Source organism: Rhinolophus ferrumequinum, chromosome 26, assembly GCF_004115265.2.
Source record: "Rhinolophus ferrumequinum isolate MPI-CBG mRhiFer1 chromosome 26, mRhiFer1_v1.p, whole genome shotgun sequence".
NCBI classification, from domain to species: domain Eukaryota; kingdom Metazoa; phylum Chordata; class Mammalia; order Chiroptera; family Rhinolophidae; genus Rhinolophus; species Rhinolophus ferrumequinum.
In genome coordinates, this window is record NC_046309.1 from 10,096,681 (window position 1) to 10,218,795 (window position 122,115).

General features: G+C 40.3%; 3 protein-coding genes and 2 long non-coding RNA genes across 8 annotated transcripts; 3 read left to right on the forward strand and 2 right to left on the reverse strand.

Annotated features, from left to right (window-relative positions):
• Positions 1–10,373: 10,373 nt before the first annotated feature.
• IFT56 (intraflagellar transport 56) lies at positions 10,374–45,201 on the reverse strand. 2 transcript variants are annotated; one of them, XM_033099262.1, is made up of 18 exons: positions 44,607–45,201; positions 43,966–44,103; positions 42,236–42,328; positions 41,374–41,488; positions 39,788–39,837; positions 38,989–39,134; positions 37,883–38,054; positions 32,979–33,053; positions 28,364–28,466; positions 26,984–27,039; positions 24,302–24,355; positions 22,766–22,829; positions 21,291–21,379; positions 20,949–21,032; positions 19,598–19,667; positions 18,661–18,767; positions 13,961–14,094; positions 10,374–12,609 (listed from the first exon to the last, which is right to left on the reverse strand). In XM_033099262.1, the coding sequence occupies exons 1-18, from the start codon at positions 44,949–44,951 to the stop codon at positions 12,498–12,500; spliced, it is 2,007 nt and encodes a 668-aa protein (XP_032955153.1). In that variant the 5' UTR covers positions 44,952–45,201; the 3' UTR covers positions 10,374–12,497. The 2 variants fall into 2 exon arrangements, with proteins under 2 accessions (XP_032955153.1, XP_032955154.1); XM_033099263.1 differs by having other exon boundaries at positions 44,037–44,103; positions 44,607–44,675.
• Positions 45,202–48,675: 3,474 nt separating this feature from the next.
• Positions 48,676–53,428, forward strand: LOC117018190 (uncharacterized). The gene is made up of 3 exons (XR_004422185.1): positions 48,676–48,910; positions 50,321–50,523; positions 51,969–53,428. It is a non-coding gene; the product is annotated as an uncharacterized LOC117018190 (long non-coding RNA).
• A 4,359-nt stretch (positions 53,429–57,787) lies between these two features.
• Positions 57,788–106,745, forward strand: ZC3HAV1 (zinc finger CCCH-type containing, antiviral 1). 2 transcript variants are annotated; one of them, XM_033098708.1, is made up of 14 exons: positions 57,793–59,287; positions 71,076–71,211; positions 73,878–74,130; positions 78,225–79,349; positions 79,758–79,859; positions 82,361–82,484; positions 84,324–84,498; positions 88,194–88,314; positions 91,441–91,543; positions 95,416–95,506; positions 96,299–96,429; positions 96,796–96,929; positions 103,144–105,903; positions 105,936–106,745. In XM_033098708.1, exons 1-13 carry the CDS (start codon positions 58,980–58,982, stop codon positions 103,404–103,406), a joined length of 3,066 nt encoding a protein of 1,021 aa, XP_032954599.1. In that variant the 5' UTR covers positions 57,793–58,979; the 3' UTR covers positions 103,407–105,903; positions 105,936–106,745. The 2 variants fall into 2 exon arrangements, with proteins under 2 accessions (XP_032954601.1, XP_032954599.1); XM_033098710.1 differs by lacking the exons at positions 95,416–95,506; positions 96,299–96,429; positions 96,796–96,929; positions 103,144–105,903; positions 105,936–106,745 and having other exon boundaries at positions 57,788–59,287; positions 78,225–78,995; positions 91,441–91,547.
• Positions 105,762–109,686, reverse strand: LOC117018034 (uncharacterized). Of its 2 annotated transcripts, none has more exons than XR_004422162.1 (3): positions 109,554–109,686; positions 105,921–108,290; positions 105,762–105,888 (listed from the first exon to the last, which is right to left on the reverse strand). It is a non-coding gene; the product is annotated as an uncharacterized LOC117018034 (long non-coding RNA). The 2 variants fall into 2 exon arrangements; XR_004422161.1 differs by having other exon boundaries at positions 109,536–109,658.
• On the forward strand, positions 109,356–118,093 carry ZC3HAV1L (zinc finger CCCH-type containing, antiviral 1 like). Its single transcript, XM_033098707.1, has 4 exons — positions 109,356–109,916; positions 110,851–110,986; positions 112,775–113,033; positions 114,186–118,093. The coding sequence occupies exons 1-4, from the start codon at positions 109,522–109,524 to the stop codon at positions 114,320–114,322; spliced, it is 927 nt and encodes a 308-aa protein (XP_032954598.1). The 5' UTR covers positions 109,356–109,521; the 3' UTR covers positions 114,323–118,093.
• The last annotated feature ends 4,022 nt before the right edge of the window (positions 118,094–122,115 follow it).

Genomic DNA, 122,115 nt, shown 5'->3' on the forward strand with positions numbered 1-122,115 from the left:
GCCGGCCTGGTGGCTCAGGTGGTTGGAGCTCCGTGCTCCTAACTCCGAAGGCTGCCAGTCGATTCCCACATGGGCCAGTGGGCTCTCAACCACAAGGTTGCCAGTTCAATTCCTGGAGTCCCGCAAGGGATGGTGGGCTCTGCAACTAGCAACGGGCCACTGGACCTGGAGCTGAGCTGCACCCTCCACAACTAAGACTGAAAGGACAACAACTTGAAGTAGAATGGCACCCTCCACAACTAAGATTGAAAGGACAACAACTTGACTTGGAAAAAGTCCTGGAAGTACACACTGTTCCCCAATAAAGTCCTGTTCCTCTTCCCCAATAAAATCTTTAAATATATATATATTATATATGTATATATATATATATATATATATACATATATATATATATATTTAAACAGTACTGAAGCAAATTAGCAAAAATTTTATATAATGCCTTACCTGTTTATAAATTTATTCCAGTCCAGCATTCGAGAGGACAATGCTACATGCACATTTGGTCAACGATTGAGCCTGATCTTATCCTTTATTTTTAAATAGGCCAAAATTGAAAATCCTAATTCACATACATAGGCAGTTGTGAGTAGTAGTAACGTGACTCTACTTTCTCTTAGCAGTAAGTTCTTTCATTTTAATGCAACATGATGATAAATTTCATGTCTGGCAATTGATTTTCTGTGTAAATGAAGTACTCAGTTGCAAGAATTTATTCTCTTCATAGAACAAGTGTAATTCAATTATTTAAGGTTTTGAAACCAAATGAACCTTATATACAGTGTTTTGTTTTTATTTAATGTTTCAAATTGTCTTGTTTTTATTGGTTTCTAAATATTTTTATTTATACTGTGTTTCTTGATATTTGTTGTTCTATCCCTTGCAATTCCAGTATAAATTGTATAGTTTAATTTTTATTGACCTAAATGCTATTTTCTAGTTCTGAATATAATTTTCTTCACACAGACAGTAACTCCTCTATAAAACTTTCTTGCTGCACATATCACATAAAAGTGTTATGCAACTTGCAATATTAGTACTTTCATCAAGTTAGACTGTGACTGCATAATCATTGATTCTTCAAAATATTCTGTGGTAATAGAGTTGATATTGTGTTATTGCCAAGAGTTATAGTTTTTAATTTATCAACTGCTTTGTCACCAAAAAAAATGCACCATATTCATAAATACTGGATGAAAAAGACTGTCGGCACTTAGTATGATCCATTCCTCTTCTGCTACATTGATAGGAACTGAATTCAGTGATTGTCTTCTTTCATTAAGATTTGCAGAACAACTGAGAAATTGTACCAATAACTTTATGCCTTGTCCCTTAAGAACATATTTGAGGGGCTTATTGACAAGTTGACGATGGTGTATTTTCCTTTTAATTTTAATTAAATTTTAATTTTCCTTTTAATGTCCTTTTAATTTTGGAGGTATTCAACTTTCACTTACAGGAAATGCACTATCTTTTTCTTTTCAGAATAAGATGTAAAGTCAGGATTTTCTGATTAGACTGAACATTTTTCTCAATATTTTCACTATAATTGCAAATCTAGCAGCTACATTTGAACATGCTTCTGTATTTTTCACTTTATTTCTTTTTATTCTGATACTAAGGCAACTTCTCTGAGGGCAATTTACACTAGTTTGATTAGTGTATTTTAATACACACACACACACACACACACACACACACACACACACACACACACACACCATACCTGATGAAATCCGTTCCCAAAAACATATTTAATGTTCTTCATTGGGACTCAATTGAAAATTCTGTGTTTTCTATCAGCAAATATAATTCTCCTGTATCTCATTTCATAAATCACAGGTAGTGGTGATAATATAAAATTAGGCTGTATGATGTTATCTGTCCAGCAAATTAACCCAGGAATTCCAATGAGATACCAGTGCATGTATCACCTGTTGCTCCCCGACTCTAGCCCTGGAAGAATTTGTGTGCTTCACTCTGACAATGAATTCATTTTTTTTAACACTACTCGTGACTCTCAAAATTGATTTCACAATCTTCTAACTGGTTGCAGTCAACAATTTGAAATGGACAGCCACCTTACTAGTTGGAGACTGAATAGGTGGGAAAAATTAATTTGGTAGCTAGGGACTTTCTAGGGGTAGAGCATGTCTACCTATGCATTTCTGTACAAATTTGGAAAACCACTTTTGTTGTGTGGTGAAGGCCTTTGAGGACGCAGGAAAGAGGTTGAAGTCAATGCCTGTTCAATACAAAGTCTTTAAAAGACTATATCTTTCAGATATTAGATTATCTAAGATACTAGTGTTAACTAACTGTAGAACTATAGGATCAGGCACTCTTTTTTTATAATACATAAAACACCATGTGAAATCAAGGTACTCCTACCTTTTTCATGAATAATTACTATCTAAAACATCTTCAGCACACAATTTTGATAATTTTGTTTATATATACCTAAAAAATCTCTGGATGTATATTCACAAAACTGAAAAGCGATCTGAGGACGGATACTGAGTGGCCGGTTTTAGAAACAGAATAGGTTTAACTGCTATCAGCTGGTGACAGTCTAGCTGTGCTTGTTTTGATGTGAAGCCAACTCTGGTAGCTGAACATTTGGATCTTTTTTAATTTTTAAATTCAGGAATCCTTAACACACAGGAAGATGCATACAACTTGATGAATTTTTCTTTTTGTGTACACCCCTTTGATCATTACTTCTAGATACATAAGATTTCCTTCACGCCGGAAAGGTCCTTCCTGTACCTTTCCATTCAATACCCTCACAGAAATAATCCCCATTCTGACTTATGTCATCATAGATTCGTTTTGCCCATGTGGATGCTATGTACACAGAACGATAAAGTATGTATTCACATATATATTACGTCTGGTTTCCTTCAATCAACATAATGGTTTTAAAATTCATCCATGTTATTGCATATTACCAGTCTGTTTATTTCTTGCTGTGTAGTATTCCATTTATGAATATACCACAATTTGTTTATACAGTGAACTTATTAATGGACATTCCATATTCACTTCAACTTTTATGCTTATAAAGTATAATTACTTTCTATTTTCCAATTTTAAGGACCTCATGTTGAACAGTTCCCTGAGCAGAACTGTGTGCTTTAAGTAATGAAGTACTAAACTAATAGTAGATTTACCAGAGCAGGTTCATTAGATTATAACCATGGGGCAAGATTATGGGAATTTCACACTGCAGAAGCAGGAGGACTAAAAGAGTCTGGGTGAAAGTCAGATGCGTGCGATGGAAAAAGCTTTGAGATTTATTTGGCCACACTGGGCAAACATTTTTCAGCTCTCCTCCCAATATACAAATGTTACCTGGACATTCAGAGAAGGAAGAAATCAAAGAGGTTTGCAATAGTTAGGAGAACTTTGTGGAGGAAACGAGAACTACTTTTTAAGGATGGTGAGGATATGGATAAATAGAACAAGGGAAGGCATGACCACAGAATCAGAGGTAGACTGTAAGGGCCTGGGAGGATGGAATGAGCTGCCATGCCTCAACAGCGTGGAAAGAAGAGCAGTGGGAATTAGAACTGAATAATATTAGAACTTTCAGTTTCAGGTATCATAAAAGAAATCAACATAAGCTAGTTGAATACACAGAGAAGTTTACAAAGCAGATGCTGGAATTTGTCCCAGAACCCAAGGGACAGAACGCAATTAGGCTCCAAGAAGATGGAACCAGAATTAGGGACTAGGGAAGCTACACAGACTCCAGGCAATATTTTCTGTCTCATTTCTGCTTCTCTCTAAGATCTGTTTCATTCTGCTCCCCTCTCTCTGTGGACTAACTTTCTCTGCTCCCCAAGTTACACGATTTAAAATATGGCCTTGTTATACTTACCCCAGTTTTTTTTTTTTTTTTACATCTTTGTCGGAGAGACCAGACTAAATTAGGAAATTTTTAGGTCCAGTTCCAAAATCGTAGAGAAGGTTCCCTGACTGGCCTAGTTTGGGTCAGGTGCTCACCCCCAGATCAAACAACTATGAGGAAAGTATAGCTACCCGGAGCCTGCGATGAGGTAGATGGAGTTGGGGGTGGAGAGCAGGAAGCTGTTCCAAGCAAGGGTAAGAAGCCTGTCAGGCTACCCACCACATGTCCACTACACGAAATGGCAGAACAACATTACAGATGACACGTTGTGGTAAAATCACTGTGAATCACAGTAATGGCTTATCCTAGAAAAAACTGTAACAAGTATAACAAAACTGACTTCAGAAACAACATAAAATCCAGGCCAATTGGAATAGAAGAAATCAAGAAGGCTGCCGCCAAAGAACTAGCCCTCCCTTTTTCCAAAGAAAAAGGTGGGGGGAAAAGACTAGAACCAGAACATGTCACAGAGAAATTCTACCAAGGCTTTACAGAACACTAGGTTTAATATTATTTAAAGTGTACATTATATAATAATAGGAGAAAAGCTCCCAACTTTTTTTTTATTGGGGAAGGGGAATGGGACTTTATTGGGGAACAGTGTGTACTTCCAGGACTTTTTTTTTGTCCCATGTCAAGTTGTCCTTTCAGTCTTAGTTGTGGAGGGCGCAGCTCAGCTCCAGGTCCAGTTGCCGTTTTCTAGTTGCAGGGGTCGCAGCCCACCATCCCTTGCGGAACTCGAGGCATTGAACTGGCAACCTTGTGTTTAAGAGGACGCGCTCCAACCAACTGAGCCATCCGGGAGGCAGCTCAGCTCAAGGTGCCCTGTTCAATCTTAGTTGCAGGGGGCACTGCCCACCATCCCTTGCGGGACTCGAGGAGTTGAACCGTAACCTTGTGGTTGAGAGCCCACTGGCCCATGTGAGAATCGAACCGGCAGCCTTCGGAGTTAGGAGCATGGAGCTCTAACCGCCTGAGCCACGGGGCCGGCCCCCCAACTGTTTTTTTGTGTGACCCAAACAGAACACTGATTTCACTTCTAGCAAAGATTGCTCCCACAAAATATACACATTAAAAACTTATACAGGGATCCTATTTTTCATTTAGCAGGTTGACAAATGCAAAAAAATAATGGCAATACTGTGCTGCTGTGGGATGGGGAAATAATCTCTTTCATTCATTGCTGGTGGAGACAGGAATTGGAATCACCTCTGTGTAGAGCTATTCAGTAATACCTGTCAAATACAAATGTACGTACTCTTTAATCCAGTACTTGCACTTCTATGAATATATCCAAGACCTATAATAATTTGTATGTATGTGTTCTCACCCTCACCTTGATTCGTTAGATCAAGTTTTGTCTATTTTTTTCCCAAAGAACTAGCTCCTTTGCTTACTTCTTAATTATACCATTTTTCTAGTTTTAAATTCATTAATTTCAGAGTTTATTCATTTTTCTTGGCAGAGTCCTTATGTTTATTTCAATATTCTTTGTATTACTTCTCGATCAGATACTTAAGTCACTCATTTTTTTTCTGTTTATTAATATAAGGATTGAAGACCTTAACTTGTCCTCTGAGCCTTACATCTAATCCAGTTCGGCTATAGTTTGGATTTTCTTTTATCCCAAAGTGAAAAGAGGGTTTTTGTCTAGGTTTCTGTTTGCTATTTGTTTGGGTTTTCTTGGTTGGTTCGTTGGTTAATTGGTTTTCTTTTCTGTCTTCCTTTTTTTAATGTTTGGGTGGTATGGTTCTTCGTTTTTTGGCTTTATTAGTTTCTACTTTTATGATTAGAAACATCTGCACTGGTTCTATTTTTGAGACTCCTGCTTCCCTTCTGTAACTTTAATGCAAGCACCTTCAGCATTCAGTGTCTTAGTGTGCAAAATGGGAATAATAATATACATACTTTTTAACGTTGTTGGGATTGAGTTAATGTATGTGAAGTGCTTTGATGAGTGGCTGGTGCATAGTAAGCACTTACCTGAGAGTTTGAAGGTACTTACCTGAGTGTTTGTGGCCTAGTGTACAGTCAGCTTTATTGAATGAATGTTCAATGGGTCCCGGAAAAGGAAATCTGTTGTGTTTTCAAAGTATAAGCTATAGTAACAATATATTCCTTTAGTTGTGGTAGTTAAGTTATCTATATGTTTTACTTACATTTTTTTCATTTCAACTGGTATGATTGTAATCTACTACTATTGTCATTGTAATTCTTACCGCTTGTTTTTTGAATATTGATGCCATTTCCTTTGTTGCGTATTCATAACCGTTATATTTTCATTGAGAAATGGACCCTTTATCCTTCAAAGTGTGTTCCTTTGACTTGCTTAACGATTTTGACCTGGATTCAACCCTGTTTCATTGTGACACCTGCTCTCTTTTTATTTGCATTTGCCTGGGTGTCCTATTGCCGATCTTTTATTATCAACATTTATGCGTAAACAGCACAGAGTTAGGTTGTGCTTTGTGAGCCCATCTGCCAATCTTTTTCATTTAATAGGTGAGTTCAGCCCATTTACATTTTTGACATGAGAGGTACGTCTGAGCATAGATCGGCCACATTATCTTATGTCACGTTTTCTCCTTTGGGTCTTTTAAAAAAATCCTCTGTGAACTGATGATCTGTTTGCTTTGTTTTATGTACATGACTTCTGATAATTTGGAAGGTTTATAGTTGTGTTCTCATAGAATGATTTTATAATACGCTTAATCCTCATTTTCTTTGGACATCGTCTATAATTTAATACTATGATCAAAGATGAAATTTATATATTTTCCTTTTCTATACTTTATGTTTAACTTGGTGTTGTAAAATACCCTTATATACTTACTTCTTGATTTATCACCTTGAATGATAACTTAAAGGTGAAATATCAATGAACTACACTATTTTCTATTTCCTTTCAGAGTTCTACTATTTTATATTTTGTTACGTTTTCATATACACATCACCAATGTTCTAGTGATATTTTTTTGTCCATTATTTCCCTCCCTTCTTTCTTTTTTTTTTTTTTAATTTATTGGGGTGACAATTGTTAGTAAAATTACATAGATTTCAGGTGTACAATTCTGTATTACATCATCTATAAATCCCATTGTGTGTTCACCACCTAGAGTCAGTTCTCCTTCCGTCACCATATATTTGCCTTCTTTCCTTTTTACCTTCTTTCCTTCTCCTTCTTTTCTTTCTTCCTCGCTTTCTTTTCTCTTGTATTAATTTTCTATAGAGCCTTAGCTACATTGTCTGTTTATCTTTGAGGAAGATGAATGTTCCTGGAGCAGTTCTTTTGGTGAATATGCATGCCATGGGACCCCAGGTCCACGAGCCCACCTGGCAGGTATTTATTTACCTTATGACTCAGGGTTTTACATTTACTCTCCTGCACCTCCTTTGATTAGCATCTGTGGAACTGTTCACAATGTCTTCTCTGCTACAGGACAAAGTGCTTCCTGCAAATATGGCTTCACTCTGTGATTCTTCAGTTTGCTCGGCTTCCTCTGCTTCTCAAAACTAAATTGTAGAAATTTTTTTCCACTTACCATAGTGCAATGAAATATGAAGATTTAGCTTTTTCTCACACTCACCCCCAACATGGACACTTCCCATCCCCCACAACTCCCCATCCCTGTCCTCCCAATACCGTTGGTCAATTTTTGGTTGAATCTGTGTTGTTTCCTCTCCACCCCAGCCCGTTTCTCTCCCAATCCTGATAACTGCCAACCTGACTTCTTTGTTCATCATTCTCCTGCTTCCATTTTGATGGTATATTTATGTTTGAGTTGTCTTTTAATTATAAAAAGTTATTGCTATAAGCAATTTATTGCTAAGTGTCATTCGCATTGTTGCAAGAGGCTATAGTTCAGTTATTTCGTATAATATTCCATTCTGACTTACCGCAGTTTATTTATGCACTCCCGTCTGTGGGTATTTGGTTTGTTTCCAGGCTTTTCCTGGGGTCAGTGCTACAAGGACCATCTTGCACATATCTCCTGCTGTACACATACAGGAGTATCTCTTGGACATACACCAAAGAATGAAGTTGCTGGGTCACAGTATGAAACTACAAGTTTACAAATACGGCCATACTGTTTTTCAAAGGACAAATTAACCTCTATATGAAAATAAAGAATAGGAGCAACTAAAGTTAAGATTAAACATCTGTAAGTATAATTCATGGCTTCACTTGTATTGTTATCGTCATCTGACATAATTGTTTACTTATTCTCTACCTAGTTAAATTCTATACTTCAAGTTTCAGCTTAAGATTCACTTCCCCTATTTGGCTTTTCTATTTAACCTACTCCACAATGTTTTTTGCCTGGTGAATTTCCTCAGTAAATGTATAAACTATGCATATGCTATTCCATCATTTTATTGCTTTTACAGTACCTTGCGGTTATTCTTTAGGTCACTATTACCTTTATTTCCATCCTAACATATGCTTGTAATTTTAAAAACTTGAATAGCTTGTCTCAGCTCCAGCATGTTAATAACTACTCTTCAAACACTGGCAAAGGAGAGTATAATTATATGTTTATAGAGGAAATTAGAAATAGATGGACACATGTAACTGCGCATAGTAGGAAAGACCTGTACATGTTTAGAGGAGCAATAGATCCCCTTGAAACTTTCGTTAAGCATATAGTTATGTCTAAGTTATAGTGCAGAAAACCTAATTCAGGAACCCATGAACAATCACTGAGAATCCAGGTTTTCCTTCCCCTGAGGGTATTCATTCACACACACAGTGAATTTTGTATCTGGTTGTTTCACTCTTTGCTTTGGTTGGGAAGAAGCTTGAAGGTGAATTTCCGGCCCATCTTTAGTAATTCTGGTATGTACTTTTTGTATATGAACTTTATTCTTGACTTCCTTTACTCTTATCTACAACATATCTATTCATATGTTGGAAAGTTATCTCAAATCTGGAACACAGTGGGATATAAGTAACTGACCAGATAAATGCATGAGTAGAGGAGTGAATATGCAAAAAATACGATGAATCAAATGAGGTAACATGCACCCATAGTTTATGCTACGGACACCCAAGTCTGTGCTTCCCACTGTCCTCTCACCCGAAGGTCACCTAGCAGGGTACTTATTCCCTACATCTGAGGTCTGGGAACTGTGCTGCCCTAAGAGGGGCAGCCTGACTGGTAGACCTGCTGCGTCTGCTTCCTTTCCTCCCATTTGCCCCGACCACCAGGAAAGTTCCTAGTTGTATTTGGCGTTTAGGTGTTATTTAAAGAAAGGGTTTTAATGTAAAAAGAAAAGTGTCAACTTGTCTAGACACTACACACTCAATACGCACACCTCAGCTGATTGCATTCACCTAGTGTTTTACTTTGTGCTGGCTTATATTCTTCCCACTTTCCTGCAGTCCAGAGGTAAGCTGGGTTATAGGCATATCATTGGGTCCCTAGTTCTGCTTCTCTGAGATCATCTCTAAATAGGCAGAATACTGTTTGAACATTATCATATAATACATGTAAGCCTTACTAGTATTGTACAGGATGAAGAAGAGAGATAAGAGGACTATCTAAGTCCGATTGAGACAGTCCTAAGTATAGGAACTAGCAAGTCACTAATTCGTTTTTGCCATTATAAGGTAGCTTTAACTATTACGATGTAATGCCCACCTGCTTGCAAATTTTTCAGTGTGCCACGCTGTAACGGAAGAAAACAGTCCTTTGTCTTCTGTGTTCGTGGGTATATGTTGAATATGCTGCACACATGGCAGAAGCCTGGGCATCTTGCTGGCTCTGGAGTTTCAGGATCTATTCTGACCGCTTCTGGGGCGGGGGGCAGAATGTGTCCCATTTATAAGGATACGAATGTTCGCATTGCCTTCTTTTACCTCTCAAGGCTTTGTTCCTACTGACGACAACAATCACATGTTACTGTGTTAAGTTGTGTAGACTTGTTCGACTGAGGCCCTTTAAGGGTCAGGACTATGATTATTTATCTTCACAACCCTAGCACCTCGTATATGTTGGCTCATGATAAAACAGTAATTAGATGGGAAGCAGCATATATGAGGTCAGGTCTCATAAGTGCCCTGCTCTACCACTTATTGAATGTTTAACTATTCAGTAAACAAGAACATGAGCGCTTTCTATGTGGGAGGTATTGTAGTGTGCACTGGTCATACAATTTCTGGAATGGACTGTAAGTCAAGAAAGAGCCAAACCTAAAATGACTTAGCAGGAACCATGAGCCTTAGCGGACAGAAATTCTTAGGGAATAAATATCTATTATCCTCTTCCAAAGTGCAGCTGGTGCAGCCCAAAAGTTTGGGGTTTTTTCCTCCTTTACTCTGGGGTCAGGAAAGAAAGGGGAGACAGCACACGATATACCCAGGGTTCCTACTCACCACACTCACAGAACGTCATAATAAGAACCAAATAAACTTTAATTTTAATATATTACAGTAGAATAATTCTTTTGAAGTATAAAAATAATTGTAACATTTTTTTCCATTTGCAAGTAATATTTGCTACAGACTATAAATAGTCCATTGATGCTATGAACTGTACACATTACACTACATTCCTGAGCCTGGACCTTCCTCTCTCCTCTATCACCACATGAAGAAAAACAGCTGTGCAATCTTGGGACCCTGCCAAGACATTTCAGAAGTAACTACCCTTAATGGCAGGATTGGATGGTGTCTCCCCTAAACTAGTCTTTATGTTTTTTGGTTCAATTCTATAGATTAAAAACTTTTTTAAAAAATGAGTCTAAAATTCTGGGAATTGCTATTTTTGGAATATCTGATTTTTTTTTTTTTTTCAAAAGACAGGAAAACACAGGGTGAAGTGTTCAATTCAACAAAAGCTCACTGAAAAGTAAATCGCCATCAGTGGAAAAGCTTTCTAAGTATAGGTAATTTGAAAATAACAGCAATTAACTGGAAGACAAATTTCATTGCTAAAAGCCACTGAGGAATTCCATTTGTCTTTTTCCACTGTTATGTTTCCTAAAATTTTAAGTGAGGTAAGTTAAGAATCACCAGAAAGATTCTAAAAATTATAGCAGGTTCTGCCCAGATCTGACCCATCTAGTACTTTAGGTGCTCAGAACCAATTATTTAAAAAGTAGGAATAACATAATGAAACAGAGAAGCTTTGGCATACAAAAAAAGATGTAACTTTGTTTTCTACAATTCAGTTATCCAGGCCAGTTTATTTTGATTTGTGCTTTGCACTGATTAGATCCGGGTCTAAGATAAAAGATGAGAAAACTGGTCATCTTCCTGAGTAGAGCTGAAAGAACCTCTTGCAACTGTCTTTGACTCCTGCCATGTTTCCATCTCCATTCTATACACTTTCATCTGCAGTGAGATGGTGGGGGCATAGGTGGAGCAACTGATACAGTGCTTGTAGGAATTCTCCTGTCTTTAGTGCTTCAAGGAATTATAACTTTCTTTCAGTGCTCATGCTGGATAGGGATGGCTCTGCGCTTTCTACACCTATAATACTGGGTACCTTAAACTCCCAGGAAAAAAAAATTACATGGTGTAGAAACAAAGGTAATCTGGTACAGAAAAACATGGAGAGCTATTTTTTGAAAATAGCTTGTGAGCCTCAGAACGCTCAGTTGTCTAACAGGTTTATGTTGCAAAAGCTCAGAAACATCAGCCTGGAATATGACTTCGGATAGAGTGAGGCCCTTGGGAGATCTCGCAAAGGGCTCTACACAATCCATATTCTATATCATTACATCAATACGAGCAAATGGCCATAATGCATACATATAATCTTTGTAGCCCTATTTTCAAAATCGATGTTTATTCAGCAAGATACATGAAAAAAAAAACAACCTAACCTGTTTTGTTACCTAAAATATAATGGAGAAGTGACAAATGAGATTTGTATTGTTTGCTTCCTGAATAACCTTAAATGTACCACACAGATTTTTTTTCATAGTACTCACCTTCTAAAAGACCGCAATACTCCTTTACTCCACTGTAACATGTTATAATCATCAAGAATGCGATTACTGAAAGAATAATTCCATAAGTCTATTATCTATTAATGACTGGACAGCTTGATAAAAGATCTGACTGCCATTCTTGGAATCATATAGCTATTTATAACCTCTGTTAAGAGATGCAAGATTCAGAGACGCATTACAGAACTCTTTATGGAATTCCCCAGTAAAAAGAATGTACAGAGATGGCTAAAAATAAGATGAGAGAATGACGGCAACTCTTGAACATTAATGGCATTTGTGATTGCAGCTTGGAAAAAATGCCATAGAATGTTAATACAAAAAAAAGTTTGCCATTTTCCTTAAAGTCATTGAATGACATGAGTACTCTGAGTATTTTTGGAAGAAAGGCACCGAAGTCCAAAGTCTTATTGCTAGTCAGAGCCTACTGGGGCCACAGCACAGACTATGGCACTTAGTTCAGCCAGGTGGCAAGTTCTAAGCAGCCAGCTGCTGGTTTTGTGGCTTGAAGAGCAGAGAAGGAAAACGTCAATAAAATAGAGGCCGGCATCTTACATCAAACTTGAGGAAAAAGCTTTTCAATTTTACGTCAAAGTGGTGGCTGGTTCCCTAGGCCTGTGGAGCTGTTTCAGACAGGCACTCTATTTTCTTTTGCCCATTTCTTCATGATCCGGATGACGTACTCTACTTGGGTGTTACCCGTGCTTCTCAGTAAATGGAGGACTTCTCGAAGGGTCTCTCTGAGGAAAAGATTTGAAAGGACAAAGTGCTTCAACAGAGAATGAGAATTAACAAGTAAAATAAACTCGTAACTGTTCTTCATATACTTCTAGTCGGGCATTTTTGGTGACAGACTCTTTCCTTCCTAGCTTTCTGTTCTTATGGTGGCATACAGCAAAATGAAAATTCTGTGATCTCCTTGTCTCCAACCCAAGTTTTCCTTGTTTACTTATATTATCCGCATACATGCTATTAATCTTTTTGTCCTGATAGGACATAAATATATCCACTTCTGTGCTTATTTTGCATGACAGAGTAGAAAGAGGGTATATCAAGGAGTTGGGTTCAAAGAGCTGCTTTCAAATTCTAGCTCCATACTAACAAGTCACTTAACTTGTCTGAGTTCCACATTTCACGTTTGTTTCAGGTGGTAATCCTTTAAACTGGGTGTCACTGCCATGTCTGTGAGGTTTTACAAAAAGCCAAAGGAATGATTTCTTCAAGAAAAATAATATATCAATGACTATGGAAGACAGGAAAATTAAGGACCAAGATTTGCTAAATGTCTAGTATTTATGTTTTAAGTAACTTAAATGTAATTACAACTAAAATTAATGTTTAAAGTAATGCATACTAAAACTTCCCTATTACCTTGTCAAATCTACAGTTCTCTCATGTTTTTGACTTTCTTCCTTCAGTCAACCTCTTTTACTTCACCAAATTCTTTTAAACTTTTATTTAGGACTGGAAGTGATACAAGGCAGGAGGTAATTGTTGATAGATTATTTACTTATAAAATAATCACATCTCATATTCATACATTGATAACAAATATATTCCATGAAGTTCTTTTAGAACATTGAATTTAGTTTTTAAATATTTTAATTTTGTTACAAATGGAGCTGCAAACAACTTAATTCTATGTATTCTAATGTCTCAGAATTTCAGGGAATATGAGAAAAGAAAAGAAAAATAACAACTATCAACGACATCCATTCCAGTCCTAATTCATTAAGGCCTAAAAGACACAGTGAAAAGCCTAGACAAAGAAAAGACCAGAAGAGATTGAAAAAGACTTTGTTTATGAAATGGCAACTCAGTTGGAGTCAAATATATATCTTGCTCTTATATATAAGAGCTGCAGTATACTTGGTGTCCCTAGTATATATGATTTAGAATGATCCAATTCTATAAAATAAAAAAATTTCTGGAGGAAAAAGGGTCAGATAGAAATACACAACATCTTAACCCTTTACTCATCATTCTAAAACATCATTACAATTTTGAGTTTTCGGAGGATGTCATCCATGAAAACAATTCCTTTATCTCACAAACCAGCAAATGAATAGCATCTCTTGTCTGTTGGCTTACTTGGGTTCTCTCCCAGCTAAGATCATCTGGAAGATGCCCACACAGGCACCCCTCTTGCCTTCCCAATATTCAGGGTTGGGATCCAGCCTCTCTAGGACGTCAAAGGCTTTGGCTGAATAGTAAAACTGGCCCATCTGAAGAAAAGAAAGTATTGTGGTCACAAGATTGCACAGGATGAAACTGAACACAAAGATGCCACGAAACAGAACTGTGTAAAACGCCTGCATGGGTAATGACAACATTTTCAGTTAGCAAATTAGATAAATTTAAATTTCTTATTAAAATAAGAAGGCAAATCAGTTTGGATACACAGGTTCAGTTTAAATGAGCTTACCTTCATTCAGTTTTCAACAATACAACATTTTTTCTGCATATAGTCAAGTTGTGCTATAATGAACACATCTGTCACTTCTACTTATATTCTAATCTTGAGGATACCCTCTGATAAGTGTGATTGGAAGTGACTATTTTTCCTGTCTTCTCCATACATTCTGTGGATGATCACCCATTCGATGCTAGTTTGCTCACGTTCAACCCAAGAGGATGGTGTTTCCCCGACCTTATTCCTAAGTTCTCACAATGCCTAGATATGTACTGATTACTACTCTAAACACCAAATCTTTTAAACATTTAATTTATTGTGACAGGTATCTTTCTCAAATATATCTACACATTTCCTTGGCCTTGTAAAGCATGCTGAATACCATTCAATTTTGCTTCGATTTCTCAATTGGCAATCATAAATGTACAGTGCTACCAATTTTGCTGAAGGCTTCAAATTGCTGAGCAGTCCTCCACTCTGTGTGGTTTAGTGACTTCTCCATTTCTGTAAACTGTTGTTCCAAACATCTGCTCATTTTCTTAAGATCTCTATTGCATTCTTGGCTTGGCATTTTTCTATACTTCACAGGAAAAACACAATTTTCCTTCCTTCAGTACAAATTATACTTATCCCTTTATTCATCCTTCCCTCTTTTCTGCTTATCTCACAGGAAGAAGTGTTCTTCCTCCTTCTCAAGGTTAATCCTTCATCCTATGTTCTCTTAAGCATTTTTTTATGTGTGTGAAAGACCTCACATACAGAATGGTGCATGAAACATAAATGTACAATTGAATGACTAATTTTAACGTGAATACAAGTGTAACCACCACCCAGATCAAGAAATGAAACACTGACAACAAAACAGAAGGCCTGTGTCACTTCTGTACCACAGCCTTCTCCTTTCCTCCAGAAGTAACTACTGCATTCCGACTTTTATGGTCATCAGTCCTTTGACTTTCTTTATAGTTTTATCACCTATGTATACATTTTCATACAATATAATTGAGCTTTGCCTATCAGAATTTTATCTATATGAAATAATACTGTAAATATTCTTTTGTGTCTTGCATATGCTTATAAGATTTCATCTCAATTGCTGGATATAGCTCTAGTTGGCTTATTTTTTAAAAACTTTAAATTTTGAATTATAGATTTATAGAAAGTTGCAGATAATACAGAGAGGTCCCATGTACTTTCACCCCTGCCTTATGGCTGATGTAGTAATAGTACAATATTACAATATCAAAACCAGGAAATTTACATTGCTACAATGTGTGTATAGTTCCGACATTTTATCAAATGTGTAGATTCATATAACCACCACTATCCAGATACACAATTATTCCATCACCACGAAGATCCCTTTATAATCACATGCATTGCCCTCCCTGCTCACCATCCCTAATCCCTGGAAATCATTGATTTATTCTACGTCTATAATTTTTAAGAATGTTATATATATAAAATCAAGCAATATGGGGCCCTTTGAGATTGGCTTTTGTCACTCAGCATAATGTCCTTGTTTTTCCCAGTTATTGCACATACCGTTGGTTTATTTCTGTTATAGAACCCTACAAAAGCAGGAGGTGCTTCTGCCCAGTTTGGTTTGGACGTCGAGAATGATGACACCACACACACACCAAAAGGACATGAAAAGGTTTTTCACTTGATATAATTGAGTTCTCCGGAGAGAATAGGGCAGGTCTCTCAAGCAGGTCCAAAATGGCCTGAGAGAGCAAGGAAAGGAAACTGGCCTGGGTTTTTACTGTGGTTGCGGGAAGAGCTGGGGTGAGAGTTCCTGAGAACAGGTAGGGGCTTATGTGGTTTGAATCAAGTGACGGTGGCAAGGAAGGGAGCAACCAGGATTTCTTATCATTTTGTCCAGGGCACAAGGGGAAGTGGAAGGGGTGAGGCTTAAAAACCGCCAGGATTCAAACATCCAGAAATGGAGTCGGACTCATCATTCTAGGTCCTCTTTTTATTACTGACTAGTATTCCATGCCAAGCCACAGTTTGCGTAACCATTCACCTACAAAAGGACGCCTGGATTGTTTTCAGTTTGGGGCTATTACAAATAAAGGCAATATTGACACTGTGAGTAAGTATTTATGTGGATATACGTTTTCATTTCTCTGGGATAAATACCCATTAGTGCAATTGCTGGGTTGTATGGCAAGCATATGTTTGTTTTTTAAAGAAACTTCTGAACTAGTTTGTGACGTATCTTTTTTCATCCTTTAATTTTCAAACGATCTATCTCATTATATTTGAAGTGAGTTTCTTGTAGAGAGCACATAGTCGGGTTATGGATTTTTACCTACTCTTTTGATATCTGTCTTTTATTTAATGTATTTAGACCATTGACATTTAATGCAATTATTGATATGTTAGGACTTAATCCTACCCTTTTTTTCCCCCCATTTGTTCTTTCTGTTTTTCTTGGACAATGACATCTCCTACATGTCTCTGCAGTTTGTAGCTGGGGAAAGACATGACTGTGCAATCTGCACAGGAGGACCAGAAAGCTAGTGCTTGATGTCATGAGTCTTTGCCTGTCCATCTCTTTTTCCTGCTGTTCCTGTATTGTGTGTAATACATCCTAGCCATAAGTATAACTTTATATTGAGTTCTATGAGTTGCAGTGAATCACTGAACTAGTGGGTAGTTATGGGACCACTGAGACACCATGGAACGCCAAATTGTTTTTCAAAGTCATTAGCTTCCTTTGATCTTGACCCCAATCCCCTCTCATTTCCTCTAGCAATTTACTCCATCAAAAACACTCCCACTCTCTTGAATCTTGAATCTCCCTGTTCAGTGGCTCCTCTTCCTCTGTCTTACCCATTATTCTAAAAGAAAAAGAACTCTCCCTCCACCTACAAAAATAAATCGCCCCCAAATCTCTAACCTTGTTTCCCCTTTTAAGTTAGCATCACATTTTTCTCCTTCTCAGCACCAATTTTTCAAAAGACTGGAGTCTACATTCCACTTTTTGTATCTATTTCTAATCCGACTCTGTTCTCTACCTACTCCTGTCTCCTTAGGTCTACATAGGTCCATCTAGTTGCAGATTTGACACTCTCCTCCCTTGGCTTTTGGTAAAACAGGAATGGGGGTGGGGGAAATGTAATGGAAAGCACGTTTTCTCTCTCTCCTGGTTTTTCTCTTTCCTTTCTGTTCATGTTCATCCTCTGCCTCTTCCTTCCACTGACTCTTCTGTTTCTGTCCCATAATCACTGGTGTTCCACATGGTTCCTCACACTATTCGCTGGTTCATCTCTCTCTCCCTTACTCTGTGCTCCTGCTGCTACTGCTCCTACCACCACCTTAACTGTTGTTAACTTGCAAAACTACATCTCTGAGCCTGGCCTCTCACCTGAACTCCGGGCTCACCCTGCTAATTTCCCACATGAATACCTGTGCCCGGGAGCCGCAAACACACTTCAGATTTATTATATTAAAATTGAACTCAATTCCTGTCTTTTAATGTTTTTTTCCCATGTGCCTCCCCTAATTCAACATCAATGCCATTCACCACGTCATGTTAAAGAATTTCAAGTTTCCTATGTGCGAAACCTTTTTCCATTGATGGTGAGTCACTTTATTTTTTAATAAGGATGCACTTTGAAATTAGTTATTATTAATTTAACACTAGACTCTCTTTACCTTACATTTTCTTGTCCTCTGGATAGAAAGACACATACGAAAAATTGGAATTTCTGGAATTTGAGGCTAATTTTGTAAAAGCTTTTAATCTACGAGTATAGGATAGGGCCCCAAACTCCTCCATCTTCCCTGCCTTTCCAACTCCACACACACACACACACACACACACACACACACACAGAGTCAGTCCTTTACTAAATGATTGCTTTTTTTAATTCTCTTTTTCTGGTTCCTTTGTCTTTCCTGTCTACTATTTACATCTTAGCATTCCCCAAGATTTGGTTTGCCAGCCTTTACTTTCTCACTTTAATTCCTTACCTGGGTAATCTCGCTGTTTTTCAGCATTTCAATTACTACTGAAATGTTGATGATTTCTCCAAATCAATGTCTCTAGATGTCAGAGGACATCTTTCTTGAGCTTCAAAACCAAATTTCCAACTACCAGATGAATATCTTTTTCTGGATGGTATCTAAAGATTCACAGCCTTTAGACATCTAAAACCTCTTCTCTTAATCATGATTTCATATACATGCAAAACCTTGACATGCTGTCTGTCTCTGAGTTCAGTTCATTCATAAACGAGATGATACTTCTGATATCACTACGCGAATGCTCTTACCAAGAGCCATTTAGTCTCTAAGACACATTCTCCTGGTATTTAGCCCATGCAGCCGTGTGACACACTGATCTTCAATGTTCCCTCAGACCCACCTTGTAGCAGTCATTAGCGATGAGCTGTAAGAGGCTAAAGGACTCGCCAGACGTTTCCATCTTGAGATAAAGTTCCCAGGCTAGTCTTGGTTTCTTATTCATTATATCTACAAAAAGAAGTAAAGATTTATGCTTTTCAAATGTATAAGAAATACACTTCTGCATCTTGCTAGCCTACGGATTTGGTTCTGTTTCAAACATACAAAGCAATGGTAAATAGCCCTTACATGGACAGCTTGCAATGTTGGCATTAAGCTGCTTCCCCATCTGAACTCGACCATATTTAAAATTTTTAAGGTAGGACTCAGATAATTTTGTCTTTTTAGATTGGGTTGATTTTCAGTAGTTCCCATTTAGTTAATTTGCTTGAAAGAGGATACCTATCATTCATTCAATCTCACTCATACCGTTTTGGCCTTAGAATATGTGATTGCAAAAATCTTCCTGCAACTTCAAACACTCAGTGAACATTTTAAACTCAAGTGAACAAAAGGAGCAAGAAAAGATAGCGGACAGACAGACAGAGACTATATGCTAAATAATCTACAAAAAAATTATGTTTCTCACATTTGCCACTTTTAAAGCCTATACCATTGGGCATAATTAAAAAGGCAAAAAGTCAGCAAAACAGTATCATTTCTTAAAAAACACTGTAAAGTGTGACTCTGGAAACTTTAACAGGGCTAAAAGAAGAACCTGGCATCTTTCAGGACTGCATGTGCTAGGTCAATGTTATGTGGCGGAACTACTCACAGGGTAAACTTATATAACAGATATACACGGCCATCCTTACTGGGTAGCACTGATAACACAATTTTGGCGTTTACTCATTCTACAGAACAAAATTACAAAACGCTCAATATAATTTCCATCCAGAAGATTAGGCAATAGACAAAAAAAAGGAGGACTCAACTATGACATTTAAAAGAAAACTCACAGCATCGAGCCAACCAACTGAGGTAAATGTAATCGTTTTTCATCTTCTCACTTTGGATTAAAAGAAACACCTGTGAGAAGAGGAAAGAAAGGGAATTGACATGAAGATGCTTTTGCAGTAAGAACATTCGTATCAGCTTCCCTTCCATTCATGAGTAACATAGCCTTATTGATGACCAATTCTACACAGGCCACTAAGAAAAGTGAATGGCAAAACTGGGGTGATGTTAACACGCTTCCCTCAGTTACAGATATCACAAGCTAACAAAAGATTGGTAAGGATACAGAAGATTTGGACGGAATAATTAACAACTGCACAATACATACTATTTTCAAGAACACATGATCATGCTCCTGAGCAATAAAACAAGTTTGCAACACATTTTAAAGGGTTGGTGTTATACAGACCACATTCTATGATCACAATATAATTAAATTAGAAATCAAAATAAAATAAACTGGAAAGGATCAGGCATGTTTGAAAATCATGAAACACATTTTAAAATAAGTCACATTCAAAGAAGAAATCATAAGGGAAATTAGAAAATATTCGGAATTTAAATAATAATAAGTTGAATAATTCAGCTGAATTAACAAAATTCAACTGAATAATTCAACCGAAATATTTTGAATAAGTTAGACAAATCAATCTAGGAAGTTAGAAGTCAAGATGGTAGTTAGCCTTGGGGGAAAGAGACTGACACAAAAAGAGACGAGGGGGTTTCTAGGGTTAGGATAATATTCTGTTTCATGGTTTGGGTACTGATTATTTAACCATCAAGCTGTATCCGTTGATTTGTATGCTTTTCTCCATGTATGTTATGCTTTTATAAAATGTATCAAAAAAAGGAAAACATTCATGTGGTTATAAAAGCTATATATCTATTCACATTGTACTTTTTATTATTATTATTATTATTTTTTTTTTTAATTTATTGGGGTGACAATTGTTAGTAGAATTACATAGATTTCAGTTGTGCAATTCTGTATCACATCATCCATAAATCACACTGTGTTCACCACCCAGAGTCAGCTCCCCTTCCATCACCGTACATTTGATCCCCCTCACCCTCATCCCCCACCCCCCAACCCCCTTACGCTCTGGTAACCACCAAATTACATTCCCCAGATTAATTTTCAAACCCCGTGGCCATCCTGTGGTCACCGACTGCCCTCCAATCCCCTCACCCTCCCCCCCACCCCCCACCCCCCCACATTGTACTTTTTAATGTAACTTATGAACAAGGGAACTTTTAATAATCCTTTACCCTTGAACACTTAATTTCATCGAGACAAAGGCAACAATGTTTTTGCACAGAATTATTCAAATGCCTTCCAAAGCAGGTACCCACCTCTTCAGCCTCGCTGGTATTGCCTGTTGCAGCTTTGGCTTGGGCATAATTAAAGTTAAAGATGTCATCATTATAGAAGTAACTCTGAAAAACATCCCAAGAACACGTCATATTGAGCAGTAACAGATAAAATACAAAAACATCAGTTACAACAGATAAACACAACAATAATATTATGGAATTAGCTGATGCCACTAACGCCAACGTAGTAAAACGGCCGTCTCCAAGAGTATCTTAGCCCTGACATATTATATACGAGGTCGGACAATTAAGTTTGCGAAATTTCCACTCTTTGTATATAGTATTTTGGATACAAGATCATCTAGAAAATTCTATACTGACCTTAAATGAGTTGAGGTAAATCAAGACATCATCAAATTGCTTAAGCAGGAAGAAACAGGAAGCCATGCACTGCCTCCCTGGTATTGTATCTGAAATGGCACAGGAAAAGAAACCACGTGTAGTCAGGAAACCAAAAGGTTTCTTTCACTGAAATTTGAGTTATTTTATAATTTAGAGGCAGGAATGTATTCCAAGACATCTTTTTAGGCTCTGAAATTACAGATTCTGTTCAGTGGACAAAACCTCAGCATAATGAAGATCACAGTACTGGAGAGTGGCCGGTAATCTTGCTCTGGGTTAACTCTCAGAGTCCAAAATGAACACATGCCCTGAAGGTTACAGGACTCTCCAGTTCTTTTTCCAGGGCTTTGATTCTCTCACTCAACTCCAATGGCTGCACATGCAACTAATGTGGCTTGGTATCCATCATTACTCATCCAAGACACCTGGCACTTTTAATCCCAAATGGGGAAATAATTTGCCATAGAACCATCTGATCCAGATCCTGACCCACCCTTTTGTCTGATGTCACATTCCTATTTGAGGCAGCAGACGATTAGTACAACCCCCACTCTGTCAGTGGCACTTCCAATCCTCCTTGCTCTGTTTAGTCTTTGCCCCATAGCACTCATCACAGATATGCTATATAGTCTATTTATTATGTTTTTAGTCTGTCCCACTAGACTGTATGAATGAATGAAATGGGGGAAAGGAAATATTACTCAACAAATGGTTCTGAAAGAATGTTTTGTCACAGGGGTGACAAAAAAATATTTAACAACCAGTTCAGCATGAACACTGTTCATCAGAATAGATGCGGCACAGACAACTGGTACAGACAGCCATGTCAGTTCCTACTGGCTAACTATCAGCCGTTTTTATAGCCCTTCCTCAAATCTGACACTGAGTCTTGACTGATGAAATCAATACTTTAATAGAAATGAAGCCACAAAACTACTTGTGGGAAAGATAGGTGAATATTATATAACCGCAGGTGTAAGAATGTACTACTGTCTAATAAACTTGATATCCATGTAAGAAATCATTATTGAAAGGATAAACTTTATTAAATAAGATTTAAATGTTTTTATATAGGAAAAAATGATAGGTAAATAAAAGTCAAATGACCCATTGGGAAAAATATCTACAATATGACAAATGCTCTAATATTATCTTTATAGAGCTCTTGAAAAATCAATAAAAGTTAATGTTTCAAATCAAAAACAGAATCAAATGTGTAAAACGCTCATGAACTAAAGAATACATTTATTCTCCTCTATTTCTATATTCCTCATCCCGCTTTAGCTGAGATATTGACAAGAGCTAATTCCAATTTTCTCTCCTGTGCCTGACTTCCCATTTTATAACGGGAAACCTAACAGATGTGTCCCTGGACACGGAATCAAACGTCACCAGTCAATATACAACCAGCTCCAATTATGAATCACGCTCACAAGTACAGATTTCAGACATACCACATTCACTAGCTGATCCTCCCACCAACTGGAAGAACTGCTGGGCAATTTTCACATGATCCCTCTGAAAAACAAAGCACAGCCGATATAGAAGAACGAGCTGAAAATATTTTATTTGTATTATACTTTATGATTTTACCATATTTGTCAGGATTTAACATATAGCCTTGTTTAAAGTCCTCCCCAAAACAATATTAATTCTACTTAGCATAAGCAACTAGAAAATGATAACCTGAAACTGAATTAAAACCTACTCTGGGCCAGATAAAAAAGAAGAAAAACAAAATCCATCCTGAAATTCTATCCTAAGAGTACCTTCATTAATATTTAGCAAATAAACTCAGCAAATATTTATGGCTCTTTTACCACATAACGGACCATGTGGTAGGAGCTATGGTTATAACAATGAGTATTTATTAAATTCATTTATTCAACAACTCTTTTCTACCTATCTGCTATGTGAAACACTGTGAGGTAATATGGAGATAAGATTTATTTATATCCCACTTTGTTCCAAAAAGAACTTAATATTCATATTTAGAATATTAGAATTCTAAATAAAAGTATTCTTATTCTTTTTAGAATATTAGATAAATAATATTTAGATGAGTAACAGTTTTTTTTTCTTTTCTTTTTTTCAGTTTAATTTTAGACAGTGTTTTGGTGTTTATAAAGAGCTTTTCCAGAGAAACAATTATCCTCATTTTGCAGGTACCAAAATTATAGCTCAGAGATGTGAGATGTTAAAAAAAAGAAGTCACGGGCCAGCCCAGTGGCTCAGGTGGTTAGAGCTCCATGCTCCTAACTCTGAAGGCTGCCGGTTCGATTCCCACATGGGCCAGTAGGCTCTCAACCACAGAGTCCCGCAAGGGATGGTGGGCAGCGCCCCCTGCAACTAGAAAACGGCAACTGGACCTGGAGCTGAGCTGCGCCCTCCATAACTGAAAGGACAACAACTTGACTTGGAAAACAGGCCTGGAAGTACACACTGTTCCCCAATAAAGTCCTGTTCCCCTTCCCCAATAAAATCTTAAAAAAAAAAAGACGTCACTGGGCTGGCCGGTTAGCTCAGTTGGTTAGAGCATGGTGCTTTTGACAATAAGGTTGCCGGTTCGATCCCCACAGTGAGCTGTGTCCTCCACAACTAGATTGAATGAACTACTTGACTTGGAGCTGATGGGTCCTGGAAAAACACACCTAAATAAATAAAAGTTTTTTTTTTAAAAAAAGATTGCCCTGGCTATTCGGAGTCTTTAAAAAAAAAGAAGTAACTGAAAATAAGAATGAAGCTGTGCAATGATTTGTTGTTGTTATTAGACATAAACACCTTAAAACTGGGTGATTTTTAGCATTAAAGCTTTTTATTGTCTTTAATATAAACTTCTTTTTACAATGGAATCTGGACTGGGGGATACGGAGAAACTGCCGAAGAGCCTATTTGTAAGCTTACTGCTGGTTGTACTCTGACATTTGTTTTGATTGTTTCCATACACTATAACCTTTCAGAGTATAGATTACCAGTGATTTCATACTCACAGAACCCGTTTCCTGGCCAAGGGCTGCATTGACCACTCCTTTGAGGATATACTCCTGGAAATAGGGAATAACACTGATTTAAAAGGAATGTGGAGCTAAGAGATATCTTTCAAGTCAATTATTTGCATCTACTCAATACTTTATATATATTATCAAAAGCTACCTAGCGTGATTTTTCTCTGTTCTATTCCTGGTTTGAATTAAATAATTAGGAAACTTTCATTTGGTTTCCAGTAGGTAAGTGTCCATATAACAGAACTTAACTATATTTGTAAATTATCAACCTTAAGCAGAAATAACGCAGTGAAAACTTCCAGGAGTTAAGTTTTGTTTTATTTCAATTCAATGGAAAAAAAATTAACCGTGAAATGTTTATGTTGACCATTTTTATCACCTTATCAACCACGGCCATTCTCTGTGACATCATATATATTATTTCCCAATCCAATGATATAATAATCACCCTTTGTTAGTGATCCTTTCTTCAAAAAAAAAAAAGGGTCCTCTGGTTTCCATTTGTAAGGTATTCTCTTTTGGGGTGCTAGTGACTAACCTATATTCCTTTCTGACTTGGTTCTAGTCTTTAACAGATACCCTCCTTAGCAGCTTTATGAATTTTTATGTGGGTGCTATTTTTATTTAAGAAGGTGCATGAAGAGAATAGTAGAAGATGCTAAAGCTTTTAATACACTTGAGAAATACACCTGTTTAGACTTCATGGGGTCTGAAAACATTTTTCAATTAGTATTTCATTCAATAAGCAGAATGATTACTGTGTCCTTAGTGTACACAGCATTGGAGATACAATGCAGAGGCAAACCCTGACTGACTGCAAGGAGCTTAACAATCTAGTGGGAGAGAAAGACCAGTTACAGAGAGTTATACTAGTGAGATAAGTGTCTATATCTCATCGTTGCTTTCATCAGAATTCTTTTAGGTTGGTGCAAATGTAACTGCGGTTTAAAAGGTTAAAAACAATTACGAAAACCGCAATTACTTTTGCACCAACCTAATAGATTTCAGTATTTCCAAACCTCCACCCTTTTGAGAAAATGATCACACATAAGGGAGTTCAAAAATATCAAAAAGACTAGAACATTCACAACTTTAAGTTTATTTCAAGGTATTTTGTTGTTGTTGCAATTGCAAAAGGGATTTGTTTTTTCTTTTTCTGAAATTTCATTGTTAGTATATAGGAATGCAATGAATTTTTGTACATTGACTTTTGTATCCTGCAACTTTACTGTATGTTTATTATTTCTAATACCTTTTTGGTGGAGTCTCTAGGGTTTTCTATATTATATAAAGAATCATGTCATCCGCAAAAAGGGACAATTTAACTTCATTCCCAATTCAGATGCCTTTTATTTCCTTCTCTGGCCTGATTGCTCTGGCGAGGACGTTCACTGCTATGCTAACAGTGGTAAGAGAGGGGCATCCTTGTCTTGTTCTTGATCTTATAGGAAAAGCTTTCAGTTTTTCACTGTTAAGTATAATATTAGCTGAGGATTTGTTGTATATGGCCTTCATTATGCTGATGTATTTTCCTTCCATACCCATTTTATTGTTTTAATCATAAATGGATGTTGTATCTTGTCAAATGCTTTTTCTGCATCTATTGATATGATCACATGATTTTTACCTTTTATTTTGTCTATGTACCACATTGATCAATTTGCGTACGATGAACCATCCTTGTGCTCCTGGAATGAATCCCACTTGATTGTGATATATAATCTGTTTAATGTTCTGTTTGATTTCCTAGTATTTTGTTTTGGATATCTGCATCTGTATTCATCAGAGATATTGGTCTGTAGTTTTCTTTTTTTGTGTTATCCTTACCAGATTTTGGTATCAGAGCAATGTAGGCCTCATAAAATGAGTTTGGAAGTATTGCCTCTTCAATTTATTGGAAGAATTTGAGAAGGACAGGTATTAAATTATCTTTGAATGTTTGGTAGAATTCACTAATGAAGCCATCTGGTCCTGGACTTTGCTTTTGGGAAGGTTTTGGATGACTGATTCAATTTCCTTATTGCTGATTGATCTACTTAGACAGATGATTGGATAAAGATGAGGTACATTTGTACAATGAAATATTACTCAGCCATAAGAAAAGATGAAATACTGCCATTTGCAACAACATGGATGGATCTTGGGATTATCATGCCAAGTGAAATAAGTCAGGCAGAAAAAGTTGAGAACCATATGACTTCACTTATACGTTGGATATAAAACTGAAAGCAACAAACAAATAAGACGAACAAAAACTCATAGACCATAGACAACAGTTTAGTGGTTACCAGAGGGTAAGTGGGTAGAAGGGAAGGTAGAAGCAGGTAAAGGGGGTCCAATACATGGTGACAGAAGGAGATTTGACTTTGGGTGGTAAACATGCAATGAAATATATAGATGATGTATTATTATAGAATTGTACACTTGAAACCTATATAATTGTATTAACCAATGTTACCCAATAAATTTAAAAATAATAATAATTTTAAAAGACCAGAACATTCATTCTTGAATCAAAAATCTCACATAACATTTCTAGATCAACATATATGGACTTTCCTGGGATTCCACAAGCAAGAATCTTCTCTAATATGCCTTCCAGCTACTGTTCTAAAGTTCCATTTTCAATAGAACTTGGTTAGTAAAAGATAACACATTCTCAATTACCTGAGGAGTAGTGGGCTCCACATCCTTAATTAAGTTATAAGATTCGTGCACGTCATCTGAAATATAAGAAATAAGTAGCTATACTAGTCTGTATTTCAGCAAACTCTGCTGAAACAGTCCCCAAAAACATAAGATCCTTCAGTACTCAGACATTCATGAGAAATATGATCTATTTTATCTGTCTTCTAACATTCTATCAAGTTCAGTGTTGAGTAGTTATCCTAAAGATAACCAAATATCCTTAGGAAACCCATATTAAACCATGAAGCACCTAAAAAAATGTTCAAGCTAAGAATATGGACTGGGTATTATATTCCAGTGGTCTTATAGTTATTTAAGAAAAACAACCATTTTTTAAAAAGAGATACAAAGTGCATAGGAGAAAATGACGTGAAGTCTGGGATTTGCTTTAAAACATTTCAGCAACGAAAAAGGGAGAGAGAGGACAGATGAAAAAAGATTGCCAGTATCTTGAAAACTGGTGAATCTGGGATGAATATTCGGGTGTTCATTTTGGGTGTTCATACTAGCTGCTTTTGTTTATGTTTGAAAATTTTTATAATAAAAATTAATTTACACAATATGTAAGCTGTTCTTTGAATTCTTGCCCCAAAGTATATTTCTTTGTGCTTATATATATATATATATATATTTGTTTGTGCTTACATAGAGAGAAGTGTTTGCAAGTTCATGTTCTTACTCCAATAAACACATTTTCCTTGGAATATGTTATCTGGTTGGTTTCTACCATGCACCTAAAAGGCCCACACTGTTAGTGCGAGGTCCATGGCAGAGTGCTACCACCAACGCGTGGATGCTCCTACCCTGTACTCATCACTGTTAGATGAAAGACTGCTTTAGGCACGTGTCCAGCAATTTTATCCTTACCTAGGGGCAATAAATATCATAATTCTCTTTGAATCATAACATTTCTCATAAGAAACCAGGGGTACAAAGAAACAGAAAGGCAGACAATTAGAGCAAAGAAAAAACAGTTCGTGATGACACAAAAAAAGACTTACGAAGATAGGGATGACATCATACATAGGGGAACACTAGAAAAAGAAAGACCTGCTAGGGAGGAGAAGTGAAAACAAGGGAAACACCGAAACAGAATGGGAGAGAACAAAGGAGAGAAAAATAAGCAGAAAATAGAAAAACAATAAGGGAGAAGGTTGGAAGCAACAGAAGAAGAAAGAGAGGCTAAAGAGTCAAGGCACAACAAATAAGCACCAGTGAATTTGTTCTGTCCTATGAACCTGTTGCGAATATATTGTTGGGAAGTATTATGGATTTTAGAAGTTAAGCAAATAGGTCAATGAGAGATTAAATAGTCTAAAGTAAATCACTATGAGCAAGAACAAGACAAAGTTTTCTTACCTTGACGAAGGTAGTAAATCACTAAGTTTAGCCTGGCTTCAGGAATGACATCAACCAGGGGAGGCAAAACCTGCAAAGCCCCTTCACCTCCTCGGAAAACAACCTCGAGACAGAGAAATTGAGTTATCATGGCAATAAGTACAAATACATTTATTGGTGGAAATGCTTCTGGAGCTGCCACGTATAACTGGGTACATGATATCCAACTAAAATAGCTCTGGGAATCACTGAACGTCCTGAGAACTCTTATCGTTCACTGAATGTATTATTGCCTAACTATTGTCTGTGCCTCTTACTATCTCTCTTCCTTTCCCTACCCTCTGACTTTGATCCTTCTATTTATATATTTCATTTTTTTACCCTATCTAAAACCTACCTCCACTATCAGTGTTTATACCTTCACCTTCCTTTATTTTCACTCATAACACTTATCATTTCATGTATTTTTTATCTGTTTATCTATTATACCTACACGCATATAAACTCCATATTGACAAGGAACTCTACATTTACCATGCAGTCCCGGCCCCCAAAACTGTAATTAATACAGTCAGCAATCCTTTCTTTGAAAGGATGAATATATTTTTGAAGCTCTCTATATACACAGGACCCTGACATCATTGAAAAAAGCCATTATCTAAATTATAGTAAGTATAAGAAAATAAACGTAAAAACTGCAGAACACTCTTAAACTACTCAATAATTAATGAAACTCTTTTCTATATAGATAGTCTACATCAAAACCCCCGTGAAGGAATTTATATAACCTTTCTGAGCTTGTTTCCTCATCTCTAAATGGCATTAGGAATGTCTACCTTTCAGGGTTATTATGAAGATTAAACGAGTTAAAGTGGGCTAAATGTGTAGCACATAGTAGGGAACATTTCATTTACTTAATTCAGTAAATATTGACTAGCACCTACCATATGCCTGGTATTGGAATAGGCACTGGGGTTACAGTAGGAACAAGTCACACCCCTGTCACTCTATACAGGGTACATTCAAGTGGGGAGAGACCTTCAGAAAGCAAACATGTAAATATGTTGTCATGTGATAATAAATGCTATAGAGAAGAGCTAAAACAAAAACACTACCCAGGAAAGGACCGTTTTGTTCACTCTTGTGTTCCCTGAGCCTAGCACAGTATCTGGCACATCACGAGATGTTTCTTAAGTAAATACGTAGAAATCAAGACCGTTAGGCATGAACTACCTGATCGCTTCTTTCTACCTCAGAATATCTATTTGGTCATCTTTTTTGGTTCCTTCTTGTCTGAGATGTTCCCTGCTTTGGCCAAGATGAATTCTTTCACCTGTCTTCTTGACTCATGACTTCTAACTTCATCTGGACCTTGTTCCTCCATTAATTAATTATTCTATCATCATGAGGCCTGGTTCTACTTCTCAACTTTAAACATACACAAGGGTTTTGCTCTCTTGAAAACTCTTCCACTTGGTGCCATTGTTCCCTCTGGGTGGTGCCCTATCTCTCTCCTTTCTTTCCATGCCACACTTCAAAAGTGCGTGGCTTCCTGCTTCAAAAGTGTGTGGCTCCTGCTTCAACGTTCTTCTCATCCTTAACCTCCCAGAAAACTGGATTCTGTTCTGAGAACACCAGTAAAACTTATTCTTGCAAGTCACAAATTAACCCCTTTAGCCAAATTCAATGGACTTTTAGGTCCCCTTGCTCTGTGATGTGTCTGCAGGTTTGACACTGATGGCCACAGCATGTCAACAGTGGCAGTATTTACTACATGCTTACAGTCTGTTAAGTACTGTGGGAGGCACTTTCCACAGATTACCTCTGTAGGAACAGGAGAAACTTTCCCCTTACCCTTTCAGTTCTTCTGGCTTGTCAAATAATTCAAATGACATACAACAGATTAACAGGAGAAAATCAAATTTTAATAGGTGTACATGGGAATTCACATAAGCATGACAATTCTAAAGTCATGAGGCATATATGTCATTTTACACTAAGAAGGGGTAGGCAATTCACAGGTAGTTGAGGAAGAGCAAACATTTGGTAAACAAATGCTTGCAGGGCCACCCAGAAACAATGGGACACAAAGGGGAGTCTAGCAAACAGACTTTTGCTTGGGCCCTCCCTGTCTACCACACTTAACTCATATGTGCTAAGGTGAATATGCAGGTTCCCTTCTGAAGCAGGTTTTTCTATCTGCATCTCTTTAGGCAGGTAAGGGGGAGGTAAAAAGCTCTTCCTGAGTTCGTTGGGCTTTGTTTTTAGCTCCAAATAAACTGCATGCCAGGGTGGCACATGCTGGACTCCCACACCGCATTTAATCCTCATAGGAACATAAGGCAGGTACTGTAATTTCCCCTATTTTATATATGAGAACACAGACTCAGCAAGGTTAAGTGACTTACTCAGAGTTACAAAGCTGGTACATAGCTTGATTTTGACCTCAAGTCTAATTGCAAAAGTTGATGCTCATAACAACTATTTATATTGTTCGATATTTTTCAGGTTTTGTTTTACACTTTAAAAGTAATACGTGTTCATTGGCAAAAACCCCTTACATACAGTATTACAAAAGCAAAAAGGAACATTTCCATATTCTCACTTCTCTCTTTAATCCCACTCTCCAAGGATAATCCCTATGTACTAGCTGATATGCTTCTCCCTGTCATTTATACATACAGTGGTTCTTTACTCTAGCTGTATATTACATCCTCCGGGGAAGCTTTTAAGAAACATATTGAGAGCTGGGCCCCAGCCCAACCATTAAATAAAAATCTCTTGGGGGTGTGGGGGTGGACTCCATGCATCATTATTTTTAAAAACCTCCCAGGTGATTAAAATGTGAAGTTGTAAATAACATTACATTACCTAGGTGCTCTTTCTTGCCTGCCTTTTCTTATTTGCTTATACACCTTCCGCCAGCCCCGTAAATACAGATGCTCTCTTGGAACCATATTTTTTCCCTGTGTTTAATTCTTTCCTCTGCATTTAGTTGTCAGGACTTTGGCAACCACCTCTCTTATGAAAACTAAACCTATTCTCCAGTCTTGATCTCTCGCCAAGCTTAATATCCAGACTACTATCTCTAACACGTCAGTCTCCACAAAAATTCATCTGGCTTTAATTTATAAACTAGATGAGAAATCAAAAGATTAGCAGCAGAAGCTCATGATAGAAACTATCCAAAGAAAACTATATCTGTGAAGGAGGCCTGAATTAGAGAAGGAATAGAATAAATATAAGACATTGCCAAGAAATGATTAGTATGATTAAATGAGTGAGCAGATATCAGAAATAAAGGCCGGGGAAAGGGCCTAAAACAACTATGGTTTTTAACATGCATACTGGGATAACTGGTGCTAAAGAAAGAAACAGAGAAACCAGAAAGAAAAGCATGTATTATTAGTGCCATTTTTGGATGAGGAATCTGAAACGCAGCAGTATTACATACATTTGGCCCCTGTCCCCAGGTGTCTGAGTTGAAAGCTGCTCTGCATCCAGCATATTGCATGGTCAACAGAATCACACTTAATCCGAGCCTGGATTTTTTAGCAAAGGCCATCAGAACCCAGCCCTAAACCTCAAGACCCCTTTACTTTTTCACTAAGTACAACTGTACTTTACACTATGCCCAGTACAAACTGTCTGTCTAGGAAGCTTAATCTGCTCACAACCGTCACACGTGTTATCCTAGTTCTAAACTCAGCCATCCTTCAAAGATGAGCTCAACTTTTACTTTCACCAGAAAATGCTTCCCATTTATTCTAACCCAAAATGATACACTCCTTTGTCTTTGTCAACAAACCAAACACTTGGCTTTGCACTGCCTTGCACTTCTTTCTAAATGTTTTTATGTATGGGGGGGGAAGAGAGTTTGCCACCCCCAAATATGCCTTTTTGGGGATTTTCACTATTTTAAGCCAGTTACTTTTGAGGAACAAAAGACTCAAGAAGAGCCTTTTACCTCCCCCTTACCTGTCTAATGGAATTTAGATAAAAAAAACCTGCTCCAGGACGGGAGCTATTAATATCATCATAGATTAACTGTATTTTCATGTGACCTAAGTGCAGCAGACAGCGAGGAACATAGCAGGCTATTTGGGAGACTCTCCTGACTGTCCCATTGTTTCTGGGTGGCCCTGCAAGAATTTGGTTACCAAACGTTTGCTCCTTCTCACCTACCTGTGAATTGCTCACCTCCCCTTTGAAGTCCAAACCACCATTCCTCTTTCTCCTTAGCTCAAGATGGCTTATAAACCTCAACTGCCTGATTCGTCCTCAGGACCCATATTCTTGAGGCCCTTGTATGTATACATGTAATAAATTTGGTTATTTTCTCTTTTAATCTGTCTCATGTCAATTTGATTATTAGACCAGCCAGAAGAATTTAGAAAGGATGAAGGAAAATTACTTTTCTTCCCCTACATAAGTATCACTGTTCTCCCAATAAGGATTTCTTTGATGAAAGGACCTGATATTTTAAACTCGTTTTCTCTCCTCAACAGCAAGGAGGAGTTCCCCTAGAGTAGAGAAATATTTGCTGAGATATTTCCCTTCGTTCATCTTTCTAACTGCTGAGATGTACCAAATAGGGCAGGACTCAAGTCAGTCAAGATGGGAAACTATTATTTACCAGATTGTGTCTGATGAGTTCTTTAGCAAATTCAAAGGAAGAAGAGGCACTGTCCATCAAGCTTTTGAGTTCCGCCTGAAATTGAAAAAGGAAAGGCTTACGAAAATGACAAGTGTATAGTTCTTTCACCACATATTTGCACAATGCTTTATAGTTTACAAAGAATTTAACATGCTATTTCATTTGTTCCCCAGGACTCTATGAAATAGTCAATGTAATTATTAATTATTCTCATTTTACATTGAGAATATTGAGGCTTATAAAAGTTAAGTGACTTGAAACTTACGGTAAGCAGCAAGCTTGAAACTGGTGAACCCAAGTCTAAAGACTCCTTGAATTAGTCTTTGTTTAAGGGCCAAAGATAATAAGGGAGCTAAACTTTTGACAACTGAGGTTGATACTTAAACCATTCCACCTATGTCCTGAATTCTCATAGTACCACCTTTCTGCTCAATTGCCGTTTATATACAGAACTCAATTAAAATGCCTTCTGTCCTCTACTGTATTATTTATTAATATTATACCTATCAGATCTGTCTGTATTCTCCTCCCCTTAAAACAAATCGTCCTTTCCAGTGTTTTCACTAACACCCTAGACTCAGTTACCTTCCTCAGCTTTCTGCTTTTCCTACCTTGCCAATCTATAATTTTGAGTAATCCTCCCCTGCCCTTTTTCTACTTTCATAAGTGGGTAGTTGAGCTCTTCTGGATAAAATAATTAAGTTCTTGATTGTTCTCACTAACTACTACAAGCTTGTTCTACCTGCTCTCAGATGGGAGTGCACGTCTCCTCAGCAATCCCTTTATTAATCTCTTCTCTTGATCACAGCAGCCGTTCCAAAATGTTGAGTAATATTTGGCTCGATCAGCAGTTTTCAAGCTTTTAAATCTCAGGATTCCTTTTATAATCTTAACAATTATTAAGAATCCCAAAGAGTTTTTGTTTATGTGGGTTAAAGCCATCAATATTTATTGTGTTAGAAACTAAAACAGAAAATTTTAAGTATTCGATCAAAAAAAAAAAAGACCAATAACATGTTTTAGTTTTTAAAATAGCTGTATTTGTCAAGACAAAAATTTTGTGGGAAGAAAGTGGTACTGTTTTCACATTTTGCAAGTCTCTTTAATGTCTGGCTTAGCAGGGGACAGCAAGATAGGTATATCTGAAACTGCAGTCGATCTATTTCGAAATCATGTTGTCTCTGGGAAACTTCATCGCACACTTGAGAAAATGAAAGTGAAAAGACACAATCTTTTATATTATGAGGATCATTTCAATCTCAGGCAGGGCCGGTCAGAACTAAGGGTGAGGGAAGCAAGGTGCCTAAGGGCACAGAATTTAAAGCAGCACTCATTCACATCTGCGCAGAGCTACAAGTGCACACCCTTCACTTGTGCACCCAGGCAGCTTGCTTGCCTCATACAAGTGCCAGCCCTGCCTCACAGACCCCATGAAATGGAGTCCCAGATCACACTTTGAGAGCCCCTGGCTTAGGTGATTCCAATCAGTGTTCTCACTGAAAACAAATAAAAATAGACAGGTTATTAAAGCTAGAAATGATTAAGCTTAGCGAAGAAGGCCTGTCGAAGATCAAGATAGGCTAAAAGCTATGTCTCTAGTTAGCCAAGAAACTGCCACAGCCGTTCAACCTTCAGCAACCACCACCCTGATCAGTCAGTAGCCATCAACTTCAAAGCAAGACCCTCCACCAGCAAACCGATTATGACTCGCTGAAGGTTCAGATGATGTTACTACATACTGAATAGACTACAGTGTAGCATAAACATAACTTTCGTATGCACTGGAAAACCAAAAAATTCATGTGACTTGCTTTATTGTGACATAAGCTTTATAGTGATACACACTTTATTGCAGTATAAACTGATCTAGACCTGAACCCACAATATCCCCAGGTATGCCTGTATAAACATTTCCAGAAAATTGTAACATATGGTACCCTCTCCATTCACTTAATGAGGCCACTATAATCTTTGTACCCAGACCTGACGAGACCTGTACCAATAAAAAAATGAAATTGTAGACTAATCAAATTGATTAGCATTGATGCAAAAATCTTAAATAGTATATTAGCTAGCTGAACCTTGTGAGAATTTATTATAAAGCTGCAGCAATTAAGGCAGTATGAAATTGAGAGCAGGAAAAGACAAATGAATCAACAGAATAGAATAGAGGGTTTTGGAATCAGCCAGACCAGGGTTTGAGACCTGAATTTGCCACTTATTGGGCAAGTTATTCAAAGCACATTAAGAATTAATCAATCATTACATATTATTACAGAATGCTATTGGTATTTGTGGAAAGAATGAACCATGTAGTACAGAACCCATTATACAAGTTACTAGAGGAATACCTGATTGTATATGTTTTAATAAAATTATCATAAGTAAACACAAACTATATCCCATTGCTACCAAACAAAACAGTTTCTTAGGGTACATCTGACATAGTTATCTACTGCTGGAGTACTTCATAAAATCAATACGTAAACTGCACTGACACAATTTCAAATGAGAAAGCATGCTTTTTGGGGAGGAGGAGCAGTTTGAGGATCTGACTTGGATAGCACTAGCCCTACAGAATACTGATTAGCCAGGCTACTCATCCCAGACCATGGAAAGAACACGTGCAGATAAAATACAAACATTTCATAGATTGGACCTTATACCAAAATTGGCAAAGTCCCCAAGAGCAACTCAAAGTAGAAAGGCAAGAATATATATTCTTTATTTGTCCTTACCAAGGATGAAAACTTCAAAGAGATCATATTGCAAACCCAGTTTACTATTAAACCGCTGATGTAGGAAACTAGCCAATTAGGCAGACCCAAGGGGCTTTTTAGTTGAAATGAGTATACACAACAATGTATTGTATATAATATATAAATGGGCTGTTCGATTGTATACTGAGCAATTTAATTGGTGGGCATTTCTTTTGCCACAACTGACCACCTTTCTCAGCATAAGCCATGAAACGTGAACCTGCGCTTATGCTAAAGGCACATGCTCTCCACCCTGCCCCGTCTCCCACCAACGATTAAACACTGTTTCACTCAGGAGTTGAACCTCCTGTCAACATGAAGCGTGTTAATAGGGCTCCTTGCTATTTAGTTTTCACAATACATTTTGCTGTGATATAGTTCATTTGCTAGCTTCAGTTTCTTTCTTTCCTCCTCCTCCTCTAGGGTGGCAGGATGCCATCTGGAACTATTTTTAGAGCAGGGGTAGGATTTTTGAATTTTGACACATAGAGAAATTTTACATTTAAATTTTGGTGGCTTCTGACATCAACTAAAGTAATGGCCAAGGAACTAGTTTCCAAACATGGCCCCTATAGGGTTAACCTAAAAACCATCTCTATATAAAGTATATATCTCTGTGTGCGTGTGTGTGTATACATATATCTGTGTGTGTATACATACACACACACACATATCTGAACTTGAAGATATAGCATAGAATATGCTCTCTATATAGAATATTATATCTATATCTATATGTGTGTATGCATGTATATATATATATGTATATATATATATATATATATATAAAATCTTACATAAAAGGGGCTCATATTGTATGGACTCCTGTATGCTCTCAGTTTCCCATAAAAAGAGCAGTAATAGAATTTATCCATAGGATTATCAGAAAAACTAAACAGTGAATATAAAGTGTTCTGCACAGTGCCCATAATTAGCTAATTTCTACGTATTTATAAAATATCTACCACTATTGCTTCTTGGGGTAACCTGAGCGGAGACACTAATGTGTACCAAGCAGAGAAAGACATTTCAGGGAATGAGAATGATGTCTGCAAAGCTATGGTGGTAGGAGAAAGGCGTACGGAACAAATTCAGTGGCCAGACTAGAGAGGACAAGACTAGAAGCAGGGAAAGAAAGGAAATAAGAGACGAGGACTAGAGCAGTGCAAAGGAGAAAGGGGGTGGAGAGATATCCAGGACACAGAACTGATAGGAACTTGTGAATGATTAGATGGGCGTGGAGGAGAAGAGAGTGAAGGATATCCTAGGCTCCCACGTGACCTACGCACTGCTCACATTGAATCACAAAGCCTCAAACATACTTTAGAGGGAGAAGTGGAAATGTTTGGTTTTAATGTATGTGAGTTAAGGCATCTAGGTAAAAATCATCCATAATATATTAGGCACACACAGAGAATTCAGAAGTCGACATTCTTTTTAGACTGTCTGTTAAGTGTAAATACTGATATCCTTCGGTTCTTACTGAAGTACACTGGCTATAACAAAGGGGTATTATTAATCAAAAGTTATAGGTAATAGTTTCATGAAAAATCCAGGAAGTACAGGGTAATTCAAACTAGAATTAAGAAAGTTAAAGAGGACTGGCCCGGTGGCTCAGGTAGTTAGAGCTCCATGCTCCTAACTCCGAAGGCTGCCTGTTCGATTCCCACATGGGCCAGTGGGCTCTCAACCACAAGGTTGCCGGTTCAATTCCTCAAGTCCCGCAGGGGATGGTGGGCTCCGCCCCCTGCAACTAAGATTGAACACGGCAGCTTGAGCTGAGCTGCCTCCCAGATGGCCCAGTTGGTTGGAGCACGGGCTCTCAAACACAAGGTTGCCAGTTCGATTCCTCGACTCCCTCAAGGGATGGTGGGCTCCGCCCCCTGCAATTAGCAACGGCAACTGGACCTGGAGCTGAGCTGCGCCCGCACAACTAAGACTGAAAAGACAACAACTTGAAGCTGAACGGCACTCTCCACAACTAAGATTGAAAGGACAACAACTTGACTTGGAAAACAGGCCTGGAAGTACACACTCTTCCCCAATAAAGTCCTGTTCCCCTTCCCCAATAAAATCTTTAAAAAAAAAAAAAAAAGAAAGTTAAAGATAAGTTTCCATCACTACCTCAGCTGCTTTGCCGTTGTAAAGGCGAAAATGATTACAGGCCTTAAGATTGAGTGCGATGGTACTATCAGGAATTTGCTGGAGGTAAACAGCCAGAACTTCTTGAGACACATCATAGTAGTCCAGCTTGTAGTAACATAGGGCCACATACACATTGAGGGCAAGGTACTCCCTGGTAGATGGAAGAATTAAGGTTAACAGTTTAAGTCTACTTCACAGGAATGTTGTCAAACCACAAAGACTTTTTTAATGGCTCCAATGAACAGCCAGGCAAATAGGACATGAATTTGCCTTTTGAAGAAAGAAGGCAAGATATAATCAGTGTAATCATTTTCTTTTTGTATTGTCATATTTGAGTGTTTTGATACAAGTAGGATAAAAGATGACACCAGAGAAGAAAGGGAAAAAGTTCAGCTCCTACCTGCTCATGTTTACAAATGAACATATGCTGTAGCTGAGCACAGACGTAAATAAGCACACACCATAGAGAGGATGGACAGGCAAGTCAAGTAGACTCGATGAGTGAAAATGGGAATGAGTGGGAGACTGTGAAAGTAAAGCAAAAGAAGGGAGAAGAGAGGTGGATGAGATATCTTTGGAACGTGGGAGAGAGGCCACGTGGTCAGTGACAAAGTTGGAATGTTAATTTTTCAGAATTATTTGTTTCTAATTTTGTCAGCAAGTTACCCACGATGTAACTATAACACTGAAATTGATACATCTAGACCATGCATTTTTCAATGGGGGCAACATCACCACCAAAGGGCCAAAAATTGGTTCTTGTAAGGAGGTGGGAAATGGTACTACTCATTTTATGTATAGAACTTGATACACATATAGTACAAAAACAGATATCTAGTATATCTGTTGTGATAAAATTTCATGAGAGGACAATTAGGAAAAGTCTAAAAAGGCTCCTTGGAAGGGTGATAATGAAATAAAAGTGGATAAACCTTGATCTAGACAATAAGAAGTTATTAACCTCACCAGATTATTAGCTAAGCAGATTTGAATACATGGTTTAGATCGAAAGGACACTATGTCCTCATTAGTTACAGAAGAAACGAACACAATGAGATTTCGAGTGGGCATAAGAGGACACAGACCTGTTATCTAGCAGTATTCGCTTATAAATATCAATAGCTTCTTGGTAGTGAGATCGCATATAGTGAATGGAAGCCAAACTGAGTTGATCTTCTGTGATATCCTGAAGATTCTGATGAAAGTTCATCAACTTCTTCTCATCATTAAACTAAAATTGTGAGAAAGAAAAATACATGTAAAGCTTCACATTAGAATAGAGTCAGAGAAATCAACACCAATGTTATCGAGATTTTAAATCCTCCTTCTCCTTCAGACATTTTATGTCTAGGTTCTCCCTGCTTCCCTTCACCTTCTTGCTTTCTTCTCCTGTTGTCTCTTCTTCAGAGAAAGAATGGAAAAACCTCAAAGCACAGGTTTGACAATGGAAAGCCTTTAAGTCACAGCTCATATTAATTACTCAACCCCCCATTTCCTCTTACTTTCTTTTTCTTTTCTATTTATTTCTTTGTATTTTCTCCCTTTCCTTTTTTCCTACGTCTCTTTATCATTTTTATATTCTGTTTATAAGAGGGACATTTAAAATATAAGGACACAGAAAGGTAGAAAGTAAAAGGATGGAAAGAGATATAATAGGCAAACAGTAACCCAAAAACAGCTGGTGTAGCTACACAAATATGACAACACAGACTAGATGTGAAAAAGAATTTTTACACATCAAGAGAGATATTTCATAATGATAAGTGTTTCAGTCCACTAGATGGACATACCAAGAATTTACAGTTAACTATTTTTCACCATTGTTGGTAACGAGAAGGAAAAAAAAATTTAAAAACAACAAGTGTGAAATGAGAATGTCGGTACCTTGTGAGCCAAGTGAAAGAGGAGGCGGTTTTGAAGTCGGCTTTTTGGAGCTGGAAAAAGAAAAAAAATCCAAGCTGCTTATTAAAGAACTCACTTTTCTGAGGCACTTAGTCCCACACAGGAATAAGATGAGACTCCTATAAATCTTCCCAAACCCTTACCTACCTGTTCCTGATATGTCTCTGCTATGTAATCTATACCATGCCAGGCTGGTCTCCAACTGCAGGAGCTGCAACAGCATCACGAACCGGAAGAAAAATGTTCCACGGTTCTGTTCTTCCCCACCATTTGTTCTACCTGATTCGATTATGACGACCCCCAGCACAGCACTCCACACACACAGCCCACCACTGTGTCGTTCACTGAACCCAAGACTGGGCATAAACAGGTATGGTCATCTCGATACGTGTAGGAACCCACTCTCATTCAGCTGTGCTTCCCAGTCTTCGTTGTCAAATCCTTCTGGAATCTCCTTTGCCACAATTACTATATTGCCATAGTTTCTGAATAACTTAGCCCAGTCTCTACTCCACAGATCTTCCAGCATGATTCTCTGCCACAGTCAAACAGGTAGCCACGCAAAAAGGTGAACACCTTTCAAGTTCAAATCCCCTTTGCACTCTGGGAGAATCTTCCTAGCTCTGGACACCCAATCCAATGTCGCTTTACAGCAAAAAGTCATACGTCAATGTATGAAAAAGAGAAAATATATATGAAAAGAGAGAGAACTACCTCGGTCACCTATGTGACTAACACTGTTCTAGGCACAGATCAAGTCTAGAAACATGAGATAAAGTAACTTAAAGGCCCTTGTAACTAAATTAGGAACACTGTATTAGTACATATGAAACAATTTGGGTACAAATCAAGACAGGCTTTGAGTTCCACATTTCCCATGAATTTGAGCAGGAATTCTTTCTAAATATGTATATGTCAGTTAATTCGCTAAAAATTCTCAACCGAAATATACTCTTCCTTAACAAATTTCCTAACAGACATTCCCTTGCCTACGTTCTGTATATTTCTTTGAATTTAATGTGATTCATGCTCTAATTATTCCCAATCTTTCCTCCCATATTTCCCTTTGCCCTCCTCTTATTGGCAGATTTGAGTCTAGTTCTCCTAAGATGATTGTCATGACAAGGAAAACAAAAGTAAAGAAGTACGGATTCTTCAACCTGAAATTACTTCTCACTCAGAAGCAGGAAAAGCACCTATGAAATCCACATCCATAAGCACCTGAATGGCACCCAACTCCTGTCAGCTCCTAACATATCATGAATATGCTTCCATGATGTGGCCTAAGAAAGATATCTAGCCCTTTTTCTTCTCTCATTCTTGTACCTTTCTTCTGTAGCTTCTGCGGAGGTGGGGTGGGGTGGGGGGAGCAGCACAGAGATAAACTCTTCCTTTAAACATAAATTTGCTCAAATCCAATATTCTTCGATGAGTAAAGCTATGCTTTAGCTTTGTAATATCACTTGCCTTTTCCTCAACAGTAAAAGGAATTAAATATTAAGTTTTTAAATCTCCAAAATGACTTCCTATTAATAATGAATACCAGACATTAAAAGGGCCCATTTTACCTTTAAATCCAGCAGCTTCTGCTTGTTTATACATTCCCAGAAAAAAGTAGGTACAGGCTAGGTTCACCCAGACTTCAGGATTGCAATTTTCCTCTTTTGTCGCATTTTCATATTCCTGAAATATATATTAAACAGTGATGTCATTTCAGCAGTAAAGCAATTGATGGGCCATCCTTCTATTATGGAATAGGATTTCTTACTGAGACTGGGCAAGTTCCCATTTGGGGAATCCTACATGCTCAACGATTCTATACCCGAATACTTAAATACTGAAGTGAAAGCTCAATCCTACCCATGCAGGGCTAGTTCCATATAATCTTACACATATTTTTTTTTCTCCTTTTAACACTGATTTGGGCTAACAAACTGCAGAAATGAAATGGCCTGGGGTCTAAAAATAACAAAACAAAATAAAAATTAAGTTCTTTTGAGAAATGACTCATGAAAATTTTTTTATCAAAATGGATTATTTTCCCTCTCCTGAAGACTTACTTAAGAAATATTAATGTTATTTCATTAGCTTATATCTAAAAATAAACAAAAAATATATCGGTATGTGTACATATATATATATATATATATATATATATATATATAATAGATGTACATATATAAATATATACACACATATTATATTTGAACATATATAGAATATTTCTGAAGCAACACATCAAAAAAGAGCTAATGGTTGCCTCCATTGACAAAGAAGTAGAATTGGGAGCAGCAGATAGGGTGGGTTTTTTTTCATTATACTTTGTTCCCTTCTATATTGTTTGAATTTTATTATGAGCATCTACTATTATAATACAAAGCTTAGTAACATTTTCAGAGCCCTTCTGTTATAATTTTTTTTTAAACTAACCTCCAAAGCTCTCTTGTAGTCACCCAGGTGAAAAGCACAGTATCCAATCCACAAATTAGTATCCTCTTCTTGTTCCCCAACATGACGTTTGAACTTCAGGTTAAAATTTCATGAAAAGAAATCATGCAAAACTTTTAAAAGTAAGCCCTCTGTTTTAAAAATTGCTTCATTAAGTTACTGATGAATATTAAAAAATCATTAAGTAATAGAAGCAAGTCACAACCCAGTTTAATTAAACCTATACCTATAGAACTCAGCAGAGTTACCTTCTAATTCTCACAGAAATTTATATTTTCAAATATTTCACATTTATTTTTCTGTATTTACTGACACCTCACCCCAGAAAAGTATTTAAGCACTATCTTCATAACAATTCTGGGTGATATGTAAGGAACATAAGAATTATGTGAAATATTTAATCCCAAATAACTGAAGGTTGGAGAGATTAAGCAATAAACTCAAGGCCACACAGCCAGTAAGTGGGGTGGTAGGGACTTAATATTTGACTCCAAAGCCCATGTTCTCACCCTCCATGCAGTAAACTGCATTCAACCTCACTCTTCAAACCTGTCCCATTAGTACACACGTCTATTTACTCAGAGATTATAACTGATTTGGATAAGCTCCCAAATCATTCAACTCCCCACTTTAAAGATGAGAAGGCTGATACAAAAAAGTTAAACACTGTGCTCAGTACCAGAGCACTAAAAGAAGTAGGACTATCCGTGAAAGACTGAGAAAAATATATAAAGCAAATTAAAACAATTATTGTTGATAGATCACGAGTTAGATGTCTGAGAAGTGCTTTGGAGAAATGATTGTGGTACAACATGACCAGGCTGGCTGTCAAACCCCATCTCCTCATTCTTTGGTGTACCCCCCCCTTTATTCTCCTATACCATGTGCTTCCCACAAAGAGTTTCTCAAAGTGTAGTGTCTTTGCATCATCTACATAAGAAATGCTTAGGCTACTCGTCTAAAAGGCAGGTTCCTGAGCACCACTGAAGACTGATTCCGTAAACAATCAGAACCCCTAAGGCAGAAGCCCAGGAATATGCACTTTAATAAGCACCGCAGGTGATTCTGATGCATATTAAAAGTTGAGAACTACTGCCATAGAGATTGAAATATTTTCTGAAGATACATTATTTTGACAATAAGCATGAAGAATGATGGTAGATTTAAGTTTGACCAAAATTTTAAACACATCATAGGTATATCGGTCACGAGTTGGGATACATAATGTGTGAACTGACACTGCGTTAAATGACACTCCATATTTTTAGATTGGATTCGCCATCAGCCATACTAGACATAATTAAAAATATCCCTCAAGATCCGGCAGCCCGTTGGCTCAGTTAGTTAGAGCGCAGTGCTCATAACACCCAGGCACCGGAATGTTCGATTCCCACATGGGCCAGTGAGCGCCCCCCACAACTGGATTGAAAACAACAACTTTACTTGGGGCTGATGGGTCCTGGAAAAACATACTGTTCCCTAATATTCCCAAATAAAATTTAAAAAAAAGTCCCTCACGAAGTAAGTCTTTTTAGCTCATCTTAGATTAGACTTATAATTAACTTAGAATCTGGAGTCTGTGCCTGACTAGATTTACAGGAAGCCCCAGAATGCACCCACCTGTTCCAACAGCACAGCAACCAGAATTCACCCAAACATTCATCTATATTCTGGTATTCACCTCCTAAGAAGCAACCTTCTTTGAACATTACCTCCAGTAGGGTAATAGCTCCAGTGAAATCTCTTTGTGAAAGTAGCTCCTCTAGTTTTGGAATCTTCCTACCTTTCTTCTTTCTTTTGTCAGTGTGCAGTAAGTCTCCGCCTACAGCAGGTTTGGCCCTTGAAAGCATCTGTGAAAGAAACAACAGACATCTGTATGACCCAAAGCAGATGGTCAGTTTTAAACTGAGAGTGACAGCTCCAGGATTTACAAGTCAAATCCTTAACAACGAACCCCAGGATAACCTATTCAAACCCTTTCAGTAACACGCATTTTACTAAAAGGGCCATCATCCTGTACTTGAGCTGAACCAAACAGTTACTCCCAACTTCTTTATCTTCTCCAATGAGAGTGAGGTAAGAGGTGATTTCGTGCAGCTTGTCATCTCAGCCTTCCCTTGGTCTGCTTTCCATCCCGCGCGCAGCTCAGGTGTGAGGAAATGGAGAAGTAGGAGAGAAGAAAGCTTCGAGGTATTTACAGTAGCATCCCGGTCCCCCATGGGAACACGGGGAGGGCAGGGAGATAGATCCTCCGCTGACACGCCTAGACTTTGCCCAGTAGTGTTCTGGGAACTTTAAATCTCCAGTCGCAGGACCTACTGAAAATTCTCCCTCACTGTTTAGAGCCACTAACCATCTTGGCGTGGGTCCTGTGAGCCCCCTGGGCAGTCAGGTAGTAAAGGCCCAGCCTCAGCGCTCCTCCGCATCCACAGCTCGCTTCGTCTCCACGGCAACCCCGCTGGAGGGGGCTGGTCCGTTCCAGAGAAGCGCTCGTGGGAGACCCGAGCACTCTGCTCCTTGGTTCCGTTCCGCTGCCGCCACTGCAGGAATAGAAGTTCCTCTCGGGAGGAGAGCGTAGCTTTCTGTGCTGATAGCAAGAATTTGCTTTAGGAAAAAGCGAATTAGAATGACATTGTTTTAATAATACAAGTTTCCTGGGAAAGTAATTTTCAAGGACCACTTCCGATTTGGAGTGCATTGGGCTCCATAGCAACCCCGAGCGCTGACTGGCACGTGATCTCGATCCTCTGCAGGTGCCGGAAGGTTAGAAAAAAATTTTCTGCTGAACCGAGGAAGCTGACGTCGGGAGGCGGGAGTTCCTCAAAATACAGTTTCATATTTCCACTGATATACCTACACACAATAAAGTACTGTAATATGTGTTGATTGGACGACTTTATCTTACGCCCGACCCCAGTTAACACGGCTGAAAGCGTAGTTTAAAATCACCGACTCGTGCAATATTACAGCTGGATGGGACTTTTAAAGGACATCCAGGGGTGGCCGGTTAGCTCAGTTGGTTAGAGCGCCGGTGCTGGTAGCACCAAGGTTGCCGGTTGGATCTCCGCACGGGCCACTGTGAGCTGTGCCCTCCTTAAAAACAAAACAAAACAAAAAATAAAGGACATCTAGTACAACCCTCAGAACCAGCAGACTAAGAACTAACATTTACAGAAGTGAAGTAATTTTCCCCGTTTATAGGTAGTTGTGGCATAGTTCAATTACATTGCATACCACTCTGAATAGGAGCGCGTAACTAGCCCTGTGGAGACTCAAATATACCACAAGGTCATAGGAGCCAGGTGTGATTTCTTATATTCTTTTTGCATCCTGATGCTCCAGCCCCTGTCTCTCCCCAACACCCCCGTCCTGCCCTGCACTCACTTAGAGAGGAAATGACTACATGATCTTAATTCACTGATATATACATACAGTTTTATACACACAAACATTCATATGTAGAGACACATACAGACAGGCACCTACATAGACCTCAGAGATGTACAAAGTAACCAGCACTATTACTCCTCACCCACCTTCCCCCAGCCTCTAACTGCTATGTATGCTATTTACTGTCTGTATGGATTTGCCTATCTGGACTTTTCATATAAATGAAATAATATAAACACAGGTCCACATACCATGTCTAAACATTGAAAAATTTTGTATCAGCTTAGCAAACTGTTAAAGTATGTTATCCTCCTTCCTTGACAAATATAGCATTATGAAGGTCGGGTTCCAATTTAGAATTCTGTGCTGCAGGTGGCAGTGTGGAGAGAACTAGGCCCCACCCTCAGCCCAGAACCTTCTCTACTCAGGCCAGGCTCCATCCTGCACTGTGAGGGGCCTTGTGCATGAGCATGGACACCCAGCAACAAATGCAAGCTCTAGACACCCACTCACCTGTGAGCTGTCACCCCCTGACAGACTAAAAGGAGGACAGACCCAGGGAAGAGACCCATTCAAGGGTGGAAACAGGCTTGGGGTTGTATGAGGGGCACCATAGCATGGTAAGGAAGGTTACAAGAACACTGACAAGAAAAACAATTCTGAGATGCTCTAAATTAAAATTACAGCAGCCGGCGAGTGAAAGAGAGACAGAACAGTTAGCCTGCTAATAGCTGTGGACCAGCTCTGACAAAAGACTGCTCACATTCCTGGAATTTAGGATAAATTTCCAGGTAGCTATTTCCCCAAAGAGAGAATCGCCAGGAGCCATAGAATCCCAGGAGCCTCAGCTTCTTATTTGCACATGGACTTTCCAACCTGCTGCCCACAGCTAATCAACTTCTTCCTTGCAGTCTCTGCGGCAGCTATCCCAGAACTAGCCCTGTTCCACCTTCTCTCCCTCCCCCCCCCCCTTGATGAATGAAAACACTTGCAAAATCCCAGGATGATGGACATGTTGTCTTTCCTACCTAACCATGCTATTGGTGGTTTAGACTCCATGACCCAAGACTGGTTTTTTTTGTTTTTTTGTTTTGTTTTGTTTTTTTGTGGGCAATGGCCTAATAAACCCTTTCTTTTAAAACGACTTTCAGCCATGGAAATTAAAAGTTTTTATTTAACAACCCTTTAGCTCCATGGCTTCTTGACACCTGGCATAGGGTGCGGTCAGAACCAAGAGCCCAGAACAGGGGCCTCTCACATCAGGGTCTAAGGGCAGTATTGCTGGTAATGCTGTAAACAACCCTGTTGAACTTGCTAAATCTATTGAAATGACCTCTGATTTTCATCAGTTTGAAATATTGCTATAAGTTTCTAAATCCCTGCAGAGGCTGTTTGAACTGGAGCTATAATTATGAAGGGCAGAACATGGCACTGAGTGTGCTTGAGAAGCAGCTATTCCCAGCTACAGCTCTAAGCTCACCCAGGTGTTATGAAACACATACTAACATAGACACAAAAGCTGGTTACATGGGTAAGAGGCAAAGTTGGAACTTGCACCTTTATTGCAATTGCGATAGAACAGAAGTTTCTGAGTGATTTTGAAAAATAATCCAGATTGTGATGATGGTTGTATGACTATGTAGATTTTCTAAAAAACATTGTTATATATACTTACTTACAACAGGTGTTTTTTAAGATGTGTAAATTGCATCTCACTAAATCTGTGGGTGTCCTTTTCTTTTTTAATCAATAATCCAACTCTGAACTCAAAGTGCTGTTCCAGAGTCTGTGTTGCTGCAATTTAGTCCTGATGCGTAGTGCCACTGAGGTCCTTGGAATCATGGCCCTGTGATTCACCAGGGTTGTGAGTTGCTGAGGGAATGTGAAAGACAGTAAGAAGTGTTGGCATTTCTTTCTAGTGTGGATTCTCCATAAGGAAAAAGTGTCATCAAAAGAACCCTCAGCATTTCTCCCATGAACCACAGTAATTCTGTTCATCAGCTCTACGGAGTGCTGTTAGTTTTTTGATTCTTTTGTCCACAAATATTCTACCTTACCATCAAAAAGAAGACTTTAACAACCAAATTTTATTCCATTTCCTCCTCGTGCGTTACATGGACTCAGAGGGAGAGGACCCCTTTTTGACTGTTCTAAGCACGAGCCAGAATGACTCTGGGAGTAAACATTTGAAAGTACAGTCCTTCAAGAAATATGCTTTTCATTATTTTAAAATAACCTGAAGATACTGAAAATTAAAATGAAGAAAGTATAAATCATCTATAAATTTTTAAAGCAAGAAACAATGCCTATTCACATTTTGCTTTTAAAAATGTGATTTAACTAGTACTAAAGGATAATATAGCCATGACTGAACTACTAATAAATTGGAAACCTAGTTAATAAGAAATATATAAGTGATAAATGTTGAAGCTAGGTGAGGAGTATGTGAGTGTTTATTTCACCATTTTACTTTTGTATAGAAATTTTCCATAATCCAAAATGAAAAAGAGACATCTACTTAAAAACTCCCAAGTTCTTCTTTAAGGCCAAATTTTTAACTGAAATGAGCTCAAGATATGGGAGTCAATATTTATTTCAATACTGGAGGTGCCAAAAAAATATATACAAGTGGACACTTTGGTCAATGTTGCTCAAGCAGTAGTTCTCTGTAATCAGAAGTGTCTGCACGCTGATGGTAACCACTTTGAGCACCTTTTGTAATTGCAGAAGTCAAATGTGACTTGTATTCATCTTTTGTTATTGGTATATATTGAGTATCACAATTTTAATACAATTTTCATTTCTTAAAATGTGTATACATGTTTTTGGCACCCTTTGTATAAAAGATAACTTTTATTTATACCAATTAAAATTAATGGATCTGTCTCTGGGAAGATACTGAGAAAAATAATTTTCAACTTCTGATTGCTAGTGTTTATTTGGGGGAAAAGATAACTGGAAAATCAGAAAGTAATATAAACATAATAAAATGTAAATAGGAAAAACACCAGGCATTGCAATCCATGAGCCCTGAGAGGAGGAACTCCCTATATCAGCAAGCAGCTGAGGGGCGGGATTCTGGGGAGGCCAGGTTCAGTTCATCCCCTACTCTCCTAGCCTCTAGCAAGAGCTGAAGATGACATAGGGTTGTGTGCTTTGGAGTCAGAAAGACCTGGATTCGAACCCTGCCTCCCCGCTCTCCACATGCTTCCTACCTTTGTGACCTTGAGCAGGTTACTTAACCTCTCTGAGTTTTTATTTTCTGAGGTAAGAAAACTCATCTCACTGATATGCTTAAAACCCACCTGAGATCATTCACAAATGAGAGTTAGAATGATATAGTGGTTAAGCTTTCAGTCTCTGGAAAGAGACTGCTTGGGTTTGATTCTTGGCTCTAACACTTGCTTTAGCTGTATGATTTGGGCAAGTCACTTAACCTCTCTGGGTCTCGTTTTTCTCACCTGATAATAATAGTACCTACCTCCTAGGTCCATTGGTTATGAAATTGTAGGGGAGGAAAAATTCTCCTTATACCCTTCTAAGTTCTGGCTGGTCTAATAATCAAATTGACACTAGACAGATTAACAGGAGAAAATAACCAAATTTATTGTGTTTGTACATTGGAGGTTCCATAAGAATCTGGGACACAAGGACAACTCAGGCAGTTAAGGGTTATATGCTGTTTTGAGCTAAGGAGAAGCAGAGGTTGTGGTTTGGGAATCCAAAGGGGAAGAAAGCAATTCACATGGAGATGGAAAAGCAAATGTTTGATAGACAAATGTTTGCTGGGCCATCTCTAACAATGGGACAGAGAGGGGACTTTGATCCAACAGGTTCCTCCCTGTCTGTCACTCTTAGTTCATATTAAACTGTAGTTATCTATGGTTATAGTTTCCTTCCTGGAGCAGATCCTCTATCTAAATTATTTTAGGAGGTTGGGGGGAGGTCAAAGGTGCTTCCCGAGTTTTGTTTCTTAAAAATAACCAACTTAATATAATAGATATATAAAAAAAAAAAAAAAGAAAAAAAGGCATATTTTGGGGTGGCAAAACTCTGCTCCCCTTCAATAGTTAAATTAATTATATACAGAAAGCATCTGGAATAGCGGTGACCACAGTCCGTGCTATTTTATGTGCTTCAGTCTTGTTCTTTTTTTAATGAGATATAATTTGCATGCCATAAAATTCACTATTTAATGTGTACAATTTAGTGGTTTTTAATATATTTGCAAGATTGTCCATCACCGTTATCTAATTTCAGAGCATTTCATCACCCTCCCAAAGAAACTTCTACTCCTTAGCAGTCACTTCCTATTCCTCCACCCCCCGAGCCTCTGGCAATCATTAATCTATTTTCTGTCTCTATGGATTTGCCTATTCTGGACATTTCATATAAATGGAATAACGCCTCTTTCACTTAGCATAATGCTTCCCAGGCGCCTCCATATTGTGGCATGTGCCAGTGCCTCATGCCGTTTTATGGCTGAATAATATTCCATTGTATGGCTAGGCCACATTTTCTTTGTCTTCATATTATAAAAGCACTTAACACATGGGTCCCACACTATTCAGAGGGAAGAAATAAAATGGAGTCACTATGATCAAGTGGCTAAATTATTAAATTTAAGTAGGCTGAGGCATGGGGAGATGATTCCAGTCTTGTTTTAACTTATTCTAGGAACACAAACTTCCGAACTTTCCAGTCCTTCATCAGCGCTGGATGCACGTCAGACTATTCTGCGTCATACATCAAGCCCTCAGATGACCATTAAATGACCTCAAGAAGAAACCATTCCCTTGTCCAGACCACCAGATATCTGAAGATTACCATTTTGGACCAATCCAGGAGCTAAGAATGCAGGACTGATTCTTCTCAAGAAGGTAATTTGTACCTTAAGAGCCTTCAGCTTTTCTTTTTCCTATGGGACCCTTGTAGGTTTTGCGTAACTGTGTTCCAGTTTGCAATCTCTAAGACCTTGTAGTAAATCTTTGTCATTTGTTTCCAGCCAAAGCCTCCTGCATCTTTGAGTCCATTTGACATAGTAATGATGGTCTTGTCAGCGTCTGACCCAGTGCTTGGGGTTCAGGGCACAGTCATAATCCTGTTCCATCCCAGGTAGAATAGGACTCAGGGAAGAAGCCCAAGCCATGAAAAGCCACCCAGATGCAGCCTGCTGCTGGGGCCTCTCTGCCTTCCAAGCCCGGTCGTGCATTCCCTGTTTTCCCTCTCCAGCCACACACAACCGGGTCACCTGTTGTAATTCCCACTCCCTCTGATCCGATCTCTTCCTTTAATCCGTTCTTTCAGTCCACTGGACCTGATGACTTACCCAGTTTCCTGAAATAGTCCACATTACTTTGTGTTTTGGACTTTTGTTACTTTATGTGTTTGGGTATATTGTATTATCCATTGCTGCATAACAATTTACCCCAAAACTTATCGCTTAAAGCAATCAATATTCTCGTCTCCCATAGTTACTGTTGAGTAGCTTAGCTGGGTGGTTTTGGCTGAAAGTCTCCCCTGAGGTTAAGTCAAGCTATCAAATGGGGCTGTCGTCACATGACATCTTGGCTAGAGCTGTTGGATCCCACTCCAAAAGGACAATTAGTGCCGGTTGTAGGTAGGTAGTCTTTGGCCCCTGCCACATGGACCTCTCCATTGGGTTGCTTGCGTATCCACACAACATAATGAAGCAGGAATATGTCTCTGTGAGTCCCCAAATAATGTAGGGGACTTTGGAGTGAATGAGTGCCGGGATTGTGTCTCATGAGACCGAAGAATGGAAACACGGACCCAGGAGAGGCAAAGAGTTTTAAAAAGAGGATAGTTTATTGAAAGCAAAGGGTCAGAGCTCTTGCGTGGGAGGGGGTCCCGAAAGGGGGTGCCCCGTGACTGAGGCAAAAGCTCTTACTTTGTTACCTTCCCTTGCCTGCTTGGGGAAGGGAAACTGTCTGGAGAAGGGAACTGGCGCCTTCTAATGAAATTCGTCTACCAGGTTTGTTCTGCTTGCCCATCCTGAAGGAATTAGCAAAATAACCCACTCTTCTCTATCAGATCTGCTCCATTTGTCAGGCCAAAAGGAATTTTATGATTAACCGCAAGGCGTTGTTACATTTTGTCCTGGAGCGAAGGTGTTTTAGGATATGGCTGTCTTTGTTCATTCCACCAGGGACCTCCCTGTCTACCTAGGGATATGCTAGCTAACCTGTCTCAATAACTACTGGCTTCCCCAGAGAGAGTGAACAATATGGAAGTCAGCATGTTTTTTATGACCTCATCTTGAAACTCACACTGTTGCTTCTGTAATATCCTGTTGATTACACAGATCAGTTCTATGGAACGTGGCAGAAGACTACACAGTGGTGCAAATACCAGGAGGCAGGGGGCTCCCTCGGGGCTAGCCGACTACCAGCAAGCCATCTCATCCTCCCATTGCCCCACCTCTGGAGTACAACATGTTCATCGCCTGTGCTTTCATCCCGGCAGAAGGCTTGCAACCCGAAGTTCCTCATTTGAACAGCACCAAAGCAAAGTCTGTAAATTTACCTTCAAAGAGGGAAACGGCCCTTCTTACTCTAAAGTCAATCCCTCCACCACACCTACAGCTTCTTCCCTCCCAGTTCACGTGTTCCCAGGGAGCTTGCTGTTGGGCAGGTTCAATCTAGGGAAAACCCCTCTGCCGGCCCTTTACCTCCACCCTCCTCTGCCTGGCTGACTAATGCCTCCCTGGACTTCCATATCTCCTGGAGAACATCTGTTTACCGTGGACTTTGGACATGACATCTGACTCAACCCTCTGGTGTTTATGTGCTTTTCATTTCTCTGACTTAGCATAGCTGACTCACTGCTGCCTTGTGTATGTTTTGCTTCCCTTTTCAACTGGTGGTGGTTCAAGTAATCTCGTAGCCTCATATGCTAATATGCCCTAGAAACTGCAGCTTTGCACTCTCCCGAGATTTATGTCTTTGAAATGTTCACATATGCCCAGATCTTCCAGTAAAACATTAATACACAAGCAAGCAAACAAACAAAAAAAAACCCTCTCTCTGCCTGAATGATTCCTCTTCCTTTTTCTTCTCTCTTCTCCTTTCCTTGTCAATCTTCTAAAATGAGTGACTCATTTTGATTTTATACCTTACAATTCTGAACAAACCTGCTGTACCAAGGGAGCTGGAATATAAGACTGTCTACAGGAGAATTTATTGACATAGGAGTGCTCTCACAGGTTCTGAGCTTTAGCATCCTGTGAAGAACCAGAGGATGGCGCAAATCTGTTGCTGGGTGGCTCCTGGAAAATTGATGGCCTACAAAGAATGAGGTTGGAATGCCTAAATTTCTGGGGCAGACAGTAAAGAAAGGATAAAAGATTCAGCAAAGTGGATATGCTGGAAAGATACATGATGTTAAGGCCAGAAGGCTCACGAGAGCATTAGGCTCCACAGCTATTAGTGCCACTCTTAAATATAAAAATGATGAAGAAATGTTGTCCTGTATCTCTGTATAACTAGCCAGTGTTGACCTTGCAGCAACTGGATGGGTCCTAGAGAATCACTGCAGACTACTGCAAGAAGTGCAACCCCTCTACACCTGCTGTGCCTGCTGTAGTGGCTTGGCTAGCTTGGAGTTACGCAGCCTCAGCTACGTGGTTGGCAGCCGTCGATTTGGCGAATGCTTTCTTTTCTATCCCAATCAGGAAAGAGGATCAGAAATAGTTCATATTCACACAGAATGAGTACCAACAAGCATTTAGAGTTTTGCCACAGTTTTGTGTTCACTCTTCAGTCCTTTGTCCTGAAACAGTCCCAAGAGAACTGGAGACTTTGGACATCCCACATAACGTCACCTCGACCCATGACATTGGTGATACCATGCTGCTCAGGCAGGATGAGAAAAAGGCAGTGCACATGGTAGTGACTTCATATGACACGGGTCCCAGAGAGTGGGAGTTAAATCCTACAAAGATTCCGTGACCTGCCACTTCACTAAAGATGTGAGGGGCCTGATGGCCAGCAGCATGCTGGGACATTTCCTCCTCGGTAAAAGAGACATTGCTGCATCTCGATCCCTTACTAGGAAAAAGGAAGCACAAAGCCTGTTAGGAATCTTTGGGTTCTTGAGGAAACACATGCTACACCTACAAATACTATTGCTACCCACGTATTGGGTGACGTGGAAGGTGGCCAGCTTTGAGTGGGGCTTGGAGCAGGAAAGAAAGAGCTCTGCAGCAGGTCCAGACTGTGATACAAACAGCTCTTCTGCTTGGACTCTACCATCTGGCAGAGGCTAGAGTGTTGATAGTGTCAATGACGGGAAGACATGCAGTGCTGCCTTAATGGCATGTCCCAGCAGAAGAATCGGAATGCAGACCCCTGGGATCATAGAACAAGGTTATGCCAACTGCGGGGAAGAATTACACTCCTTTTGAAGCTCCTAGCTTGCTGCTGGGCACTGGTAGAGATAACAAATGACCGTGGGTTGGATTTGGCCCACACGAGCTACGTCCTATTTGACACGTCAGATCATAAAGCCCGGCAGGCCCAGCATCATCGCCATCATGAGGCGAAACAGGTACATCTGGGACTGAGCACCATCCGGACGGAGCACAGTACTCACTGAGGAGTAAGTAGCCTGGATCTTCGTGTCACTCATTACAGTTGCACTGGCACTCCTCCCCCAACTTAACACCGAGGGCCATACGAGGCGGTCCCACATAAATTGCTAAAAGAGGAAAGACAAGACCAAGCTCGAGTTCTGGATGGGTCGTCGTCTCACTATGTGCATGCAAGCGAGACACGGACGGCGGCTGTATTATAGTCTCACTCGCTTAGAACACAGTGGTGAGGGGAAATCGCCCCAGTGGGAGGGGCTTTGGGAGGTGCATCTGGGCGTCCACTCTGCCTGGAAGGAGAATGGCCCTCGGTTAGAACATATGTGAATCCGTGGCAGTGATGTGTGGCTTGGCTTGTGGGTAGGGGGCCTGAAAGGAACAGATATAACATCAGAGATAAGAAGGTGTGGGGCAGAGGAACATGGATGGACCTGTAGGAGTGCACTCAGAGTGGGAAGTTGTGTATATCACATGTTGAAGTCCACTAGTAAGTATCTATCACAGAAGATGTGCCAACTAGACAGAATAACTTATCCAGTTAATGGAGCCAGGCTTTGTCAGAACCCCCTCGCTCCCGACTGCTACATGGTGGGTACCTGAACAAGGAGGCTATGGTGGCAGAGATGGGGTTGATGTAAAAACCTAACAGCATGGACTGTCATTTACCAAAACGAATATAGCTACTGCCACCTCTGCATGTCCAACCTGCCAGCCATAAAGACCAATGCTCAGCTTTTATATTTGGTGAGGAGGCAAGAGGCTACTTGGTGACCAGGTGACTACATTGGGGCCCCCTTTTCCCTGGAAGGGCGGGCATTTTGCTCTCACAGGAATGGACGCTGATTCCAAATGTGGGGCTGCTTTCCTTGCCTGCAGTGCCTCAGTAGCACCACTCTCGGGGGGCTTAAAGATCATCTGATCCACGGACTTAGAATCCCATGTAACATAGCATCTGACCAGAGGACTCTGTCTATGGCACCGAGAGTGGGGGAGTGGGCCCATGAATATAGGATCTGCTGGTCATATCACACACCCTATCCCCAGAAGCTGCTGGATATATAAAGGTCCGTTACTGTTGCAGCTGAAGCTCCAGCATGGAGGTAATACATTGCAATGATGACATTTCCTCCAGGACTTCGTAGTATGTGACTTTCATCACACAACTTAGTATGGTGCTGTTTCCCTGATAGAAAGAGTGCGTGGGTCTGGAAACAAGGGGTGGAAGCATGAGTGACCCCCATTAGCTTCATGCCTGTGACCCATTTGCACTTCTCTGTCTCCACAACTCTGGGCTCGGCAGGGTTAGAGCTTTTGGTCCCCCAAAGGGGCACATTCTTGCCTGGAGTAAAACAGTAAAAATTCCACTGGATTACAAGTTATGGCTGTCACCAGGCTCTTTGGCCTCCTTGTGGTCAGAGACTAAGAGGTCAGACAAAGAACTGTTCAGTGGCAATTGAGCTACTCAGCAGAAGGAAGTAGGGCCACTATTAAGACAGCCGGAGGAATATGCGGGGACTTGGGTGACTAATAATTTGGGTGTCAGTTGGCACTCGGTGCTGTGATTGTGACTGAATGGACAAGACAAGAATGACAGCCCTAGTCTGAGAAGGTAGTCGGAGCACTTAGGAATGGGGATTTCAGGTGCCCACCCAAGTAACCTGAGGTGGTAATCGAGGGAGAGGGGAATTAGACTGCAGAGTGGTAGAGGTAGAGCATGAGGCCTGTGGTGGCTTTGCAGCTGGTTGCTGTGACAGGGGCTAGAGTTCATTCCATTGACTTCCCTCTGCTAAGTTTCCTTTCAGGAAGAGCGGGCCATCAGAGGCCTAAAGGAGCTGTTCCCTGAACACAGATGGAGAAATAGATACAGGTGCCGCAAAGGGTGGCCTATGGCAGATAGTGTGTCACTTAGATCCCCCTTACGTTAGGGCTTATTGCCCAACTCAGGGAGTGTGTTTAGGCCGTAGCCTCCAGCTTTAGCTCCTTCAGGATCTGCCCCAGTGCTTGAGCTAAAACATAGTACTTCTGTAGTGCCCCTCTCCCCCATGACCAAGCAAGGTGGTGGCCAGGCTGGCAGACTTGTGAGGTCTGCACGGCAATCTAAAAGCTCCCAGGGACCAATGTTGCTTCTTCCTTTGACTTTCTCTGATGTCACACCCTGGGAAACCTTTTGTATTCCGAGCTTTGAGCTTCATATCAGTGTCTGCTTCCTGGAGAAGTCCACCTGTGACAACACACATTTCAAAATTGCCCAAAATGCCTGCTTTTTCCCTTCTCACAATCCCTTAAATCATTTTTTCATGGCTTCAAATTGAGGGGAATTTTATATCTTTATTCCCAACCATTCTAGCCAAACTGTGCTCTTTCTTCTCAAATGTCTCATACACCGATTGCAGCATTTAACCTTTTGGAAAGCAAAATTCAACTGACTAAATTTGAAGACCTAATTGGCTTTATCAAGGGATTCAGAAATCGGACAGCATCTCCTCTAGCAAGTGGAAGGGTGTTCTGAAGGGTTGTACAAAATGGAAGGTTTTTATAGGCAGAAGGGTGTGGTAGGCATTATTAGCAAAAGAGAGAAAGGATTATTTTTAGACCAGGACATCATCTTTTTTGGGGGAAAGAAAAGGTAAGGATTTTATCATTCAGATCGCCTCTTCTTCCTTTTGGGGGCGCGGAGGGTGGAGAGGGCTCACTGACAGATTATCTTACTGGTTCTTGACTAGACTGATTGAGACTATTTCTGGGAGAGGGTAAAACTGCAGTTAAATCTATGTTTGCTCTCATGGGTTTTTAGCATAAGGGATGCATTTTGGGCCTGTGGTTTTCTTTTTAACAACTGATTCCCTTATGTTAGAATGCTTTTTCATGTCTTCCCAAACACAAACTCCTTGAGGGTAGGGACTATTTCTTAAACTTCTGCATGTTCAGAGTGACTAATGTAAGACCACACAGAAGATACCATGTTGAACTTAATTGATTTGATAATGCAAGCCCTGTGCTGGGAACCAGTCAGAACACAGATAAGGCCACGTGGATCAAGGCAACTATAGAAGTAATAGCTAGAGGGAACAGGAAGTCAGATGATCCTGAGTGAGCCCCAGGTTTGGCTGGTTTTCATACCAAAGTATTCTCTTCTTGAGAGACACAGTTCATCTACCGCGAATTACTAAACTGAGAATTTGCGTTGATCATTTTGAAGACTTTCTAATCGGACAACCGTATTCTACCATTTTTTAAAAAGGTTTATTTCTGATCTGATCAGTGACCCATTTATTTTACTTGGGAGTGCTGAGAGGAAAAACTGTTTCCTCTTCCAAGATGGGTCCAGGCTTGGGGGCCTGCAAATTAACTGACAATAGACAGATGAACAGGAGGAAAGACTAGATTTATTTATACCTTAGGAGGGCTGGGTAGCTCCCAGTAACGGAAAAACTCCTGGAACAGCCAAAAGTTTATATCTCAACTTAAGGGTTTTTTTTTTTTTGTTTGTTTTGTTTTTTTTTTTAAGGGCTTCAATGGGGAGGATATGGAAGGTTCTATTGGGTTTTTTGATGCTAATGACAATGGGCAGTCTGTCTTCACCGGGCAACGGAATTAGCAGGAAACTCCCTTGGAAGGTTAATGGTAGCTGTATTTTCTGGAGGCTTTGATTTAGTCAAGAGTAAGAGAATTTCAGATACAATTTCTTTAACATCTTCTGTAGCTCAAATGTTTTCACTGTAAGATAATCTGTATATAAACTCTGGGAGCCCAACTGGGTCCACACGGGGAAAAGGGCTTGTTTAAATGTCTAAAGAGAGAAGCGTAACTGAAAACTTGGGATAAGTCCAAACATGCACCTCTGACTGCTTGCTGTGGAGAATGAAGCGATGCCTGGGGCACCGAGGTTAGCGATTACAGGCAGGCAAGAAAGGTCAAGAAATGGTTCTTCAAAAAACTCGAGAGAAGGCAAATGAGAGAGGAATAATCGCTTTTTTTTAAGGTGGGCACGATGCCATGGGAGAACGTGCACATCGGCCCTAGCCAGGCGGTCCACGATCTGGGGTCTGGGAGCCAGATTTGGGGCACTTCAGTAGTGTCCGGGTTCCAGCATGATTGCTGTGCGTATTGCTCACGTTTGTTCCTCAAACACAAAGTGAGGACAACAATACCTAACTCGTGGAGTTGTTAAGAAGATTAATACCGGCGGCAGGGCGTCCAGCCCCGAGCAAGTGCTCACTAGATGTGTTCTTTCCCGGATGGGTGGGGTGGAGAGAAGACTCCTCAAGAGGGCTCCAAAACTCGCGTCATTCGCCACTTCGGCTGGCTTATAAAAGCGCCTCAGTATCATTTTTACTTTCTCTTCTTTCGGAAGAAGCCTCACCCTGCCCAGCTGGGGAACCTCACCCTCTCGGGGGCTAGAACTCAGCGGGAGCCGTACGGGTGGCCGCCACGGTCGCCAGCAGATCCGCCCGTGCGCTGTTCGCTTTCTTTCCATTCGGTTGCCGTCGCGGTTGACTTTACATCTGACGCAGGGATCGGGTTGGTGACCTCGGTCCTGGGGACCCAGAGCCGAGCGGGAAACCGAAACCTCTGGGCTCCGCTAACAGCGGGGAGCGCGCATTCGCGGGCCCGTGGCGCGCCCAACTCGAGCACCGCCCGCGCCCGCCCCCGCCCCCGGGGCTCTTGTAAGTTTCGATTCTCCCCGGAGCAGAGTCCCGCGCCTCGCGGCCTGGCCAGAGCAGAGCCATGGCGGACCCTGAGGTGTGCTGCTTCATCACCAAAATCCTGTGCGCCCACGGGGGCCGCATGGCCCTGGACGCGCTGCTCGACGAGATCGTGCTCTCCGAGGCGCAGCTCTGCGAGGTGCTGGAGGCGGCCGGGCCCAACCGCTTCGTGATATTGGAGACCGGCGGCGGGGCCGGGGTCACCCGGTCCGTGGTGGCCACTACCGGAGCCCGGGTCTGCCGTCGCAAGTTCTGCCAGAAAAGCTGCGGAAACCTGCACCTCTGCAAGCTCAACCTGCTGGGCCGATGCCACTATTCGCAGTCGGAGCGGTGAGTGCGCTGCGAAGGAGGGGCGGTTCCGCGGGGCCCGGGCTGCGAGGACTGTCGGGGCTGCTGTCCGCGAGGGGCGCGCCCTCGGGGTTCCTCCTACCCCACACCCTGTTCCTCCAGCCCCTCACTTCTCTGCTCCCTTCCTCTAGCGCCTCCAGACCTTTTCTCGAATATGGCTAACGCGATATGGCCCCGGCAAAGACTATGCTTAACTCCCCGCCCCCAGAAGAATAAAGTACTTTGGGGTCCGCCAGGGCTTAGAGAATTTGGAGGCAGGTTTGGGATCGAAGGAAAATGTCCCCACTCCCTGGACTCTTGGATCTTTCCCTGCTACCTCCATCCCTAGGCGCGTTGCTGTTTTCCCAGCACCCGGCGCCGCGCTCCGCACTCGGTTGCGTCTCCACCGCCGCCGGCCGCGGGTCTCTGCTTGGCCCTCCATGCCTAGCTGCCTGCATTCCCCTCATCGTCGCTTTTCTGATATCGGACGTTCGTCCACACCACCTGACTAGAACGGTCCTATTCAAGGATCCCAATGATGTGTTCTTTCCCCGTAGTCTCACCGCGGTGGCTGGAACCGCTGACCTCCCGCTCTTGTGGACACTTTGAAATAGAGCGCCTTACCTGTCAGGCAGCTCTTGCTGTGTTTCCACTTGTTCTTTTTTTTTTTTTTTTTGCCTCTAAATATAGGTGTGCCCCAAGGTTTGGGTTAAGCCTTCTGACCTATCAAGTCTCCCTGAGAGAGCTCACTCTTGGGGTCAGCTGTCACATCTACAAAGATGGCTCCCGTGTGTACCGCCCCGCTGCCCAGACTTTCCAACCGAATCTAGGTTCTCCTAGTGTCTGAGGAGCATCTCTACCTGAATATCCTGCTAATAAAAGAGTCAAACTCATCTTCCTCCCCCCTGGGCACTTTCCCCCAGGGTCTCTGACACTCAACTTCTTCCCAGGGCAGGGTCTCTGACACTCAACTTCTTCCCAGGGCAGGGTCTCTGACACTCAACTTCTTCCCAGGGCAGGGTCTCTGACACTCCCCCCAAACCCTTCTTCATCCTTCACAATACCTTAATCACCAAGTCCTTTTGTTGAAGTCTCCTATCCCCTTCCTGCGGGTCCTCCTTCCTGTCTCACTTCTGAATGAATGCCTTGTTGAATTAGTGAATTGTTCTCTCCTACCATAACCTTCTCTCCACCTTTTCCATCCCTGTGTACTTCTGCTCAGTTATTTTTCTTGATATAGTACTTTACACAGTTGGCTCTCCTTAAAAAATTTAAGCGATGTCCTAGTGTCCAAAATGGTGGTTCTAACTTTTGATCATGCCCTTGTTATCGAAAGACTTTAGATTACTCATCCCAAATATATGTAATAAAACATACAAAAGACATGTTTTCAATGCGCGAGGTGGATGAGAGAGTATTTTTAAAAAATGTATTTGTTCAGGGCAAAACTGAACTTTTTTTTAAAAAGTTCTTGAATATGCAGCGTTAATAATATTTATTGAATATGTTGTGAGGCATCAGTTTCAAAATCTGTTTCTGGGTTTGGGGAAGTTATGTGTATAGAGGAAAACATCTAAGGCACAGGGGAAATCAGGAAGGAAGGAGGGAAGAGAGGAGGGAGGAGAGAAAGAAGAGGAAGGAACATTCTAGCACTATCCTGAATAACAGAGTTGGAGGGCTTTGTTTTTTTTTTGTTCTGTTGTGAACATTTTTTCACCAACTAGTGTTGACTTTTAAACTAAGTTTTAAATACATATGCTTCTTATCTTTTAATTTTTTACTATGGATATTTTCATATCTATATATGAAAATGTATACAAAATTTCCCTTCACCAGTTTTCAAAATATGGACAGTCTTATTTCATTTATTCCCCCATCCCTATCCCCAACTCTAATGTGTTATTTTAAACCAAAAGGCGATCATTTGCTTCATAAATAACTTTATTGCCGAAGGATAAGGACTCTTAATAACATAACCACAGTGATCACGTTGTTTTACAGTTACAATTTTAATATCATCTAATATCAAGTTGGTGTTCAAATTTCCCTGATTGTCTTATAATCTGACTTTCATTTTCAGGAAAAAATGTCTACACAGACATAATCGATAATTGTTTCAATATGTCACATATCCAGTATATTTAGAAATTTTGTTTCAGTTTCTTGCAGTATGTTTAGAAACTAGTTTTTTGTTTTAAGAATTTTATTATTATTTTTTTGGCCTGGTTTGAAACATCAAAGCCATTTTAAGCTCATAAATTGGGTTGTTAACTTGAACTTTTCTATATTTTAAAAGTATATATAGGGCCGGCCCGGTGGCTCAGGCGGTTAGAGCTCCATGCTCCTAACTCCCAAGGCTGCCGGTTCAATTCCCATATGGGCCAGTGAGCTCTCAACCACAAGGTTGCCAGTTCAATTCCTCCAGACCCACAGGGATGGTGGGCTGCGCCCCCTGCAACTAGCAACAGCAACTGGACCTGGAGCTGAGCTGCGCCCTCCACAACTAAGATTGAAATGACAACCACTTGACTTGGAAAAAAGTCCTGGAAGTACACACTGTTCCCCAATAAAGTCCTGTTCCCCTTCCCCAATTAAAAAAAAAAAAAGTATATATAAAATATAGGCATAATTTGGTCAATGCATGTTTGGATGAATCCTTCAGGTAATTCATTAGCCTTTTTTTTAGTGAAGTGATAAATTCGTATTTCTTACATTTATTGGTCTTGTCATGTTTTTCATTAACTTTTATTTCCTTTATATCACTTTTGAATTTGAGAATTACAAATTTTTAATCCATTAATGTACATTTTGTCCTCATAATAAGGACCCTTAGAAGAATTTTTTTTTCTTGCCTTAAAACCTAGAAAAGTATGTGTTTTAAAAATATTCCCCTTTCTTAGCAACTTACAAAACTTGATCTTCTAAAACTTGAAGTGTGGGAGTCGCAGGATTTTCTTTGTGGCTTACAGCTTAATGGGATCTGTTGATCAATTGGTAACCATGTTGAAATTACCATTCCGTTTGGTAAACTGTTCTCTGTTTGCTGGACTTATAAAATTTCCTCTATAGTGTTGTTATTCATAAATGGGATTTCTCCTATCCTGTAGTTTGCATCTTTTCTCTTACATTGCTTTAAGCTATACTTTTTAGTCAACAACAGGGCTGACTTTCTTCAGTGTTGGATAATTACTTGTTTTGGTGCATCTGTTTGGATATTTGTATTTGCTTTGCTAAAATACATGCCTACGCGTGACATTCTAATCCCAGTTCAGATACAAACAATAAACACCATTTATTGAACAAATAAGTCTGTACCAAGCACTCTGATAAGCACTTCAGAGATGGTATCCAAGTCAGTCTTTACCCTGATTCTTGAGGTAGGTATTATAAATCCCATTTCAACGTAAGGAAATAGGCCTAGAGCTGTTTAGAAGAAATTGACCGAAGGTCACATAGCAGATAGCTGGCAGAGTTAGGGTTGAACCCAGATCTACATGACTTGTTAACCAGCTAGTCATGTTGTCAAATAGCTGTGTGCAGTGTGATCTTTCACTAATTCAAGTTATTTTTTGTAAGCATGATTACTGTTTAAAGCAGGTTTTCTGAGTGTCTTCAACTAAGCTTTGTGGTTTTTCTGCTAATATGCCTGTTTCCTCTGGGCTCTTTCCTGTTTGTATGCCTTTCTCTCCCTGCGGTTGATTGAAACTTTGCATGGGGGGTGGGTAGATGAAAAGAGAATTAGTTGACTATTTCTTAAATTGAAGAAAAAAACAACCCAAAAGTGCAAAGAATATACAGGCATCAAAGTATATATATCCTTAAAAAAAAATAATAATAATAATAAAAGGTATATATATCCTGAGTATATAATATAACAAAAGTTATATACAGAATTGTAAGTTATAGTTCACCTCCAAAAATAAATATTTACATTTTTCATTTTTGTTCCTTTTAAAATAAAATGAAAGCCATAACAGACCTAATGTTATTTTTTTTTCCCCTCTTCCCTATTGTTGTTTGCCCCTCTTCCCAGAAGCAACCTCAATCATGATGTTGGTGTATATCCTGCCCTTCCATAATTTTATAATTTCCTCACATATATATATATCCAAATCCCAAATGTAGTATTTTATGTGTTGTAGAATTTTCACTCCATGTTATGTTTTGGAGGTCTTATGTTATCATAAGATTCTATCTAGTTCATTAATTTTACCAGCTGTCTAGTATTTCATCATATGATTTATAACACAGTTCAGTATCTGTTCCTCCAATAATGGGCATTTGGGATATTTCCAATTTTTTGCTACCATCCTTTGCCAAGAATATACATGTTTCTTGGTGCTCGTGGCAGGAGCTTGTTGGGGTGGATCATTAGGGAATGAAATTGCTGGGTTGAATGGCTGCACAACTTCAACTTTTCCAGATTCTGACAAATTAGTATTAAAGGTGTTTGTACCAATTTATGCTTTCATGTTTGAGAGTCCCCGTTTCCCCCATTTTGTGGGCAACTAGCACTTGGTATTATTTTTTGATTTATGCCAATACGAAGGGTGTAAAATAGTATCTGTTTCAATTTTAAAATAATTTTCTCATTAAAGTTTTTATTATGTGATATTGAAGTCTTATGAAAATATGTAAATCATACAATAAATATCTATGTACCCACAAATTAGCTACAGAAGTAGAGTATCACACAGTTAACCCCTCCCGAATTCTCTTCCTTGATCACCTCCCCCATTCTAGAAGTGATCACTGGAAATAAATACTGTTCTTATTTTTCTTCGAGTTTTATTGAGAGTATGATTGACTAATAAACATTATATAGATTTAAGGGATACAATGTGGTATTTTGATATACATACATTGTGAAATGATTCCCTTAATCAAACTAATTAAACTATCCATGACCTCATCTATTTACCCCCACCCCTTTTTTTGATGGTGAGAATACTTAAGATAAACTTTCTCAGCAAATTTCAGTTATACGTTATCTATTGTCACCATGCTTTTCCTTAAATCTTCAGAACTTATTCATTTTATAACTGAAAGTTTGTACCCTTCGACCAGCATCCCCCCTTCCCTCCACTCTCACATCCCTGGCAATTCTACTCTCTTCTTCTATGAATTTGGCTTTTTTTTTTTCCGATTCCATGTATAAGTGAGGTGATGCAATATTTATCTTTCTGTGACTGGCTTATTTCGCTTAGCATAATGTCTTTTTTAGGTTCATACAAGTCACAAATGGCAGGGTTTCCTTCTTTTTATGGCTGCATAATATTTCATTGTATACATATGTACCACATTTTCTTTACAGTTCATCTGTTGATAGACACTTTGCTCCCATGTTTTGCCTACTGTGAATAATGCTGCAGTGAACACGGGAGTGCAAATATCTCTTCAAGATAGCGATTTCATTTCCTTATGATAAATTCCCAGATGTGGGATTGCTGGATCATATAGTAATTTTTTTCAGGAACCCCCATACTGTTTTTCAGAATGGCTGTACCAATTTACACTCCCATCAGCACTGTTCTGCTTTGGTGTGTGTTTTTTCTCATTTGTTATTTTTCTACATATATGTATGTAGCAATATTTAGGATTGGTTTGCTTGTTTTTAAGCCTATAAATGACATCAATACTAGATTTGTAAATGCTTTATGCCCTCTTGTTTGTGCAGCATGGTGTTTCTGAGACTCACCCTAATATACGGAGCCCTATTTCTGTACCACTTTTAGACGAGCAAGATGGACCTGCGCCTTCTGCTCTGCAGGTCCTAATTCTGGCCCTCCTCCTGTTGCGTCCTGACTTTTTGAGGAGTCCATGGGACCAAGGAATCATGCTCATCTAGAACCCGTAGCCCCACCATGTTCTAAACCATGTTCTGGGTTCCTGGGACTCTGGAATTCCCAAGCCCACTTCCAGAGCCTGTGTGGGCTTTTCCCCCAGGTCTCCCTACACGTGGAAGGAGTTTGGCTGACATGTCCATTGCCTCTAGAATGGCACAAGCAGTGTGGCACAGAGCCTGGGCTGGGAAGAGAAGTGGTGGGTTGGAGTTGGGAGTCAGGGCTGACTTTCTTCATTCTGCTTGCTATATCCTATCATTGAGGAGTCTGAGAATTCTAAATTCCAACTTGGCCTTCCAGGTCGCTATGAAAGTATGTTTGTCAAGATAGGGTATATTTTGTTGAATTTTGTAGCTGGATTAATTAGTTTTAAGTATTTAGACTTAAATACTAAGTCTAAAATGGTGCATGGGCCTCCATTTTGTCTTGCTCCAGCCCCACAAATTTTAGAAGAGGGACTGCACTGGTTCATTCAAATGTGTCCTTTCTTTTGTATGAATGGACACAATTTACATATCAGTTTTCTCATTAAAATATAGATTGCTTTCAATTTTTTGCTATTATAAACCATGATGCATTGAACATTTTGGTGTATCTTTCCTTGTGTACATGTGCAAGAGTTCCCTAGGTATCCAGCAGAGGAATTCCCATACTTAAGTATGCGATGATCCCAAATTGTTTTCCAAGTGTGCATACCAAGTTTTATCCCACCAGAAGAATATGAATAATGATTGCTTCACATCCTTGCCAGTTGATGTCATCAGCCTTTTATGATTTGTGCCAATACGAGGAATGTGAAATGTACCTCGTTGTGGTTTTAATTCTTTATATATTCTGTGTCTCCAGGCCTTTTAGGTCATAATGCTTCTTTTTTAAGTCTGTCTTACTTGGTGTCTAGTTCTTAGTAGTTGCTTATTTGCAAGTAGCTTTTTTTGTGTGTGGTCATCTTAGCGCTCTGTTTATTTTTGTCTGTAGTAGCCGTTCTTTTCTATTTTTTTTTTTTTTTCCATTTTAATGGAAATACATCCACAATGTTGTACAAACCTCATGGCTGTCTGGTTCCAGAACAGCCTTCTGCCCCTTCCTTTTTCACTCAAGGAATTCTCAAATGCTGTTAACCAGTTAATCTTTCTCTCTAGTTTATTTGAATCTTCTTAACCTCCAAGGGGATTTATTTTGGGAAGTTTGGCAGCAGGTGAAGGGACAGGTGTGAGGAGAGGAGCCTTGATGACCTATTTTTTCTAATCATCAAGATTTTAGCAATACCGCCACCACCTCCTACCCTTGGCCTTTGTCACTTCCTACACTTTTTCTCAGTCCTGATACAGACGGTTGCCAAACTTTTGCTGCACATGGGAATGAATCACTTGGGGAATCTTCAAAAAAATACTGATGTCTGGCTCCCACCCCTAGACATTCTGGTGTAACTGGTGTGGGGTATGACTTGGGTATTGGGGTTTTTGTAAAAGTCCCTCAGTGTTTCAAATGGGCAGCAAGGTTTGGGAACCACTAATTTGGGGGACTGGAGAAATAAGTCACGACTGGGGAGTTTGTCTACATTAATAGGCAGGTGATTTTTCGGTGGCAACGACACGGTTCGCCTCACTCTCAGGACGACTCTAGAATATGCACAATTCCTGGCAGAGGCCCCCTGCCTCTCCTGTCCTCAGCAGGCCTGGTCCCCTCCTGTTGGCCTTCTGCTTCCCAGGGTCCCGCAGCCTACCAGATCCATGGAGGCCTGCAGCCGGGCCCCTTGGGTGCACCCTGTCGCCGCAGACAACTGGTGGTCTCTTGTTTTCACACCTGGTGTGTTCCTGGTAATAGTTGTGTTCACCGAAGGCCCATTTCCTCAGCTCCACCCTTTTTCTTTCCCCCATTGTTCTTACCCTGCTCCTTTGCTGCCTACTGGTCTGCACGGTTCTCGCCCTTCCAGCTAGGGGTTCCAGATTCGGTGACCCACCCCTGCGCATTTTTTGAACATCAGAAGTACAAACATAGAGAATAGGAGCCTCACGGCGTTAAAATAATACTTCATTAGGGTTGTTTCATTGGTGACATTTTATTTTTTAGACCTGGTTTCTCTAGATTTTATCTTTCACACATCCTGGTTCCTTTTTCACCTGGTTTATGTCATGGTGAGCTATTTCCTGTTGTCTGTACAAATGAACCGTCTCTATATTTTTTATCTACCCCTCAGGAGGTGTTGGGGAGCAGAGAGGGTGAGGGCGAGAAGGAAGGGGGTATTTTGATACAAATTACTGTAAATGAAGTAAGATTCCCTTCCGTTATTATCTTTTTTCTGTTGGTCTGCTTGTTGAGCTCAGCCCTTTGCTCACAGCAGTCACCTGGGGCCCCACCTCCCGTCAGACCAAATCCATCTTGGAGGGTGTGGCCCAGGTTTAGGTTATTTCTAAACACTCCCCAGTTGATGATTAAGTGTAACCAGGGATGACACCCACACTGCAGGCTAGGCCTCATCCATGTGGAGGAGGGTGCATCGCCAGGGTTAAAATAACATTTTGTTAGGTGGCTGGAAGAGTGAAGTGAAAAGGTCATTTGTTTTGAAGCTTTCGGCCTGAGATTCCTGAGAGAGAGTTCTGCCCCTTTCAAGGCCATCTTTGCTGTTTTGTTGAAGTTATCATCTTCTATCCTAACTCCCGCTGTTTGCATTTTATCTGCTCCAAGTGCAGGCAGCGTTCTGCAAACACTCGCTGTTCCCTGGGCAGTTCAGCATGGTTTGTAGGTGAGCTCTTTTCTGTGCCAGGAGGTGGGGAGTCCCTGTGGCTGTGAACCAACCTTCTGCAGGACAAAGTGTCCTGGGCTGCAGACGGTAACCTTGAGCCTCGATACTCCAAGCGTACTCACTGGATTGGACCAGCGTCCTTAGCATCACCCAGGGGCCTGGCAGAAATGCAGATTTCTGTGCGCCACCTCCCATCCCCCATGCCTCAGGATGGGGCCCAGCACTCTGTGTCCTAACACACGCCCTAGATAATTCTGAGGTGTGATAGAGGTTTGAGACTCACTGGGGTGGGGCCTGAGAATTTGCATTTCTCACATCCTCATGGGATGATTGAGACAACTAAATTAAATAACAGATACAAACTTCATGTCAGATGGGCAGCATCAAGGATCCAGCCAGTGCAGCATGTGCTGGGTGGGCTTCTCTTCCAGGCATGAGTGTCTTGGGTGGGCTTGGAAAAGCTTGGACACTCAGGGTTCCAGGCAGAAGCGTCCCCATTAGGCTGCCTGGCTACCTTTAGTTATTTAGAGGAAATATTGACTGCAGGGACCTTGGAAGTACCCCATTCCTCCTTGGTTAGAACAGGACAGACACAGGACAGGTATGACCAATGCTGCATCTCTCTGGGGCCTGGAGAGGGCTGGGTCCTCTTCTGTGACCCTGATTTGGCCACAGGACAAACACGGTGCCATCGTCTTGGTTCCATGTTCATGATGTCTGGACTGGAGCTAAAGGGAAAGCAAAGATTCTTAATTCCATGTAATTAACAGTTGTCAAGTATCTCCAAGCCAGAGGGCTGAACCTGTCTAGCTAGCGGTGTGATGCTTGAACAGGGTCATTTTCAGCTTCATAGCAAGAGGTAAGGCAATGGCCAATGGAGTGAAACGCCTTATGAGATAATGAGGTGGACACATCTGGTAAAGCTATAATGGAGGGGCTTTCAGCTTTGGGCTGAGGGCTGGGCCCTTTTTGCTGTAGTTCTTTTCATATCCCTCCTCCCATGGAGGTTGAGGGAGGGATGAGGTGGAGTCCTGAACCCAGCTGCTGAGGGCTCTGGGGGGTGAGGCCTGGGGGGAAACCGTTATCTGAAACCACAGAACCCAAAAGCAAGCAGAGAGCTGCGGTGGGCATTATCAAGGGGCGCCAGAAACACTAAAAGCCAGGGACACCGGGTTGGAGAAAGCACGAAGAGGGCCCGCCTGAAAAAATGGCTAGGATAGAGGCTGTTGCCAGAGGCCTGCCTGATCAGCTGCCCTTGGCTTCTCCATGAAGCAAAGTGTGTGGGGTGCTGGTTGGGTTTTCAGGTTGTTGACATAGTTGTTGATTCTGTGATTTTTCTTATAAGGCTCCACAGCTAGATCTGAAGGCACTACCGACCAGAGGGTTTCAGAAATGCTTCACATACAGGCAGCAAGCCCTTGAATAAGTCACTTTCAAAGATTAATTCTTAGAGGATGACTTTTACCTTAGATGTTTACATTTAAAATCAAATTATCAATTTCAATAAGATAATTTTGCGTAGTCATTCGCATTTTTGTTTACCATAATTTTGCAAAGTCATTTTTGTTTACTAGAAGATAATTTTGTAAAGTCATTTGCATTTCTAGTAGTGACAGAGAACTGAAAAATAATAGTGGCAACAGATACATATTTAATATTTGGGAAATGAAAGAGAACTACTAAAAGAAAGATTTTAATTCTCAATAAGGGAAATAGAACAAGACTTGACTAAATGGAGAGATTTGTTTACTAAATGCAAATGAAAATATAAGTTTACTTTATAGCTATTAAAGTAACACAATGATAAAACTCAATGTTAGTTGTGGGGAAATAGACACACTCACAGATTGTTGGTGTGTTTTCTGGAGAGCAGTAGATCAAAATGAAACACAAGCTGCCAAGAAAATTGTGGTGTCCTTTGGAGATTACTCCTAAAGGAATAAATCGCAGGAAAATAATGTAAAGGAAGAAAAGTTATATATGTACAAAGGTTATTGTAGCCACGCAATTTATATAGTGAAAATCTGGCCATTCCCTAACCACCTGACCATTTGATGATGGTTGTGCAAACTAGAAAATATTAATATCCTGTCATCTTAATAATGATTAAAATCATAAATGAGGACTTTGGTGATATTTTAGGTGGTATATGTAAGTTAAAAAGTGGAATGAGTTTGTTACATGAACATGATAACTGTCAAATTATGTTTGTCTAATGAAAACATCAGCACTATCAGGAGTTCCTTTTTATCTAAATCAGTGCTTCTTGGGCTTTAATGTGATTGAATTATTTGGGGATGTTGTTGAAAGACAGATATTGATTCAGTATGACTGGGGTGGGGCCTGAGATTCTAAATTTCTGACAAGTTACCAGGTAATGGCAGTACCACTGGTTCTCCACACTTTGAATAGCAGAGATCTAAATCTCTGCTATTTAGAATAGTAGCCCCCAGGTGTGTGTGGGTAATCAAATTTAAATTAGTTAAAACAAAATAAAATAGAAAAATTTCCTACATCTCACTAGCTATGTTTCAGGTGCTCAGTAGCCATGTAAGATTTTCATCTTAGAAAGCTCAGATGACAGAACAATTCCATCCTCATAGAATGTTCTATTGGGTAGTGTTGACCTAAATCATCAAGGCCTTAAATTGAAAGGGATTTTTATCATTTTTGCTGTAGGGTTGTTTGAAGTATACAATTAAGAGCTTGTTTCATTCCTTTGTAGTCACAAATCATATGGGTATACATTGGTATATAAGACATAGAAAAGATAAAGCAATACACAATTCTGTATAATAAAAAATGTTTGATAAATGGAATTTTGTTTTCCTACTGACTTTATTGTCAGTCCACAGATGTGTTATCTGGGGGCAGTCATTTTAAATAATTAGGTTTCAGTTTCTTTGCTAAGTTTTTTCCTCTTCTCACATTTTTACTAAATACTAGATGAGATAATTTTTAAAGAAGCATTACAATAATTTAAAGTATAGATGTGTATACTTTGGGGAAAAAGTACTCACACAGACTCCCATCTAGATGTTTCATCAATTTATATTTTTAAAGTGTGTTCTTTATGCTGGACCGACCTGTATTAGTTATCGAAGGATATGGGTATTGAGCCTTACTGACTGAAAGTTCCCTGGATGATTTCTTTTTCTTTACTCTGGTGAATTGGAAACGCTGAACAATTGTCATTTTCTTCCAGGAATTTATGCAAATATTCTCACGAAGTTCTCTCGGAAGACAACTTCAGAATCCTGAAAAATCATCAGCTCTCTGGACTGAACAAAGAAGAATTAGCAGTGCTTCTTGTTCAAAGTGACCCTTTCTTTATGCCTGAGGTAAGTTACGATTCCTGGGTATAAAAAGCAGGAAGAATATCATTGGCAGTGTTGTGTTCTGGATGTGTTGGAGTAGGAGCAGGAAAAAACTCAGCACCAGAGCTCTGCGGGTGGCACCACCAACAGGTGGGTGTTGTTGAGTGATCTGGCAGATTCCAGCAATTTCCTTCCTTATTGAAGTTTTATAAGAATTTGAGTCTAAATGCCTTCTCTGCTAGGTTGCTAGGGAACCCTGTGTGAATAGCTATGATCTGAAGACGTAGTAGTAGGACTCGTGGATGCTTTCCATCAGGGTGGCCTTCTGGAAGAGGAGGGCTTTGAATCGAAGTTTTAGAAAATGACAGGGTATATTGGTTGAGGGTATGGGTTAAGCTGCCGTAACAAAGAGACCCCAACATGTGATTCAAATGAAATATAATTTTATTTTGCTGTCACTTGCTAGTTTAGATCAGGGGTCATTAAATTATAGCCCATGGGTCAAATCTGGCCTGACATCTATTTTTATAAAGAAACTTTTATTGGAACACAGCCACACCCATTTATTTACGTATTGTCTATCGCTGCTTTCTCCTTGCAAGGGTGAGTTGAGTAGTTGCAACAGAGACTGACTGGCCTGCAAAGCCTAAAATATTTACTACCTGATCCTTCACAGAAAAAGTTTGACGACTCTTGGTCTTGCCTGGATGTAGGTAGGCATGTAGCCCAGTGGTCAGTAAGTGGATGTAAGTCTAAGGCAAGCAATTTCCTGTTTAAAAGATGCCACCTGGACATTTTACTCAGCGCCTCTGCTCCCATCTCATTGGCCAGACCTTATCACATGGTCATGCTTAGCTGGAAGGGAGGTGGGGAAATGTAGTTTCTGGCTGGTAACCATTGTCCGGTTAAAACTCTGGAGCTTCTATTACTAGAAGAAAGATAGGGACAATGGCTATAATTAACATTCCCTCCATACTGGAATATTGACTTGAAAATTAGAGGATGCTGTTTAAAGAATGGTATCTGACCTGAAAAAAAATGTTTGAGTAGTTAGCCTCAGACTGATAGAGAGGCACAGGAACATAATGGAAGACCCAAGAGGGGTCAGTGGAAGGGACAGAGAAAAGAGAAGCAAAGTTGAAATCCAGATGAGCTTTTATATATGACAACATAGCTATTAGGGACCTGTGGAGGGTTACACACTTTTTGACTCTAAGCTCAGTGTGTTTCCTTGAGGACCTAAAAAACCTTATGACACAAAGGGTGATTTGGGGCTGATCACTGAGCTCGGGAGAGATAGGAACGCAAAGCACTCTATACACATTTGTTCAGGGAAGGGGAGAAGGGGAGGGAAATATCTCATTTCCTCTCCCCACCCCATGTATTTTTTCATCTAGCTACTTGGATTTAGTCTCTTTCTGTTTCCAGGAGCCCAGGGTTTAGAGATCTTGTTTTGGGATATCTATGGCCCTTGGCCTGTGTGCCAGCCCTGTTCCCCCATGGCTACCAGCATGGGGAAAATGCCTTGCACACCAACCTCGATAAATGTCCTGTTGACAAACAGAGGCATCTCTCCTTTCCCTTTTATGAGAAGGAATGACGATTTATGACACTTGAGAAGAGTGTTGACCCGTGGTCCACCTTTAATCGAGTTTTAAACTTGGAGGTCTGAAAAGATCACTCATCAGGTCTGATCTCGGATTCAGTGCTCTAAAATCAGCAAGGACTTTTTATATAAAGTCCCTAGAGAATAAAAGGAGTGGCTGCTCTTCCTTTTAGAAGCTGTAGAGGGGGGGCTGAATTGTTGTTGCGAGAGTCTGAATCCATGTTCTTGCCATCTACATTAGTCCCGTGTCGAGCAGGTTTGCCGTCTATTGAAACAACTTACAAATGTTTTGATCTTTAAGATTCTTCAGGTAATGCTTTAAACATTTACATCACATTTTAGATTTTGTACAACACACTCACGTATTTTATTATTTAATCTGCTGAACAGCGTGGTTTGGGCAGACAGAGCAAATATTTTCTTCTTTGACAACAAAGGAAACAGAGGCTGGGAGTAAGTTCATAGTTCAGGTGGTTGTAGGGCTGCAGACTTCAAGTAGCATCTTCCAGTCCTGCATCACGTGGTCTGGCCTCAGAGTTAATATTTCTTCTGCCCTCCTTCCAGTAAGAACTACATCTCTATAGAGCTAGATAAGTAGATATATACATTTACATAGAAATATAAAAATTATCTTCTTTGGTTGGTCTTTTGAGAAACTTTGCCATATTCTGCCTAGCAGAGACTAGATTCTGGATTTTCAACCATTGCTGATAAGACCCTGTCCTTTTAACAGCAGAATGAGTTGATGTCCAAAGATAGCCCTTTCTCTTTGGGGTGCCCTTATAATATAAGGCTCACTTTGGGTCCTGTTTGGGCCTATCTGTAAAATTAAGCTGGCTGTCTTAATTTGATTCCTCCAAAGGGTTAATCAAATTTATGTTTCTTTTAGTTAGTCCACAGGCTTCTTCTGCCCCAAAGACATGATCGATTGAACGCAAATTCATCAAAGCCTGTGGAATACACATGCATTGTTTTCCTTTGGTATATCTCTGTTTGCTTCTGTGGATACATAAACTTTCCTTAATGACCATGTGGCAGATGCTGAAGGTGTTTTGTCTCTGGTTATTGTTTCCCTCTTCTGTAGATCTGCAAAAGTTACAAGGGGGAAGGTCGAAGGCAGATCTGTAGCCAGCAGCCACCATGTGAAAGACTCCACATTTGTGAACACTTCACCCGAGGGAACTGTGGTTATGCCAACTGCCTCAGGTCTCATAACCTGATGGACAGGAAGGTGCTGGCAATCATGAGGGAACACGGGCTGACCCCGGAGGTGGTCCAAAATATCCAGGACATCTGCAACAGCAAGCACAACCGAAAGAAACCCTCCGGGTTGCGAGGTAAATGCTTTCTATTTTTCAATTGTAACAGAAATCACAAGGAAAGAAAAACTTGACCCAGAGTCACTCTCCTCCACCACATAAAACTTCATTTTCCTTCTCAGACCCTGTCCACACTTCATACACAAATTTTATGTAATTGTCATCGTAGTATATGTGTGATGATGCGATTTGATTTTCATGCTAAGCACTATTCCACCTACCCCCCCACTGGGTTTTTAAAATGTTTATCATTTCTCTAAAAGCTAGTGGATAGAGCTTTTTTTTTTTTAATGGAAAAAAAAACCATAAAATGTTTTTAGATTCACCATTTGTTAACATTTTGTCACAATTGTTTTATTGCTTTCTCTCTCTCTGTGTCCAGGTAGATACTCACACACACATATAACATTTTTGTGGTTAAAGCGTTTGACATATGCAGTCATCAGGACACTCCACAGCTAAATAAATCAGCATGTTCTCCCTTGAATTAAAATAAGGCCATTCTCTTACATAACCACAATGCAATTAATACAGGGAATCTAGCATTAATATAAAACTATATACAATTTAACGTATTGTCGTCAGTACTGCTTTTTAAAAAATATGTATGTTTTTACTGTTTAAATTGTAGTGAAATATACTGTAACATGAACTATTTTAACCATTTTTAAGACAGATCAATGGCATTAAGTACATTTTTTTTTTTTCTTGAAGCCTCTAAAGCTCTTTTATTAAAACAACAACAAAAACCCCTGCAATTTAAAGAGAAGGATGCCTATGGAAGTATATTTTCTGGGGTTTTAGGAAGTTGAAATGACAGACTTATAATAAATTAATTGTAGCTGTCTTTGTACAAAAATTTAAATTGAGCTTTCAACATAGTGAAGTCTTTGAATGAAACATTCATATTTCCTACTCATTTTTTAAAAGCTATTTTTAAATTATTCAATACATTCGATATTGTATTAGTTTCAGCTGTACAGCATAGTGGTTAGACATTTATATAAGTTACAAAGTAATTTCCCAAATAAGTCTGGTACCCAAACTGGTACCATGTATTACAATATTACATTACAATATTCTTGATTATGTTCCCTAAGCTTTACTTTACAGTCCCCATAACTATTTTGTAACTGCCAGTTTGTACTTCTTAATCCCTTCACGTTTTTCACCATCCCTCAATATCCCTCCCATTTGGTAACCATCAGTTTGTTCTCTATTAAGTACATTTTTGTGTAACTATCACCACTATCCATCTCCAGAACTTTTTTGTCTTCCCAAACTGAAATTCTGTCCCCATTAAACAATAACCCATGCGCTCCTTCCCCCAGCTCCTGGCAAACACCACTTCACTTTCTTCTCTATGAATGTGACAGTTCTAGGAACTTCATAGAAGGGGAATCATACAGGGTTTGTCTTTGAGCGACGGGCTGATTTCACTCAGCGTAATGTCTTCAAGGTTCATTTAATCAATGTAATGGCATGTCGGAATTTCCTTTCTTTTAAAAAATACGGAGAATTTAAAAAAATTGTGGTAAAAATATGTTACAGATACCAGGACCGGAAAGAACCCAAGCGGCACTCAGAGAGTTAGGAAGGCCAGCTTTATTACCTCGGGGGGCTCAGCGGGATCCTTCCCAAAATACTGAGCCCCTAGCAAGGTTTTGAGCAGGTTTTAATGGGTTGGGGACTTCCTTGAGTCGGGGAAGCGGTAGGTGTCGTCTGGTGATTGGCTCGGGGTGTGGCTTGGAGGGGGTTATGCGGCAGTGGGCTGGGGCGTAGGCTGGGGACTTCTCTCTCCGCTCGGGCCACCATCTTAGGTCAGTTCCACGTGGCAGGGAAACCATTTTAGGTCAGTTTCTCCATCAAATACACAACATGAAATTTACCATCTTACCAATTTTTAAGTCTTCAGTGGCATTAAGTACATTCACACCGGCGTGCACAGTCTCCAGGACTCTTCATTTTGCAAAACTGAAACTCTACCTATGAAACAATACCTCCCCATTTTCTCCTCCCCCCTAGCTCCGTTTAACCACCATTTTAGTTTCTGTTTCTTTGAATTTGGCTACTCTAGGTAACTCATCTAAGTGGAATCATACAGTATGTGTCTTTCTGTGACTGGCTTATTTCACTTTGCATTAATGTCTTCGGAGTTCATGTATGTTGTAGCCTATGTAAGAATTTCCCTCCTTCGGAAGGCTGAATAACACTCACTGTGTGAATATGCCACATTTTGTTTGTCCATTCATCTGTCTTTGGACTCTGGGTTGCTCCTACCTCTTGGCTAGTGTAAATAATGCTCTTAAGAACGCGGGTGTACAAATATCTCTGAATCCTCACTTTCAGTTCTTTTGTGTATAGGCCCAGAAGTGGAATTGCTGTATCACATGGTAATTCTATGTTTAATTTTTTTAGGAACTTTCATACCATTTTCCACAGTGGCTGCACCATTTTACATTCCCACCATTCTAATATCTCCACCTCCTTGCACCACTGTGTAATTTTCTGCCTTTTTGGGTAATAGCTGTCCTACTGGGTGTGAAAGGAACAGTACTATTTGTTAAGCATTTTTGTATTGTTTAATAGTATGAACACTTGCAATTTTTAATGTCTTTATGAGGTAGATATAGAAGAGATGAATTTTAGGAAGCAAATAGAATACATAATTCTAAGATACTGTAAGTGGTAATAAACAATCATACCTCCTTATATTTGAGAAATGCTGTAGAGCTTATAAGGGACTTTCACCTGAAATATCTCATCATTGTTCCTTGCAGCAAAACCATAAAGAAAGAAAGGCAGGTGTATTATTAGCCTCACTTTATGGATGAGAAAACTGAGTCTTGGAAATTTTCAGTGACTTGTATTGCAAGCAGCCTTGAATCATTTTTAGAAGAATGAAGGGTAACACTGAATAAATAAGAGTCATGTTTCGAGACCTCCCACCACTAGACAGTAGCAGAACTGCTGGGTTCTGATTCCACATCTAATATTTTCTCTCCCACACCACAGTGCTTTCAACAGGGGACAGACATCTGGAGGGATGATTTTTGGTGTTGTTTCTTAATATGAATTTATTGTATGTGAGAGAGGTCTTTATTATCACTTCTGGTTAATTTACTTAATTAACTTTTTGTTGACAGGAGGGGGTTGTCTGCTTTTACTATCTTCCTGCTGCCCCCTGGGTTTGGGAGAAAAAGGACCTCTCTTCCTCCCCTTTCCCACACACAATAGCGCAACTAACACACCATGCACATACACACCCGTGCACACTGTACACACCACACATGCACATCGTACCTGTGGACACATCTCACACCAACTGTATGTCACACGTGCATGCACCCCTCAAACATGTAGCCTACATGTGCACACTTTACCCACACATGTGCCCCTCATGCACACACACACACACACACACACACACACCACACATAAACGTCACACACATGCATGCCACATAAGCACATTTCACACACACGCTCACTCACTGTTTCCTGGGGAGTGTGACACATCAAGCTTCTAGAGAGAGGCCACTTCTTTTTGATATTGCTCATTTAAGTGTGGACATTTGGAGGGGTTAGATGAAGAACTTTGGAAAACTTTTGAGTTTAAGTGAAATTAGTCCTTTAGACTATAGTTTCATTGGTTTGTTTTAAAGTTTGTGAATCCTTAACTTGTTAGGATTCACACCTACATCACAATATGGGCAAAATCGAGATGATTTTTGGAAAATCCTTCCTGATTTGCCCCGGTCTGTCTCTCCATTCACCATAGCAGTAAATGTGGACTTGAACGGGGGGGGGAGGGGGGGTAGTGGACGGCCCCACCTAAGAGTCTGAAGGCCTGGGGGCTACATCTGAGGTCCAGGAGAGAAGCGGAGAAGAGTCAAGCTCAGTGCAGCTCTTCTCCTAGTTGGTGGGGTGGTATTTTCTGCTGTGCTAGCAGAATGGCAGGATTTCTTCATCACCCTAACCGCCCTTGTCAGGATTTTTACACCATATTCGGAAAAGTAATTTGATCGAACATGGATAGCAAACCTGGAAGAGCAGTGGTAAGAACTCGATCATATTAACTCTAATTTTCATTGTTTTTTTTCCTTCTCCTAGCTCCCTCACACCGCAGAGACACGGCGTACAGAGGTAGAAGCAAGAGCAGAGATCGAGTCCTTCAGGACAAACTTGAATTTCTTCCATCTGCATCAGTTTCTACCGCGAGGTCTGGCACACCCAGTCCTGATCATATCGGCCGTAGGTCTCCCCAGGATGATGTGCTTATAGAGGGTCTTGCCCACAAGTTTGTGCATTTGGGAAGTCAGGATGGCCCTCAGCCGTCCTCAGTCTCGTCTAAGAGTGTCAATCTTGGAGGAACAGTTCAAGTGGGAGGAAGCCAGAGGTTTTCAGAGAATGGCAGCCCAGAGCGCTTCTTCTATGGGAATCAAGTCTGTACTCCCCTCACTTCTGATTTAACATCAGCTTCCAACTGGAAGGGCCCCACATCCTGGCTGAATGACAAAGGTACCAGTAGAGAGAATTTGTATTCTCCGAGTCAAGCTGCCTCATATTCTTCTCTTGATTCTCCACAAACACTTGACAACGGAGCCACCAGAAAGAGTGCAGGTCTGCTTTCCTCGGGCTATACGACTATCGAGGGCAGAAGTGGGAATCAAGATGGCCAGCATTTCCCAACTTTTAATAATCATTTTGATGGACTGGCCACAGATATAACTGCCATAAAATCTTTCAATTGCCAAATGGCAACCAGTAGACAGAGAGAAAACTCGTTACCTAGGAATCAGGAAACCAGAACTACTTACACTAATCTTCAGACCATCAGCAAAATTATAGATGATGCTGAACCGGGAATAGCATTTGTTACCAGTAAAGACAGAGAGAAGATATTATGGACCAGTCCATCCGTCCACAACACATCAAATGGCTCTAGTAAAGGTACATATGAAACTACTGATAACGCTGGTGCCACTGGTTTTGGCTTACCATCAGCAGTCAGAGGGGACAATGGTGCATTACGCTCTGGAAGTCAGAGTCTGAGAAGCCAGGTCCTACTCACACCTGGGGAGACCACTGCCCCCACACAAGTCAGCATTCTGCCCAAGGCGCCACTTTCTACACCTTCTTCAAGCAGTAGAGCTACAATCTGTGAGGCCCGTGGTCAGAACTCTGCTCAAATCCCTACCAGTGAGCTTACAAAAAGGACCCCAGGCGGTGCTCTGAGTAAGTCACTAATGGGGCCCCATGTCTTGTGTCTGCAGCAGAATAGTTGTGGCTGGTGGTTTCTCTTTGGATGTAATCCCCAGCAGTGATTAAAAGACATAGAGTTAGAGGGTTTTCGTTAAGGGGTGGTACTGGTGAGGAGACTGACGTAGAAGATGGAAGGACCAACCAGTAGAGCAAAATGGATTAAACGGCTACATTTATTAAGAACAGGAAGACTTTGACCTTAGTGTTCACGTTTGCTTTTATGGAGGGCTGTCTACGTTCTCATGAGCAATACATGAGTCATCGGAATTTTCTTGAACACGGCCTCAGCTTCAGTTATTCTTTCTCATTGTGAGACCAGGTATCCTGATTTTTGCTTTAAACATTAAGATCGGCACACATGCATCTTCTTTTGTTTTATAGATTCCAAATTGGATGTTGCGAGTACCACTTCTTCCGGGACAGGTGATCATGGCTCAAAGGAAATTTGTCTTAACAGTCTGATACGTAGCAGTTGTCAACTGAGTGAGTAACTTATGGTCTTTCTAGAAGCAGAAACTTGATTACTAGTCATATGGCTAACATTTACTGAGATTTTGTGCTATATGTCGGGCACAGTGCTAAGAAGCTTATATGCATCTTCTTTAAACTTCCCATCAACAATCCTAGACTAGGCTCTGCCCTTAACCTGTTTTACAGACTCTGGAGGAACAGAGATGTTAAGACCTCACGTGCACAAGTAGGCAAGTTGGCTTTTGACCCTGCCGAGTCCGCCTATCTCCTTCACCACGGCGTGTATTATACTTTCTCCTTTTGCAATTCAGTTTCAGGTGAAATGAGATACTTAATCAGGGACCCATCTCTTCATGCACTAAAAGCAAGCAAATAAATAGCAAATCCAAAACACAAAGGTATTCTAGCAGACACTTTTTATTTATTCTTTTTTTTTTTAAGGAGGGTGCAGCTCACAGTGGCCCACGTGGGGATCGAACCGGCAACCTTGGTGCCATTAGCACCACGCTCTAACCAACTGAGCTGATCGGCCGCCCCCTAGCAGACACATTTTCAAAGTTCATTTCCTGTCATTTAGGCATTGTCTCTCTTCTGGGCCATGGGCTGTTTGCAGTCATTTTTCACGTGTGAGCTGAAGATGACCAGTGATTTGTGTGTAATTCTAGTCGAGGAGCCACACCTGGTCACTGTCCCCTTCCACCAGGCTTCCTATAGAAATGATTCCCACAGGACTGTGCCTGGCACAACTTGCTATCCTCTCACTCTTAAACCACTTTCTCACCTTTCTGCCTCTGCCCTGGGCCTGGGCATCATGTCTGATTTCATTGATCACTTAGTGGTCTTAGACTCATTTGCCTTGTGTCTGAAAAGGAGGATTATGCCCTACGTTCTCTAAATTGCAAGCCCTTTAACTTAAAATTTTGTTTTCCTTTTTAATTGTGGTGAAATACCTATAATGTAGATTTTTTCCCCGCCCATCTTAGTAATTTTAAATGTACAGTTCAGTAGTCTTAATTACATTCATATCCATCTCCAGAACTCTTTACATCTTGCAAAACTGAAACTCTATATCCATTAAACAACAGCTCCCCATTTCCCCCTTTTCCAGCCCGTGGCAACCATCATTCTAGCTTCTATGAATACTGACTATTCTAAGTCCCTCGTATGAGTGGAATCACACAGTACTTGTCTTTTTGTGATACTGGCGTATTTCACATAGTGTAATGTCCTCAAGGTTCCTCCATGTTGTAGCATGTGTCAAAATTTCTTTCCTTTCTAAGGCTGAATAATATTTTATTATATGTATATAACACATTTTATTTATCCATCCATTGATAGATAATTGAGTTATTTTTACCTTTTGGCTATTGTTAAGAATGCTGCTATGAACATTGGTATACAAATATCTGCTTGAGACCTTGCTTTCAGTTCTTTTGGGTAGATACCCAGAAGCTGGATTATATGGTAATTGTATGTTTAATTTTTTTCTGAGGAACTGCCACACCGTTTTCCACAGCAGTTGTACCATTTTACATTTTTACTCGCAATGCACAAGTGTTCCAATTTCTCTACATCGTCAGCAACACTTGTTTTTTTTTTTTTTTTTTTAATAGCAGTCATTCTAATGGGGATGAGGTATGGACTCTAACGAATGGTTATATGCTTTTGAATCAGCCAAGTCTCAGGCAGTACCAGTCTGTGGGTTTTTCTGTGATGTCTAAACCTGCCTCTTTTTGTTTTTCAATAGTCGCATACCTTTTGGACATTTCCAAAATGATTTAAAGATAATAAAAATTGTGAAGAACAACTATTTTCTGTGTTCCTGCATTATGTGCTTATAACATTAATTCATTATTCAATAAGCATTGATTTAATGTCCATCTTTTGCATGCCCAGCGTTCCACCGGTCATGCAGGGGAGATATGAGCGGTTCTTTAGAGTTTGTGATTATAGAGGGCATCAGACAACCTACAAATGAGAAAAACTGCATAAAATAAGTAAATACATAAATAAAAAAGCACAAACTGAGTTCTGAGTCCTGGCTACAGGAATACAAAATATAATACGAGCCAGATCATAATAGAGTGACATGAATGAGGGAATCTTTCTGGAAGAGACGGATTGCAGGCTCGGGCTTCAAGGAAGGACAAGCAGTGGTCTGTGCTGGGGAGCAGTTTGTCTCCATTTATCCACTTGGGGGGTACAGAAAGGGTAACTTTAAATGTATAATGACCTCAAATTTCCATGTGAGTAAAGTGACTTTTTGGGGAGTGGGGAGTTTTTGTTTTCTGTTGAGTATCCACTGCTAATAAAGGAACCTGGAGGTTCGGGTATGGACGGGGCAGTGCAGATAGCAGCCATCATAAGCGAAGCTGTAGACGGTGAGTGTGCTCACACAAGGGCTGTCAGGGTGGGAAAAGCAGGCCCTGAGGGGGAGAATCAGCAGTGAACTTGGCTGAACTGGTTAGGACCCCTTCTCAACAGACCCTCAGACCTCCTCTCTGTCTTGGCAGAAGGATGCAGCAAAGTTCACTTCCGCCTGCCCTACCAGTGGCAGGTGTTAATTGGAAACATCTGGATCGACTTCGAGCTAATGGAGTGTATTGAGAAGGCCTATTGTAACCCTCAATTCTCCAGGTAAGTTGGTGGCTGGACTCTGGCTTGTGAGATCCACATCATCAAAGGAAAACTGTGTGAGGCTTACGGGAAGAAGAAAAAATTTTCCTTTAGAATCCTATTCAAGTTTGAGATAAAAACCAGCAAATGCCATCTGAGTTAATAGAAAACAAACAAACCCATCAGCTGGGTACATTGGAAGTGATACAGCCTGGCTAATACTAGGGATTCTGGGACTGTTTGTTAACTCACGTGGAATAAACAGTGACACGATTATTATTTGTTTATTTGTTTAGTTACTGTTTGTCCATGTATCTAGGAATAAACACAATGCAGAGGTCTTGAAAGCACTAAATGATTAGCTCAAAAGAGCCTCTGGCTTAATTTCATAGTTTTAGAACGTGACTTGATGAATTGCGTATAGTTCTGGTGCAGAATTTTGTATACTTGAGCGTCTTACCCATGCCTTCATGTTTGCTCTTTTCTCTATCCTGGAGGTATCTAAGGGGATGCCTTACATTTCTATTTCTGTCAGGGACTAAATGGGTGATACCACACATGACCATATTTATAAAATGCATCCTAGTTTTATAGGGAACTTCTTTGGGGCAAAAAAAATTACATGCATTTCAACATCTGCAGATTTAATGAATTTTTGGTGCAGATTCTGTTGCTGCATTTTGCCACTAGAGGGTGGCATCAGCTATTTTCTTGTTTCTAGATGAGTTTTGTTTCCCCCCACCAGGTAAATCTGAAGCAGGTTTTCTTGACCTTAGCACTACTGACTTTTTTGGAGCCAGATAATTATTTGTGGGGGGAGGTGGGACGGTTTAGCAGCATTCCTGGCCTTTTCCCACTGGATGTCAGTTGTGATAACCAAAACTGTCTTTAGACAGTGCCAAATGTCCCCAGGGGGACAAATCATTCCTGTTGGAACCACTGATCAAGGAGGTAGAGCAATAATTCTCAAACTTTTTGGTATGAGGACCCCTCTACAGTCTTAAAAATGTAATGAAGATCCCAAAGAGCTTCTGTTGAGGTGGATTATAGCTACCAATATTTATCATAATAAAAATAAAAAACTGTGAAAAATTAAATACTGATTCATTTAAAAATAATAAACTCATTACATGTTAACATAAATAGCATTTTATATAACTATATTGATATAATTAGATATAGTTTTATGCATCAAATTATCAGTGTAATACATGTATAACAAAAATAAACTATTTTCCAAAACAAATTCATTGAGAAGAATGACAATGTTTTATACTTTTGGAACTCTCTTTATTGTGAAGTCACACATCATGTAGCCTCTGGGAAACTCCACTGTCCACCTGTGAGAATATGCGAGTGAAAAGGGCACATAATGTCATCGTATTATGGAAATAACTTTGACCTTGCTGGCTCCCTGAAAAGGTCTGGGATTATACTTTAATAACTAAATAATAATTGAAAAAACTGGCCTACCATGAGTTTTGGACTCACTTTCTAACATTGAGGCAATCAACTGTTTTGTGGACCCAGTTTTATTTTGGGATATTTTTTGAGGAAAGAATACATTTTGGGACACCATTAAAAATGTGGGGTAGGCAAGTTACATTACCTGTCTGTATCTCAGTTTTTTCTTTTATGAGTAAGACCTGGAGCTGTCTCAAAAAAAATTTGAAGATCCCTTTTAGCTCTAAAAATTTAATTCTGTGCTCTTGTTAGGGAAGACCAGTTTGTAGGAAACAGAGGTCCTACAATGTTACTTTAATGTTACTTTAATTACTTCATTAAAGTTACATTAATGTTACTTCATTAAAGTAAACAATGAAGCATTTTGTTAACTTTAAACTTCCCCCCCTCCCGCAGCATTTTTGTGGGAAATGATGAAATCAATTTCCAGAAAATGACTTGTAATTTAAATCCCATCCGACGTATCTCCACGCCTTCATCTGTCACGATGCCGGATAATTCTGTCTTCACCACAAAATGGATTTGGTATTGGAAGAATGAATTTGATGAATGGGTTGAATATGGGAAGAAGGTGAGTCCCATTCTTTCCGGTGGAGGTGCGTGTTTAAACTTGCCAACTCCAGGAGAAAACTATTACTAAAATGACACCTACATGGTTACCCCTGGAGAGTGGATGTGGTAGAGAAGTGCTGCTTTTTTGTATTATACACAACAAACTGTATTTGCATTTTTTTTTTTTAGCATGCATGTACTCTGATTCCAATCATAAACAAAAACATAGTAATTATTTTTCAGGAAATGCTTGAGACATGAGTCAGCCACCTGTCCCTCTTTCCTCACTGTCAGTGACTGGGGTGGAACCTTGAGCTAGCTTTCTGTGTATCGGTAAATAAAGGTACAGAGATTACTGCTTCTAGCCAGAAAAGGCGAGAGTGAAGAGTCAGAAGACTGATCTGGATGGTCACCAGGATACAGTCAGAGTCTGGATTCAGGTGGACTTCAAAGACTGGACCTGGAAGATTCTAGGCTTAGCCACACAGGGACATACTAATTGGGGAATAGAAGTTTAGATAAGTATGAGGCTGGTGCAAAAGTAATTGCGGTTGTTGCAGTTGTTTTTAACCTTTTAAACTGCAATTACTTTTGCACCAACCGAGTAGAACTACTGCCCGGGGAGTATCCCTTCCTCCCTTTGATTCATAGGATGAGAGAGAGAGAGAGAGAGAACTTAAGTAGGCAATGAAAGCAGATTGATGAGGCAGAGAAAATAAAAGCAAGAGATTAAAATGAAGTCAAAGACAAAGCAGGGACATGGAAATGCCAGCATGAGGTTTGACAAAGTTAGAAGTCGATGGGCTATCAATTTGGCTCTGAGCTGCGAAAGCGAACAAAGAAACACCAGCTGTTACAAGTTCCCCTTGCTTCTACGGGGAGAACACACCAGTGACTCCCGAGAAGCACTACTTTTTTCTGTGAGTGGAGTCTGAGGAAACGTCTCCTGTGGGGCCACATAGAGGGAACTGTGTGTGCTCTGGTGAGTCCCACTGTTACTACTGCAGCACTGTGGTTTACCAGCTGCCTTAGCAGCAGGTACATGTTGTCAAGTAATCTTCCACGGAAGATTACACTGGTCACACACAGCTGGTCACACACAGCTGCCCTGTGGAAATGGGCTAGGGGCTCAGAGCCTGGTCTCTGGGTCTCCTTCCTCTTTGCTCTCTGCTGTCCTGCAGTGGCCTCTGGAGCACCTCGTTGTGGAAACTCCTCTGATATTGGGCTCCTCTGATATTGGGCTTCGTACAGGTTGTTTTTATGTTCAAGAATACTGTCAGTGCAGTTTCTTAGAAGTGATTCTGTGAGGTGCCCGTGGAATAGAAATTATAAAATCAAGTTAATTCACTGTGGTTAAAATAAAAATAAACTATAGGTCTCAACGGTTCTTATGTCAAATACTTGAAATTTTCAGTAAGATAAGGGAAAAGCGTTGGGAAACATTTGCATTCTTGTGATATCAGGGTCTCAGAGACGAAAGAGAACTCTCAGTGGGAAATAGACATTTAAATTTACACAAGTTCCATCACTCACGTTCCCTAGTAAAACATCAAGAAACTTCCTGATAAAACTTCTTTAACATAGAGTTCTTCCTGGGACATTCAGTCTATGTTCAATGCAGAGTTTTAGAATGTGACTTGCAACCTGCAAACATATAAAATGTTGTATTCATTCAATCTGTGGCACATGTTCTCAAAGATGTGAATAAATGCATGCTGTCTCACATTAATTATAGCCATCATTATATAAATTGAGTTGGCTCTCCTGTTACTAAAAAAAAAAAAGAAAAAAAGGAAAAACAGGTCATAGATTTGGTGTTTTCTTGCTGGCTATCTAATTGAAATAAAAATGGCGGTTCCAGGAGATTTGAATGCAAACATAATGAGCAGCCTGGTTTTCACGGTTCGGTGTGTTGTAGTCCCAGTTTGCAGCTCTCTGAAGGCCTGGTTTCACCCCCTGTGCAGATCAGAGAATTTAGAGAAAAGAGTGGACTGTATAGCCTTCAGACAGAGCCCTACAGGTTTTATTTCCTATAACTGAATTCTTAGTAAGAGTTGGACAACTGAGATTTCCAGGTTAGAACCGCCCTAGTAGGAAATGGGAGAACAGAAAATTTTGTTAAAAAAGTGTAGGTACGTATGCTTTGACAGTAGACTCTCTGGAAGGTAGAGTTGATATCCTTTTATGTAAATTATGGTGCTTAACCAGGACTTGTACCGACATAGATGGTTGAGATGGAGAGGACATGGTTTTGGGAGAAGTGATGACCAATTGGGCAGCATTAGTATAGGACGGACCTATAGCAGGAGTGACAGGAGGGCAGAGTCTGGTAGTCATGGGGTTTGCATCAGGCAGGGATACAGGTTCCTGAAACACAATTCAAGTTTATTACCACTTTGTCCTATGTGTGGATATTTACCCAGCTTTTCTGCCCCCACTATATATATTCTTCTCCAGGCTGAAGAGACTGAGTTCAGGCACTTCTCTATTCAGGACATTTTCGTTGGATGCTGTCATTCTGGTGCCCTTCCTGTATATCCAGCAGGCATTGTATTAGGGAAGGCGCAGTAGGATTGTTGTAGCTAAAAGCTACAGAGTCTGCAGTATCATTAAAGGGCCTAGAAGCCCCTCCCCACTGGGGGCTACCAGCAGGATTTTGCTGTCATTAGCCCCTCCATTCTAGATCACGAGGAACAAGTAGCACCATTAAATATTGGGAGTCCCTGTTATTAAGGGTTTAAGCATCCAGTCTGCCCCTGGGCTGCCACCCCTGCCATACCATGTGCATAGTGGAAGGTGGCCTGCCCCCTTGCTAGAATCAACACACTTCTCTTTACGCACCCATTCTGATGTTCAGCCCCTTCATAAATATATGTGATCAGAAATAGGTTATATGTTTGTGTTTTGGGGGTATTCTTTGCCCCCTTTTTTTATAGCCCCAGTCAGTGGCAAATCTAAGTGCTTTTTCAGTGTCACGGACTGACTGGAGGCTCAGTCAGTTTTGTTTGCTTACTCTGGTTCAGGGCAGAGGAGAGGGGCTCGGTCATTTACATTTGGACAGCAGTACACCTACTGGAGCTCTCCCTGCCTCACTGCAACCCTCCCTGTGTTTCTCATCATGTGATGGAGTAAAATGGCTACACTGTTCTCCTTCAGGCCAGAGTGTTGATTGGCATCCACGATGTTCACACTGTGGGTCTCAGTTGCTCAGTACACTTGGGTCATATTTTACGACAAGTGTAAAAAGATTATTGCAAAGAGTTGTATTTTTCAGGCTTACAATTTCTACAGGGATTGGCTTTTCTCTCTTAGCCCCAGGGTGGAGACTTCTACAAAAGAGTGGGACGTGGCCCTAACCTGGAACACTTTACAATCTGCTTGGAGAGTCAAGATGCATTCCTCTTTCAATTCCATGGCTAAAATAAAATTATACAACATACATTGGTAGAGGGGCAGCCGGTTAGCTCAGTTGGTTAGAGCGCGATGCTCGTAACACCAGGGTTGCCAGTTCGATCCTCACATGGGTCACTATGAGCTGTACCCGCCACGACTAGATGGAAACAACTACTTGACTTGGAGCTGATGGGTCCTAGAAAAACACATTTAAAATTAGTAAAAAGTTAAAAAAAAAAAGAAAGAAAAGATACAGTGGCAGAGATTTCTTAAAAGCCCACCCTGAAGTCTTTACCTTTTTTTTTTTTTTTTTTAAATTAGAAAGGCAATCAGCAAATTTCGACCGTCGACTCTTCCTACCTGGAGTCTTTTTTCCTGTTGTATCCCAGGGGAATTGTGACGTTTCAGGTGGGCTCACAGAACTACGAGCTGAGTTTCCAAGGTAAGCTTTGCGTTTGCTGGTGGCGTGTTTCACTGGATTCCGGCATGAGTGGACATGTAGGACAGGGAGCAGAGTGGGCGTCCATGCTGCACCCAGGACCCAGATTCTTTTTAGCAAGACCAGTAGCAGTCTGGGGCCTGGCAGCCCGTGGCCGTCAGAAGACCTGTGCTCTAGAGCCTTGGCTCTGACCCATAGTGGCTGTGTAACCCTGGGAGGAGCACCTGGCCTCTCGTGCTCTCTGGTCCCTCATCTGTGAAATGAGGGGATTGGACTCAAGGGGGTACTTCCAGCTCTGCCCCTCTAAGTTGCATATTCCACGTGTGCTGCTTCTCAGGCTGAGGCAGAATTTTCAGGTGCTGACGACTCCAGCAGAGACCCTGGGCCTGTGGGTGCCTTTAGGATATTAGAACCATGCTTTTCCTTCTAGGCATCGTGATCTAGGTCAGTGGTTTCATCCATCACCTTTTCCAAAGACTTTCCCTTTCTCCATGTCTCAGTTATGCGGGAAGGTCTTCTGGTTAGCTTCTCCCAGTCTGTTGTGTTTAGTGAGAAATCGAAGCAGGACAGCCCTCCCTCTGAATGTGTTGTCCTGTAGGCTGCACCCTTGGGACATTCCCTGCCTGTAGGCTGACACTTGCTCTCAGGACGAGCCCTAACCCTGCAGGTGCTTTAAAGGTCCTTGACCTTCCCAGGTGATACCTGAGATTTGGACCCTGTACCAATTACTGTGTGTTAACTAGTGTAGCTTTGAAGGACCATTGTATCAACTCTTTTGGAAAGCAACCTGGCGATATATGTCAAGAGACAGTAAAATATGCTAAACTAGAGGAACAGCCTATGTACCAGTCGGCCAGTGGCTAAACAAATTGGGTATTAAATTTCAGTGGAGTATTGGGTCATTGTTAAAAATTATGATTATGAAAACTAGTACGTAGTAAAAGCAACATTTGATATTGCTAAATGAAAAAGGCAGAACCCCCAATTTATGTTTCTGCACTTTTCTATTTGTATGTTATATTTACTATGGAAAAGATTTAAGAAAATAATAATGTGCATGTTCAGTGCAACAATGAATGTGTGTGGACTGAGACTAGAAGGCAACAGAGGAAAATAAAAATCTCTTCCGTTGGCTGGTGAAATTAAAAATGACTTAAGTTAAAACTTTTTCTTTGGTGACAGTCTGTCACTTTGACAATGTAAAAGGGTGGTGGAGAGATGAAAACCAATGTTGCTGAGTCTGCAGCAATTTGACCAGTAATTTTGTTCACTTGCTTCACAGAAAGCAGTTCAGAGCAGTTTGCAGGGTTCCAGGCTCTTTTTGTCTATTTCTTATATTCACCCATTCATTAAACTAGTATTGGAGCATCAGCTGTATGCCAGCATTGTTCTAGATGCTGGCAAACCAGGCAATTTCAGAAAGTGCTTATAGCTATGGGGGAAAGGAGCCAGGTGATGAAGCAGCGAGAGAAGGGAGGAGTCACGGGAAAGTGCCTACTTTTATGGGAGAAGGAAACTTTGGAAGGGAGCGAGGGCTCTCCAGGAGACAGGAGGCTGGTACTAAGGCTGTAAGCTGCAGACAAGCCTGAGGTTTCAAAGAACAGTAAGAAGGTCTGTAAGAGATGAGAACAGATGTAGAAACTTGGATGTTTCATGAGCTGGACACCAGGAGAAGGTTGCGGCACGATCTGATTGGCTCTTTGTGTTGTTGAGTATGTTCATTTTGCATCGCCTATACTGAGGCATAATTGCTACAGTAAAATGCGTGCATTTTAACTGTGCAGTTGGATGAGTGCTGACAAATGCATCTCACTACTGTCCTAATCAAGATACAGAACATTCCCCTCAATTCAAAAAGTTTCCTCATGCCCTTTTACCATCAGTCTTATACTCCTCCCGCCCCCAATGATTTGCTTTCTGTCACTATAGATTTGTTTTATCTATTCTAGAACTTCATATAAATAGAGTCTTGTAGTATGTACTCTGCATGTGGCTGACTTTCACTCAGAATGTTTTTTTAGATTCATCTACATTTGTTGTTATGTGAAAAGTCATTCTTCCCTTTTCATGGCTGAGTAATATTCCATTGTAAGGATATGTGTGTGCGCACACACACACACACCATGGTTGGTTTATCCATTCACCTGTTCGTGAATATTTGGGTTGTTTTCACTTTTTGGTTCTTATAATAACGCTACTAGGAATAATCAAATGGAAAGTCTTTGTGTGTATATATAGGTTTTAATTTCAGTAAATACCAAGGAGTGAGATTGCTGGATCACATAGACAGAATATGCTTAACTTTATAAGGTAATGCCAAATAGTTTTCCAAAGTGGTGTGTCATTTTACATTCTCACTAACAATATATGATGATTTGCTTTTTAAAGAGATCACTTTGGTTACAGCTTGGACCTAGGTGTACAACATGCATGAACTGAAAATGACGTTTCACATTTGATGGAGAAAAAAAACCCTTGAAAATATATCAACCGCATTCCAACCCATAATCACTGGTGCCTGGTTTAGGGCACATACATGGCTGATGTCTTATCTGGTGACCCTAGCTTTATTCTTTATCATCTGACTTTGATTTAAAGATTAGATTAACTGCTAAATGCTCATTTACCTCTTTGTTTTCTGGGTCTTATAAAAAGGGCACTGAAGATGAAAGTTTAAAAAAAACAATGGAAAAGATTTAAAAAAAATAATAATGTGTATGTTAAGTACAACAATGAATGTGTGTGGACTGAGACTAGAAGGCAACTTTTTTTAAGTGTGTTTTTGAAAGTTATTTATTTAAGTGTGTTTTTCCAGGACCCATCAGCTCCAAGTCAAGTAGTTGTTTCAATCTAGTTGTGGAGGGTGCAGCTCACAGTGGCCCATGTGGGGACTGAACCAGCAACCTTGTTGTTAAGAGCCCTGCGCTCTAACCAACTGAGCTAACTGGCTGCCCCAAAGATGACAAGTTTTTATCATGAGCAATTTCCATCCAACAGGATTGTCTCTATTCGTACATGTACAGTTCAGACACAAATACTTGCTATGTCACTAGCCTCTGAAAAATAACAACAACTCATTTTCTAGGACTAATTCTTCATTCCTATTGGTTTTCTTTTTTCTGTCTAAAGGGATGATTCAGACAAACGTCGAATCCAAGACCCAAAGAGGTGTCGTTCGAAGGCCAGTGTTTGTGTCTGTCCAGGAGGTGGAGCAAATTAGAAGTGGACTAGAGTAAGTGTTCTGAAGCACTGCTTGCTGGCAGGTGTTTGAGATGGTCACACACTGATCTCGCCGAGTCACGCATGCATCCGGAGCCTGTTTTCTTGAAATGTCCCTGTTGCGTTGCATTGCAGTGTCCTTTTGCATTATCTATGAGTAAGGTGCTTTTAAGCAGCACTCTGTGACAGAAAGAATAGTGGAAAAAGAAATCTGTCTTCCCCTGTAACTCACAGGGGACTTCCGGCCAGTCTCTGAGCTGCTGTGGGCCTCAGCTTCTTTCGCTGTGAATGGCTGGATTAATGGGGTGTGTCTGGGAAATAATCAAATGCATTGGGTTTGGTTTTGCTGTGAGTTCTTCTGTGTAGCCTACATTTTGTTGAGGGCGGGAAACTGAGAAAGAAATGGGAATAAAAAACAGGTTGAGGTGGTCGCCTGAGCAAGGGGATTTGAAGAAAGCTAAAGTTGACAAAAGGGGTTTTTGAAAGGAAACTTTGCGGTGGGGGATTCAATGTAACTCTCTCCTGTGTCTGCTCACCAAACTCAGTAAAATTGACATTGTTCATGAACATTTTTGGACTTGGATTTTTTTTCACCCCCCTGAATGATGTAAAACAGATTTCAAGGCAGGTGCAAAATCAACGCGTTCTAATTAGGTTCTTTTGGTTATAAGAATTAAGGTATTGCATGAAAAAGGGAAGTTACTGAAAGGGTAAACAGGGTGTAGTAAGGAAAACATTTCGCAGGAATGTGAGGGCGGGAACGGAGCTGTATCAAGGCCTGGGGAATGAGAGTCTGTTCCAGTTCTGCTTTAGAACCTGAGTGGCCTGGTTCACGGTCCCTGCATGTGGCCAGGTTACCAGCCCTGACTCTTGATCTGCATTCCTTGGTTCAGATTCTGCCTGCTACACATTCATTGTGTGAATTTGGACAAATGAATCACTCTGCATCCCCTCATCTATAAAATGGGCTCAAAAATAATACCTTTGTCAAGGTTGCTGGGTCAATATACTCGGGACGCTCAGAACGGTGGCCAGCATGACAAGCTGGTCAGTCAGTGTCAGCTGCTTTTCTTATTTTTATCCCCCTGCAGTTAACAGTCTCAGTGACCAGAGATATTTATGTCTATTTCTATGCTTGTATCTCCTAATACTTTTCTACGGCAAATGCTTGGCAGTTTTAACCTCAGAATTGCAATCTTCATATCCCCTCCGCCTTACCTTCTGCCACTGCTTCCTAATTTTCTCTGAATTTCTTAATTCAGACTCCCAAGAATAGAGTCAGATTGGCCTAGCCATTTAGGGTCCCTTCCAGTTCTTTTAAAAATTAATGAATAAAGTAAAAATATAGCGGGAGGAGTACAGTTCACGCCCTCGTTGGAGCTTACGTTCCGGTGGATGAGACACCAGACATCTGGTGGAATGGACAATAGAAGTAACTACTTGAGTTAGTGCTACGTGTTTAGCAGAGCAGGACCAGAAGGGAGTGTTATTTTCATTCAGGCAACTCAATGAGATCATTGTAGCGGCTACTTAGTCCTTCAAATGGTTCTGGCAGGATGTCTTAACAAAATTTTGTGTATACTGTATTTCCTTAAAGCAACTTGTAATTTTGACTTTTAGACAATTCTTACACTTCCATTTGGTTGCAACCAGTGAGACCATACTTTGTTGCCTTTCTGGACAGCAGAAGCTATCCAGATTTGTGTGCCTTTTTAACTTCAGGCTGGATGGTTCTTCCTGTGCAGATGTATTTTTCCAAGGGAAGATATTGGTTTGCGGCATTTCCAAATATTTCATGGCGTCCGTTGATTGTCTATCAATAATTTCCACGGCATAGTTGCCTCGTGCTTTTCCATTTGCTCTTCCCCACCTCTGGGAACATCTTCCCCATCCCTCATACGAATTCAGCATCTTTCCTGGCCCACCCTGAATGCCACTTTCCCATGCAAACTTTACTTGGGACTATCACCCAATCCTCTTCCTTTCCCTCCAGTAACATTTTGTGAGTCCCTTATAGTAGTTATCCCCTCTACCTTGAAATACAGTAATTAGTGTAACCACCTTCCCTAGCACCTCTCTCCCTCTTTCCTCTCCTGCACAATGATCAGCTCCTCGAAGCTCTTGAGGTATTTTGCATAGTGAAGGTATTTAGTGATACTAAATGAAGAGCTAGTGAGTGAATGAATCACTCACTGTCACTGGCCCAGAGGAGACACATTTGCCTTAGGATAGAATGAGGGCTGTGATTTCTATACTGCACAGTCCGACCAAAGACACATGAACTATAGCACACTTTGTTGTTGATGGGGACCTTAAAGCGATGTAATCTGCTCTGCACGAGACCAATTCAGTGGGGATTGGGGCCAATCTCTCATTCCAAAAGAATCTTTATTTTACACAAGAGAACCTTTAAAGAGTTTTTCCTTAAAGCGTTTTTAAAAATGTAATGTTTTCGTTATGGAAAATGTCAAAGTTAAACAAAGTAGAGAAAATTGTATAATAAATCTCTGTGTACGTGGGGCTGGGAGTGGTCATGTGAGAATACCAACTTCAGTGACTCAGTATTTTATTATTCTTGATTCATTTATCTCCACCATTTTCTCTAAGTTTTTTCTTTTGCTGGAACATTTTCATGTAAATCCCACGCATACCATTTCACCGTAAATACTTCTGGTATATCTAACAGATAAGGAGTTTTAAAAAACATATAATACTATTAACCCATCTAACAAAATGGACAATTACTTAATATCATCTAATACCCAGTTCATGTTCTATTTTTTCCCTTTGCCTCAAAAATAATTTTTTACCATTGATTTACTCCCGTTTCTATCAAAACAGGGTATATACATTTATTTGCTAGATTTATCTCTTAAGCCTCTTTTAATCTATGTTTCCCCTCCTCAACCTTTTTTTTTAAAGATATTAGATGATTTGTCCTTGAGAATTTCCAAGGGGTCGCTGGTGAGCTCTGTTGGTTAGAACGTGGTACTGATAACACCAAGTTTGTTGGTTTGATCCCCGCATGGGCCACTGTGAGCTGTGCCCTCCTTAAGCAAAACAAAAAAAAGAATTTCCCAAATTCAAAAGGTAGCAAATTGTATCCTCATGGGGTTATTTGAATGTAATTTCTGTGAATTGATGGTTAGATTTAGAGGATTGATTAGATTCAGGTTCCATTTTGGGTCAAGAGCACTTTGTGAGTCGTGCTTTGCACTTCCTGTCACATATTATTAAGAGGTACATAGTGTCTGGTTTTCCTGTTTTTAGTGAGGAAGATGGGAGAGTGCGTTCAGGTCATTTGAGCCTAATCCCTCCAGTATCTTTCTCATCTGATCTTTCACTTAATGATTTTTGTAGCTATTCATGATCACTGTTTAGACTCGTTATTTCATTGGGGATTGCAAAATGTTGGTTTTCTAATTTTGTCAATTCTTCTGTAATTAATAGCTGTGATTGTCTGTAAAAAAGAATTTTTCCTCATATATGGTTACCCTGAAAAACAGTTCATAGGTAGCAGGATTCTTACTTCTATTGCCCCTAATACTTCAATGTTTATCATTTGACAAAGAAGCGGTAAGGCACACTTAATTCTAATCCATTAGGACCTTTGAAGGTTGAGGAAAAATATAAAAAAAAAGAACCCATGCTTTTACATTTTAAATGAAGGGGAAAATAGTACTTAATTAATTTACCAAAGTATGAATAATTCTGCATTTTTAAAAAGCATGGTGACTGGTACATCTGTATCACAAATATGCAGGGACGTGTTCAAAGGAAAACTTCTGAGAAACCTTTGCTTACTGGCTGAAAGTTAAGGACAGAAAATCCCTTGGGCATGTGGCATAGGGAACCAAGTGAATTCTTACTCTTTCTTATTTGTAGCCATCAGCCGGCGCAGATCCAGTCAAAGCCTTTAACTGCGACACTTCCTGATCCGCGGAACTTTTCCACCCCATCCTTGAAAAGATACGAGGTACTTGGTTTTTACTTTTTGCTAGGTGAATTGTTTAAAGGTAGGGAAAAGTATTTTGCTACAAATGTGTGTATTTGTTCGAATGAAAGAATGAAAACTCTTGGATCAAGATTCAAAGGCAGACATCTAAATGGTGATCGATTGTGTCACTTTCCCAGAAGATGACCACCCTCTGCAGGGGGCCTCGTTGTTTCCAGAGTCCAGCCACACAGGATCTCATTTGGGCAGGCCTCACAACAACCCTGTGAGATAGATATTAGTACCTGACTTTCTGGGTGAGCACACTGGAATGCGGAGTATAAAAGTGACTCATTCATTAGTCGGAGTTATACAGATGGTTTCAATGGAAGATACGCAAACTATGCCTCACCCTGTCACAGACTAGCCTGGTTGGGGCGTCTTCTTATATTGTTTAGTCTCCACATCATGCTCCATTTTGGGGTGCACGCCGCTTTATTTGGGCTCCATGGGCATCTCCAATGCCTCTGCCCCTGCACTGGCTTGAGACAAAGAACCCTCCAGGTCACTGGACTAAATCAGACGTCTCGGGGGGGCCTCCCTTTGACACTAGGCATAATGCTTTGTTAGCCATAACTCAGCCTGAACAGATAGGCCCAGTACCGGCTAGTTCATTACTAGAATGAGCTGCTATATGGGGAAACCTATGCCAGCTTATCCCACCTGCTTTCATAGGTTTGGCAAGGATACCCCGTGGTAGAGGGGGGCCACACATATGGACATAGTGTGCTTTAAATGTTTCCTGGTTCACATGTTTATATATTTTTTTTTTAGTTATCAGAGATCAATATCCAGTGTCCCGAATATGCCAACATAAGCGAGCATTTTAAAGCAACCATGAAAAATGCCTCTATTGCAAAGATAAAGAAGATCAAGAACGTGGAGCTCTTGAATGCTTTTGAAAGGTTGGTGCCACATGATGAAGTTTCTTTACATAAAGTTTGAAAAGATTAGTTAAGAGCTACCCTTTAAGGTTTATATTCACTGGTTTCTTTTCTTAGTCAGCAGTTTCTTCCATCTCTAGTTTTCATCGTGTAGACTTGAGCTTCTCTCTTTCAGCTTTAGTTTCACAATTCAATGTTTTCATATGTTTATCATTTACAAGTTAATCATAATTTTTCTTTAGAGCTATTGCCTTAATGTTAGTAGCTCCGTTCTGAACGCTGGTGAAATAAAATTTTAAGATGATTAGACTATAGTTGGGATGAATGTTATTAACCAGAGTAGGAGAGGAATGTTCTCGGTGTTAAGTTTCATATTTCCTGTATTAGGAAAAAAATGAAGATGAAGAACAGAAACGAAAAAAGGTTGTTCTGTGCAGTAGGCCGCGCCAATGTGGAGTATATCTGTGCAAATAATTTTGAGTGGACCCTGCATGGAACTTCTGAAACCAAATATGGAAAAGGTTTGTGCTGGCTGGAGAAGCCTAGCTTGTAGAGTCATAACTCAGCTCTATACATGCTTCTGTTATGAGGTATATGTGATTATTTTGTATTAACCAGAATGTCCAGGCTTTCACAATCATGGAGAGAAAATAAGCTAACCTTAACCTTAAGTGCCCAAATTCGAGTGGTAAGTTGACTTGGGATTTGTCTGCTGTGCCTTAGCCTGGCTCCTATCTTCCAGGCTTTTGTTTTTTGGTTCTTTTTGGCAGTCTAGGGGGATGGTCCAAAGAGTCTCAGACATGCTTGCTGGGTACTTCACTTGTTGGCTATGTTTTCTACCATTGCTACTCAGTTCTGGCCATGGCTTTTCCTGACCTATGTCCATCCCTGTAAAGCTACTTGAAGTGGCCACTTCAAGCCACTTGTATTGCCACTGATGGATTTTAATGAAAGGTGGGAAAAGAGGCCTCTCCCTATCTCAGGCCATGCTGGGTTACCTGGGGACTAAAGTAGCACCAGTCTGCTCACACACAGAATCTTTTCAGCTCTTTTCTTTTTGCGCCTAAACTCCTTCACTCAACTCTTAGAGACAAACAAAAAAAACAAGAATCTCTCATCTTAAGGGAACAAGTAATAGTTTACCAAGTTTCAAAGTGGGCTCAACTAATACAACTAAGATTAAATTCACCCCCCCCCAAAAAAAAAAACAACAAAAAAGCAAGAAGCCAATCAGTCCATCAACAAATACTTTGAGTGCCTGCTATATGCTAGATGCTGGGAACACAGTGGTGAACACACTAGACATGACCTTCCCTAACTATTTCACATAATTAATTAAATGATTGCAAGTAATACAGCTGTTGTAGAGGAAAAGAACAGGACCTGTGAACACTAACCTGGCTGGAGAGGTGTTCCCAAGGAAAGGCGTGCGGTGGGGTTCATCTGCCTCGGAGACTTAGCGTGTAAGGAAGAGACAAGTGGTAAAAAATATGGCCACACAGTCAAGAATTCAGACTTGACCCTCGGGGCATTAGAAGCTAATGAAGGGTTTGAAGCTGGAGGATGACTTGATGAGAATTTCATAAGTTTATTAAGTTTAGAGGCATCACGAAAACTTACCAAAAATGTTTGCAGAAAGTGGGGTCACCATCTTGAGTGAAATACAACGTGTGTGAAATTTAAACCCATCAGTTTTTCAAAGTCTCTCTCGTGTCAGTACTCATTTATCTATGTTAGAAAATGGAAATACAGTGCATATGTATGTGTCCGCAGTTTGGGCCAGAACTGGCTCTGATGGTGACAGACATGGGAGCTTAGTCTGTTTCTCCTCTTTTACAAACAGGAGAGTACTGAAGCCCTCTGAAATATGTTTTGATGGTTTGATAACCTTACTCACATGCTATCATTTTCCTTTAACTTGGTGAAAGGGGAGAGTTGTTGACAGCCAAGAAAACACCCTTGTCCAGCTGGGATGTAGTGTACAGTTCTCACAGATCGGCAAAGTGCTTCTTGAGGAATTTCACCTTTTTCCCGTGCCTCCCTCACTCGGGAACGTCCTTGGCCCATCTCTTGTTACAGAGAATTAGGAGGGGTTTTTGATTTGTGTGTATTTATTTTTAATGTCAGCTTTCCATTCCCATCACTCATGATGCTATTAGTCCTGGCTGGAGAGACTGGTGTGAATCACTGGGCCCATATTCCTACAAAGGTCAAGCAGTTATCCTAGAAGAGGCCAAGTGGTAAGACTCCAAGATACTGCTGCTCTCTGAGGGAAAACAAAGCCCCCAGTGCACGTGTGAACCCACTCTGGGGAGGCTGTGATCTGCGTGCTTTCGTATGTGACTGTGTTTGAGGGGTGCTGAGCAAGTAGCATATGCCTGGAAAGGTAGAAGGGCTCTGCGCAACAGCTTGGTAAACTGGATTTGGAAAGCAGGTATCGGGGAGATGGAGGATAATAGTGGACAACAGTTTAGTTAAGAGCCTTCGTCAGAGCTATATCCTGTGCCAGCAGTGATCAGTCTGGAATGAGGATAAAAAACAGAGCGGTTAAGTGAAAACCATACAACTCTATAGAGGACATTATAAAAACTTAGATTTGAATAAAAAAGCAGAAGAAGGTGAAACTAAAAAAAGAAGCCCCTGCTTGGGCAGTAGCTAAGCAAAGGACTGTCGTGGCACAAATTGGACTCAAGTGGACAAACGGGCGGCATGTAAGGCCAGGGAGCATATTTAAGATGTGGGGTCCTGCACAGCATTACATCTATAAAACCTCCCAAGATTCTGCAGCCCAGGTCCATCAAGATGCTACGTGGTTAGAAAGAAAGAAACAAAAATATTACTTTTGAAGATAAACATGGGTTCCATGGAGAAAACCCCAAGAATCTACAGAGAATTGGAATGTTGCGGTTCTACACAGGAAGTGAGGCACACGCTTCCCTCTGTCGCTGGACTCCTCTGTCATCTCCAACTTTAGCCAGGCCCAGTGCTGGGGCCCGAAGCCCCTGCATGACTGAGTCAGAGCCAATTTGACTCTTTTTGCCTCTCAACCTAGAGAGGGCTCCTTCCTCTGATCTTATTCAGTTTTTTTTTTTTCCCCTAGTTAACAAAGCCTGTTGTTTATTGCAGTGCATTTCTAGATCCTATTTTGGTCAACGAAAGCTGATCATGATTCTTTCTTTTTCCTTATATATCCCTTCCAGTGAGTCTAAATCTAAGACAGATAATGCGTCTGGCAATGAAAGATGGTTATGTATACAAAAATCACAAAAAAAACCCACCCAGCACAATGTTTTCAACAGGATTATCCCATTACATCAATTATATTGAGTGAGTGAAAAAATGAATCATGTAGATTACAGAAAATCAGCATATTGTGAAATCTAAGTGTGACCTGTTGGACAAACAAAAGCTAACTAGCCAAAAAAAAAAAAAAAAAAGAAGAGAGAAGATTGTTTATGAAGACCAGAGATTGGCAAAGGCCAGGGATAGCACAGCACATTTCAGGTGTGGTGGGAGTGACAGCAGATGAGGCGGGAGCGGTAGGTTGGGGTCGGGTCCTGAAAGACGTTACAAGCCATGCTAAAGGGATGGATCTTTCTTCTGAGAGCAACCAAAAACCATCAATGGCTTTAGGAAGGAGTGACATGATGACTGTGTGCTATGAAGAAAGGCTGGGTGGAGAGAACATTAAGAGGTTGTTTGAAGACTCTAGGCCAGAAATGAGGGTGGCCTAGATACAGGTAGTGGCAGAGGGAGGGAGGGGGTATTGGGGTTCAGGGGATCTAGTCCCTGTAAGTATTTGCAACAAGAGTGCAGGTCTTAGGAGAGTGCTCTGTAAGGTTGGGGTGTAGGCTTGGTTCATTTAAGCAAATGTAGGTTCCAGATTATATAAGCACACTTTAAAAACAACTGGCGCTTCATTTTAAAAGCCAGTTATTTAGAGTAATGGTTACTCTTTTCTGAATGGAGAGTGATAAAGATATCCTACAAAGATCTATAATACCTGTATAAAGAATCATTTTCACTGACTTCACAAGTCTTTCATTCGATTATCATTGATAAACAAAAATAATCGAAGAATCAAATCACTCAGGCTCTTACAAGATAGAAAAAGAAAAAACTAATTGAATAAGTATAAAAGTAACTCATTAAAAACGTATGTACAACTGTCTCTGAATGTTGAAAATAGGTTTTATGGCTTTACTAAGCAATTAAAATGCACACTGAAGAAAAATATGGGTGGAATTCCCGTCTATCGATTTAATTCCATTTGCTTTGAGTCAAATCTATTTCTACCTTAACTCCATACTATTTACTTTATACCTTTTACATGCATAACTCGAATTCACTTATCTGGAAATGTTAGCTTTCTGGAATATAACTCAGAATCTGAAAGAATGAACAACTATGTTATGGTAGTTTGAGTTGCTGTCATAAAATTCCTGTACTGAAGATCATGTATGTTTATCCTTGGGAGCTTCTCAGAATCCACTTAGTCTTATTTCAGAAACAGTGTTGTTGTTTTTTTCTCTCTCTCAGCCCAGCAAGTGTGGGAGTAAAGAGACGTTAGAAGCAGGCAGCAAGAAGAAAGTGAACAGTCTTTAAGTGGGGAATGAGGAAAAATGATCTGCAAGACACAAACACAGCATAACATGTTTTTCTCGTGCTGTGTATAGGAGCAATGGTTGTGTCCTGTTAGTAATTGCAGGGGGCGGCTCTATGTGGTGACATCATGTATCAGAATGAACACCTACATCTGCCGCATCAGTAAAAGGGTAAAATGAGTTTGTTCTATTTTTTAAAAAATCAGAGAAATGTATATGTTATACAAAGATTACTTTCCGAAACAGCTTAAATTGATAAGAAGTTCTGGAAATTGACGTTAAAAGGAATAGCTCTTTGCACACGCTTAAGAATTGAGGTATGACTGTACCATGATGTAGAGAGATGGGTAGTGGGGTCCAGAATATGTAGCGGACACCCATCACAGTGAGAAATAATACAAAGAACGCACAGCTTCTACTCTTGTTTGCTCATGGAGGCTATAGCAGAGCAACTGTAATTGTTGGTCCATTAAAATTGAGGAGCTGGGGCCATTGGCAATGACAGGTGGAGAGAGTGGGTGGTCAAGTAGAAATGTGGTGGGTTGATGGATTTTATTTGTCATGGTCATTTTCCAGTTACCTACTGGCTCACTATAAAATCTCACAAAACCCTGTAAAAAGATCCCAGTGGATTTAGTGTCTTCTGAATATAGGCTTGTTTTGGTCACACATCGGTAAGAAAAAGATGTCCAGTATAATAGGGAAAAAAAATGAAAAAGCAGTTCAGAGATAAAGCATATGAAATATGCCAAAGAGCATATGCAAAGATGCTTAATGTCACCAGTATTCAGAGAAATATATATTCAAATCAGGGTTTTTTGGTTTTTTTTTGCCCAGGATTAAAAGGATGGACAATATCCATAGTGGCAAGGAAGTGGAGAAACAGGACTTTCTTCATTGTTGGTGTTAAAATTTTTAGAGGGCAATTTGCAGTATCTGTCCAAATTTAATATGCTCCTGTCCTTTGACTCAGCCCCTATAGTTTTGCAGTCTGTTCTACAGAACTACTTCTACGGGTTTTCAAAAGCATATTTACCAGGATGTTTTAGAAGCATTTATTTAGAAGTTTTTGGTAATAGCAAAAAAGTGGAATCAACCATGTTTTCATCCATACAGGAGTGATTAAATTAAATATGATAATCCATACAATGGAATCCTAGACAGCCATTAAAAAGAACGAAGTGGGGTTAGCTGTACTGAGACAGCAAGATTTCTAGGCCTAATGTGGAAAAAAAAGTTGTAGAATAGTTCATATGGTATGACCTATTTATGAACAAATAAATGAAAAATAAAACCGAGTATATTTGCGTATATGTATGTAAATGCATAGAAACAGATGTGAAAATCCCTACCAAGCCGCTAACTGTGCTTCTTAACACGAATAGGACTCTTTTTTATTCTAAATGTAGTTGAACAAACAAAATAAATGAAAAAGTATCAATACATTTGGTACTGTACATACAAGTTCATTTTATTTATTAATTTCTGCATAGAAAATCAGAATTTGAAATAGGTACTTATTTCCTTCAAAAGGGCAGGAAAGCAGCTGGCAACGACAAAACTAGGAAATTTTAATTTGTCGGGAAATTGTCGGTCTGCCGAGTATGGAAACATCAGCGAATATCAGAGGTTGTTTTAGAGTTGAGGATGATGGATCGATCATCTGTTTTTGACAAGCTCTGCCAAGGTCAACTGCTTGCTCATGCTACATCTCTCCTTTTCACATTTTCTAGGACTCTCCCATCAATAGTAAATAACATTTGTCCCTTATATTCAATGGCCTTTGCTGGAATGTCTTTGGTTCAACAATTACAGTTCAATTCACCCTGCATGAACTGGGCCACTGTGATATCGCCACTTAGTCCTGGTACCCGCCGGCTTTCCCCATCACTGTAAGGCCTGCACAGTAGCAAATGTTTCTGTTATTTCAGTAGGGCTATACACCGTGTTCACATTCACTTGTATAATAAACCTGTTTTTGTAAGTATAAAGGAAAGTTTGTAAGTATCACTAAGGTATTGTTGACATATACTTAGTCAACGCCCATCATCTGATGATGTGTACATAATCTTTCAAACTGCATACGTTCTTTTATAATTCTTAACCTTTTTTTTATTATTATTATTTCTAGGAAATTACTTCACAAAGGATGCCATCTGTGCCCATAGCAATTGCCAGTGTGATCTCAAAAGCATCGTTATGTTTGTAGCCCGAGTCCTGGTTGGAGAGTCTATTGAAGGACATAAAAGTTACACGAGTCCTCCTGCACCGTATGACAGCTGTGTGGATACAAGGTTGAATCCCTCCGTTTTTGTCATCTTTCAGAAAGATCAGATTTACCCAGAATATGTGATCGAATATACCGCAGGAGACAAAACCTGTGTGATTAGTTAGAAATGACGACTACATCGTCATCACGGGTGCCGTCACCGTTCGGTTCAGTTACAAAACCAGATTACCCCAGATAATAGTTACATACGCTATTTTACATTTCCTCGTGTAGTCAGCAAATGTGCCTTAACTGAATGGTTCCCAAACTTTGCTGTACATTTGATCAGCTGGAAACTTTAAAAAATTTCAATATCCAAGATGTACCCCGTTCCAATTAAAGCACTGTTTCGAGGGATGAGAGCCAGGCAGCGGTTATTTTTTAAATCCCCTGAGGATTCAAAGGTGTCATAAAGTTTGGGGACCACTGTCTTAATGTAACTGGCAAAGACTGATTGCTAAAACTTCTGTAATTGCAACTTTCTCTCCCAACTACTCCTTTAGTTTACTGTATGGCATAATTTCGTTTTTGTTAAATTGAAAAAAAATTAATTTGGGAAATTAGAGAGACATCTAAAAATGCTTGTTGAAGTAAGGACATCAGATTGGATGGAAGATTGTGAAAAGTTGTGTGTCGGGTGGAGGGGAATGCTTAGGAATATGTGGGGGGAAATAATGAAGGTAATTTAAATGCTATTACACACGTAGCTGCAGGAGTGTGCCTTTGTGGTAAAACTGATTCAGGGCATACCTTTCGTTATCTCTACATTTATTTAGGGGACTCCATCTAGGTTGACTCTGGAATTCAATTTAAAGAGCTGCCCAGTGTGGCTCAGAGAGAAGCAACCAACCGGAGTTAATGGCCCATTTGGGTTCTTTACATAATTATGGCAAAGTAGACATTTATAACTTAATCAGTAGAAGTCCAGAGCAGACTTTTTTCAGGTCAGTCTTTCATGAAATGTCTGTATTTTGGGAGTACTGAGTTGTACTAACCAGAGTCACACGAGCATGACTGATAAACCTGAGTCCTACTGTAGTCGATGGCTGTGGCAGATGAGGCTGACCTAGGAGTTAGGACCAGGCCCATCCTATTGAAGGATGGGCCCTCTAAGGAGGCGAGATATGTTTCCTGGTGAGCATAGAATCAGAACAAAGAGAATAATGCCTCAGTCAGGCCTGCACCTGAAGGGGCTTCTTTTTCTAAATTTAACGGATTGTACAAAATTGTAGTACAGTGTTTAGAGCAGTTGAAGTGCCTGGACCAAGAGTTCCTTCCTTATTCTGAATCAGGCTTTTCCTTTCAATTTCTTTCTTCAACATTCCATGCCAGTCGCCAAAATCTGCTACAGTGCCTTCCAACAAACATGTTACAAATATTAATTAGCATTAGAGACATTATATTAGTCAGATTTTTTTGATCAGTGTGCCACAACTCCTTGGTTTAAAGGATTCCACAGTAACGAATGTATAGAGATTTTTTTTTAGCGTAGGGTTATTTTCTGAGAGGCTTGCCACAAATAGTTACTCTCTTATTCACTTATTTTTTTTTCACGGTAGCTTCTATTTGGAGCTTTCATTTCCTGGTCTTGACCCTCATGTTGCAGAGATCCAGTGGTAATATACTCTAGCTACACACAATTTTAGAAATAAATTGAAAATGAAATAAAATTAATATTAACATAAAAGGGACATAAAAGGGACATAAATTGGACATGGCTATAATAAAGGACAATTAAGCAGTCAGCTGTTTACATTTACTTACAATGAATAAATTGAACTTAAAGTAGATCAGAAGCTATTTTGTACAAAGAAGTATGAGAAAATGAAACAGCAGGGATATGAGTGGCCATTAGAATAAAAACTAGTGATACAATAACTTGTTTGCATATGTTAATACTTATTTCTATAAGAACGCAATAGTCTTAATTGAAATAAAGATACTATGCAAGAAAATTGACAGATTGTCGAAATGGAGAAAATGAGGAAATATATGTTTGCAGACGAGCTGTAGATCATACACGAATGTCTAGTGTGAGACATTCAAAATTCGTATAGGGTGCAGAATAATTCCTTAACTGAGGAACTGTCCGATGTATTGCCAGATGTTCAGCATACTTGGCTCTCACATACTAAATGCTAGGAGCACCCTCCCCTACTCCCAGTTACTGACAACACAAACCCAATCAGATCTAGTCACCTTTTTCAGAGCAGATTTTTTGTAACATCCCCTTTGCTGTCCTGAGATGATTCATAGATAATATAATCTACTTATACACATACATTTCTTTACAAATCAGTTTACTACCTTAACTCTTACTATAATGGAGAAACAGAAGGAAAGAAATTTGTAATAAAAATAAACTGAATTTCCACATATAAGTGCTCAGGCATCACTACGCTATATGACATCATGAAATAGATATTTACTCCTACTTATAGTGAATAGGTTTGGATTTAGGAGTCGACAGAAGCTACTTCCTGTAAAGAAGTACAGAAAAATGAAAGATGAGAGGTATGGGTGACACTAGAATGAAGACCAGTATTAGGGTAAGTCATAACAGGCCATATACCTTATCTGTATATGGTAAGGGAAAGAGCGAAGTACCTTATTTTAAATAAGGTACTTTAGAAAAGTACCTTATTTTAAATAAGGGTAATAGGACAAAACAAATTATAGATTGTTTAAGAGGGAAAAATTGACTATATTTCTTAGTCGAGCTGTAAGTCCTACATAAATGTCCAGCAGGATATTAAAATTAAAATGTCCAGCAGGACATTAAAAAGTCGTATAGGTACAGAATAATTCTTCGTTGTGTGGGGCTAACCCATACACTGCAGGACTTCTGCTACCGTGTTTCCCGGAAAATAAAACCCGGTCTTATATAGCATAATATAATGTAGGACTGGATCTTATATTAATTTTTGCTCCAAAAGATGCATTAGAGCTGATGGTCCGGCTAGGTCTTATTTTCGGGGAAACATGGCATCTCTGGCTGCATCCACTCAGTGCCAGGGACGGTCCTCAATACATGAGAATCACTGAGTCAGTTAATATCTAGCATCTTGAGATTTGCTTGTTACCTCCATAAGGAGTCCTGTAGATTAGACAGGATGCTTGCTTCCCAAATCCCCATTTTAAAAAATACTTTGTGCCTTGCTGTATTCATTTTTAGTATCTATCCAGCTTGAAGTTGTCTGCTTTCCGCATTAGAATGTAAGCTCCTTGAGGGCGAGGTTAACTTGTCTTGTGCATTGTGCCACAATGCTGAATGCTTACTGATAACTTTGCATATACTTTTGCATATAACTTTGCATATAATATTGCATATGAAATATACTGATAACTTTGCATAAATTTGGTTGAATAAAATAAGCGCAACTATTATATTTCAGAAGTTGAGTTTTATTTCTCTTCTTCTTCAAGCTCAATTTGAGACTCTAATAAAAAGAAATACTAATTTTGCTCTGCTGCCTTTATTTGCTTTATTTCTAGGTATATCCAAAACGATAGGCACCAGCTTATTCAGTGGGGGATAGAAGATGTGTTTTGTCTCTTCCAGCTTTATCATTCCAGGACTCAGTGACCAAGGAGCCTTCAGCACACTGCCAAGGAAAGGCAGGGCAGTGGTGATGGAGGAGCCCACAGCAGGCTGGCACATCATTTGTCTAGGAGCTTAGAGAGGCAGAGGCTGGCAGCTGCTAACACTTCTTCCTCTGGTCCCAGGGGTGGGACCAGGGCCAGGCTGAGGCCCAAAAGTTAACAAAATAAATGGTTATTAGAACTGTCCTGTCAGTCACTCCTTTAAAAGCACTTCCCAGGTCATTCTTTTCTAATCACAAAACTTTGGATGGAGAGAGAGAGAGAGGCGGCAAATCTCTATGTGGTAGCATAGATTTAATTCAAGGGAAGGCAAATTGCCATTTGATTTGGACCTCAATATAAATAAAACAATATAGCCAACCCATTGCTGTCAAAACACCCACATGCAAATACATGAAAATACCACCAAACCAAGCATGAGCAGATGTTTGAGTTTTTCTAAAGTTACTTGTTCTATTTGTTGATTCACTTTGTCATAGCAAGCTCTCAAGTTTTCAGAAGTGTTTAATGTTGCTATTCCTTTATCCTCCCACCTCTGCTTTTCATGCTCTTCATTTTTGCTGAATGATCTGATCAACTCACAGCATCAATTACCTAATCACTTTGATGTCACTCAAACCCATATTCGTCTCCATCTTTCTTAAGCTCTTCTATATATAATACAACTGCCTAGTGAGCATCTTACCTTAGGTTGTCCATTGCAAACTCAACACAATAAAAATTGACATTTAGTCCCTCAAATCCTGTTTCTCTTCTGTTATTCCTTGTCTTGCTTTTCTAGAAATCCATTCTTACTTCTTCCAGGGATCTTTCTAAAACACCTTTCCTACAGTACAGCTAGGCCCGGTTTTAAGTTTGGGGATATGGCAATGAATAAGACAAATGAGATTCCTGCTTTCACGTCCTGAATTCTACAAATGTTAAGTAAACCAGAAGAAAACATACCAGTGATTTAAGTTCCACGCAGATACTGGGGAGGTACTTTAATATACGGAGGTCGGGAAAGGCCTTGCTGAAGAAGACATTTAAGCTCAGGGTTGAAAGACAAAATGGAGACCTCTATATCAGGGGAAAGCATTCTAGGCAGAGGGTTCACGTCACTCCCCAAATGAAATTCCTTAAGTGGCTTCCCTAAGTCTTTAGTACGTACAGACGTCCAAACTTCTTAGCATGGTAGAAAAGATCGTCCAGCAGTTGCCTTCCTCTAGCTTCTTGACCTGACATTGCTCACTCCATCCTCACAACCCCCCGTAAGAGAGCAACCAGGCTGGCTGAGTCCTCGATTATGTCTTATTCATCTTTGTCCTCTGTCACTGCCATTAGCAGTTGGCTCAGTAAATGTTCATTAAACGAGCATGGTGTTGGGCGATACGGCCAGCTGCTTAAGGTGCAGATCAGGACCTGTGCTGTCAAACAGAAATGCAAGGTGAGCCACAACTGTGATTTGCAATTTTTTCATAGCAACTTCAGAGAAGTAAAAGAAGCAGATGAAATTGTAATATTTAAATACCACTTTAACATGATTAACATAAAGTTACTAATGAGGTATTTTTCATTCTTTTCATTCTAAATCTTCTAAATCCAATGTGTGTATTTCACACATCTCCCTTTAGACTGGTCACATGTGAAGTGTTTTTTCCGCTACTGGCTACCTCCTCAGACCTTCTTTCCCTACCAACTACCTAAGGCCACCCAGCTCTGCATCTTCTAACCACATGACCAAAAAACAAAATAAAAAATATTCTGATATGTTCTAAATTAAAATTACAGTAGCAAGAGCGTGAAACGGAATGATTAGTCTGTTAATAGCTGTGGACCAGCTCTGACAAAAGACTGCTCACATTCCTGTATGTCTGTTGGAATGTAGGATAAATTTCCAGCTGGCTATTTCCCCAATTATCCCAAAGAGAGTATAGCCAGGCGCCACAGAACCCCAGGAACCTCAGCTTATTTGCACGTGAACTTTCCCATCTGCTGCCCACAGCTAATCCACAGGAGCGGGCACTTCTTTGCAACGAGCCGGAGCCTGGCTTCACCTTCTCCGTCGCCTTTGTCTATAGCTAAGGTAAATCCTTTCAGACTGGCTTACATCTTTCTCCCCAATACTTGATGTATGAAAACGCTTGCAGAACTCCAGGACCACGGACATGTTGTCTTTCCTACCTAACCATGCTATTGGTGGTGTAGACTCCATGCCCCAAGACCAGTCTTTTTGCTAGCAATGGCCTAATAAATTTTTTCTTTTAAAAAGACTTTCCACCGTGGAAATTAAAATTTTTTGTTTAACTTACATTACCTATTTCATCTTCTTTGCAGCCCTTACCAGTCCCTCAAATTCTCTCATTTGCTTTCGTGTTGTGACTCCCCCACTATACAAGCCTCTCAGGCCAGGACTCACTTTGACCAGTGCCTGGCACAGAACCGGCGCTCAGTAAACACTGTCCCTACCGGACCCGCGCCCAGGGCAAAGCGCAGAGCCCTGGGCCCTCCTCTGACAGCCGGTGCCCACGGCCGCCGCCCCCCGCCCGCCCTTCTCCAGGCCATCCCGGGATCTTGGTTTGAAATCGTGGACGTGACTGGGAGGAGTCTGCCCGCCTCGGATTTCGTGCTCGCGGCGCAGGGAGCTGGGCCGCGACCATGGCGGAGCTCACCGTGTGCTCCTTCCTCACCAAGGTGCTGTGCGCCAACGGCGGGCGCATGTTCCTCCAGGACCTGCGCGCCCACGTGGAGCTCTCGGAGGCCAGGCTCCTGGACGTGCTGCGCCAGGCCGGGCCCGATCGCTTCCTGCTGCAGGAGGTGGAGATGAAGGAGGGCCTCTGGGACGCGGAGGCCGAGGCTGCGGCCGGCGCGGGCGCGGGCGCGGGCGCTGGCGCGGGCGGGGCGGGAGGCGGCGGCCCCTTGGCCTGGAGAGTGGTGGCCGTGTCCTCCGCGCGCCTCTGCGCCCGCTACCAGCGCGGCGAGTGCCAGGCCTGCGACCAGCTGCACCTCTGTCGCCGCCACATGCTGGGCAAGTGCCCGAACCGAGACTGCTGGTGAGGCGACGGGGGGACCCGGCGGCGGGCGGGACCGGGCGGCCTCCTGGGACTCAGACGCCGGCGCGATCACAGCGCGCGGGCCGCGGGCCCGACCCGTTCCGCTGGAAGTGGGACCCGAGAGAAATGAGAAAAGGGATGGTTCGCCCAGGGGCCGGCGACTCCCTCGGAAAAGGCGGAAGGGAAGCCTCGGGAAGGGCCCATGGCGGGGTCCTTCCGGGGAGGCCTCCCCTGCGCTCTTAGCTCCGGTGCGGAATGAGGCGAAAGGTTGGCTCAGTTTGGATTACTTAGCGGCCTCTCGCCCAAAAAATTGCAGCCCCTGCCCCGGGATCCTCCACATTTGCTGGGATAAATCAGGATTGGGACTTTGGGAGTCCTTTGGGGGGCATTTGCGGAGCCCATCAGATCCGCGGACCCTTTATGCAGATAGCCTCTTCCTACAGAAACACAGTTTTGCAGAAGCCAGTCTGTGTTGTCGAGGTTTAGAAAGCCGATGTAGTTTGACCCCAAGGAAACAGCGGTGGATGATTTGGGAACGGTCGCCAGAGGCTGCCTACTGAGTCCAGCCTTCCTGGGTGTACAGAAGTTCCCCAAAGTGGAGTTGGGGGGACACTTCTTTTAACGTTGGTGGACTGTGGGGGTGGGTAGCTGTTAGGCGTGGAGAAGTCAAGTGCAATCACCTATAGAACAGGTGGGCACCATCTGTCAAGGCAGGTGACAGGGGGAGGGGGTACCCTTGGCTTTAAAGCATCCTCATTTAAAATGAAAATGACCCAGCTTTTTTATTGTCAGAGCTTAGTAGGCTGTAGTGTCTACGAATTCACATGGCAAATTGTTTCACGTCAGATGCAAGTTGAAAGCAGCCCTAGGCAAGGAATTTGACAGACTGGACTCTTCTTCATCTGGGCCTCTGATCCAGTGCTTTATGTTCTAGGTCTACCTGTACCCTTTCCCATGATATCCACACACCTGTCAACATCCAAGTCCTGAAAAACCATGGGCTTTTTGGCCTCAATGAGGCCCAGCTTCGGATTCTGCTTTTACAGAATGACCCCTGCCTTTTACCAGAGGTGAGTCACCATGAAGTCACCCTCAGATTGTCTGCCTGGTGAAAGAAATCGGGGGAGAGTATCAGAAGTCTGCTTACAGAGGACAGCCTGAGGAGTATTGGCGTGAGGTGGGGTAATGGTACAGTGTTGACCTTTCTGGAGTCTCCATGATTTTGCTGGGCTTTGATACACAGGGAATGATGGACCTGTGTGGGATGGAAATAATAATGTTGGCGACTGGTTGTCTGAGTGCTTACTGCATACTTAGTAATTTATATACTTTAGCTTATTAATAACTTGCCCCCATTTTACAGGTGAGGAAACTGAGTCTCTGATTAAATAACTTGCTCAAGATCACATAGTAACTGGCATATTTGAATTTAGTAGGTCTGCCAATGAAGCCTGTGTTTTGTGAATTGCCTGTTTATGCTTTCGCCTCTTTTTCTATTGATGCATTTGTCTTTCTCTATTAATTATTAGATGTCCTCAATGATACAGATTCCTTTTTGGGTCACATTTGTTATAAGTACTCCCCGCCCCCATTTACTTTTTTGGGAGCTTTAGATACTAAATTTGATTGCTTCAAAACAACATGATTTAGTTCCAAATGCTTGAAAAGTACCCATTATAACTGCTCTAATGGTGAAATTAGTATGTTTGTATCTGTTTAGCTAGACACAAAGAATATTTAAATATAAAACAATTGGAATCCCAAAAGAAAATTTTACAAGAGACTACCAATGAAAAGTAGTTTTCTAAACTGGCACAGTGATTCTGTCACGGACACTCTCCCAAGTTGCCAGAAGAAGGGGGGGCGTTGGGAAAATAGAGGATGGTTCATGATTGTGGTCCTGTTTTAACACTAAGGTATTGCTGGGTTAGAAGAGAAGAACTTCACAAGGCTAGAGCCTTTGGTTCAAATGGCAGAGGCTGCCCTTCAAGGCAGCAGTTTGTACCCGTAGGCAGCGCTGGAGGCAGCCTTAGGAGCCAAGATATTCCTGCTTGGCCTCCAACTACTTTCTCATTTCTTCAAATTTTGAACCCAGGTTTGGTATATCATGAGCCAGATACATTCCAACCAAGTGGCCAGGAAGTACACAATGTCTGGTTATCTTTTTTGTTTGTGAGGTTGAGATTGATTCGTGGTGTCAGGATTGACAGCCTGTCCCGTTATTATCAAGTTCCCCATCAGGAGGGCCTTGGTTTGCCTGGGACAGACCCGGTTGACATTAATTGTCCCAATGTAATGATGAATAATGCTCCCTAAAAAATTGCCCTTGTCTGGGTGATAAATCATCTGTTCACGTTACCTGTCAGGGTTGGATTCCCTGGAGGCAGAGCCTGACTTTGGGATTTAGGTGCGTGTGATTTCTTGAAGGAGGGCCCCTGGTAAACACTCCGTAAAGGAGGAAAGCAGGTTAAAGGGAAGGAAAAGCTACAAGCAAGGTAAAGTCTGGCCTTCACTTGATTCATGGTGGGGCTCTGGAGCAGAAATACCCTGAAGAATTATTCCGGCCTTAAGGCAAAGGGCCCAGACTTTTGTACCTGCATAGAATTCCTGGTTGGCTACAGGATTTGGGAGAGGAGGGCACGTCAAATGATGGTCAAAGTCAGAGAGAGGCAGCTGTGCTTTAGTAACAGCTGGGGGAGACCTAGGTGGGGGTACTGTAACACAACCCATCTGCCTTTCACCCAGTGATTTTAACAGCCACGGAGGACCAGAAGTTGCCATTTAGAGAAGTTGTCGTTTGTTGGCGTGAAAGATACAGTGAAAACCAGTGTTTCAGTGTTGCCTCATTTCTCTCCCAGGTCTGTTTGCTCTACAACAAAGGTGAAGCACTGTATGGTTATTGCAACCTCAAGGACAAATGCAACAAGTTTCACGTGTGCAAGTCCTTTGTCAGGGGAGAGTGCAGGCTTCAGAGATGCAAACGGTCCCATCAGCTCATCCATGCGACAGCTCTGAAGCTGCTGCAGGACCAAGGACCGAATATCCCCAGCGTCGTTAATTTTCAGATCATCTCTACCTACAGGCACATGAAGTTGCACAAGATGCTTGAAAATAAAGGTGAGAGTATCAGAGGACTCGCTGAGCATTATCAACGATGTGGTTTTGACCTGAACGTGAGTCGGGAGAAAGCACTTCGTGTGTTAAGTGCTTTGTCCTTGTGGAAACTTCGGGTAGTCAACACTGTATGTTCCAGAACCGTGATTCTAACCAAAGGAGGGAGGGATGGAATTTATTTTCAGCACTGCCCCAGTATTTGAACAGTGTAGGTGGTAAGTTGGGGGTCAGGAAGTACGGATACCAGTCTTAAGCGCTTCATTGGGAAAAAAGAGGAGGGAGATGGGCCAGTGACTAGAAAGGTAAGGATAGGTAAGGATAGCTTTCTTTTATTAAATTGAATTAAAGTTTTTTCTTTTTTAATTGTTAGGAAATTTGAACCACATTACAGAAAATTTTGGATAATAGAGTAGAAATAAAAATTGCGTGTAACTCCATTCGCTCTAATTCACGGCCACTGTTACCATTGAATTGCAGGCCCTTCGGTTTTGTTACTATAGGAATACTAGTCCAGTTGTATTAATTATCTTAAATGTTCACTTTATACAACATCATAAATATCTTCTCATATCACTGCATAGTCTCGTTTTTTAACGTCTACAAAGTGTGGTTTGGTGGTCTTTTCATTGCAATGCACTCAGGTTATTTTTTCTTTTATTAATAGATTTGCCTGTAGCTGGAAATCAGTTTCAGTGGGTAGTCAGGTCAGGGGAATTGTTGATGGGAAAACCAAATCACCAAAATCAGAGTCTCTGAGCTTTTACTGTGGAGTCTTCTTATGTTGGGCTGGTAGTGGTGGGCTTCGTGAGCGAGTGGTGTGAAGGTGAGGAGGGCTGTGCAAATCACAGTGTGAGAGGCAAAGTAGGGAGCCCCGAGTGTGGCAGAGACCCTCTGCTCTGTATATGTATCGGGCCTGTCCTCTTCATCTGGGCCTGTTTTGTGGGTCTCTCCTAACTAGGAGAGTTTCTTTCTGCTTGCTTAGTGTGTGTGTATTTAATTTATTTCAAATCCACAAGACACGAACTCTCCAAAACCTGAGTGTTGGGAGTTTTGTCTTGAGATTTGATTACCTGGACTGATGCCCCCAACAGAAAACGAAATTTAGAGTGATAAAAAGAGTGTCTTAGAAAGCCTCATCTCTTGCTCCTTTTTCAGATAATTCAGCTCCTTCTGCCGAGCAGTCACGGGGCCTTGAGAAACAAGGAGGACGAGTAGCTGGGGCTGCAGAAGCCTGTCCCCTGGTTTCTGTCCCTGCCCAGTCCGCCAAGAAGCCATGCGCAGGTAAACCGTAAGGGACATCGGTGAAGTAAGAAGCAGCGCGTCCCATTGGAAGGTCTGAAAACAAAGCTATGTTGAGCTTTAATTTGTAACCATTCATTCATTGACTCATTTCTTAATAATGGCCATAATAATAACCTACCTCACAGGGTGTTGTGAGAATTAAAGAAGATGGAAAAGGAGACAGTGTCAATTTGGGAGGATAAAATTGGAGGGGCAGGGGGTTTGGGGAGGAGGTTGGGCATTGAACAGGCAAAGAAAGGGTAAGACCTGAGTGCAGATGGGGTCAGGGCAGAGCAAATCCTCGAGATGGCAACCTCTGCCTGCAGCCCCTGAGAGCTTTACCCTGGATGGCTGGCTGGCGCTCTGAAAGAGGCAGGTTTCTGCTGACTTGCTCTGTGTCCCAGGCCCATGTTTTTCTGTACCTCCATATATACAGTTTACATTGTGGAATTCATAGAGTTTGGAAACTTTATATTCTTTTTTGTTCCACTTAATGTTCCAGAAGCATCTTTCCATATTGGTTCACAATTTATCATGCATAATCATTTTTGTGCACTAATATATCATAGTTTATGTAACTGTTCCCTTATTCTGGGATATTTTGATTCTTTCTAACAAATTTTGAATATAGCTCTTCTTAAAATCCACGCAATAGTGAGTTTTTAAAGTTAGTCTTTTGCTTAGCTTATAGTTGCCAAATGATACTGTCTTATGATTTGCATTTCCTGAAATTTATGTACAAGTGAATATTTTTCTGTGTCTGCTTTCTGTTTGTCTGCCTTTTGTGCATTTTGTACTTGCCCTTTAATCCTGGGCATCTAATTACCTCCTCTGTGCTGATGTGGGATGGCCTTTAATTAGGCTCCTTAATTTTTATGAAAGGATGTCAACCAAACTGTACTCTAACTCTTGTGGATCCATCCTCAGCCAACTCCAGAGAGTATACAACGTTTCGGTGCTCACCAGAGATTTCTACCTCACTCTGTCTGCTCTCCATCTCTTATGAAACTTTTGCCAAAGTCCAGTTGCTGTGGTTTGAAGGATGTGTAGTTCATCCATTCCTTGAAGTTGCATCCATTCTAATATGGATCAGGGTGGACCATCAGAAATTTATATACCTCACCCATTTCATGTTGACTTTCCCCTTCCTCCCCTCTCTCTTTCCCCCACCCTCCCGCTGTCTTCATCCAGTTACACTTAGATGTTTGGTTCTTGGTTTTCATCAAAGGGTACCACGAGAAGCAGCTTCATGAAATCCTTTCCCTATTTGCTGTAGTAATATTCCCCAAATATCAGTGTGCGAAGGGTTTTTAAAAATATTTAATTGTCCTTCAATAACATACCATTTGAGAAATAGGGACAAGGTAGTGAGTTTTTCATCAAGCTAAATTTGTTTTATTTCGAAAACTTTTATCATGAAATGCTGTCTTTTCTGTTGGGGAAAGTGTGTAAAAAATGTCCTTTGTGAAGGGAGAAATTGCTGTGTTTTCTCCTAATGTATACGGTAATAGTGATCCGTCTTACATGAACCATTTCACTCTGGTTGTCAACAGTAGTTTTTCTGAAAGCCCTTACTTCCTGCCTATCTTACTTTTTTTTCCTAGTTCTGATTTCTCCTGGTGCTAGCTTTTTTTAAAAAAAAATTATTTTTACATTTTATTATCATTATTTACATTTTATCCTTTTACTATGTATATTTTTATTGTAAGCCATCTGAAATCCTTAATGGAAACAGTGTAGTATATAAATGCATATCCTTTACATTAAGACTTGCTAGACTTTTATATTATTGTTCTTTTTATATATCTTATAATTATACTTTTCTATATGAAGTTATTGACTCTGTAATCTTTGTTGCAATATTTTTTTCAATTCTATGAATATTCCAGTTCAGTCTTAGTTCTGTTGGTATCCATTCTGTAGAAATATATAATCATATCTGTCACTGTTATTTTTGTTTGACAATCACCTGTTAGAGTTATCACATTAGACATGGAGATAAGTTTTCTTTGGCAATTTATTGGAACTTATAAGATGAAGTTGCATATCTCTAGCCTCTACAACTCAGCATATGCTAAACTGAGTGACGAACTTTTCTCCAGACTTTTTAGACTTTTTCCTCCTTTTGTTTCTTTATTTTGGAGTGTCACCACCTAATGACTTAAGCCAAAAACCTGCAAACTGTCCTAATCTTGTCTTTCTCCTTGTTCCCTGTGTCAAATTGATTACCTAGATTGAGACTTTTTTCATCCTCAAAAATTTCTCAAAATATTAACTGTCTTTGCCCCTTTCTTTTCATTCCCTACATCTTGCCCTGTTTTAAACCGTCATCACCTCTTGTATTCTACAGATGCAGAACTCAATGGGTTTCATGTCTTGTGAGTTTTCTGTGGGAGGTGCTAGGTGACTCCCCTTTGATGATGGTAGCCACCGTTTTACTTTTTAATGTAATAGGCTTTTGTGGATTTCGTTGCTCTCCTTACCACCCTTCTCTCCATCTGCCTTCCACACTGCTGCCTGGTTGATCTTTTGAAATCCTGACTTAATCACATTGCTTTTTGCTTTAATCACCACCTTTATTGGTCCCCATCATATAGGGTAGGAGTCATAAACGCAGATGGATACAGGGACCAGAAAGCTGAGTTGATGGATGAAGTGAACTAGACATAAGAGGGATCAGGAAAAGAGGAAGTGCTATGGTAAACTGTCCCCTCTAAAAGGGGCAGGTGCCCCTTATTTCCATGTGGGAATGTGGGCCCCGTTTGTGATACTGTCCAATTTGACAAAAGAAGCCAGAAATCCAAAGTTTTCCGAGAAATTTTCTGATTTTTAAATACTAACTTTTAATTGTGTGTAGTGACCTTGCAAATTTTGGAATGTGCCATTTCACCTTGTGACTCTGCGTTTGTAGGTGATACTCCAAGTCCCCTTCTTTCTCCCTCCACCTGCCTCAAAACCTGGCAAGGTGATCTGTAAAATGCTGACCTAACCTTTCCTGACCCCAAGAGAGTTTTCAAAGCTCTAGCATAGCACTTAATACATTACATTGCAATGCCTTTTGTTTTTATTCCCTAGTTTTGAGCAGAAACATTATTTATTCTTGGTTATTCTAACACTTGGTAGTTAATTTTTTTTGCCATGTAACGAATTAAACTCTGCATTTGAATCCATTGAATGAGTATCATATTGGTCTTCATTGTTCTTTTTTCTTCCCACATATATATTTTTAATATTCAAAAAATATTTTCCTCCTAAAGAATGTGTTATATAAGATAAACATCTCTTTGATGCTTCAGTTTGAGTTGCCTAGGTCTAAAATAAATGCTTTAAGACTTATGTTCATGGTACTAATTCTTTCCATCAAGGAATTAACTCTCCATTATTGCTGTGTTTCTTGATATCTTTGTAATCGTTATCATTTGTTCTTGTTTTTGTCTAGGTCTTACCTAACCCTTAACACATTAATTCTTTATGGGATAAATACATTTGTATTGCTACTCAGTGTGGGAATTTCTATCGTTAGAATGCTATTAAGTTTTAAAATATTTGTCTGTTAGTGAATTGCCTTTGTTCTAACAGTGTTAGAAGGCCTATTTGTTTTTTCGAAATACAAAATCGTAGCTGCAAAAATATTCATCTTTCCTTATGTATTTCTATTTTGTTTTGTGTTAAGTAAAATTGTGATAAAAAGATTTTTTGATAATTCTTCATTAAATATGAAGTTACTTGTTGGTTTTAAACAAATGTTCTCTATTTAATAAGGGAAATGACATCTATTGTTTATTAGAAGCTTCTAAAAAGAATTGGTATCTTTTGATATAATCAGAATTTTTATCATTTAAATCACCTAATATGATTATATTGATGGTTTTCACTATATTAAAATATCCTTAAGTTCTGAGTAAATTCTACTTGATTATGGCATTATATTCTTTTAATGTATTTTCCCCCTAATTGGTAACCTTTACTATAAGTTTATACATCCATACATTTATAAATAAAATTCATTTATATTTTATGTGTGTATGTAGCAATTTTTGTTTTCATTGCTGTATACTCAAAGGATAAATTTTTTTCTGAGTGTTGTTTTGAGTTTTTGTAAATTGATTTGTAACGTCATTATTTTAAATTTTTCCAGCTTTTTTGAGATATAATTGACATATTACATTGTGGAAGTTTAAGGCGATGATTTGATACATGTATACATTGTGAAATGATTACCACAATGTTAGTTAGCTTATCCATCACTTCACATTCATTATTACATTAAACATAATGTATTACTGTATCCTTGAATCACTCTCTTTAGTATTATTTAAGAATTTTTTTCCAAAAGATTTTGTTTTTGGAAAATATAATAGTAGAAATTTTGGAGAATACGAGAATGCACTCAGAAGGAAGTAATAATCACCCGTAATACTACTATGTAGAGACAATTACTCTTAAATACTTTAGGATATTTTTTCAATCTTTTTTTATACACATTATTAAATGTTGAGGGTATACTATAAATACAATTTCATATTATGCTGTTTTGGATTGATATTATTAAGCATTCATAATTGTATTTGATGGCTGTATTCTGTTTTTTATGTATCATTTATTTAATCATAGGCCTCTTGTTGGATATTTATTGTTTGCTACATTTTAGTACATACATCGTCTGCATTTCTGATTATTTTATTAGAATATATTTCTAGATGTGAATATACTGTTCCAAAGATATGAATACTTTAAACACTCAAAAAGTATTTCAAAATTGTCTTCCAGTGTGGCTGTATCATTGACACTCATCATTAGCGTGGAAATTGGCTCTTACTACACTTTCAACAGCATGTTACAGGCACGTGCTGATGAAAGAGAGAGAATATCTTTTGTTTCCTACGGAGTTCTTCTGGGCAGGTATTTAGAAAATAGATAATAGAAAAATTGGTATTAATTGCTACTTAATTACACGGTAAAGGCTATGACTGTAATTCATAACATGATTAAGTTATGTGCAATTTCTGATGTTTTTACCTTTACTGAAATTTCCTTTTTGCTTTACATTTGCATAGTAAGCTTTTTTGTGTGTGAACCGATGACCATGCATTCATCTTACAAGGGTAAAATTTATTCTCATAGTGCCTCATAGGTGCTCACTCTCAGATATTTATCTCCCAGATAAATTTTTCTTTTATTCAGAAAGAGATACAGTGAAACTGCCTCCCTCTAATACACATGGCAAGCTCTTAGTTCGGTGAAGTGTCTACTAATCTGAGTTGACTATCCCTGCTCTCAGGTTTTGGACGGCTGCTCTAGTTAGGGAAAACTTGGAAATGCCTCAAATAAATCTTTCTTCGGCTCTACTCTTCTCCAGGTCCATAAAACCAAGCCAGAAGACACAGGCAGATGTTCCATAAAGCATTTTCCTTATCTGATCTCTCGGCTCCATATGTTCCCGTTTCTCCCTCTGGTCTCTCCAGGTGTTGTGGTTCCTGACATCTGACTCTTACTTTCTGGAACAATGTCTAATATGGCTTCTTTTAGTCCCTACATCTCCAGCCACAAGCCCATGTACCCACTCTGAGCTATTTCTCACATGTTTGCCAAGTGGCTGCATTCCTGGGCTCCCCCTCACTCACCTAGCTGCCTGAGATGTTTCCTGTACTGGGAGAACAAGGCATGGTGACAGGAGATTGCTGGCACCATGGGCAGGTTGCTCTGTTAGTTACCTGGATGATGGAGACTAGTCATCTCACACAACTGCCCTGGCAGGATTGCCCATCTTCCTCTTCCTCCCCTCCAGGACTCCCTTTAGAGAGTCCAGTGAATGTCCAGACTGTTCCAAGTCAAAGATACAGGAACAATCAGTGCTTACACATAATGTAAAGATATGTCATCAACATAGGTTAGGTCACGCTGCAATAGTAAACAACCACCAAATCTCATGATATAGCAACAAAGATTTATTTTTCATTTGTGTTCATCATGGTCAGTTTCAATTCTGTTCCATGTCCTTTTCACTTTGGGACCCAGGTGGACAGAAAAGCCCCTATCTGGACCAGTGCATGTGTCCTGGCAGGGGGAAACCCAAGCTGGCTCTAAAAGCATCTACTCTCGTTGCATTGGTCAATGCAGATCATGTGACCATCCTGTGCACAATAGGGCAGGGATGTATAATCCTATGTGGAAGGGTATGATGGGTCATATGGCCAAGCCTAGTGTCAATGGACAGGGACGATATTGCGCCCTCAGGAAGTAGCGGTAAATACTGTGAACTTTAAAACAGTCAACCACGGGAGGAAGCGCAGACAGGTGGCGCTGTGCGGAGGCAGTTCCTTTAAAGATGCTGTAGCATTTCTGATGTTGGTATACTTTCATTGCTTCAACCAAAATGTGGTCAACACTGCCAATATGTTGACAATGGACGTAAACCAAGATACTGCAGAGTTCTGGTTTCTAGCCACCAGCTGGAAGGACCCAAACCAGCACTGAGAAAATATATATATCAGGTATTCTACAGAGAGAGAGGCTGACCATCTTTACTCCTCCCACCTTCATCCCTTCCCTCTGGATTATCTTCGATTCTCACGCCCAATATGCTAAAAACTATCTGTTCACAACTTTGCTCACCTGTCAACCTCTTCCTCACTTTTTGGCTCTGTGTTGTCTCTATGCCCAATTTCAAGGTGAGAAGAAAGCAACAGCCAGAATAAATTCAACTGCCTCACAACTAACTCCACGCCATTCTCTCGTGCTGCGGCACTACACCGATTCCGGGTCCTAGGCTTCATTCCTGACTTTGCTGATGACTTTTATTTGGACTAGTGGATACTGATTAACTCCTGGCAGTGGTGTTTCCTGTCAGTCTTGACTCTGCCTATGGATTATACAGCCCTGCTAACAGTTCCTGCAGACAAGGCAAGCAGTTATTTGTTTTAAAATGGAGATTTTGGTTTTATTCAGGTATGCCGAGGCCAACAGATCAGGAGAATAGACAGTAAATTACAGTTCCCAAGAGGACGGGGCAAGACACGCCATGCAGAACTGCAAGAGAACACTGTGAGTCACAGGCAGAAGGAAGTGGGGGAAAAGGAGAGAGCGGGAGAAAGAGATGGATTGAGGGATAGGGAGAAAGAGAGAGAGAAAAACAGGAATGGGTGAGTAGACTAAGCAGCTTTAGGGCTCGTTGGTTCGGATAATGTCACTGGGTTCTAGGGTGTAGTGATCTTTACTTGTCTGATACCTAGCCCTGGGTTGATGGGGCAGAGGAATAGTGTCAGAGCAAATAAAACAGTAGGTGGGGGAATATGGCCTCTGGACTGGTTAGTTTGCATACGAAGGCAATGGAGTAGGGGAGGACGAGTGGGAGGGGGAGAAGGTTGTTTTCTACCTCCAGGAGTCCTTGGAATCCTCTAACCCTGGGAGGGGCAGTCCGTCTCTCATCTGAAAGGCGCCAGATGTCAAAATCTCAGATATAGAAATTAAAAAACATGTTTAATACATACAGTATTTTAAACACATTCAGATCTTCATGGGCAGGACTTAGCATTAGCCATCCACCCAAATCCAATATGGTGATATACTGGTGGTCACTTGGCTCTGGAGTTATTACCTGGCCATCCATAATAATACTATATAACATTTGTTGTGCCAGCACTGTGTATGGCTCTTATAATGGTAGATTGATTGTAAAATTGGCCCAATACTCTACCCCTCTATATCCATGACTTTGTAGCTTCTCCCGTCCAAAGAGGGAGTTTCTGTCCCCATCCCTTACATCTGGGCAGGCCACATGACTTGTTTTGATCAATAGAATACA

Excerpts from the sequence above, each read along its gene's own strand:
- ZC3HAV1 (XM_033098708.1), top strand. The coding sequence starts at position 58,980 with ATGGCGGACCCTGAGGTGTGCTGCTTCATCACCAAAATCCTGTGCGCC. Across the intron at positions 79,350-79,757 it reads GACCCCAGGCGGTGCTCTGA|ATTCCAAATTGGATGTTGCG; the intron begins GTAAGTCACTAA and ends TTTGTTTTATAG. Across the intron at positions 95,507-96,298 it reads CATCCTTGAAAAGATACGAG|TTATCAGAGATCAATATCCA; the intron begins GTACTTGGTTTT and ends TTTTTTTTTTAG.
- IFT56 (XM_033099262.1), bottom strand. The coding sequence starts at position 44,951 with ATGCACTCCAAATCGGAAGTGGTCCTTGAAAATTACTTTCCCAGGAAA. Across the intron at positions 39,838-41,373 it reads AGAAGCTGCTGGATTTAAAG|CTCCAAAAAGCCGACTTCAA; the intron begins GTAAAATGGGCC and ends TTCTTTTTCCAG. Across the intron at positions 12,610-13,960 it reads TTAGCTGGGAGAGAACCCAA|AGAGACCCTTCGAGAAGTCC; the intron begins GTAAGCCAACAG and ends TCTTTTCCTCAG.
- ZC3HAV1L (XM_033098707.1), top strand. The coding sequence starts at position 109,522 with ATGGCGGAGCTCACCGTGTGCTCCTTCCTCACCAAGGTGCTGTGCGCC. Across the intron at positions 109,917-110,850 it reads TGCCCGAACCGAGACTGCTG|GTCTACCTGTACCCTTTCCC; the intron begins GTGAGGCGACGG and ends TTTATGTTCTAG. Across the intron at positions 113,034-114,185 it reads CAAGATGCTTGAAAATAAAG|ATAATTCAGCTCCTTCTGCC; the intron begins GTGAGAGTATCA and ends CTCCTTTTTCAG.